The sequence below is a fragment of the Nesoenas mayeri genome, assembly GCF_963082525.1.
Source record: "Nesoenas mayeri genome assembly, chromosome: 21".
NCBI lineage: Eukaryota > Metazoa > Chordata > Aves > Columbiformes > Columbidae > Nesoenas > Nesoenas mayeri.
In genome coordinates this window covers 3539750-3676542 of record NC_137571.1, presented here as the reverse complement: position 1 = coordinate 3676542, position 136793 = coordinate 3539750, and the positions used below count along the sequence as shown (strand labels likewise).

The window sequence follows — 136793 nt, the reverse complement described above, 5'->3', positions numbered from 1 at the left end:
TTTTGGCTGTAAGACTGTATTTTCCTGCCCAGGGGACATTTTTCTCTTGTCAGATGGGCTCAACCATGTGCTTATTCATGCCCACTGCCTCCTGTGTGCCTCAGCTCTTGGGAAACAAGCCAGCCCGTATCCAAACCCCATGGGGGAGCTGATCTGCAGCATCCTCCATGGGGTAAATCCCGCGTGGAAAACCCCTTCTGAGCCCCTTCCCCAGGAATTAAAGCCCCAGGCATCCCCACCATCACAGTATCACAGTATCACAGTATGTTTGGGATTGGAAGGGACCTCAAAAGATCATCTAGTCCAATCCCCCCATGGAGCAGGAACACCTAAGTGAGGTTGCACAGGAAAATGTCCAGGAGAGTTTTGAATGTCTGCAGAGAAGGAGACTCCACAACCCCCCTGGGCAGCCTGTTCCAGGCTCTGCCACCCTTACTGCGAAGAAGGTTTTCCTCAGATTTAAGTGGAACCTCTTGTGTTCCAGCTTGATCCCATTATCCCTTGACCTGTCATTGTTTGCCACCGAGAAGAGCCTGGCTCCATCCTCATGGCACTCACCCTTTATATATTTATAAACATTAATAAGGTCCCCCCTTAGTCTCCTCTTCTCCAAACTAAAGAGCCCCAGCTCCCTCAGCCTTTCCTCACACGGGAGATGCTCCACTCCCTGCAGCATCTTGGTGGCTGCGCTGGACTCTCTGCAGCAGTTCCCTGTCCTGCTGGAACTGAGGGGCCACAGCTGGACACAAGATTCCAGGTGTGGTCTCCCCAGGGCAGAGCAGAGGGGCAGGAGAACCTCTCTGACCTACTGACCACCCCCTTCTAACCCACCCCAGGTCCCATTGGCTTCCTGGCCACAAGGGCCCAGTGCTGGCTCATGGTCACCCTGCTGTCCCCAGGACTCCCAGCTCCCTTTCCCCTATGCTGCTCTCTAATATGTAATTTACCATAACCAGCCCAGAGTCCCCGCAGGGCTGGGGCTTCTTGTTCTCCCCCCAACACAGCAAAGCGTCTCCTGCCAGGGGGATCTCCAAAATAAAGCGATGGAAACGCCGTCTCCTCGCAATGCAGAACCCCCGGACGGTGCCGACAGCAACAGCAGAGCCCCGGGGGGCAGCAAACGGAGGCAACGCGCTGAATGCACAAGGAGCCCGGCCGTTAGGAACACAATGCGGATCAGACTTTTGGGAACGCGATGTATTTCTGGTACGGCTTTGCTGGCTGCAAATTCTGCCCAGAAGCAGGAGAGGAACCTTCCCCCCACTAGATTTGCTCACTCCAGCCTAATAACTCCTCTGCCTTTGGTGAAAATTAAATCTACAAGTGGAAAAGTCTTTTCCATTCCAGTGCATTGCTGGGATTGATTTCAGCTGTCAGGCTCCCACTGCCGGGCCCGCGGCAGCACTGCTTCTGATACCGCTTGGGATGGTTTCTTCATTTACCAAGACACCTCAGACTCTTTGTGATTAATAAGTTAACATACCGGTTGCTTACATAATATAAAAGTAAATTTTCCTGCTGCTATCAGGCAGTGCAATGTGGCTGCAGCACTCGGAAAGTGCTGGCCTGGAGTATTTCATCAGCAGAATTAGAGATTTGATCTTTACAGTAAAATACAATGTCTTAAGCGACCACCTAATATGAACATGTGAAGTGATTTATGCCAAAATTGTCAATGTTCAGACTATTCACTTGCTAAACAAGCAAATTATCTATTGCTTTGCAAATAGTTTGTATATGATTTCTTGTTTTAGTTGCGGAAGTTTTGCTGTTATTTTGGAAACAGCACTTCAGTGTATTAAATAATGCCAAGCGGAGTCACCTCCCCAATGCAAGAACTGTCTGGCACAAGCGACACACTGAGGATTTGACGCTTTATGTCATTTCAGAGCCCAGTTCTGCCCGTGTGCGGCTGCTTGGGGTGACAGCGTTGGACGCACCGGGGTGTGTGGGTGCAAAGCAGCATCGCAAACACTGATTTGTGTACAAAACATGGCAAAACAGCTTATCTGAATCCATCAAACCATCACACGCGGAGTCATGATAAAAAGCGACATGCATGATGTGAGCTCAGTATCACACTCATCCTTGCGAGACATTTGGAAACACATCCGACATACCCAACGTCAATATTTTCCTAAGATCGGCGGGATACATTTAGCCCACAGTCTGCTTTTTCAACACTTACCTTCACGTTCTCGTTAAAGCATTCATCCTAAAAAACTATTTCCCCTGCTTTGTTACACATCGCATTGCAGTTTATCCTGAATAGCACCGGGGACAAACCTGGCGTGACATTCTCCGCGTGGCAGCACTGCGGGCTCAAAGGTACAATGTGTTTTACTGGGAAAAAAGACGGATTTTGGCTGCAGGGTCTCCTGCTGGGTTGGGAAACTAAAATCACTCACCCGCAGGCCGGGGATCCTCGGGGCTTCCCGTCCCTCCAGCTCTTGTGCAGCTGCAATGGAACCTGCTTCACTCTCACATCACTTCTGCGTTCATCTGGGTTTCTCATTGCATTCCCCTGGGCTGGAAACCCATCAGTGCATATCTCTCCTCTGGGTTCTCACTCTCTTTCGCGTTCTTTCGGTGAACGTGCGTCAGGTTTTCTCTCCTTCCCCACTTCCCCTGTGGGTTTCGTGTTCTGCTTCTTGCTGCAAGTGCCACATCTCAAAACCGCCCCAACCCTCCGGCTCGCTGGAATTATTCACTCAGTCCTTCCGATTCCTCCATGGGTGAGGCAAGAGACATCCAGGGGCTTCTCCTGATTTCTCTGGCGGAGTGGAAGCAGAAGGGAAGGAAAAGAGCTAAGGGGCAAACATGGAAAAACCTGGATGTTTAGCTGTGTGCAGGTTTAAGGGTAAGCTCAGAAATCTGCCATCTGTGTTTGCCAAACCCATTAACACCAAGAATCCCACCTCACTGTGCCCTGTAAAGCAGCCAAGCCATTTCTCAGTATACAAACGCACTCTGCTAATGCCAGAGGTATTAGGTGATTTTTCTCTTTGCAAGTGGAAGGGAAATGAAATGGCTTAAGGTCTTAAATTTCACAATCGTAGCCCTGTGGTCGTGACGGCCCCAGGGCTGCAGAGGTTGAGGTGTCTGCTCTGGGCTGTCCTTCCTCACTGCTCACCGCTCCTCCTCCTCCGCTGTTGTTGTCTGCAGGTTGTGGTGTTGCCGCTGTGACACAGGGACAGAAACCGGGTGACACCAGAGCAGCGGGGAGAACATCGCCTCTTACTCAAGGCTCTGTGTTGGTGGGTAAAGGCAAATTTGCCAAAAATCCCAAAGCAATTGGCCACGTTATGGTTGGGTAAAGACCACAGAACCTGCGGTGGGGAGCACACACTGTGCTGGCTGCAAAGGCACGGCTGTGGTCCTTAGTCCCCAAATGCACCCTGCCCGCAGCAGGTCCCGCTCTGACCTCCAAGGGAATGGCAGGAAAATGTGCCAGGGAGGGTCAGGTTGGACATGAGGAAAAGGTTCTTCACCCAGAGGTGCTGGACACTGAACAGGCTCCCCAGGGAGGTGTCACGGCCCCAAGCCTGACGCTGTTAAAGGAGAGACTGGACAACGTCCTCAGACACACGGTGTGAATTTTGGGGTTGACCTGTGCAGGACGAAGTTGGACTCCACGATTTTTGTGGGTCCCTCCCATCTCAGGACATCCTATGATTCTATGATCCCTGGAGCAGCTGCAACCTCCTCCCACAGCCCCATCACCATCAAGCCCTCTTCTCCAAAGCAGGAACTCAACCATCCCTCCTGCCTGGACCCCAGTTCGCCCCCATTTGGTGGATTTATGGTGGTATTTCAACAGCAGTTACATCCCCTGCTCTCAAATCTTTGTTTCACATATTTCCCCGCTGTCATTGTTTGTGGCTCGGGGGTTTCCAGCAGCTGCTGGAGCTCAGCTGTTTGGCGACGCTCGGCTGCCCTCTCCAGGGAAACCCGTGATGCTCATGGGGACATCAGCCTGAGGACACTGCAGAAAGAGGCCGAATTGGTAACTCGGTGCTTCCTCTGGGCCCCTGGCTGGGAAAAGGGGGTTCCCCTGCTCATGGGTTGCTCAGGAATGTCTGGGATCTGTCCCAATGCTGCTCAGGGCTGGGTGGTTTTGAAAGCTCCTCTCTGGACATCACACCTGGAAACCACCATAAAGATAAAAGGCATCACAGACTGTTGTGTAAGCACAGGAGAATTAGATGGGTTATCACCTCTGCCTCAAAAAAGAACGACTTCCATTTCAGCTCCCAGGAACTGAGAAATTTTCATTTGCAAGGATAAAGATGGGACTGTAAAGAGCTTGTGAAAAACAGAAAGTTATTTGATACTGGTCATCAGAAAAGCAACACTCAGCCCCTAACTATTCCCTGCTCTATCACAGCTTCATATCCAGCATTCCTGTGAAATATAGACACGAGTTTCCTCTAGCTACAATAAGAGCTGTTGTTCTGTCAAAGCAGTGCATGCCATAAAGAAAAAAATATTATTACTGCACCATAACTAGAAGTTTGTAATTTGGTTTCTGGATACTCTTTTATAGCAAAATTGTCCTGCCAGAGCAAAAGCAAGCTCTGAAAGGCTGACTTGTGTAATGTAAAGGGGTTTGTTCCCCTCCAGCTTGCATTTTTTGCCTTGGCATCAGCTGCAGCCCCCAGCTGTGAGTGGCATGTCTGTGGGAACACCCGTGCCCAGGGCCACAGCTGGGATCAATGAGCTGCTCTGCATTCCCAGAAACGGCACATCCTGCTGCTTCATGCCTGCGGGGAGCACTGGGTATTATAGAACCACCCCTGAAAAAAGGGTCTACGGGAGGGAATGGGCTGGGTGGGTTTGCCTTGATATGGAGCATCTGATTTTACCATCTTTAAATCAGATGTACAACCAGGTTCAGCTGAGCTGTTCTGGAGATGGTTGTGTGGGGTTGCGCCCGGTTCCTTGAGATGCTCTTGGCAGCGGTTTGTAGTGGGGTTTTTCTGCCTTTTTTCTCTTCCCTGCCTCGCTGCTGGTGGCTGTACCAGATCTCTCCAAGTGACTGAGGCTGAGCAGAACAGGGAAGCTTAACAGCAGAGTTAATTATACTGTTAAGCAGCATTCTTTATCTTTTCAGCGCTGGGAAACACTGGGGATCATCCTCCATAAGTGCTACAACGACTGGACGCTCTTGCATTGCTTATATTCACATAATTATTACACATGCATTACAATTTTTAGAAAATTTTGACATGCATCTATACTAAGAAATAATTGATGATGTTAGCTATAATCGTTTAGTTTCCTGCTTACAATACACCTATCAATTATTAGTTAAATATAAACTAAGCGCTCTGCTTCTAAACAATGCATCACTTCATCTTCTGTCTCCCTCTTGTCATGCAGAAGGATCTAAAACTTGAAAAATATCCCCTTGTTTTGCAAGTGGTCAGAAAACATTTATCTTGTGTCAATTGGTTAATGATGAGTATATCTTTTGTAACTTAATCACAGTATACATTGATTTGGCAGCTTCTCTTCAGAGCTATGCCCTTGGCAGGGATGTTTTCCCTTGCGCAGGTACCAGCTCTGGCTGGTGGGTGCCCCAGTTGTTGGGGTGCAGGATGGGGTGAGCTGTTGGGACTTGGTCCTGCTGGGGGGAAAGGCTGAAAGAAAAGCTCTTCAGGCTGTGGGGAAAAGGGCTTTTGAGCTCAGTCTTGCTCAATAAGTTGTGTCTCTGTCTCCAGAGCAGTGGGGAGCAAGCCCTGAGGCTGCTGTTAGGACACAGCTCATGTGGTGGGGGTGATTAATCACCAGCCCTTGCACAAAGAGAGCTGTGGGGTTTATTCTGCTTTTGGTGTGTGCTGGGGCGAATCTGAAAACCAAGTGTCCCAGGCAGGGCTGAGGGTGGAGGCGTTGCTGGTGTTGATAAGGTGAGGCAGTGTGAGTTCATACCGCACTCTTAAAGGAAATGCTCGGAAAAAACCACACTTATTCTCTTGTATTGATAGCTCATGCGAGAAAAACAGGGCTTGGCTGGTGAGCTAGTCGCTGTAAGGCGGTGCCTGTGCACTGGGTGAGCTGTGCTGCTGGAGAACACCTCTGCTTGTGTAGCGTTCTTCCTGCTGATAGGATTTGAATGAGGAATATTGATTTAAACAGGCTGAAAGCTCCTGCAGGCTCCTGTGAGTCAGTGCTGCTGTGAATTTGAACAGGGAGCTGTTGAGACAGAAAATGTCCAGAGTGTGACTCGGGAGTCGTGTCTGGATGTGTTTTTTATTCACCAAGTTCAGACATCAGCTGCAATGGAGCTGCTTGGGCACAAGCCCTTTAAATGGCCCCTCTGGGCTGTGAGGATTGGGGCTTGGAAAACTGGTTGTCAATGAGCTGTGTGTGTCCATGGTGTTTGCATTCTTGGTGCTGAGCTTTGTTCTGCTCTCTGTATATTTTTATATATATATATATATATACACAAAAAATATATGCATGTTGCAGTCACACAGAGGACACAGATCCCAAGCCTGTAAGTGGTTTCAGCAGCGCAGAGAAGGGAACTTTTTACTCCAGAGACAATCCAAGCCAAGGTACCGCTGAACACTGACTTAAATCAAATCTACAGCTCATATAGAAAGTATCTTTAGGTATCTTGCTTCCGCTTTAACAACAAACTTACAAGGAGCTTTCAGTGCTTAAAGTACATCACTTTATTGAGTTGTTGGGGTGCTTGCCTTGTACCTGTTCTCTGTTTACTCCGGAGAGATTTAAATATCCACCTGGTTCCTGGAGATCACTGCTGTGGATTTCCTGAGCTTTATTTGATTGAGAAACAGGGGTCGCCTGCCAAATAGAATAAAGGGTATTTAATCCAAATGTTACTGTACGCTCAATACTTCCATGCAGTGGTTAATGTTTGGCTCAGCTGGAAACGTCTGACTGGTTTCAAGTGTGTCACAGGACTCTTAGTAACCCCAAGGTGTTTACTTTTTATGGCTCTCAAAAACAAGTACCACAGGAAACTTGTCACCTGTGGAATAAAGCGGGTGACGGTTCATTACTGACCCAACAAATGGCTCATCTGTGCTGCTCACTTCCCTGTATCCAGCAGCGGGTTTTTCCACTGAAAAGCTCTGGCATTAATATATTTGTGTGTGGTTAGATCCATCTCAATCGCAGCTGGAAGCATTTCAGTTTGGGGCTAACGAAGCTCCGGGGACTTTGTCTTCACTGGAATTTCTGTGGAAATGGCTATTTGTTGCAATGCCAGCACAGATGGATCTGCTTCCCTGGGCTGATATAACACTTGTTATGAGAGGGAATGGAAATGCCAACCAGAAAACAATAGTGGCGAGGGAAAAAACCTTGAGTTGGTGTCGCTGTGCTGGAGGGTTGGGAGGATTTCTGCACAAGTACAGGCTTGGTTTCTCACTGACATCTCCTGCTCCCCTCTGGCTTAATGTGTCAGCCTGACCCCAAAATGAATTCTGAAAGACAAAATGCTTTTTTAAATAGCTAAAAGATAGTGAGGAAAAAACCTTCCAGACCTCGTGTCATCCCTGGTCGGAGTTGAAAAGCACATGGCTGTTCTGCTCCCAAACAAGAGAGCACATTCGCAGCCAGTAAAAATGCTATTCCTAAATCTTGCTGACATGTTCTGGCTTAAGAACATCTACATGCTCAGATGAGAGGATGCTTTGGCAGATAAAAGCACACTAAAGAGAGAACCAAAGCAAAAATCTGCTGATTTGCAACACAGGAGAATTGTTTGAGATAACTAGTGGGATTTCAAGGCTGAAGTGTGTGATTCCAGCAGATATTGTTGCCCTCTATCTAAATGAAAACGATGAGAAGTATCTTAGACACGACAGCAAGCGCCAGGAAATACAGAGCAAAGGGAGGAAAACAAATTAATCTCAGCTTGGTTATACAAACATACAATAAAGAACATGAACAAAGGTCTGGGCTTCGTTATGTCAACACATTTTATATATTAAAACATTCCATGTTCTTTTCAATAACGCTGCATAATGAAATACAAACTTCTTAACGAGGCACCTTCTCTTTGGGGTAATTACACAGAAAAAATGTTTGGTAGTGTCTGAAGAGCCCACGATGGGTCAGAGCCCGTTATAACATTGGGTGCTGGTCGGTAAACCAGCCCCGTTTTAATGCTTTACAGATAATGGAGGAAGAAGTAAGCTTTACATTTTGTGGCTATAAATGTGGAGTAGCTCAATGAACCCTTCAGGCTTGTACCTGAAAATGTTTTGAATGTTCATGTATTGCTTGTAAGTACTTTTCCCCCACCCCAGACTTGATTAAACTGAATGAGTTCCTTTTCATTTTCCTTTTAAAGTGCTTTTTTTGGTCCTTATGGAGGGCACAGTGCCTGACCCAGTGCTGGGAGCTCTTAGAGTGCACAGGTTTCTTGTGAAAACGTAATTTTGACTCAGAGTAAAGGCCAAATCTTGTGAGTTTCAGTGGAAATAATGAGTGGCTATGAACAGCAGCTGGCTCCGCAGCTTTGCTTCCCTTCCCACAACAGGAGTTAAAAATGCAAGCAGCTTTCCCCTTCACGGATTTCCCTGCATTTTAAAAGTGTCTCTAAATATTTTTTTAACAATGTCAAATTTTAACATTCTTAACAACAAAAAAAAAGCAGGTGTGGGGACATGGGCTCGACAAACCTCTCACTTGGAGATACATTTGGTGACTTGAAAGCTGCGGGGATCCCTGCTGAGCTGGGTTTTGCTCTTTGTTCAGTGAATCCTCTTAGAGCCTGAGGATTTTTTTTGTTGTTGTTAATTGTTTTACCACTTTGAAGGCCCAAGCGGCAGCTGGCACGGCCACCCCCCTACCTTTTGTTGTGCTAATTGCCGAGTGCAGGGGGAAGGTCTCTGCCCAGCCCGGGGTTTGTGGAGAGCAGCCTGGGGAATGTGCCCTTGTGGCCAGGAAGCCAATGGGACCTGGGGTGGGTTAGAAAGGGGTGGTCAGTAGGTCAGAGAGGTTCTCCTGCCCCTCTGCTCTGCCCTGGGGAGACCACACCTGGAATCTTGTGTCCACCTGTGGCCCCTCAGTTCCAGCAGGACAGGGAACTGCTGGAGAGAGTCCAGCGCAGCCACCAAGATGCTGAAGGGAGTGGAGCATCTCCCGTGTGAGGAAAGGCTGAGGGAGCTGGGGCTCTGGAGCTGGACAAGAGGACACTGAGGGGGGACTCATTCATGTTTACTGATATCTAAAGGGTGAGTGTCAGGAGGATGGAGCCAGGCTCTGCTGGTGACAACCAGTGACAGGACAAGGGGCAGTAGTTGCAAACTAGAACACAGGAGGTTCCATTTGAATATGAAAAGAGGGTGAGGATGTCAGAGCCTGGCCCAGGCTGCCCAGGGGGGCTGTGGAGTCTCCTTCTGTGCAGACATTCCAACCCGCCTGGACACCTTCCTGTGTAACCTCATCTGGGTGTTCCTGCTCCATGGGGGGATTGCACTGGATGAGCTTTCGAGGTTCCTTCAACCCCTGACATTCTGTGATTCTGTGACCCCGGGGCTGCGGACGGGCCGGTGTCCGGACGAAGCTTCGCGGCCGCGCTCCCGAGCTGCCCTGCGCTGAGGAGATTCAAACAGCGGCCCCGTCCGCCCACGGCGGCCAGTCTGCCCCGTCTCCTCCTAGCAACAAGGCGGAGCTTGATTTTGATTGGTGGAGGGAGTGGGCAGCGCGCTTCTATTGGCTGGAGTGGCGTAGCCTGGGGAGGGGGGTGGAGGGTGAGTGGGTTATACGGCGTAGGGAAGCGGCGGCCATTTTGTGTGGGAGATAGAGGGGCAGCGGCGGAGGGGTTCGGGTCGTGCTTTGAGTCGTGGGTGTCGGAGAGTGACGGCGGAGGAGCAGCGGGGTCGGTTCTTAAAGGCCCGTGTGTGTGTATCTGTGCTGTCGTGCGAACGAGACGGACAGAAGTCGGTAAGGGCGGAGCGGTGCGGGTGCTGTGGCCGCCATGTTGTGCTCGCTGGGCCGCCCCATTGTTGGGGAACGGGGACGGGGGTTCCCGGCTCCCCGGGGGTTCCGGCGGGACGAGGGGCCGGGGGCTGCGGGCGAGGTAAAGATATAAAGTTTAAAGACAAACGCCGGGCCTGTGAGGGCTGCTCCGGTGTGAACAAACAAGCTTTGTTCGTGCTAATGACGTTACCTCAGCCCTTGATTTCCAGCTCTCGCCTTGTGACTAAAACTAAGATGGGCGGCTCTTGCTGGAGCAGTAGAGATAGATGGGCTGGGGGTGCCCGAGGCTCTGAAGTGACACGTCGATTAGGGAGAGGTGAACAGACTGGAGTGCTTAAAATACTAAATATGATTTCAGGAGGGGACGAGCTGTGGGGTAAACAGGAAATTGTTTTAAGAGTTAAAGAGGAATCGCTCTGCTAAGGATGGTTAAAGAATAAAGTGAAACTGAGCAATGGAGCTGTGCTGCCGTGGGTGGACGAGGCTTTGGGGCTTCGTGGGGATGTTGGGACATTGGGGGTCAGGAATTGTGGTTTTCAGGGTTTCTTTTCGCTGAGGAGAGATGCATTGAAGCTCTAGTTCCCTATATTTTTCAGTGTATTAGTGTATTTGACCTTTTTTCCCTATTAAAGGATAAGATTCTTGCTTGTCTATTGAAATACTTATTAAGATATATAGAGAGCATTCTTTGTGAAATACTAAGTATGATGGTGAAGTTTATATAGAGTAGGATAAATACTGCCATCTTTGTGTGGGTTTTTTTTAGTTTGAAATGTATTGTCGTCTTTAACAAATAAGAAACCCAACTGACTTTCTGAATTAGTTCAGCTGCCTTTTTCTCCTTCCAAATTTGAAAGAGAAACTATTGTTTCCTGAACCTGAATTGAAACTTCTTTCTCATTGGCGCAGCGGGACTTCTCCTTCAGAGCGTCTGTGCCGAGAATCCGATGTTGGGCTCGGCTCCCTGGCTGAATACAGCAGATCAGCCCATGAAAACTTCGATTCCTGGCCAAAGGAAGGAGTCCAGCGAAAGGCAGCACCTGCTTTTTCAGGCTTGGAAGCAAGAAAGGGGGCAAGAGTTGGAGAGTGCGGAATCTGAGAAGACAACTGAAAGGTAAATGGGGTGGGAGGGGAACGTGGCGCTGGAGGGTGAGCTGAAGGTGCAATAGGATCTGCCTGGCTGCTTTGGAAATTCAGTCACAAATCAGTGCTTTTCCCCTTGAGGTTGTTTTCAGCTCGCTTTGGGTTTATCAGAGTAATCCTGGCACGTAGTGGAAAGACTGGGGAGTGGCTTGATCAGTGCAAACTTTGCCCAGATCTTGAGGTGTAAAAACGCTTGGTTTAGGTGTCTTTGGGATTGAATACTAACACCCTAAATTTGGCACTGTATTTTCATGAACAACACATGCTTCACATTCTGCCAGTAACACCTTTTGTGGAGGAGGAGTGTATTTAGTAGTCAGATCTAAGTTTGTTTAGATTGATTTCAGTTCCTTTCCTTAGAATTCTCTGCATATTTTCTATTTTAAAAAACAGTAGCAATGCAAAGTCCACTGACTTCTCCCCCTGTTTCTACAGGTGACATTGAAGTTGAAGATGGGTGGTGGAGAAAGATTCAACATTCCAGTTCCCCAGTCTAGAAATACCACCAAGAACCATCAACAGCTTAAAAACAGGCAGAAGAATAAAGACCAGAATTCGCAGATGAAGACCTATATGAAGAAAGAGAGAGGACATGGATGCAACTCATCATCTGGTGCATGGCAGGCCATGCAAAAAGGGGGAAAGAACAATGTTCATTTCCCCAACAATCAAAATTGGAGTCCTGCTTTATCGAATCGCAACCTGTTTTTCACACCTCAAACCAATCAGAACTATGCTGGAGCAAAATTTAGTGAGCCGCCCTCACCAAGTGTTCTTCCCAAGCCACCAAGTCACTGGGTACCCGTTTCTTTTAAACCTTCTGATAAAGAAATGATGACATTTCAGCTTAAAACGTTACTTAAAGTCCAGGCTTGAGATATAACTTTTCATATTTTTAAAGTTATTTAAATTTACAGGGTTTCAAATTTGAGAGTTTTAAGTCCAGTGCCCGGCTGTACAGAGCTGGATGTTCTTGCTGCATGGAATAGAAGGGGCTGGACGTTTACATTCCCTTCCTGTTTTACCTCCAAAATTGTGTGCTGTGTTCACTGTGAAATAGGTATTTGCTCTACAATCAATCTAATCAAATTCTGGACAGTCACCATTTATTGTATTTATTGTAAGAGTAAATGGGACTGTCTAAAAATTGGAATTGTGACTACTTTTTGGTGTTAGAAAACCAGCTTTTACCTAACTTAATGCAGCATTAACTGGGGAAAAAATGCACTGAAAGCTTTAGGCAGGTACTTTGCTGCCTTTTAAAATGGATAGTTAATAAAAACTGCAGATTTCCAAGCAGAAAAGACCCCACCTGGGCACTAGATAAACCAGATTGTCTTATTTGGCACTTTTAGATTGATGGACAAACGCTTCAAGCCTGTGATTAAAATGGGGTTATAGGAACCGTATTGGTGCATGTTCCTGCGAGATCTGAAACACTAGGAGGCTCTGAAGTTGTCTCTGTCCAGCTCTAGTTCCCAGTTAATGACGCTGCATTGCCAGGTGACTGCCAAAAAATATATATATCAAAAAATCCTTTGTATTCCGATTGCACTGATGACTTTTAAAATGCATTTTTGTGTTTTTAAAATGGTGACAAATGCGCTTAAATTGGTTACCCTGTAATGATTAAGTTACAGTAGCTTGTGGCAGGTATTAATGTTCTCATAGGGAAGACAGAGCCATGTAAATAAATGTAAGACTTTGTAGCATATGTAAATTGATGCTGGGCTTTCCTGCACAGAAGTATTTTTAGTACAAAACTGCTGAATGTAAGATGATTTAAAAAAATAATTATTTTGTTTAAAAAAAAAAAAGAAATTTGTGGCTGTGCCATTGCACTTAACATACAGTGGATACGCATGTTTTACTTGGTTGTGAGATCATTCTTAAACTAAACTTGGTGCAAAAAAGGCTTATTTAGAATTTTTTAATAAAATTAAAAAAAAAAATAAAAAAAAGCTGCTGAATTTGAAGATTAATGTTCTGAATGTATCAGAGAGGTGTGTATTTAATGGTCAAAACACACCAAGAATAAGGTGTTCAAAATCAAATTGGATGTTTCACAAGAAATACAAAGGGCTGAGGGTTTGGGTGCTTGAGGAATTTGGAGATATTGGAACAGTGTTTCTATTTCTAAAATCAGTCAATGCTACAAGGTTATTTTGTCCCAGGATGTGGGAATTTGTGCGTGTGGAGCTGGGGCGGCTGCCAGCGCAGTTCCAGGCGCTGTCACAGGTCAGTTGTTTCTGTTCCAGGACCAACTGACCTGTGACAACACATCGCAAGGTTCTTTTAAAATGCGGGAACTACTAAACCAAAACCACAAACTTTACCTTGAAAGGGAGTTTTGCAGATTGGGAAATGATGTTTAAAATGTTCTGTACATTCAAAATTCATTGGCAGCTTGTTGCATATGTTTACAAATCTTAATGCTCCAAATAAGATGGAATTGGCAGTTGTTAAACTTCATGTTTTTGTGACCTGGACCTTCACCAGCAAAGGAGCTGCTTCCCAGTTACAATTCTGTGTATTCAAATTGTCAATTACTAATGGTCTATGTACAAATTGGAAACAACACAAAATTTAAATAAAAAATTTTTCACCCCCTAAAAGCATCCACTGGTTTTAAGATGGTGATGGAGAAGTGAGATTATGGTATTTTGGCAGCTCGAGGGTTCTATAAAACTCTATATAACACTTTAGCAGATGGATTAATGTATTTAGACACCCCTTTTGTATCCTTAACTGGCAAGAAAGTGTTTAGAATTGTCTTTATCTGTTAATAATCTGTAAGTCTGGAAATCCCAATGATTGAGTTTCTTCACCTACAAGGTGAACACAGGGCTGGAAAATTAACACTGAATTTATTCACAGAGAGGTTCCTCCAGTGCTTTGACAATAACTTTGTGATGCCAAGGGTGGAGGAGCCAACTAGAAGAGCAGCACTGCTGGACCTCATCCTCACTGACAAGGAGGGGCTGGTTGAAGCGGTAAAGGTTGAGGGCTGCCTGGGTTGCAGTGACCATGAGATGGTGGAGTTCAGGATCTCCTGTGGCAGGAGCAGGACAGCAAGCAGAACTGCAACCCTGGATTTCAGCAGAGCAAACTTTGGCCTTTTCAGGCAATTGCTGGGGGAAATGCCATGGGCAAGGCTGCTTGAAGGCAAAGGGGCCCAAGAGAGTTGGTCAGTGTTCAGGGACTGTTTCTAGCAGGCACAAGATCAGAGCATCCCGACATGTAGGAAGTCAAGGAAGGGAGCCAGGAGACCTGCGTGGTTAAACACAGAACTGCTGGGTGTGCTCAGGTGGAAGAGGAGAGTTTCTAGATCATGGCAGGAGGGGCTGGCCACTTGGGGAGAATATCAGGCTGTTGTCAGAGGGTGCAGGGAGGCAACTAGGAAAGCTAAGGCCTCCTTAGAATTAAAACTGCTGAGAGGGGTCAAGGACAACAAGAAGAGCTTTTTCCAACACATGGCACATAAAACTAACAGCAGAGACAATGTAGGCCACTGATAAACGAGGTGGGTGCCCTGGTGACAGAAGATACAGAGAAGGCAGTTACTGAACGCCTTCTTTGTCTCTGTCTGCTCTGCTGGAGTTTGTCCTGAGGATCCCGTACTGCTGAGGCCCTGGAGGAAGGCAGGACAATGGGGGAGTTTGCCTGGGTTGATGAGGACTGGGTTAGGGAGCAGATGGGCAATCTGGACATCCAGAAATCCATGGGTCTGGATGGGATGCACCCGCGGGTGCTGAGGGAGCTGGCTGAGGGCATTGCTGGACCGCTCTGCATCATCTTTGCCAAGTCTTGGGAAATGGGAGAGGTGCCTGAGGACTGGAGGAAGGCAAATGTCACTCCAGTCTTCAAAAAGGGCAAGAAGGAGGAGCTGGGGAACTCCAGACCAGTCAGCCTCACCTCCATCTACTGGGAAAGCAGTACTGCTGAGGGGCGATTGGGCTCTGCCCAACAAAGCCAGACTTGCAAGTGGACAAGCTTAAGCTCAGCCCAGCTGTGATCCCACTTGCTGGGTCAGAGGTAACCTCTTGGGTGTTCGGTGCTTGGGGACCCATCTCCATCAGACTATGGCTATGTTAATTAAGTCAGAAGGTGCTCTCGAGTTATAGTCAAAACTTGTACATTTTATTCCCAATTCACAGGGTTATTTGCACAGATGGAACACAAAACTCAAGAAGAAAGGATGTGTATGAATAAAACATCAGCATCTTTTGATCAAACACACTACAGGGTACATAGTCTTCCCTTCCTAAATAATCTCATCAGTAAGAGCATCTTCAGACAAATATTATAGCAATGGACTACAGACTTTTTAAGCAAGTTACAAGATAAATGGAGAAACCCAGCAATTATTAATGGGTAATTATGTCCTAAAAATGTGTAAGTTTATCCCTTTGTACTTCAAAGTGTTAATCTGCAACATTCCTGCCAAAAAAATCAAGTAGCAGTGCTGCGATGTAGATCGATCCAACTGCCCCTCTCTGAACAGTTCGAGCTGTTACCCAGACCAAACAGCAAGAAAAATAGCAGCTCTTTCCACGGAGAGCTCAAAATAACATTTAAACTGAAAACTCCACTTTGAATAAAGCCATTATACTGTACATTTAAACATCTTTAAAGACATAGAAAGGATAACATTTAGCTTTCAGAGACCAGCCTATTATAGTCCCTAATTGAGACACCCAGCTACTTAAACACTAAATTTAATATCTTTTAATTACCAGTTGGGTGCATGGACTTTTGGTGAAAAAGAAGTTCCAACAGAGCCTTCTATTACTGCTGAGATAATCAATCCGCTGCAGATACTTAGGAGCACAGCCATTAACTTTCAGCAGAGTTGGTTTTTTTTACATACTACAATTCTACATATTTTGCAGGAATGACAAAAATCTAGTTTACCACAGGAAAAAAAAAAACCCATCCGAATTCGCACCGTTCTTGAGACTCCACAAGAAAGATGCCTATACGTGATCTTTTGTAGCCTGCGTGTTGTTCTTGCATTCCAGCTGTGCATAACCTGCGGGTAGCTTGCACCAGACAGGCTACTGCTTTTTGGTTTTTAGACCAGGACTAAAATACCTGCATCAAGGGAGATGTTTATCTAGATGGGCTGTGGCTTGACTTGCGTGAATGCGTGAACATTCCCTGCCCTTTTTGGCCACATCCTGCTAACTCGGTCCCCAACTGAAAGGCCCACAGAACAGCTTCTTCACAATTTTTCCATGGGAGCAAGAACTAGGACAACATCTTTATTCATGCACTCTTGAAACATCGTGGGTTTGTGTTCGGCTTTTCTGGCTTGTTCATATACACAAGTCAAGTCAAAGTTTAGTCCTACCTCTGGGAGAGAAAGAAAGAACCATCAGAACTGGCAGATACTACATTATACTTGCAATGAATTGGATTTTCAAAACAAAAAGTATTAAACTATGCTATATATAAATGTTGAGGCACACAATATAAGGACATGCTGACAGAATCAAGTTACTGTTACTCGGCAGTCTGAGATGAGAACCTCAGCCTGGACACAGATTGCTCCTCCCTCCTCCCCACCCATCCAGCTGTAATTCTGGCTGGACTAACGAGAACATTAATTACAGCACCCCCTTGCAGGCTGCCGACAAAACCACCACCAGCTTTCCCACACCACAGTCAGGTGGACCATATTTAAGCAGGATTTTAGTCTGGACAACTCTATTTGTTCAAGAGAGCTGAAAAAGGGTGGGGGGTTCTGCTGTGATGAGCCATTTTTATGGACGGATAATCACAGCTCGACTTAAAGTGTAATGGTGGCTTTATCAAAGCAATTAAGAGCTTTACAGAGGTCTTTTTTTCCATTCGGTGGCATAAGAAGAACTGGTTGTAAATACAGGTGCCAGGAGGCAGCTTGAGTTTTAAAAGTCATCAGCAAAGTTTCACCACCTTCTAGAGAACCGCTGCTGGCACAGTTTTTGATATGGCAAATATAAATCGATAAGGTGATACAAGAAATTTGGCTCTATATGCTTTGAAGTAGTTCATAACCTGGCTAATCATATCTGAACTATAACCATCAGGAAGTCCATCCAGCAATAACAGAAGTTAATGGAAAAGTAAGTTCAATATATTAGACTAAAACACATGCTTATCATTCTTATTTTGTCTAGTACCCCTTTTAAAATGTGAAATGATATTTATTCGGACATTAAATGATAAATTCCTGACTTGACTGAAATACCATAGTAAGGATTTCACTCCATAAGGGATGCACAGCTCTACTCCTGACCGTGCTCTGGAGTAAAATTCTACAGCTACAATAATTCCAGTGGATCAGTATTTCCTTCATTTTTTTATTACAGCATGTTTGCTAAATTTACAGCAAGCAGAAAATAAGCTGGGTCTTTAGGTATTTTGATCAAAACATCGATGTTTTAAAGGTAGTACACAATATTTGTTAAAAAGAACATATAAAAATACCTTTTTAGAAGCCTCTATAAGAAAGGAAATACAAAGTTTAATCCCACAACTTTCCTCTGCTAGAGCTGCACGCTACTGCTACAGTTTTAAATAGACTTTTTGCTGTTTTTTTTAAACTATACATCCAGGAAAGTCTACAAAATTAAAGGAACGTGCATATAAATGATTGCATAGCGGAACATGAACATTAACTGCAAACAGTAACGAAAAGGTTAGAAAGACTATCAAATGTACAAAGGTTCTACAATCAAGCCCCTAAGCACGTTCCACTGTCGAGATTCCAAAGCCATCTGCGTTTCTTCAAAGGCCCCGCTGAGAACACTAAACCCCAAACCTAAGACATTGCTCTAAAAAGGAACTTTTGGAAATCAATGTCTTTATATGCTACTACGTGAGACAGCAAGAACTCCATGTGTCTGACGCTGGCTTTTGAAGGTAACCAGAAAAAAACGATGCCAAAAGCCGTTTTCATCACAAAGTGTTTGCCTTCTAGAGAAATACTGGTAAGATTACACACTGGTTTTGTTATTGTTCACATTCAGTTCATTAAATATAGTGTATTAGTGAGAACTAAATAGCTAGAGATGCAGCTCTTGTTCATATCCAGCTTCAGACATTTGTTCTTAAGGAAAATGAAAGCTTGTAACCAAACCACTATCTGTTCCCAGGAAGAAGTGATTCAGGCTTGCTTGACTCAATACTGTTTGCAGTGTAAAAGCAAGCCTTGGCTACTCCGGAAGAGAGATGGCTACAGTTTTATACCTAGGAATACACCAACTAACCACAGGAGTCATTGGCATTAAAGTTTAGTTCTTATATACTGTACACACACAACTCGAAACAATCTACTGGTATCTAACAGCAGGAAAACTAAGCAATTTTATGGTTAACTGCTCACTAAAATTTAGAATAGATACAAAAACTGCATAAAATGTACACACAACCTAATACTTAGTTGCTCTGCCATTTGCTGCAATCTGAATTTAATTTTCTATTTCAAGGTGCAGGGGTTTTTTCCCCTCGCACATTCAGTACTAGCAGCCAGGTCAAAAGCAGTGAAGCCTCGATCCTGCCACTGCACGATCTCTGAACGAGCTCCCAAGACCAACTCTCTCCCCATGTCGTACACTCAATGTTAGTACCATCTCTCCGGATGGCAGGGTTAAAGAGAAACCTCAAAACTCTCTCTCCTCCTTGTGTCAGTGGGCACGGAGAACACAGAAACCTGCCTTTGAACAATGGGAACGTAAACCGGCCAGGCTGCGTTTCGCAGCAGTCAGTGTTGCGCTACGGCTGTCCAGTTTTCCGGTTTCATCCCCAAATGGAGCATCAAAAACCAAGTTAAACAGTTGGTTTAACTGTTCGGCACAAACTGATATCGATTTCTCTACGGGTATGACATTTTTAATGTTGCAAGTTACGATCAATCAAGTCATCACCAATATCTAAGCACTAAAAATGCAAATCTTTACAAAAATATACAAAGAGACACCACAACCAAATTGGTAGCTGCCCATAACATTTAACCAAATGGACATTCTCTCTCTCTCTCTCTCTTTCAGTGGCCTCTCAACACTGTTTTAATTTTAACCATTGTCGGCTACAGGGAAAACTGACAAATAAAGTATTATTTTAGCACTGTTGCAACATCATATTCCTGATAATTTAAGTAAACTGAACTGTGTGTAAATGAATCTTACATGCCTAAAACCAACGTGGATATGCTGTTAGTGGCCACTGGACTTGGGACTAGTCCATGACCTGGATCTGGATTTGGACCTAGATCTAGAATGTGATCTTGACTGTGATTTGGATCTAGCTGGTTCTTTTTTTCTCGACTCCTTTTCATATCTTGAGCTGGACTTATAGTGTGTTTTAGAATCTGTTTTAGAGGTGCCTCTAGATTTGGTGTGAGATGCAGACCTAGACCGTGACTTAGCCTTCATTTCTTTCTTGGGCTGTGACTTGGATCGTGATCTTGAATTGGACTTAGATCTTGAAAAAGATCGATTGCGGTGTTTGAACCTATCAGAATAAAGGGGAGAGAGGAGATTTGAATGTAAAAACACTATTCTTAGACATCTAGTACATTAAAAATTGTTTACCATTTTTTTTTTTTTTGCAGGAGAAACTTTTTTTAACCTATAGTTAAAGGAATACAGTGATCTAGTTCGCAATTTAAAGGGTGTAAAAAGTGTTTTACCTATCATTGTCCGAATGGCTTCTGCTACGCCGAGGTCTTCCAGTAGGTCTACTGCTAAAAAGGTACATCAGAAAAAGTAAACGGTGACAAATACCTATGTTTGTATACAAATGCTTAATCAATTCTTTTCATGCTGTGCATTTGCTTTTAGTTACTCTTCAATGCAGCACAGAATCATTTCATTCAATATTTCTGATTTGATGTAGCATGCAAGATATGTAACTCCCACAAGTAATTACAATGTGAGTATAGAAAAAGATTATTCACAATTTTAACAATTAAATAGTCAGTGTGGCATTTCTCCTCCACCAGCCTGCTGTGCAGTTGAAGCCAAACACACGCTACACTTACTTTCTGGGACTATACGATCTTCTATAGCTGTAATCAAAAGAACGACTTCTAGATCGTCTCCTTTCGTAACTCCGACTCCTAGATCGCCTGTATCTGTCATAGTCATCGTAACGAGAAGAACTGTACAGGTTTCTCCCTTCCTTGGCTTTCATTTGATTTGGTGCTGTAAAAAAAAAAAATCGCAATATTTTAATGTAATATCTATATCTATCTATATATTAATAATATGTATAAGACTAACAGATAGAAAAGAGGTAAGTTCTCTTTACAAGTATCTGTTCAGAAGTCAAGGAAGGGAGCCAGGAGACCTGTGTGGTTAAACAGGGAACTGCTGGGCATGCTCAAGTGGAAGACGAGAGTTTATAGATCATGGAAGAAGGGGCTGGCCACTTGGGGAGAATACAACGTGTAGGTGAAAAGGACCTGAGGGTCCTGGTGGACAGCAGGGTGACCATGAGCCAGCACTGGGACCCTGTGGCCAGGAAGCCAATGGGACCTGGGGTGGGTTAGAAGGGGGTGGTCAGTAGGTCAGAGAGGTTCTCCTGCCCCTCTGCTCTGCCCTGGGGAGACCACACCTGGAATCTTGTGTCCAGTTGTGGCTCCTCAGTTCCAGCAGGACAGGGATCTGCTGGAGAGAGTCCAGCGCAGCCACCAAGATGCTGCAGGGAGTGGAGCATCTCCCGTGTGAGGAAAGGCTGAGGGAGCTGGGGCTCTGGAGCTGGACAAGAGGACACTGAGGGGGGACTCATTCATGGGGGATCAATATGGAAAGGGGCAGTGTCAGGAGGATGGAGCCAGGCTCTTTTGGGTGACAACCAGTGACAGGACAAGGGGCGATGGGTTTAAATTGGAACACAGGAGGTTCCACTTAAATTTGAGAAGAAACTTCTCCCCAGTGAGGGTGGCAGAGCCTGGCCCAGGCTGCCCAGGGGGGTTGTGGAGTCTCCTTCTCTGCAGACATTCCAACCCGCCTGGACACCTTCCTGTGTAACCTCATCTGGGTGTTCCTGCTCCATGGGGGGATTGCACTGGATGAGCTTTCCAGGTCCCTTCAACCCCTGACATTCTGGGATTATACTGGAACTTTAAGGCTAAAATCAGTCTGATGAAACACACACACGGCACTTACTCTTCCGATCCCCCTGTGCAAACTGGATTTCTATTTGCCGACCACAAATCCACTTTCGATCCAAATTATGGAGAGCATCCTCTGCATCACGGACATCTTCAAATGTGGTGAGTGTTAAGGTACTTGGGAATTTGAGTAGTTTACAGATTTGGTATTTAAAATTAAAAAAAAATACCAGTTATTTTCTAATTTTACTTTTTTTTTTTTTAAAGTTCTATTGGTTGTGCTACAGTACACACTAGTAAATTTATTATTTATTAACCACCAGCTATCTAAGAGCTCCTATACTAAAATTAAAATCTCATAATATGATCATGTACTAATCCATAAGCAAGCAGTTGCTATGCAATACTCATAACTTTTTTCCTCTCCCACTTGTACTTATGCAAGGCAAAAAAACCCGGTATCCTTTTAAAATACATTTGTTAATGGTTATTCAGGTCTGTCCACTACATTGACTTTATGAAAATTAAACCCTAGCTCTTAAATTATACTAGGCATACCAACAGTAAAAATTAACAAGTGTCTAATTATTTTAAAATAAAGCCTCCCGCCACCCCTCCCCAATTTTTAAGTTTAAATTATGTAATGCCAGACCTTCAACAGTCTGTGATAAAAATCACACACTAAACCCCCTGCACTGTCAGTCAGGTCAGGTGTTCAATAACACAGACATTACTAATTTACTAATGTTAATCTCTGAGACTGACCACTACTGTAATTCGCACACCTCCTTCCAGCTGTGACCTGGGAGAAGGAATTGCCTTTCTCCTGGTAGCAACTCAGTTCATCCTCAGCACCACCTGTGAAGAACTAAACCATAGTGCTGTAGGAGTAGATCTTGAGAAACCCAGAACGAATGCACTTTCACTCGAGCACAGTTACAATAGCACTCACAAGAGAGAGAAATATCACAGGGTTTGTCAACGGACTAAACCAGAATCATTCATCAAATTGCTGCTTACGTGACAAACAGAAGAAAAACTGTTATTCTGTAGGATACATCAGGTATGACTCCTTTAATCTTGGCCACCATTCAACTTCATCTTGACCTTTAACTCTTTAAGTGCTTGTCAGAAGGACTTGTCATGAGATGCTTGGCCAAAAATGACAGATGGCTTTATCTTTTACTTTGAAAAACAACCTTTTCCCCCTTTTGCAGATAAAGCGAAGCTTTGTCTCCCATTATGGCTTGTCCTTCTTCCAGCTTTTCTTTACTTTTTCTTTTCCCAAACTCTCCCTTCTCTTCAAGCCTGATCCTTAAGAGGTCTTTGGCTTGTCTACTTGCCTTAATTGTTGAACTCTACTCTAAAGGTTCTTTCATGCTTTCTCTTTGGGGTCGCCATTACTGTACAGCTTTACATTCTGAGGCAACAACAGAGGACAGTAAATTAGGGGACAATATTAAAGAAAAAACTTCACCTCATTTTTTATACAATCTGATTTTGATCAAGTGATTCCAGTTTCCATTTGTTAAATTAACAATGAATACCAGCCACAGTTCGCTAAGCACAAGTTTACTTACATACCAGTGATAATAAAAACGTGCTAGACAATTTTGAGTCAGTGAATAAATTTTCAGTTAAATTAGATAGTATTAATTTCAGTGACATAAGCAAGCTTTTATATTACTGGACTTAAGTTTTGCAAAAAGGCAAAGAACAATTGAGAGAAGTTAATCTATGAAAATCAACACCACAATATAAGACACTTATTAGATACAACACAAAAGTAAACTGCTGTTTCATTTAGATTTGTTACCTCTCACACAAACTTGAATTTCAAACTTCAACACCCCTCACTAATCAGCCATCTGAAGAAAGGATATTGAACATAAGCAAATCCTCTGGGACGACGAGTGTAGAAGTCAAGTGGAACGTATACATCAACTATAGGTCCATACCGACCAAATTCACGGCGCAAGTCTTCAGACCTAGAATATCACAAATATCTCATATGGTTTTTTTCACTGTTTAAGGTGCTATAAAACATACACACGCACACAAAATTGAAAATCTACAACTGATAAGATCATCCACCTCTTTGGAAGCAGTTGGTAGAGGATGCATGTACCAAAACATGTTCTGAGAAAAAAAGTGTTCGAGCAGTTCATTCCTAAGCAGCACATGGGGCTTCTCTGAAACACTCAAGCCTCAGGATGCTTAAGATCCACCCTGGCATTCTGAAACCTGTGTTCAGCACAGCTCTACAACAGGAGTGTAAATGAGAAGTGACACATATTAGCCAATTCAATGCAGGATGTGCTAGAAAAGGTGGGCAGAAAGGAAAAAAGAAGGATCTAAGAATTACTGTCATTCAAGTATCTCATGTAACTCTTGACAATGCTTTTGCAACACGCATATGCCGACTCGTAGGATCCAAGGAAAGAGTATAATAATAAACCAGTCACACAAACCCATCTCCATAGAAGAATCAATACTTACAACCACATCAAATAGAACAAAACTTGAGTGAGCAACCACTCGTGCCCTTAGGACAGCTTTTCCAGAGAGCTGAGCACTAAACTGCTGAATAGACCTGGAACTACACTTGGAAAAACGACTGTCTCCTCAACCGAGAGGTTTCTTAATCACATCAGCTTCTTTACATGTATTTTTGTGTCATTTGAGGACAACAACCTGCATGAGAAAGACCCTGTAGTACTGTATTATGTGGTATAAGTTACTATTCATTTCTCTTTCTCATCGGTTGGGAAAGAACCTACAGTGCATAAAGTCAATGACAGCAGAAGGGAACTAAACTATCAAGATCTTACAATGAAACCATCTCTAAGAAGAATGCACTGGCTAATCATAAACTTATAGTGAAAGCCTCAATAGGATCCACGTTATTTTTTAAAAGTTTAGAAGTAATAGTTCTCCTTGGCTGTTCTTACAGTAAAACTACCAGAAAGAGGAAAGAAAATTCATGCAAATAAATTTAAAATTTTTAATTTGAAGCTACTGATGCTTTTGATGACAATAATGCTCTTAATTCATTCCATTCCATCGTGCCCACGCTACCGTTATTTGCTGCACAACTTTGGTGCAAGCTGCCCAGGCAGCAAGTTTGAAAACTCGTGCTTGTATTTTATACAACTAGACCTCGCAGGGATTTCCATACAAATTCCACTATAATTAAAAACATACGAGTGCTCTAATTCACCTGTGCATTCTATACTAATATAGTCTATGAATGTTTTACAGACGATAAAGACAAGAGGGACATAATTAACTGCAAAAAAGAAATGGAGAAATCTGGCAGTTTATTTAAAAAAATCTAGGTAGTAAATAAAAATCTGCGCAATATGCCCTTGAAATAATAAAAAAAAAACATTATTAAAAGGTATTTCACTATTTATACACAGAATTTTGCTGCAACACAATTCTGAAGGAAAAAGGATTGTTTCTCCCCCTCTACAGCGAGTGAGTGTCACAAGAGGACATGGTACCCAACAATTAATGTCATAACCCTCCACCCCGAACCGGCAGCAATTACCATCCTAACGGAACCAACTACACCAGGAATATTTTGGGGACACCCGCAGCAAAGGCGCCGTTTTCTCCCTTCTTGGAACAATCGCTTTCAAAGCCCGTTAAGAACTCCAGCGGCGTTGCCAAGGCGGCGGCTCGTCGTGAAAAATCCCGCCTCAATCTCCCGCTGGACAAACTCAAAAAGGCGGGGACCAGAGTTACACTTTTCTCCCGGCCCAGCTTTGTTCTGGCTGGATGCTGTTTGGAAACCGACCCTCATGGAGAAGAGGGGAAACAGAGCAGCGTGGCGAGGAGGGAGAGGAAAATGGAGAAAGGGGGAGGAAAGCAAGGCAGGGAGAAACCTAAAGGCGAGGAAAGGAGCAGGTTGGACCCCCCTCCCTCCCCTCCCGTCGCTCCGGGAGAGCCCCAGTCCCCTCAGGCCTCAGCCGCCGGCGCGGCCTAGCGAGCCCGCCAAAGCCTGCGCGCCCCCCCCCCCGCGCTGGCACCCGCCCCCACTCACCGGGTGTCGTCGGCCACGTTCCGCACGAACAGCGAGGTGTTGGGGGGGCGCAGGTAACGGGACATGGCGGTGGTTGGACGAGGGAGGGAGGGAGGGAGGGAACGAGCGGCAGGGCCCAGGCGCTGCGGGGAACCGAGCGGCTGAGGAGACCCCTCCGGAGCTGCACGCAGCGCCACCGCCGCCCGCCCCGCCGGCTCTCGCGAGACTTCCCACGAGGCTTCCGGCGAGAGCGGCGGGCGCCAAAACCCGCTCTCCCTTCACTGCGCCTGCGCCCTCTACTCGCCGCGAGCGCAGGAATGCGCAGGCGCAGTGGGCACCGCCCCCCCAGCACTGTTTTCCCGCCGAAAAGCGACAAGATGGCGGCCGTGCCTTCGCTGTGAGGAGAGACGGAGCCTCACGCTGTCACCCTTGGCCCGTTACTGACTGTAAGGAGCATTTAACGAAGAACTGTTGTTTTTATATAACTGCTGCCGGACCCCAGCGCAGGGGAAGGGCTGAGAGATACCGGACTATGAATCTTTAATGTAAAACTGTGAGGGACTGTGGTGGGTCTGTGGATTCCCGATGGAGGGAATGGTAACAGAAATTAGCCTTGAAGATATTAAGGCCTACACGTGAGCAAGATGGGAGTAAAGGAGTATAAGGAGATATTAAGGTATACCCGTGAGAGAGAAGGGAGTAAAAGAGCAACAGTGATGATAGCAAAGTTAGCCAATGAGGTGTTACTACTGCAACTTGTAACCAATAGCAAAAAGACACTTGAGCTGGTATAAGACTATATAAAAAGGCGTTTGTGGCCATAAATGGAGACTGCTGTTTGTACTTAAGAACTTGGTCTGTGTTATTTGTCCGGCTCAACCACGACATAAAACACAGTCTCTTCCTGGAATATATACTGATAGTATGCATACTCATACCTGCATTTACAAGTGAATTTAGGGGGAAAGGTAGCCAAAGTACCAGGAATCCATGTCTTAAATAGATTGATAAGAGGAAGGATATTGTATGTAAACTGAGGCAGGTCGGGTGGTCTGTAAACCCCAAAGTACCAACCAGTGGGGAACAGGGGAGGGAAATTGCGGCTGAGATTTTGGGGGGATATAAGCAGGGGCTTTTTGCCCTATTATGTGTGCCTACCTTTAGGTAGAATACCCGGTGTTGCAATATCGTTATTAAAAAAATTGCTTTGCTGAGAGGTCCTACCCGAGCCTATTATATTTGCAGCATAATTGTTTCCTACACTGACAATATTGTTGTGTCCCGGGAGTTTTCATCGGACAGCTGTAGAGCAAGCGCTGTATGCAAAGGACCAGCCCTTTTTCACTCAAGGTGTTTGTGCAATGAGAACGGCGAGAGGTGATTTCTGAACACCTTATTGTGTGACTCACCAGCAGATCTGTGAGTGAACAGTTATAGGTGATTTGATGAAGAGTTCAATAAAGCAGCGTGTGTATCATTGGTGGTGTGAGGGATTTTCGGTGAGCTGCAGATGGGAAAGAGTTAATGCAGGTTTGATGTCTGCCGCTAGCATATTTTTACTTTTAAATGGCTGAACATGAATGAAAACTCTGGTGGGTGGACACTCCTGTTCGTGTCCTGCCAGTTGCACACTCAGAATTGCTGGGCATTTCTACAGATTTTGCATGACAGATGAAGTTCGATCACTAACACAGGAGGTGTATGTCAACTATATAAGCAGCTCTTCTGAAAAAAAATAATGGTGGTTGTATTGTCAGTGATCTGTGTTCAGGACCCTGCAGGAAAGAGATGGGAGTCTCTGACAGTGTTTTCTGCATTTAATATTAACAGTTAACGCTATTCTGTGTTAAGTGTACTAACAGCAGGTTGAGTTTGTTGCCTTGTGCAGTGTATATACAAATCTGCTTGTACAAGTCATCAAAAGAACTGAATGCTGTTTTGTGGTGTTTCATTGTGTAGTTTCAGCAGTTACCCAGCAACTTCAAAACACAAGTTGTTTCAGGCTCTTATATGGCTTTTTGCTGTACCGGTGCTTTAAAGCAGCTTTCTCCCTGAGTTTAAGCAGTGTCTTCATTTCTGTTCTGTTGATCTTATTTATGTGTAATTCACGTGGAATTTAATTTATCCTGCAAATTGTACTTAGCATTAGAGCTGCCTAGGAAGCAAAATGAACGCAATGAGACTTGCATGGTTACACAAGTAAAGCTCCTCCTGAGGACAACCTGATCCCAGAATAGGAATACACTTCCCAGATTGCTTATATCATGTTGCAGGTGTTAATAACTAAAACACAACATCCCCACTCACAAATTGCTCTTCTCCCAGCATAGGAAGATGTAGACTCAACATTCTTAATTGGAATAAAACAGCCCCTGAGGATTTCAAATGGCATAATCAGTCCAGCAGCTTTTTTTTCATGGGGGTCTTACACTCTAACAAATCTGCGGTGATTTAAATAAGTATGAAATCGGACTGCTAATATAGCAGTAGGATCAAATCAGCAGTGAACTGAGAAACGGTTATAGGCATGGGTCCTGTGCGTTTTATACTGCAGCAGAGACATAATCTGAACATAAATGGTTTAGTTGTACTTGAGCTTCACAAACTCGAACAGTGACAAGCAAATATTGGGAATATGTTGCAAATTGGAAGGATGTTTAATTCCCTTTGCTCTTGTAGTGCCTCATTTTTGTTTAATTGTACTCTTGTGTACTTCATTTTAAGAGCAGTCGTTCCTATTATTACTTTATGACTGTTAAATACTTCATAGCTTTTAAAATATTACTGTGTCTATTCCTGTTACAGACATGTGGTGCAGAGTCGCTAAGTAAATGTCTAATTGTTCTTTGCTGGCTAGGTTACAGAGAAAGGATTTTAAGTACAAGACCAAACTTTATTAGGCAAAGGAATTAAAGCTGAATATGTTCACTGAGTATGTAAGAAATGAAGAAGCATTTATATCAGCTTTTGTCTGCCCCCAAAGATTATTATGATAAGTCATAATGTTCCAGTTAATGTCCAGGTTTGGTTGTCTGCGAGGTAGATTTCTGTCACTTGGACTATAGAAGGGATCTGTAAGTCTACTCAGGGAAAGCACGGTCTTATAATAATGGGAAGTGATGTGTATGTGAAAGGATTGTAGAAATCATAACTACTTTCTCTACTATTTTTTCAGATAACAAAGATCACACCTTTTGGAAATGGCACTTTATTCTGGATACGTAAAGATGACACAAAAAAGGTGATCTGTGTTTAAACTCTCTTGCTTCTTCTGACAAGTGTTACTCCACCAAAAGTCATAGTCTGCAGGAGACAAATATCACAGATACACAGAATGTTAGGGATTGGAAGGGACCTGAAAAGCTCATCTAGTCCAATCACCCCGCCGGAGCAGGAACACCCAGATGAGGTTACACAGGAAGGTGTCCAGGCGGGTTGGAATGTCTGCACAGAAGGAGACTCCACAACCTCCCTGGGCAGCCTGGGCCAGGCTCTGCCACCCTCACTGGGAAGAAGTTTCTTCTCAAATTTAAGTGGAACCTCTTGTGTTCCAATTTGAACCCATTGCCCCTTGTCCTGTTACTGGTTGTCACTGAGAAGAGCCTGGCTCCGTCCTCCTGACACTCACCCTTTATATATCTGTAAACATTAATGAGGTCACCCCTCAGTGTCCTCTTGTCCAGCTCCAGAGCCCCAGCTCCCTCAGCCTTTCCTCACACAGGAGATGCTCCACTTCCTTAATCCCCTTTGTTGCCCTGCGCTGGACTCTCTCCAGCAGATCCCTGTCCTGCTGGAACTGAGGGGCCACAACTGGACACAATATTCCCGGTGTGGTCTCCCCAGGGCAGAGCAGAGGGGCAGGAGAACCTCTCTGACCTACTGACCACCCCCTTCTAACCCACCCCAGGTCCCATTGGCTTCCTGGCCACAAGGGCCCAGTGTTGGCTCATGGTCACCCTGCTGTCCACCAGGTCCTGGTTATATGCATAACTTGTTTCTCATTTAGACTTTAGGAAATTTATTCAGAGCTAAGTGGCTCAAAGTCTCTGTAGTTCATGTATAAATCAGCATTTTTCTCAGTGTATCACTTACCTCCACCATTTCGTTTCCTTTAATTTCTTGCTCATGAGAGAACTTCTCTGATTTGCACACAAGCTTCCCGTTTACCATGTTCACAGTACACTGTCGAAGCACATTTACAAATTATAAAAAATGTTAGATTTTGGAATTAAATTAGAGGAAGTAGGGGACTACATACATAGGAAATGCTAATTTAAACTGGACACCACAGCATTTTAATAAGAGTTTTAGAAGAAGGATTTATGTTTGTTGAAATGATATGTATGCTAATAGGAATGGTACAAACAAGTTTCACTCATGCACAGAAACTGAAGTATAAGGATGAGTAAAGAAATGCACCCATTCCTGAAATAAATTACCTTTAGCTTTCTGCCATCCATAGTAGTGATGTCAGCCTCTTTTCCAAGTGTAAATGAGTTAGTTACAGATTGCTTGGGGGTTTTTGATGTCACAACAAAGTCATTTCCTTTTTGTTGTATTTCAACAATAGGCTTAATATCTTTGGCCATTTTGATAAGGTCATCTGGCAGTGCTGTAAAAGAAGGCAAAAAAGGGCTTCTTTGAAGTTGTGTGTTGATATTAAATAACAAATTATTTTCTCCGATAAGGGTGCAAAAGATACAAATGAATAAGAGAAAGTGATGCCCAAGTTAAAAGACAAATCTTGTTTTGGATTCCTCACTTCTCTATGGGTATATTGTTCCATTCCATCTAAGTCTGTATAAATTTTGATGTTATATATCTCTTGCAATCTGAGAAAATGATTTCAAAAGTAACTGGACACTTACCAAGAGCCTTCAGAAACTCTTCATAGTTCTCCTGAGCATAGACCTGCCAGGTGCCACTGAAGGCCATTCTGGATGCTGGAACGCGGTTTAGGGTGGTGACGGTAGCAGGAAATTGAGGGCTCTGCCTGGTTATTCAGGTGCTATTTATGGAAAGGGAAAGGCCAGCCCAAACCGTGAGATGACAGGCTAATTATTAACCGTGGAGTAACAATTATTAATCATTTATTTGTTCTTAATGATCATAACCTCTAGTTCATTTTGCTTTGTTGGAAATCTTACCTTGACCAGCTGGTTTGGGATGTTATGTTTATTGTGGGTTACTGAACTTGGGTAATTATTCGTAATTGTTGTGAAGTGTGCATGGATTAATTTGTTGTCTTTTCATTCACGTCTTGTTTTGGACAGAATTCTTCAGATAAGATGACATCTTATACAATAGGTGTGAGGTAGTTACTGTCTTACAGCAGGAACTTCCTAATTACCACAATATGGGCACTTGGACCTTAAATAGTGGGAATAAAATAAAATTGACAGCTATTTCTTCCAAAATTGTGGGCCTCCAATTGCTTGAGGACAGGGAAAATCATGTAGGAATGGGACAGTCACTTACGGCTTTATCCAGTAGATGTCAGTAATGTGTATCTAAATCTGTATTAAATTTGGTTTATTATTATTTTTTGTAATAATCACTGCATACATAGGAGATTAAAGGTAAAATTAAAATATGGAAGGTTGCTTGGAGACTGAAATGAAAGAAGTAAATAGGATGTATTATTTTTTTTTCTCACTCGTTATAGTTGGTGAGTGATATTTCTTGTTGTCTGTGCCAGCACAACTGTTGATTTTGGAAGATATTCATGAGATTATGTGTCTTGCAATTATATTGCTTAATTCAGATGGAGCCTGTATCCCAGGGGTTGGTGACCTTTCTAAGTTAACTTTTATTACCCCATATTGGTCAGTAATTCTTCTGTTTTAATAGAAAACCAATGGTGAACTTTTTCTTACAAATTCACTACTCTTTTTCAGTATGTAATTTTAAAGAAGATTCACACAGAGACAATTTTGTAACTACATTTGCATATTATAATACCTGAGTAGCAAGGGCCCAGTGCTGGCTCATGGTCATGCTGCTGTCCACCAGGACCCCCAGGTCCCTTTCCCCTACGCTGCTCTCTAATAGGTCATTCCCCAACTTACACTGGAACCTGGGGTTGTTCCTGCCCAGATTCAGGACTCTACACTTGCCCTTGTTCTATTTCATTCAATTTTTCCCTGCCCAGCTCTCCAGCCTGTCCAGTTCTCTAATGGCAGCACAGCTTCCAGTGTCACCCACTCCTCCCAGCTTGGTGTCATCAGCAAACTTGCTGACAGTCACTCTATTCCCTCATCCAAATCATTGATGAATATATTGAATAATACCGGCCCCAGCACTGCCCCCTGAGGCACTGCACTGGATACAGGCCTCAACTGGACTCTGCCCCATTGACCACGACTCTCTGGCTTCTTCCTTTCAGCCAGTTCACAGTCACCTCACTACCCGCTCATCCAGAGCACACTTCTTCAGTTTACCTGTGAGGATGCTGTGGGAAACCGTGTCAAATGCCTTACTCAAGTCAAGGTAGATCGCGTCCCCCACTCTGCCATCATCCATCCACCTTGTTATGTCCTCATAAAAGTCCATGAGGTTGGTCAAGCACAACTTCCCCTTGGTGAAGCCATGCTGACTGCCCCTAATGACCCTCTTATCCCTGATATGCCTTGAGATGACACCAAGGAGAAGTCGTTCCATCAGTTTCCCAGGGATGGAGGTGAGGCTGACCGGTCTAGAGTTCCCCGGCTCCTCCTTCTTGCCCTTTTTGAAGACTGGAGTGACGTTTTCTTTCCTCCAGTCCTCAGGCACCTCTCCCATTTCCCAAGACTTGGCAAAGATGATGCAGAGCAGTCCAGCAATGACCTCAGCCAGCTCCCTCAGCACCCGCGGGTGCATCCCATCCGGACCCATGGATTTCTGGATGTCCAGATTGCCTAACTGCTCCCTAACCCAGTCCTCATCAACCCAGGCAAACTCCCCCATTGTCCTGCCTTCCTCTGGGGCCTCAGCGGTATGGGGCTCCTCAGGACAGACTCCAGCAGAGTAGACAGAGACAAAGAAGGCGTTCAGTAACTGCCTTCTCTGTATCTTCGGTCACCAGGGCACCCACCTCGATCATCAGTGGGCCTGCATTGCCTCTGCTGTTAGTTTTATGTGCCACGTGTTGGAAAAAGCTCTTCCTGTTGTCCTTGACCCCTCTCACCAGTTTGAATTCTAAGGAGGCCTTAGCTTTCCTAGTTGCCTCCCTGCACCCTCTGACAACAGCCTGATATTCTCCCCAAGTGGCCAGCCCCTCCTTCCATGATCTAGAAACTCTCCTCTTACTGTGTATCAGTGTGCATATAGCAATGGAATGTGTTTGTCTATAAAGAGCCAAGCTGGAAAAAGTCACTGCCATGTGTTCATCCTGGATGTCTTGGGTTTGTAAAGGTGTGTGCTGCAGGGTCCTTATTCTGCATGGAACTTGGGGAAACTCCTACCTGATTTCAAGACGGATGTACTGGACGACAGTGCTGAGGTGTCACCAAGGGTATAAGTTTAATAATACACACACAAGCGTATATGTCAGCTACTAGATAATCAGTAATACATAGTGATTTACTACAGAAAAACTCCACTGGAAGCCTGGTTCTCGTATGTGAATCCTCTGGCACAGGTTTACTAGGAAAGAATTTCTCTGTAAGGTGCACACACCTGTGCACACACATGGGAATTGTTTTCTAACAACTACCAAATTAAAAATACTAAAATATTACTAGAAAAAAATGGAGACATGAGCCTGAATTTTAGGGCAGAGACATAGAAAGGAATCGGAAGGAGTGAAATTCCTTTTAAATTCAATGAGACATACTTGACCAATTCATTTAGGCTTTTTCATTGTCATCCCACCTGAGACTTACTCTTCCATTCCTGTTGGTATCTCTCCATGCTTATAGACACTGATAGTGACCTGCCCTGTTTCAGAACCATACTTATTCTTGACATAGATGCTGTATTTTCCTGTGTCTTCGTTGCAGACTTTCTCTATGGTAATTGTGACAACTGCCCCCTTCACATCCATTTTGTAGCGATCTTTGAAGACGATAACTTTCTCGTTTTTGAACCAAGTGATTTCTGGGTAAGGTTCTCCAGAGACACAGCAAGTTAAACACAGGGTCTGTTGTGAAACAGATAGCAGAAATGGATTATGAAGATATAAATGAGCAAGGAAATTCAGTTGATGAGAAATTAAGAAAAATAGAAATCAACATCAGTAAAAATCCACAGGGGTTGCTTATCTATAACTTCTTTATTCCAATCTGATATGAACTAATTGACTCTGTTGTATTCATCAAGTAACCAACATTTTTCTCTGATATCTTTGTTTTACAAAGTGAGAGTGATTCCTGAAAGGTGATTGGTATTTAAAGTGATTATTTGAAAAGTTGCTACTTTACAATGCCATTGAATTGATTGTCTAGTTCGTGGCTCCAAGCAAATGGTGGGCCTTAATTAAATTTCATTGCTGTTTCTTGTAGCTGCTATGGAACTAGAAGGTTCTTACATTAATGACTTTGGGGTCACTTTCACAACCTTGGTAATAAAACACTTTGGAAATTCTCTTAGATTTTCAGTAGGGGACATTCCAGGGCTGTCTGCTCCTTTTCCTGATATCCTCCAGTATAAGCAAGATGAACGTGACTGAATTCACTGGGCCTGACTCATACTTGCGTTACTGTCTTTTTATAGCTACACTGTGAAGTGACAGTTAAATAGGCACATGGTGAATTTGCAATTACTGTACAGGGTTTTTATTCTGCCTGTGTACCAGTAAAGGGGAACGTGACTCAGAAGTGTAAGCAGCAAGTTTATATGATAGGAAAATGAGGTCCAGCACTTAAAGGCCTTAGTCGAATCCTGTGAAATGGGACGACAACAGAAAGGATCTGGCTAGACCTAGGAAGCAGTAACATCCACGCCCTACAAAACGAGAGTTTCTGTGCCGCAGGGAGCACCTCTGTGCAGCAGCACGTGCAGGTTTGGAAGCACCACCGATACAGTGGCAAATCCAGGTATTGTGGAAGGAGCCACTTCACACCTTGGGCAACTGCAGTAGCTCAGAAAAGCTCCTGGGAACATCTGGGAGGTGAAAACAAGTGGTTTTCTCCCCATCAATTATTCTTCTATGTCTGTGCCAGGGCCAGTTACACAAACAGTTACTCAATGTTACCTTGTCCTCCATGATGGTGGCAACATCTGGCAGACCTTGAACAACCCTGGCACGACCTGGGAATGAACAAACATGACCTCTCAGTTTTACTTAGGGCCAGGGCACCACTTGGCTGCATTTCACAGAAAGAAGGAAATCAGTTTACTTACACTTTTCTGCTACTGCTGCTTCCCTGAAAGTGAGAGAGAAAAAATTATAGTGATTTTATTTATTAGGCATTGTATTCTCCATACAGCACGTGACACTCAAATAGATTTAGCTGTGAAAATATTTAGGCAGGAACTTACTTTAGCCTTCTGTGCTCAGCCAGGGCGTCTTCAAAGGCTGCAAGGAATGGAATTGTTTTAGGGAAAGTTGCCATTTATTTTATTTGACTTAGTAGATTTAATCTTGGAAGGCAGCTCAGGTACCTCTCATTCCTATGGCATTATGGTGTGACTCAGCTTACCTTGTCCAGACAAGTCAGTTGACAGTTTGTAAGACTTGTTCCCATCAAATAACTCCAGGGTGTATTTTCCCTTATCTGCATCTGTTGGGTTCAGGATGTGAAGCCAGATCTGATTCATTGTGCTTCCAGCTTTCAGTCGGTCACGGCTTTCCAGTTTTTTCTCCCTAAGTAAACAAACGATATAATTTCAATAGTATTTAGCAGAGCCGTGTAAATTAGAATGCTAACTTTTTTTAGACCTATGCTGGTTAGAATAACCAGTGGGAGTCAGGACCTCGCTGTTGGTTTCATGGAGAGTTGTGTGCTCAGTCACTTCTGAGTGTCTCATGGGGCATCTGGCTGTGCTTTCAGGCAGGACACCAAAGCTCTACAAACTCACTGAATCACAGAATGTTAGGGATTGGAAGCCTCACAAACATCTTCTGGGAACTTACTTGTGATACCAGGTTGTTTTCATGTAGTCTGAGTAGTACTTCACATCCGTGTAGATCTTGATGCCTTCTTCAGTAGGCTGAATTTTCAGAGGTGTAGCAGACAGAGCTAATGGTGTAATGAAAAGACTGAAATTGAGGAGGATGTTCAAGGATGCAGAATTTTACATGTTACACAAACAAAAATCCCAGGCAACATAGTAACATTTTGTTCTGGAGAATGTGGCTAGCTGAAAGCTGGATGGTATTCTACCTCCTTAAGACCCTGGATCTTTTAGGCAGCAGCTGGGAGAAAAATGTCAGCTTCTCTTGTAGAGACTTGGGTCTGGAATACATGTCTCATGGACAGAAATAGTAAAAATTGCCCGAATTCCCCCAGCAAGTGCTGTGCCAAGCAGCAAGCCGCTGGCGCGTAAAGGTCACAGAGCTGGTTTGTAAGTGCGGAGGGTTTTATGTCCCTTGGTTGATTTACTGACCATCTTCCTTGACAGTTTGAAGGTGCTTCTAACACGAAAGGAACAGTAAATGGGTGGTATTGTACTTGAGGTGGTAAATATTGACCCATTGATCCAAACCCAGGGACAGCTCGTGAGCAGTTTGCTCTGCTCGGGGTGTCCATATATCCCCTTCGTTATTATGGTGTGAGTGGGGGGACAATGACGTACCACTGAGTCGACACAGCTCCTTCAGGACGTCTTCAAAGGCTGCCAAGACATAAAGATTTAAGTGTCTATAAATACAATATTTAGCAAATCACATCTGATCTACCCACTTAATTTTCTTATATTTAGGATGTTTTATATCTAGTAGTAAATCTGTCGTCTTTTTCTATTGCAAAGCTTACTGGAAGTGGAGTTTTTGCCACTGACTCACTTATTTTTACATGCTGGGCATTTCTTACTAAATTTAGATGCTTCTATCTTTCTTAGCACTCAATGTGTGCAACAGACTGCCTCATGGAAAGCAGATTTCTGTGTCAGGTTTAAGTGATAGGTTCCAGACGTCAGGGTAGGATTTAATCTTGGGAAGCAGAATCTTCAGATTGATGCTAAGTTGAAGTGACTGAAACATTACTGAGCTGTTAACTCTGGTGCTTGACAGAATTTATAATGCGGTTGTAGCTCGGTAAATGACTACATATGTAAATGACATTAGGATGTCAGAACTGCACATTTATATTTCAATTTCCAGAGTGTATTCACAACACTGAAAAGTGAAATATGAATCTGCAGCGACATATAATTGTTTTTCTACTTGATGTTGTCTTTAACAACTGTTCTGTTGTTGTAATTCAGCCTAGAATTGACCAGTAACTTTGTACATGAGTTTTAATTGCTGTAATAGGTCCTATGGTCATTAACAATGTGGCAGAGAGGTGTTAAATTTGGGTTTAAATCCAAAATGCATCCCAGGCATTAGTGTGAATATGTGTTATTACCTGATACAAGGTTCTCTTACCTCCCTTTGTGAGATCAAGTTGGGTGTAGTCCTCGCCTCGGTCATCTGAAACAACTGCTTTGTATTGGCCCTCATCTGCTTTGGTTATCTACCAAATACATATGTACATATGCAATATTTATTTGAAAACAACACAAAACCAAACACACCCGCCCCCGGCCCAACAGAAATTTAACATGTCAAGGGGCATTATATCCGCTTCTCTGGCCCTCTCTATAGGTCAAGCCATAAAATCCATAAAATTTCATTCAGAATAGGCAACCAGTCCTGATCAGGAAACCTGAAAAGCCCCCACTTTCCTTTTAGCCACTCAGGACATGTTAAACTCTTAACAGCCACTCACTGTTAAAATAATCTTCTTCCTAATTCAGATCTGACTACAATGTTAAATGTTCTTCTTTTGTACTTTTTCCAGTGTCTGTTCAATATCTTTCATTAAGTGGGAGCTGCCCAAAGCACAGAAGGAATATCAATAAGATCAACCTGTATTTTTTTGCATGTTTGCATGATCACCAAAGACTGAGTTGTTTTATGTTTTTCACCTTTTTAATACAAAGCGTTCCTATCCCAGTCTGTGGATCAAACACACCACCTGCTCGGGCTTTCTTATTGAAGAACCATTGGAAGCTGGTGTCCTTTCTCAGGTTTGTTGCCTGTTGAAAGTCAACATTTAGAAATCAGGGTTCCAAATGCATTTTACTTCTGAATGCCTAGGTTGTGTTAGAGAATTGCTGCAGAATCTTAGAAACTTCTTTATTAAAATGTCTCTCCAAGGTATACTGGCTCTTAACTTTCATTGGTCTGCAAATAAGCATTTGGCTGACACTGTTCATACCCTTCCCTAAAAATGTACATCTAAAATTTAATGCTAAAAGAACTCGGACTGTACAGTTGCATCCCACGGCCGTGTGTACCTTGCAGGTAAGAAGCACTTCACAGTTCTCAGTAACCTTCCATTTCAAATTCTCTATGAAATGTGGACCTATAAAAGAAAAGAAACGTCTTTGCAAAGCGTTGCCGCAGCTCTCAAGTGTTACCTACAGAAATTCCTCCATCTAGTGCTGACTCCCAGCAGTGCAAGAGCTTTGCTGTGGTTTTGCTTTAGTCTCGGCATCATTGTGGCGAGTCATAGACCTTCAGCTAATCTTACCCTGCTTTTTCTTCCATTCTCTCCGTTTTGCAGCAGCCTCCTCTGCAACTTTAGCAAAACCTGTGGGGACAGCAATGGTCAAAGTCAAAAAACTCCCCACTATTTCTCAGTGTAACACATCAGAAATTACTGATCACGAAGGGTGTTATCATTAGAGCCATGATACTTGTTTGTACAACATCTCTAGTGCATCAGTTACCTCTGGTACCTACTAAGAACCCTGAACATGTTAGTACCGTCATTCTTTCATTCTACTGGTTGCTCAGAACCTGACATTTATTTAGTTAAAACAAAAAGGTCTTTGAAGACTTGACCATTATGCATGTAGGAAATGAAACAGGAATTTTGACTGTGCAAAAAGTTAGGCTAGAAATGCTGGCATTAAAATGTTTAAAAAGTAAGAAACACAGAAGTCAGAGAACATAAAATTTACCTCAATTGTAGACATCCACATGTAATTTTAGTGATCTCTACTTCCTTCATTGTCAGTAAAGAAAAATGGGCACTTCTAGAGCACAGTTCATCAAATTGATTCTATATCCTGAACTCAGCATATGCTGAATTTCTCCATAAAGTGCCTGTTCCTTTCCTAGTTGCCTCCCTACCCCCTCTGACAACAGCCTTATATTCTCCCCAAGTGGCCAGCCCCTCCTGCCATGATCTAGAAACTCTCCTCTTCCACTTGAGCACACCCAGCAGTTCCCTGTTTAACCACGCAGGTCTCCTGGCTCCCTTCCTTGACTTCCTACGTGTCGGGATATATATCCTGAGCGTGGAAGAAGCAATCTCTGAATGCAGTCCAGCTATCTTGGGCCCCTTTACCTTCAAGCAGCCTTGCCCATGGGATTTCCCCCAGCAATTGCTTGAAAAGGCCAAAGTTTGCTCTGCTGAAATCCAGGGTTGCAGTTCTGCTCGCTATCCTGCTCCTGCTACGTGAGATCCTGAACTCCACCATCTCACGGTCGCTGCAACCAAGGCAGCCCTCAACCTTTACTGCTTCAACCAGCCCCTCCTTGTTAGTGAGGATGAGGTCCAGCAGTGCTGCTCTTCTAGTCGGCTCCTCCACCCTTGGCATCACAAAGTTATCGTCAAAGCACTGGAGGAACCTCCTAGACTGTGGCTGTGGCTTCCAACAAACATCAGGGAAGTTCAAATCCCCCACCAGAACCAGGGCCTGTGACTGTGTGGCTGCTCTCAGCTGTCTGTAGAGGCCTCATCAACTTCCTCACCCTGATCTGGTGGCCTAGAATAGACACCCACAATAATATCACCCACAGACAGTTTGCCATAGCAAGATAATATGTAAAACATTTGAAAACAAAACCTAAGCATTCCACTGGATCTTTTGCCTTAGACCATTTTTATAATCAAGGACCCTATTTATAAGATCAAAAGCTTCAATTTATGTTAAAGAGAAATTCAGATAATTTCTTCCATGACTTTAATGTGTGATAGAATAAATATTTGTTCTCCCCATTCTCAGTGTGTCGTTATAACTGTCAGAAATACTTTGGAGCCTGAAGTGCCTAGAAAACTTTCCACTGGGCATGGCAGTCTATATTTGATCCTGAATTTCCACTTACATTCATCCGCAAGAATGAGGGTGAATTGATTTTTAGCTTTTCCGTCTTGCAGCTGGGCTGTGTATGTCCCTTTATCGTCATCGCAGAAATTCTGGATTATCAGTTCCACAAGACCTTTTCCTTTGACGAAGTTTATTTTATGTGTCTGTGTAAAACAAAGCAAATATGAGAAACTCAATCATTTTTTTCCACAGTGGAGCAGTTTCAAGGCCCAATCCTGGCACAGCGTCTTCTGCAACACTCAGACACTACAGTCCTGTTCTATATGAATCCTTATATACTGCCCTCATCTGACAGGACTCACTAATGAAGCCAGTGCACTCTGATATTCTATATTCTGGGGTTCATCTGTTATTTGTTTGTGTAAGTAGGAACAGTAGAATTGCTTACAAAAGAACTTTTCTCTGGGAAGAAGTTTCTGTTAAAACCACGTAACACAAAACATTCTTTCTTGTTGGATATTCTAGACCTTGCACCTTACCAGAAACTCTATGATTTGTAGTATAATAGAACTGTTCCACTTAATAACCCATCTGTGGCATGTAATTGCATACTTGGGCAGTGATGAGTAATATTGCCACTCTATTGAGATGAAGTGAGCATGGCTGAACCTTTTCTACCTACACCCCTGAAACCTGCCGGATGCCAAACCATAAATACCGTCATTATGCCTTACTGCTTTGTTTGCTCTAAGCAAATATTATCATTACAAAGAGCTTGACAAACACTTTGTAATCGTACATAACCGTGTCAGTTCTCCAGTGTGGAAAAGACAGTTCTTACAACAGATGAAGCCTTCAATAAGTTTGCTACACGTTGCTTTAAAAATCCCCAACATGGCAATAACAGCTCTGAAATTCTTTGGCCTAGTCCTCTCCCTTAGTTCTATCTGTTCTTTTTGTTGTCCTGGCATCGCTCCACTGCATTTAACTGACAGGCCAATGATTGATCTTGTTCTTCATTCTCAACTGTTCTCCCCTCTGGTCCTGTCATTCCAAATACTTTTTAAATGTTATAATATTAACTTGATATGGGAAGACAAGGAAGAGGCTAAAACATTTTTTTAATGTGTCAGAGGGTTGGAGTGCACTGCAACACATGATGCGGTTTTATTTGCAGTACTTCAGACTGAGAAATAAATGACTTTCATCTGCTCTTAGAATTCATGAGGTTTATCTGCATTTAGTTCAAAGAGACAGGGTGGAAAGCTTATAGCTTTAGCATCCATTTAAATGAGTTGAGTTCATTCATCCAAGAGAAAGCTCTCGGTCCTGCGCAGGGGTGTTTCTAGTATCAGCTGAATTACACGTGGCTGAGGTTTGTTGTCAGAAAATTCCCTTAGAAAAGGGAAGGATGGTCAGCGGAGCCTCTCGGGGGAGGTGGAGAATAGGGAAGCCACGTAGGGAGGAGAGGACATTCTCTTTGAGTGTCACCTCTGAAGGTTTTGCTGGCCATGGCACAGGGGAATATTGCACTGGCTTGAACTAACAGTGTCAGTGCTGCAGCCTGGCTCGGTACTAGGATCTGAGAATTGGTTTGGCTTTCTGTTTATGTAGGGAAAACCGAGCCTGAGAGTCTTCCAAAAACACACATCAAAATGGGAATGTACCTATTTGCTCCATCTCCCTGTTCAGCAGGAGGAAAGTAAGTCAGAATTCAAACCAAACCAGAACGTACTGGAGTACTTGTCAGCTCCTTGTCGTTGAAGATTAAATGCAGCTCTGCGTTCGGTGACAGCTTCTCAACCTCCAGCCACAGCCGCACTTCTCCTTTCTCTAGAACATCGATATTCCAGCCAGATATCAGCTTGATCACTGGAAAACAGAGACAACCAAGGAGGGGGATTCACAGGCAAACCACAGGGTTATGTCAGGGTTCCCCTTTCGAAGTGAGGTGGACTGCGAACTGGCTGAAGGGAAGAAGCCAGAGAGTTGTGGTCAATAAGGCGGAGTCGACTTGGAGGCCTGTATCCAGTGCAGTGCCTCCAGGTTCAGTTCTGGGGCCTGTATTATTCAATATATTCATCAATGATTTGGACGAGGGAATAGAGTGACTGTCAGCAAGTTTGCTGATGACACCAAGCTGGGAGGAGTGGTGACACTGGAAGCTGTGCTGCTATCAGAGACCTGGACAGGCTGGAGAGTTGGGCAGGGAAACATGGAATGAAATAGAACAAGGGCAAGTGTAGAGTCTTGAATCTGGGCAGGAACAACCCCAGGTTCCAGTCTAAGTTGGGGAATGACCTATTAGAGAGCAGCGTAGGGGAAAGGGACCTGGGGGTCCTGGGGACAGCAGGATGACCATGAGCCAGCACTGGGCCCTTGTGGCCAGGAAGCCAATGGTACCTGGGGTGGGTTAGAAGGGGGTGGTCAGTAGGTCAGAGAGGTTCTCCTGCCCCTCTGCTCTGCCCTGGGGAGACCACACCTGGAATCTTGTGTCCAGTTGTGGCCCCTCAGTTCCAGCAGGACAGGGAACTGCTGGAGAGAGTCCAGCGCAGCCACCAAGATGCTGCAGGGAGTGGAGCATCTCCTGTGTGAGGAAAGGCTGAGGGAGCTGGGGCTCTGGAGCTGGACAAGAGGACACTGAGGGGTGACCTCATTAATGTTTGCAGATATATGAAGGGTGAGTGTCAGGAGGATGGAGCCAGGCTCTTCTGGTGACAACCAGTGACAGGACAAGGGGCAATGGGTTCAAACTGGAACACAGGAGGTTCCACTTAAATATGAGAAGAAACTTCTCCCCAGTGAGGGTGGCAGAGCCTGGCCCAGGCTGCCCAGGGGGATTGTGGAGTTTCCTTCTGTGCAGACATTCCAACCCGCCTGGGCACCTTCCTGTGTAACCTCATCTGGGTGTTCCTGCTCCATGGGGGAATTGCACTGGATGAGCTTTCGAGGTCCCTTCCCACCCCTGACATTCTGGGATTCTGTGAAGTCCAGACGTGTGACAGTGACTTCTCACTGCTTTAACTTACATGGGTTCCTGATTTCGTGGCTACGTTTCAATAACTTGTCCAGATCTGAAATGCAAAGAATAGCAAGTCATGTAGATTAGTGCAGCTAAGCCAAACCAAACTAATGGTTTTACTTTCATTTAATTTGTTCCTGAGCTTTATTTATGTGAAGAAGAAGATAAATAAGTACAAAACAGTAGCGGGGAGGACTAGGAAAGGCTGTGGAGATAATTCTTAGTTATGGCTGAAAAAATGTTGGTCGTATCAATTCAAGAAACACGTTAAAGAAGTTTTAAATCATTGTGATGTAGCTGTGTATGAAATCTGAACTGTAATGGAAAAAATGACCTTCCTGGAGAATGGAATCTCTCCTTAGGGGACTGTAAAAGAAACTGCCCTTGAGCCTTCAGTGAATGGGAAACATCTTCCTAACGATGCCACAATCATCATCTCTTACTATTCCTCTACAAGGAACTTTCCTCTAAAGATGTAATATTAGAAAATTATAGCACATTAGATTTTTGTTCTTGTCAATTATTAGTTTTTACCTTCTTTTGTTAAAGTGCAGCTGGCAGAGATGTCATCATCTACATCTGTGACCTCCACCGAATATATACCCAGATCCTTTTCCGATGGGTCTTTCAGTATAAGCTTAGATCTTAGAAATAAAAATAAGAAGAAAAATTATATTTTCCTCAAAAAGTATGCTTTCTGTAACAGAATGCAATATATTTGATACACCTGGGATATCAAATACAGTGCTTATGTGTGACACTGAGGGGCAAGGCAAAACATTAGCAATATGATGGCTGATGCTTCCCTTTTGTGACCTGAAACTTGCACTGAATGTCCCATTTCACAGACACCAGAGCTGAGAATCAGGGACAGAGATTTGCAGAAGTTCAGTAGTGTACATGTATTTTAGCTGCGTGTTGAGAGGAGAGGGAAACATTTGGCTTCACGTTTTTCTCAGTGGTTATTGTGTTCTTTATTAGTCTTCTCAGTGTACATTATCTACTCACTTATTGCCTTTCTCTTCAATCTGAACTCTGTCAGCGTCTGGTGCTCCTTCGTAGTCCTTGGACCAGATAAATTCAGAGGAATCGTTCTTTTCAGGAGCTTCGAAAGCCATATAAATGAAACCCTCTTCATCGACCCCAAGTTCAATTTCATTTGTGCCTGTACGATTAAAAAAACAATCCGCAAAACATTCCTTACCACAAGAGATCAGGGCTCAGCTTCTGGGCATCGAACTCAGAAAATAATGGAAAAAGGAAACAAAAGCCAGTGTATAGCTGGAGTAAATTCATCTGGTGGTTTGATTTGCTCATCTTTATTTTGACTGAGGTTCTTGCTTGCTATGAAACATGCAGCTGATGTTTTGTAAAGTATTTTTTTACCAGAATCATCACGGTATTTACTGACTTGCACAATCCCATCACTCTGAATTTCGTACCGGGTTTGGTTTTAGCCACCACGGGATCCGAGGGCAGCGAGGGAGGTCCAGTTCCAGCCTTGTTCAGCGCTTTTACTCGGAAAATGTAGCTTTTCCCTGTCTCCAGACCAGAAACCTGCAGGAAACAATGAATTAATTAACATCAGACTGGATGAGAAGCAACACTTGGATACCAGGTGCATATACAGACCTTCATGTGGGTGGTGGCTATGGGCCTCTGGGTTATTTGTTTCCATTCTTCTGAGCCTTCTTCACACATTTCCACGTAATACCCTGTAACGGGACCGGCTCCCGTGTACTGTGGTGCTTCCCAGCGCAGCTGCAGGGACGAGTCTCTCACTTCACTGCACCTCACGTCGTAAGGGGGGCCTGTTCGGAGAAGGGTCGGCTGTCAAACAGCGACATTCAAAAACGCAACTTTGAGTCTGAGATCAGAAACCAGCAAGTTTTCAGGTAACAAGTGAATAGTGGGTCCCTAGGGGATGCTTTCTGTGCTCATTAATTGTAGAGGTGGGTTTAGAAGCAAGTGTGTGTCAGCTGGTTTAATGTTATTGGCTTTGGTGTAATGTACAAAGGCGTTGAGATATTCAATACAGGTTCTTAATTGTCTGGAAATACTAAAAATACCTGAGTGCCGTATCTGTGCAATGCAGGAATAATAGACTACATCTGAATTGAGCTTCCCTAGAAGAGTTCGTGTGCTTTTCTATACTGGCAGCCACCCTTATGCAGACCTATAGTATTCAGAAGTCTCTTGGATTCACAGAGGAGCGAGCAGATAACTAGTATACCTGGTAATATATTTCTGGCTGTTTTTACAGGAGAGATACCTGGTTCTGGCATTGTCCATTCCTCACATTTGAACAAGTCGCTGGGTTCAGATACTTCCCCGACACCAGCCATGTTCATGGCACAGGCCCGGAATTCGTACAGGTGACCTTCCTCCAGGTTGCTGACCTTTGGGTTCAGAAATGCAAGCAGATTATTATTAATGGTACAGCCTTGCGTGGTCCTGGTCTTGTGAGGGTGGGAAGAGAGTTTGGGCTGAGGGGAAGTAGAGGAGAAACAGCTCAACCCTGTTATAGCTACGCTTAAAGAAGGACGGTATAATATCTGAACTGAGTACCGTGTAAACACGTTGAGGAATTGGCTGAATATTGACTTCATGCCAGTCTGGTTCAGACGGGTCGTGCTGATCGAGGAAATAACCCAGAATCTTTGCTCCTCCCTTGCGCTTCGGGGGTTTCCAGCTGATGGTCATGTCGGTCTTCCCACAGCTGAGAAGAACAAACCCGTGCGGTGCCGATGGACACGCTGCAAAAGGAGAGAGAAAACACGGTATTTATTGTTCAGTGCGGGTTTGGGATCTGGGGATCAGGAAGAGAGGTGTAGGTACGCGATAAACTGGGCCAAGGAAATATGTTTGCTCACAGATGTGATTTGATTTGTGTTAAGGCTCCCTGATACCACTTTTACAGTGTAATAGTATTTGAAAATGACCAGATTCTCATTTGGAAGTCAGAGGAAAAGTCACGGATGTGTCTCAGGATGTTTCTTGCATGTTACTTTACGATTTGTCTGATAGAAAGGACAGAAACAGCGCGTCGATGAAATGGAGATGATGGAGGGTTAGATACTGGCTAATGTGGTTGGGAGGATTTTGTAATTGCCCTGGAGCAATTCGCAATGCTGATTGCAAGATACCAGCATAATTGGTATAAAATGGTCACTTGTACCAGCGCTAAATGAATACTGAAAATGGAACACGCTGCTAAGCCAAAATCCTAATGAACTCTGTCCACCCTTGACAAGTATAATTGATGGCAGAAGCTGCAGGGTACAAGAAAATCAGTTCCCTGTTGCTTTGCTTTGCTTGCCTGCTCGACATTATTACCACTACATGCAATGACAGCTATACGTGATAGATACATTTTTAAGGAATTTAATTTTTGTGTGTATGTGTGTGTATAGGTTACTACTTACCAACAGCCGGCCTGACAACGATAGGGTCTGTTTCTGGTGAGCTCTCACTTAGTCCCGCCTCACTGACAGATTTCACACAAAACACATATTCTTTTCCAGGCTGCAGCCCAGGAACAGTAAATCTAGGAGAGCAAATTAATAACTTTGTGTTTGACTGTTCAAAGTACAGGTAAACAGGCTTTTGAACAGACAGCGATATATTTTAATAAGGCATTGTTACTTACAAAATCATTATTTGCCGTTAGAAATCAAAGTGTACTGTGTCACATAAAACAGCCACCAATAAATCATCCAGTAGGTCCAGATCAGGTAGAGAGGTGTCACACCACGGGCTGCCATTGTCGGTAGAATAAATAGGACTTTTTAATGGGCTTTTTCTGTTTGACATGTGACCTCCACAGCTAGAGGGGTTTTCTAAATCATGTATGAGTGACACCAGTTTATTGTACTGGAAGGCGAGCGATAAAGGGGAATGTGGTTCTGCTGGTACCTTCTGCAGAGCCTGAGTCTCTGAGATACACCCAGACTTTGCCATTAGTCTGGCTTGGGATGCAAAGCTGAGAGTGTGAGCAACACTTAGTTCTACAAGAGCCCGTGGGGTTTGTGTGTGTGCAAACCCGGCTGTGCCGTGAAGTTCTTTTTTTATCTGAAATACGACTCCAGCCATGAACAGAAGAATCTGCGTTGGCACCCTGTCTTCTCTCAGCAAATGTAAGAGCTGAACTCACTCGTTACATGTCACAGGCTTGTTATTGACAGTTTCCCATTCTTCTGTCCCCGTCTCCCGACAATAGATGTAGTAGCCGAGAGGCTCCAGACCATCCTTTAACTTATCCCATTGCAAAACAACAGATGTCTTGGTGTCTCTGAAAGCTAAAACCTGAGATGGTGGAGGCAGAGTAGCTGAGAAAAGAAAAAAGCAGAGCAAAGTAGGGAGGTTTAAAATTTGTGAGGAAGAAAATATTGTAAATGAGTTGGCCTGTTTGATTTATTCACCTTTTCCATTCACCTTTGTTCATGGCAAAATCCCATAGACATTGTCCCAGTCTGCAGCCTGTATTTTGGGGGTTTGCCATATCTCGTCTCTCTCTCTCCCTTACAGCCCATTGATTTATACAGAGTAACACCTACTGACCCTTCTCTGAAGCAGTGGAGAAACGAGACTCATCTGGTAAATCTCATGTAACTCCGTTATGAAACGGGACCCACTTCCCTCATGAGAAAAAATGACACAAAGGCAGCTTTAATATAAAAAAATATAAAAGAAAAAGTGCTCATCTTTCTGCATAATGGAAACATGAGCTTTTGCATCTCTTAGTGTTGTCAGCTCAGTCCGGGAAGAAAACAACAAATCTGCTGTTCTGTGTGAAACCCCCAGAAACAGGCGGCTTCAGCAGCCGTGCTGTTCCTTCCAGCGCTGGTCTGGGTAACCTCTCTCTTACACAGTGCTGGATGCATGCTTGGATTAAATACAGGCTTCAACTGTTTCTTATTTTATTAAATTTAATTCCCCCAGCGTTGCTCGGCTAGATTTACACTGCACTGACCAACTGCAAAGTAATTAAACAAGGATTTAAGGCTTTAAGAGATTTCCTGGCATCAAAGCAACTGCTGCGTAATCATATACCGTGAAGTTTAAAGGAAAGAGGGGACGGGGGAACCCATACGTTACTTTCGTAGTACATCTCCTTTTCCATATCGTTTGTATAGAGCATATTAATGAAATAATTACCCAGTGTTGCTCCAGCAGTTATGGGCTCGCTGGGCAGGGACGGCTCACTGATTCCATACTTGTTAACAGATCGCACACGGAAACAGTACGATTTTCCTTTAACGAGATCAAAGAGTGCAAATCTTGGGGAATTAGCTGGCGTATCCAGATTAACCATTTGCCAGGAGTTGCTGCCTACAATCATCTGTAACAAAAAAGGTGATGATTTACAACTCATGTTGTAAATCAAGCTTAAAACCCTCCTGAGCAATAACAAGGCTGGTCTTTACAGGAAAGTAGTTTTTATAAAAAAAACCCAAACAAACTGAAAGCAAACCAAAAATGTAAATGATGTATTTCTTGTTGATATACCCAAGCTTGTCTTCCTTGGCAACAGAGGGCCCCTTTGCAGCAGAAATGGTCCAGCAGGGGGGAAAGGAGTATGTGCGAAAGGAGATTGGTAGAAGATAGTAATTAACCAGCAAAATGATTAATGGGGAACAGGAAAGTGAACGACTGTGCAGTTCTTCACAGCTTTTCCACACTTAAGGGTCCACAGAGCAGGGAGAGTGTTCCTGCTAAAACTCTTCTCCTGTTCTGGGGTATAAAACTTACTTGTTTATTCTTTATTAATTGTTACCGCTTGAGTTGGTGTCCAGAGTCAGGACCACAGCTCAGGTAAACCGAGGAGCTGGAGAGGGGCTGAACGAGCTGTTTTTGGGGCTGTAGTTCTCCAGTTGCCAACACAGAGAACAGCCTAATTTGTGCTATAGACCAGCTGAGAGATCAATTATTCTGTTCTGCAATTTCCCTTCTACGTGATATTTTCTTACCTTTTCCACATAATAATGCAGCGGCTCTCTGCCTCTTGGATCTGGTTCATCCCAGGCCAAAGCCACGTAATCTTCTCTGACCTCACTTGCATGAACATTGGTGGGTGGCAAGGGAATTTTGATATGTCCTATGGGAAGTCAGAATAGGCTGTTATCGGTGTGACGTGGCAGGAAAAAGAGTTGTTTTAAAATGAAATGAGTTTTCCCATTGTAAAGTAAGATTGTTCAATATAAAGGAGGAGACTTAAACCCTTTGTGAACATGCAGGCAAACCAAAATTATTGTAAAAGGCTGCGCTGTTTAGGGTATGTTCTGCTCCTTATGGAGCTTACTGTGATGTTTCACCATATATTTTCCCAAGTGTGTTTTGTCTGAGTCACGTTATTACAGATATCGCTGTTGTATGGCAGTTGTTTCTCTCTGAGGGAATGGCTCAGTATAAACTCACACTTACCTTCCAGGTCATCCTTGAAAATTTCTATCGTCCTGCCTTCGTCGTATGGAATAACTGTAATGTCAAACAGGGCAATGTTAGTCACCAAGAGAAGGTGCTTGTCAAAAAAGAGCCCGTGACTGTGTCATTTTGTTATATGGATAATTATATACGTTTCATCACACATACAATGAAATGTCATAACTGGTATTTTGGTCTTTATCCATCCAGAATCGCGTTGGTTCAGCAAAGGCAGGGCATGGCAGTGTGTTGCAGTGATATTTGTGCAAATTAGGAGAATGTGGACAAACTGCGTTCAGTTTTACCTGCAACCTCACATTGTGCTTAAGGAGCACGTTTTCCTGGTTTTAGTACAAACCTGTCACTCTCTTGTCCTTGCTGGGATCGTATGTTGTAACGGGATCACTGGTTTTTGAAGGGTGACTGATGCCGTTTTTATTGACAGCTTTTACTCGGAACTGGTACGTCTGTCCTTCAGCAAGGCCCACAACGGGGTATCTGCAGGTTTTTACGGGCTTCTCATTGCATGGGACCCAATCTTCGGACCCAGCAACACACCTGAAATGAAACGCAACCCATGGAGTCCCTTCATGGTTTTTCCACAACACAATAATGAGGTTTTTTTGACATACAGACCTTTCAATGTAGTATCCCAGGATGGGACTGCCTCCGTTGTCACTGGGTGCTACCCAAGACAGCATCAAACAGTCTTTATTTACATCGTGGCATTTCACGTTGAGTGGGGCTCCAGGTGCACCAGCTGTTTCTGCTGCGGCATCTAGAGAAACACCAAGCGGTTTGGTTTGTTTTCTTCTCTGTACCAAAATTTTCACTCAATAGCTTCATTTTCATTGCGTAAGGGCCTACTTCCCAGTAATACAAGTCATATTTTCTACTGCCTAAATCACTACTGAAAATGAGATTTGGACATTTTGATAGTTGTATCCATACAGGGAGACATTTTCTTGTGCATGAAGTTGTGAATTTCTTTAGGCCAAAGTATTAGGAAAGCAGCTTTTGTTCTAAGAAAGACAGAATCCTGCGTATACCTCTAATGAACACATAAGTGGTCTGCTCTTTATATCCATCCAGCGAGGGGACGCGGATGGTGTAGAATCCCTCATCTTCTTTGTAAGCGCATGACACCGTCAGAGAAGCCTCCTGGTCTTGGTACTTCAGTTCCCGACATTCAGAGCTCTGCAGCAGCTCACCTGGGAAGCAGGAGGAGGAGTAAAGAACTCAGGACTAAGTCATTTCCTCCAAAACATTTTACAAATGAGGAAAACATACAAATTAACTAATAACATCTGTAGCTTGAGAAAGAGACAAGAGCAGCTCAAGGATCTTGAACCTCTCTGTTGGGTTAAGAACTGGCTGGAGGGCCAGGCCCATAGAGTGCTGGTGAATGAGGCTGGTCACTAGTGGTGTCCCCAGGGGTCAGTGTTGGGTCCCGTCCTGTTTAACATCTTTATTGATGATTTAGATGAGGGGATTGAGACCATCATCAGCAAATTTGCTGATGACACCAAGTTGGGAGGGAGTGTGGACCTGCTGGAAGGCAGGAGGCTCTACAGAGGGATCTGGATAGACTGGAAAAGTGGACTGATTCCAATGGGATGAAGTTCAACAAGGCCAAGTGTTGGGTCCTGCACTTTGGCCACAAAAACCCCTAGAACTACCTGAAGGGCAGTTCTAGCCAGGTGGGGATTGGGCTCTTCTCCCAGGCATCAGCAATAGGACAAGGGGGCACGGGCTTCAACTCTGCCCGGGGAAATTGAGGCTGGATATTAGAAAGCAATTCTTTGCAGAGAGGCATTGGAATGGCTGCCCAGGGCGGTGGTGGAGGTTTTTAAACTGAGATTGGATCTAGTAAACAGACTGGAGTTGGACCAAGGGTTGGGCTTGATGTTCTCGGAGGTCTTTTCCAACCCAGTCCATTCTGTGATTCTGTGATCCTAATTCTCTTCTGTGGACATTAGATCACAGCTATGAATTCAAATGGTGTGTTCATATAGGTATATGTATAGAAACTTATCTATTGCATACAAACCATCTCTGAACCAGGTAATGTCTCGTTGGTGTTCAAGTAAATCAGAAGAGAAGTAACAGGAGAGGGTGAAAGGCTCCTTTTCTCTTGAAAATAAGGGCTTCAGTGGAAAAGCAAAATCTGCCTCTCTGGCCTTAAGGGATCCTATGAAAAAAGAGTAAAATTCAGCGTGATAAAGAGACTTCCCAGAGCCTTCCTCCTTGTAGCATTTTTATTGTCACATGTTTAGAGTGGTACCTGAGCTTTGCACTTTTCAGGTGCAGTCAGACTAATAGGAAAAGCTACAGCTCAGAAAAAAGAACAATCAAGTTGCTTCAGGCTATAAAAGAAATAATGATAGCAAGAATTGACTTACTTCTGTATATTTCTGAATCAAATCCTGACTCCTTCCCATAATATTCTATAGAAAAGAAGAAAATACATTGAGCAAATCTCATGGCAGTGTTCATCTTCCCCTCAGAAACATACAACAATGCTCAGCAAACTGTGGTTTGCCCCCAAACCAGCTTTTAATGTGAACCTTCCAAGCGCTTCACCTGACCCAGGCTGGGGTTGCTGCTGGCATCACAGCACACAATGACATGATTTGGACCTGGAACCTAAGAATTGATGCACTTATATAGGATGAAATTGAGATACTTTCTTATAAGCCACAAGAAATGCACATAAAATAGTGCCCATTTTTGTAATGAATGAAGCTCGGCAGTAGCAGAGCTCGCTAATAAGCAGACGTGAGGACTGAGTGTTAATAGCTGAAGAGGAAAGAAATAGGAAAGCACAAAAGGCAAAGCCTCATCCCAGGTCCCTTGGTGATGTTCCTGCGTTCCAGACAGCGCGGGGCCGGGACAGGAGATGCCATCGCCCGCCCGGGGACAGGAATGTTTCCAGTGGAGGCAGGATTAAGGCCTTGGTGTAGTCTCTATTTTCAGAATGTTAAAAGCAAATAGCAAAAAGAAGAATCATGTTACTGGGATGGCATTAGGCAGGGTCAGGGGAGAAGGAACAGTGTGAGCCTCTCACCCAGTCACAAGGAACAATGTTAGCAAGCCGTTTGAAATGCTAATTAGGCCTGATGAAGGGCAGTTTAATCGGCACTTAGAGGTGAAGAGAGCAGACCCATCCAAGGTTTTCGGTGATAAACCACAGCTCTTGTTCGATCACCCTGCCTGCTCTGATCTTAGAGATTCTGATGGGAATTGGGAGTATGTGATTATTGCCATGGAGTGTTTTTCAGACAGCTGCTTCTGCTTTATGGCAAGGGCCCAGCTCCTGAGTTCTGGACATGCCATAAGAACCTTTGTAGAAGAGAAGCCTTGCACAGCTGGTAACTTTCTGTATTTCTGCTTTAGGGTAAAGGGAATTTAGGAATCTGGCAAGGCTTGCAAGTGAAGGTTATATCAGCCATGTACATATTAGTTAGTGGTAACCAAGGATTATTTTACCCAGCTGTGCTTTCCCCTCAGTAATAACTGAAATTCTCCCCTCCTGTTAACAGAATGCTCACGTCTTTCTCTGTTTTCCCAGAGTGCTTGTATGTTCCTATGATATAATATATAGCATTGAGAATATTTTGAAGAATCTAAAGAATTTGCAAATTTAGAACCAAAGGACTGCTTACGCCTGACAAGCACTGTAGCAAATGAGTAAGCCTCGCCGTATTGATTCTTCACTTCCACACTGTATTCAGCAGAATCTTCCATGGAGCATCTGGAATAAGACAATTTCCCCTCCTTTTTAGGTTTCAGTTATTGTTCAAACATCACATGACAAATTCAAGAGCAAAATTAAGTAAGTAAGTAATAAGTAAGGCTCTAACTGCTGTTGAGATTGCTTCCTAACGGTAAAGGTTTAGCTCAGACACAACACATTGAAGTCAAGCAGGGTCTGATTGCAGAAGAATTCCCTTTTTTGTCTAGCATACACAAACTGTGAGGTTCAGAACAAGTCTTATTCAACTGCAAAAACAACTCGGACAAGAGCACACACGTTACCTGCTGATGTGCAGGGTCAGCATCCCAAACTTGTTTTTTATCCTGTATTTTCCTGCCGGTGCTAGGCGAGGGTCAATACGGACTCCGTTTTTATACCTAAGGAACACAAAGAAGCTGCTTAGGAAAGGATGGATAAATCGCCTGGTAAAATTAACACTTTATTTTAAAATCAACCATGTCAAACGCAACAGAGGGACGACAGAATGGAGGAGCAGACACGATTCCCTGTTCTCCAGGTCTCCGCAATGGGCAGAGCTGACCAGGGCTCCTTGCAGGCTGCCCACGGCAGCTCAGCGATGGGTTGTTGCTCCCTCCTCGGTTTACGCTCCCTGCTCTGCAGGTTGTGTGAGGGAGTTGGAGCAGATGCCTTTTGCTGCGATCTGGGGGAGGTTCGTTTTCTCTTTGCATAATTCCGGAAGGCCACGGGACATCAGGAGCTCTGTCGGCAGTGACTTAGCTGCCTACAAAGTCATTAGTAATCCAAATGTTTGCATACTTTGAACCTTCCATGGGAGGAATGGTCAATCGCTTTAACAAACTGATCAAAGCACCCTTTGCAAATTGTTTTTTGAGGTGATCTTTCATTTATTTCAGTCCCTTTGTGTTAATGGTGAGTGCTGCAGTCGAGCTCAGTATGTAACGCTTCATCTCCTGTGGTTTGCTAGATGTGCAAAGCTGAGTAAATGAAAGAGTTCCTTTGTATTTTACAAATTGTAGAAGAGAGAGCAGTTTAATGTTAAATCTTGCATGGTGTCCAAGGTAGCCAGGCCTCGATGGTGTGCAGGGATTTAGTGCTGGCGATAGATTCTGGTTTCTGAGACTTCAGTCCTGAGTTTACCTGCAGGAAGGACAGCACCCAGGGAAGGCTATGTGAATGTCAGTCCTGTCCCTGGAGGAGCCACACAGGACTGTCCGCTCTATATTTAATGTCTTTACCGGTTGTAACAGTGGAACTGGAGAATTGAAAGTGTTTTCTGTGATTTCTGAAGCTCTCCCTTCCTTCTTTCTAGGAGGACGCAGATGTTTTTCCTCTGCTTGCTTCCCTAAACGCACACAGCCTGTTAACGGTGTGGGCAGCACAAGTCACGGCTGTTGGCCAACGTACCAGGTAACGTGCGGCGGTGGGGACGCCAGGACCGTACATGCCAGGGTCACTTCCATCCGCTCCCAGACCGCGTGCACTCTGAGCGGGATCCAGAACATAGGTGCTCGCCCTGACCGCAGCTCCATGTATTCCTTCTCCACACGTGCCTTCTCCACAGCCTGTGACAAGGAGACACTAAATAAAGGCGATAGAAAGGGGTTATGTTCTAATTATACGAATTCTTTTACAAAAGTGACACATGACAGTGCTTCAGTGACAGGAATATAAGGCCTTGTCCTTATTTCTAGTGGTTTAGAGGTTGTCCTAACACCTGATTAGGTTTGGTATCCTCTCCAGAATGCTGGTTAGACTTGGCAATTTTAACCCTGTTGGTGTTTTTGCTCCCAACAGAGATGCCTGTCTGACCTTTCTGCGAAGGGCCTTGCGGTCAGCTCTGGCACGCAGCAGCCTGCAGTTCCTAATAACCTCCTTTTCCAGCTTCTCCATCTCATTCCCAAACCGAACTCTCTTTTGCCCCCTCTGTTCCAGCTCCAGGATGGCAGCTTCTCTTCTTAGCTTGTAATCCCTGCAACAGAGGGTGGAAAAAACCCAGCAGAAGTTAGGATAATACCTTTGATTTTGTTTTGGTCTTTTTTTGTAGTTGTTTTAAAGCACATATTTTTGGTTAAATCAGAACAAGTGTTAAGCTTGCATGCACTGTGGGTATGAATGTCAGGCCGTTATGCCTCATAGGACCCGGCATTACTACCATGACACAGAGTATTTTAATGGCACAAGAAGGGGACCCACTATTTGACCACTTTTAATCCCAGCAGAGAACTGGGAGAAGGATTAAAGGGAGGGGAGATGTTGCTAATGACTGAGGTCCAGTCATCGCAGAGGGATGGAGAGCAGGATCATTGCCAAGATTTCCTTGCAAGGAGAGGAAGTTCCATCTGTTACCATTAATTTCTTAATCTGATTGTATTTTCCATTTATCCCTATGAAATCTGGTTTCTCTTGTGAGCAGGGCAATATTATTCATTATCACAGGTACTAAGGTGATGCAATTTCATTTCCTGCATTTTAGTTGAGCTCTGGTGGGTTTTGTTTGACAGGAAGAACCTCTTGATTGAAGCTCCTCTTTTTGATTCCAACATAATGAGTTGAAATGAGTTGTGAGCCATGTACACAAAGATGATGTTACATACAGCGGTTGTGTTTTAGTGAGTTCTGACTTACTGTGATATTTCGGAGGTCAAGGCAAGGGCAGCTGCTATCGATAGCTCAGAAGGGCTGAAGGTCTCTTCTTCCTCACTTCCAGAGGCAGACACATGTAAAAGAATCCAAAGTTCCATAATTCCATAAACTCAAAATTTACCAAATCTGGCAATGTGCAGAAAGTCGTGTCTGGACCTGATTTGCTCGGCCTGTTCCTAATTCTGTGGCTTACCTGGTTTTGAACTTCTTCTTCCTAGTTGTGGAGCTCATCTGCAAGCTCTGCTGCCTCTCCTCCTTCTGCTCCTCCTCTCGGAGGTGGAACAAGGTTCGGGTTCCCATGCTGGGAAGTCAAAAATGAACTTTCTTGCTGGAATAGAAGAAAACATCAAGTGGCTTTCACATCAGACACCTTAACAGAATCTCTTTAAGTTATTAAGTCCTTGCTTTGCTTTGGCTGTCAAGAGCTGGGAAATAAATTTCATATAATACTGCATTCTGGCATTCACACTGTGAAAGGGCTTTGGTTTGTGATGCTTCTGTGAAAAATGGAATCGGATGAAGAAACTCGTAAGTCTTTAAAGGCAGCTGAAGCTGTAACAGAACAGTAGTTTGGCAGCATTTTGTGGGTAGATTTATTTTCCTAGGACTAATCTTATGCTCTAAATCTGGTGGATATTCTTACAGGGAGTTCCATGAGATCAGACCCCTGATATAGCCTGCAGACAAATGAGGAGCATCGTGAAAAGGGAGATCAGGGGGACATTAGGGACAAAATAAGGAATGGAACATCAGATAGTGAGATACGGAGGAAAAGTTTAGAAAATAAGCAGATTTTTTGGTCTGGAAACAATATTGCAGGGGCAGCTGTGATGCCAAACAGCCCGTGACCTCCCACCCAGGTTGTGATCTCACCAAGTTCTCCTGCCTGGATGTGCCGGGGGTTGGATGAGGCAACGCTGCCGAACCAAACACAGCGGCTGCTGGGCAGGAATCGCCTGGTGTCCGGGGCAGCTGGAAAATCCAAGTGCTGTTGGATTTTGTTTTGGTCTTTTTCATAGTTGTTTTAAAGCACATATTTTTGGTTAAATCAGAACAAGTGTTAAGCTTGCATGCACTGTGGGTATGAATGTCAGGCCGTTATGCCTCATGGAGCCCGGCATTACTACCATGACAGAGAGTATTTTAATGGCACAAGAAGGGGACTCACTATTTGACCACTTTTAATCCCAGCAGGGAACTGCGAAAAGGATTAAAGGGAGGGGTGATGTTGCTAATGACTGAGGTCCAGTCATTGGAGAGGGATGGAGAGCAGGATCGTTGCCAAGATTTCCTTGCAAGGAGAGGAGAAAACAGCTACAGAAAAGACTAACTACAAACTACTAACTACAAACAACAACTACTACTAACTACTAAAAAGACAGAAACAAAAATCCAAGTGCAAATATCCAGTTGCCGTTGTGCTTGTTCAGCCTGTATTCCCACATGTGTATCTGGGCTGCTGACAGAGTTACAGTTCAATACTTTAGGAGGATAATGTTTTATCCAGTCTTTTGAGAGATCAGCTGTTTCTTCCTTAGTCTTCAAAAAAGCTTCATAAATCATGGAGAAAGGAGGAAGAAGGTGAAACACGGGAGCAAACTCCAGCTCTGGGGTCCCCCATCTTCTGCATTTACTGCTGAAGAGCGAGCATGGTGCTGCAGCCTCTCTGATAATTAACACCGTGCTGCTTCACGCACTGACGAGCGGGCATCAAACAAAAGTAAATTTGAACAGTGTATCCCTCTTTAGCTCATTCCATCCTACAACGGATTCAGAAACGTACAGCACAGTCCAAAACTGGTGGGACTTTGAATTTCTAAGAGCTTAGGTTACTTTGTAAAAACAGCTTTGGAAGTGTAATCGTTGCTGGATAATATTTATTCAAACATACTTGTAAATCTTTCCCCAGCTCCTGTTGCGTCATTCCAATTTTCCCCTGGCAAATTTTGCACCTGCGTTTTAGTTTTACTGTTTTCTAATCCTGAAATGATAAAGAATACAAACCCCTGAGGTTTTACTGATAGTACAGTCCATAGAAAACCACACTTGTAGGGGAAAGCAGAGTTGCCTTGGTAAATGCAAAATATCCCAGAAAATACAGAATTATCACACTAATATTTCCTCAGTAGGCGTCAGCTTCAGAAGAAATAGAGAAATGTTTTCAAATAGAAGAAAGAGAAGATTAAAAAGACTTTTATGGAAAAAATATCTCTATAATTTCATAGAATACTGCTCACTTCAGGGCTGTTTCAACTGCAGAGTAATTACTGACTATCAGACCTTTGTTTCCATTTTCCTGAATAGTTGTTGATCCAGGTTAAGTTTTGCTATATCATGTTTTTTAATTTTTCCTGGAAAATTTTCAGTGCTTTATAATCCTGTATTTATTGTAAAGATACAGAGTTCTGATCTGCTAAAATCTACACTTTTCAATCCGAGTATAAGGTTTATTTTCTAAGCAGACCAGTAAAGCAAAACAGAGTCTTGTGAGAAAACACGAAGCAGGATTTTCATAAGAACAACACTGGAAAAGCAATACTGACACTTTAAAGCAATCACGAAGCACAGTTATCTCTGAAGTGCAATTCAAATAAAGCGCTCGCACAACATAACTGATGCTGCTATGAAGATCTTATAAAATGTGGCTATAAACAGTAGTTTATTTACAGATAAGCCCAACTCACCCTGTGGAGCCTACAGTGGGAGCCTGTCCTCGTGAAAGAGAAAGGACAAAGGAGCGTTTCCTTCCCCCTGGTGATGACACTAAGAGTGACTCTCCCCAAAAGAATGTTCCCCATGTTTGAGTGCCCATCCTGGAGTCTTAAATATAGCGTCCCCGTGCCATCGTGGGGACAATGGGGAGACCCAGCGGGGGTGACGCACTGGGAGCTCTTTGCTGCGATGGCAACTGATCACAGACTCCTTTTCAGATGGGGCAAATTACTGCTTTTGATATAAGGAAAGACAGGTGCCTCCAAAATTCAGGCATCGGAGTGTTGGATTAGCCTCTGCTTGTTGAGGAGCTCACAAAGCATCTAAAATGAATTACGAATGTTTTCATCTCCTCCAGGAATTTCCCCTGGATTAACGTGGCCAGCGCTGCATAATAGAGCGAAATCATTTACTTTGACGTCTCTTTAGTGAATGCCAACTGCAGCCAAATTATGTCAGGGTATAATTAGATCGGGAGCTAACAGCGGCTCTCATGTTTTGGTTGGGTGCGACTATTAGACTTTCCTCATTACAGGCAAACCGAGTCTTGCTGCTGCAGTAGCGGCTGAGTTTACATCTCCCGCTGTGCACGGCGGGATCGAGGAGCCTGGGGTGGGGTGAAAGAACAGAAATGGCTGGTTTCCCATTTATTTCAGATGGGTTTGCAGTTTCAGCTTTCAGGATAAACCCTTCCCAGCAATGTGAGAACTGGGTGATATTTTTTGTGGTGTCAGAAGGAGGAACAAAGGTTTGAAAATAGTGAAGCTCTGAGGCTGCAATAACAGTTTGTGAGCCAGATGTTTTCCAGCTGCATTTTATTAGTTGAGGAGTCAGCGCATCAGCAGCAGTGAACAGGTACTGGGCTGGGATGACTGAGTACGTTTTGGTATAAGGTGAGCTGCCAAAGGGAAGGAACCCTTTTCTTTCATGGGTTTTGAGCAATTGCATGACCACCTGAGCGCTTTCCTGAATTTTATATTGTGAGAAGTAATGAGTAATTATCATCTATTCTGCTTAACGTTGATAATTTAGTTCATCTCTGCTGTAAGTTTTAAGGAGATGAGTCCTAACTTATGCTCTCCTCATATGGATTCTGACCACCTTTGTCACCTTTTTATTCCAACAATATCTTGTAATCGTGTTTCTCAGCCTTTATTATCTCAGTCTGAGGAGCAAGAAGGTACATATGGACATTTGAAATCCTCTGAAGCAGCGAGTGTAAGGTCACTGCCCAGCACTGCGATCCAGACGCTGCGGTTCTGCTGTGTCGTACCTCCCATTGCTGCAGCGACGCTCAGGTACAAGCTCAGATACAAGTCTGTTTTATCAAGGTCCCTAATACTTAGAGCTGCCCCTCGACTCCGCTTCATTCTATCTCCAGAATCTGGAGCTTTTCATTTGTTCCGTGAGCGAGGTTTTCCTCAAAGGACTTGTTAAGAAATCAGCGATCTTTTATAGTCTTCAAACAGGGCACCTTTCGACGCTGACAAAAATAACGAGCGAGTAACGAGGTGGAACGTGAGCCTCGGTCTGCAGCAATGTGTTCATGGGGCTGCTGCCGTGGGGAGCGGCCAAGTGCCAGCTCCCAGATTTAGCCGAGAAGACAAAGAGGAATACGGCGCTATAGGGTTACAGCTGCCACCTGCTCTGCCGATATCCCAGTGACAACTGGGACAGCAGCGCTCACCTGTCATCGGCGTGACATCTGCCTGCGAATGAGCGCGGGCTTTGTGGCAAGACGCTTCTGGTTGTCATTATCTAGAAAAGTCAAGATAATGAGGAGCTGTTTGTTGTTAATACAGATGGCTTGCGTGGGAAGACCTTTGAAACAGTGTTGAAATCCTGCTGTTTGTGCTTACACAGAATGAGAAGGAGATAAATAGATCCTGCTGTAGCTGTTTGCTGGGATGCATTTTAAAACAAGCAAAGCTATCAGTTTGATTACCAACAGCTACGAAGCGGGAGGCAGCAGGGTCAGCACGTGGTGGTGGGGGATGGATGGACACTTCGTTGCATGGCTACAACAAAGCTCCGTTGTGTCAACATCTCTTTTCAAGCTTCCCCAAAGAGAAATAGCTTCAGAAAGGATGGTCCCCCTGGTAAATTTGAGAGGTGACTCATGAGACAAGAACCGATCTCCTCCTGTTTAGTATACCAAGGCCTTAAAGATAAATATTGACTTAGCCATGGTGAGAGCAGGAAGCTGAGAATATTGCTGTCAATCAGCTGCTAAGGACGTGGCTCAAAGCACCTGCCTTGACTGAGTCCCCGTTCATTCCAGTTCCTGCTGTCAGGGATAGAACAGATGAGGACAGGATGGGGCAATGACTGGGTTGTTATCACATCATTCCTGCTGTTTGCAGCTTTGGAGCGTAGTCAGAGGCAATGGAGCTTTCAATTTATTCAGAGTGCCATCCGAAGTTTGACAGCCCAGCTGTGGGACACTTTGCCTCTTTAGGGACCTACGTACATTCTAAAAATCTGGTCCCAGGCTTTCTACATCTCAGTTCTTATCTCTGCTCCTGGGGCACCAAGGTGACAGATTTATTAAGGGCTGGACGTGATCAGACCCTGTGGCAGGGGGTCTGCAGAGGGATTTGAAAGGCTTTCAAATAGGAAATGTTGTATTTTTCAGCAGTATCTCCATTGCTCCCCAAGGCCCTTTTCACTTCCACGCTGCGCTGCCCATGCTGACCCTGGCCTGAGGGTTATGTTTCACAACATGAGCCAAAATGTTGACATTGTGGCATTTGATTATTCCCTGAGTAGTATCACCGGGAGTGTTGTTGACACAAGATATGCAGCCCACGGGCAACTCTGAATAAGGTAATTGGTATTATTGGCTTGAAAAGCAGCCTTCCCAGGGGTGATTAGTGGGGCAGAGCGTTACCTGGGGGGTCTCGCACCCCTCGCACAGCGCAGCTGGGCTGCTGTGACTCCTCTACCCGTAGCGTTTCTGTGCATGTTGGTTTGGGTGAGACACAGAGTACATGAAACAGCTCCAACGACATTCCACCAAACCTTTGATACTGAATGGCATGAAGTAAAGCCAGCACACTGGAAATGTCCTCCTGGGTGCTGCCCAGCCCCGTGCACACACCTTTCACCCCGATGCTGTGGCACCTCTTCACCACAGCTGCCCTTGCAGCCTTTTACTTTCATACGACATGGCCATAGCACTTTGTTCCTATTGATGGTGGAGCTAGGGCTGAACATCTGAAGTTTCTCAGACTATTCCTTTAATCCTGGGTTGAGTCTTCAGATGCCCTGACTTCGTAAGGCTATGGTTTGTTTGCAAAATCACACTAAATAAAGCAAGTGGAATTCAGCCTTTAGCCTCAGCTTCCCTGTGCTGAGAAAACAAACACCTGAGTGTGCTCGTGGTGAGAGCAGCTGAGTTTTGCTTCTGGTCGGCCTTTCCCCGGCACTGCTCTTCAAGCGAGTACTTCCCCATACCATTCAAAACCTGGCTTATTCCTAGAACTGGTTTCAATTCTCTGAAACTGATGGCGTCAGACACTTGCACTTTTTCACCACACCAGTGGAATTCAACAGGTTGAACTGTGCTTTCCTCTTAATGAAAGATAATTGCATTCTCCATCCTCCGAATAACCACCATTTAGCTTGATTTTGGTGAAGCTGCAGTGCTAAAGGAATTTGGCTCTCGGTTGACGTTGGGTTTGGTTCATTCCAAGGCTTTATCTTTCTACAGCCATTAAAGAGCACGGCAGGACAGGGCACATGCGTGTTCATGGAATTGCTGCAGCAGAAGCTGTTAGCCCAGTTTCAATGGCTGCTTTAAAGGCAAAGTCCATTGCATGGGAGTAGACTGTTGTTATGCATGAATCATATACCCAGGGATAGATTACCGATATATATTTAATTATTTTCCTGTACCCTGACACAATTAATTCTTTTAGGTTTGCCTACATCTGCACCTGAATTTCTTTAAAGGATGGATATACCTTGGACCGGGATCTTTGATGTCAGTAAAGAGCAAATACAGTTGCTGTTGTGAATTCTGCTAAATTTTCAGAAAACTGAATCTGGAATTTGAACTTGAATCTTAACTCAGCTTTTAAAGTAGCCCAGTTCATAATGAATCTGAAGAGTATGCAAGAAATAAAGGCCTAGTATTTAAGTGCAAAGTTAGGGTATTGCAGTATACCGGGGGGTAATTGTATCAGGGACGGTGCCCGTCTCTGTGATAGAACGACTTCATCCACCCAAGACGAGCTGTGTTTATTTGCATCGCACTATTTGCCGGATAGGCTACTGTTTCATGCAAACAAACCCAATCTGGATTTTAATATCATTAAGTCATCCTAATAAAATTCTGTGTTTTCCTCCTGATCCCACAGTACTTTTAAGTCCAAGTCTTTGAACAGCATGGTGAGGGGAGTGCCCACGTCCCGCTCTGAGACAGCGTCCACGTTACTCAGTTTTGTGCAGCTTAGCCCCTTTGCTGCTGTTAACGTTTCTGTTTCTTGAGTCTCTGGAAACAGCAGCTTTGCAGAATGTGAGAAAGAATCTGGCAACACCCAGCGCTCCATGTTGTTCTCCCCAGGGAGGTCGTTGCCAGTGCGGACTGAGAGGAGCAGGGCTGCTGGTGGGGGCAGCAGCGATTCCTGCTCTGCCACATGCTCTGTGTCCGCGAGCACCGCAGACAGTAAGAGCGGCAGTTCTATCTGTTTTCTGTAGCATCCCCCGTGTCCCAGCACAGGCGGTGCCCCCTGGGGTACGTACACTTCACCTTCCACCCCGTCAGTCCGCAGCAGCAGTTGCTGCATTTGCCCCAGGCTCCCCTGTAAGAAACCGGATTCTTTTGTGTCGCTGCTGCTCCACGATGCCAAGTTTGGCCTCTGTTCTTTATAATTCCAGTGGCTGCAGTTCTCACCCAGCACCTCCGTGATGAGCTTTCCACCACCAGAACTATCAAGAGAAACTTCCTTTAGCATTTGTTTTGGCTGCAAATTCTTCTTGTCGACATGATCTGTGCCTTTGACGCACACCCCGTAGGTCAGGGGCAGCATTTTGCTGGACGGGGCAACAGGAACCTTTTGCTCAACGATTTGAGGAGCGTAACCCGCCGGAGCTGCGCTTGCCAAGCAGGGCGGCTGGGGGGAAAGCTGGAGTGTGGACACATCCCTGTGCTGCTCATGGGCAGCTTCTGGTGGACGGAAAGTCCATGGTGGCTCCAACGCTCTGTCCAAGCGTTGGCTGATCTGCGGTAACTGCACGTCCGGGATGAGAAGGGAAGGTCTGGTTAAATTAATGGGCTTTATAATGTGTTCCACTGTCAGCGTAAGAGGCTGGAACGATGAAATCCCTCTGAAGTCCTGTGGAAGTAGATAGACAAATGTGAATTAATAACGAGAAGCTGTGGCTTTGAGGGTTTGCTTTAAGTTCTTTATATTTTTCTTTGGAGAAATATCCGTAAAAGCCAGTAATGACCAGCAGAGATCTGCTCTGTCGACAACAGAACTTATTCTTCTTTTCCTGAGGAATGACCCTTCAAAGGAGTACAGGTATCTGTCATTATACATCATGGCAACCGTGCAGTCCTAAAATATAGAAATCAAATTGCCAGTGGGTCACTTAAGAACTGGAAATGAAAATCTGTGATTTTGGGGGCAGTTCTAACATTGATGTAGAGCCCTGCTCTCCTCTAGGGACAAGACACCCAGTTTATTTCCTTGAATAGAATAACCAAGATTCTTCAAATCTTCAGCTATCTTTGCTGTCTTATTTTACAGCTCCCTGTAACCAATTTTCTCTACCTGTGGCAGGATGACCAGATGTAAACTGCCAGTGATCTGCAGTGGTTGCCGAGACTGTGCTCATCTCATTCACCCCCTCAATTAGCAATGCTATTTAGGTGCATGCACGTAATTCCAGGCCCTTTAAAGATTTGCTGCAGGGGTTTAGGAGCACTTACCAAAGACATAGGCTGCGCGCTGCGTTGCTTGACGTACTTATAGATCCCATAGCTAATTGCAGCAAACACCAGCCCGGCACAGAAGGCGAGTGTCACGAAGCAGTAGAGAAGCCACGACTTGTCTGCTTAGTGAGGAAGAGAACAAATGGAAAATGGAGCTTCAGAGAAAAACTGCGTGGGATTAGGTAAATTATGTTATAGCTCTAGTCTCATAGGACTAGATTTTTAAATTAGGAAAGTCGGTGTTGCTTTGATATCTTTAGCAAGACTGTGTTGGTTTATACCAGCTGAAAATCAGCCTCACCTGCCAGCGTTTTAACCCAGAACACCTGGGCCTTGCTGCTCCTCTGGAGGAGGTTTATATACACCGTGCCATTGTATTCCGTGTCGGGGTCCAAGTTGGAAACTTCAAATTCTTTGTTGTGCTCATTCTTGGTCCACTGTTTCAAATAAAGGCAAATTCTGTGTTTTAGAAAGATTACATGCATACAGCTTCTTCAAATCAGATTGCAAAATTCAGCATGAAATTTTACGTACTAATAAGGTGTTACAGGACTATAAGAATTCTTCATATGTGGAATTCTAAAGATACAAATGGCTGTATTTAATTTTTGCATTTCATTTCCTTAAGACTTGAACTACTTAAGTCATTCTTTTAGTCACCAGCAGCTTAACATTTTGCTATTTATACATTATCCTGGGAAACTCCAGTTTCCTTTCCATAATTTTAGAGGAATTCTTAAAGTTCCTCTCATCTGCTGAGACTCAAAGACTCTGAAACTTTCTATTGCACCTCAGAAATCTCATGGGTCACGTATAAGCTCTGGTGTCCTTCTCCATCGTATGCAAAGTGTGACTCACAAAAGTCAGCGGGCCTGAGGTTGTGCTTTACCTTTTGGTGTGTCCTTTGGTTGAATATCGTTAAGTGATAATCAACAGCACCAAATTTGCTACAAATGTCCTCTACGGTTAGCTGGTGGTCATCCTCACCTCTCAGGGGGGTGTAGGGGGGCCGGATAAGGAACTTTATGGACCGTACATAAGGAATATACTCCACTGCTGGTGCTCCAATAACAGCTGGAAAAGACAGAATGGGAAGCGTGAGATTAAAGTTGATATGTTGCCAGATCAGCTTATACACAGCTTATAAACACCGCCACCTTGAAATATTGACAAATGTGCGGGGAAAAATTTCCACCTTGAAATATTGACAGATGTGCAGGGGGAAAATTTCCACCTTGAATTGCTGACCAATGTGCGGTGGGAAATTTTTAGTCACAGAGCCAGTGAGAGAATTGGCAAAGGCCATGTTGTGTGTTTGCATTAGAGCTCACTGAGGGGCTGGGAACATTAAATATCCGTTGGTCTGGCTGCTTATCCTCATTTTCAGGAGTTCACATTTCATAGCTTCTGTGACTGTGTTACTGACTGTCCTCGAGCTGCCCAGCATGTCCCTTGCCCATCCTCAGGCCTTCACCCCCTTCCTACCCAGCCCAGAGTCTTGCAACGCTGCAATTCGAAGAAATACCATCCTAACCATCAGTGAGAGCTGGAACGAATGGCCAGCGAGCGGGATTTGATAATTTCAGCAGGCGTACGTACTCTCTTTTCTGGGTTCGAATCGTTCTGAGCGCACCCAGCCGGAGGAGCAGCCGTCCTGGCCATTCACCCTCACCCTGGCATAATAATTCTCCGTGAAGTTTTCCGTTTCGCGAGTGAGGTTGCAGAAGCGCTGTGCGATACTCTGGCACTCCTGCTTGTTAAGCCAGGATTTTTCTCCATACCTTAAGACAAAAAAAAACCAACCCTTTTAGTCTGTTTGATAGAACAGATGCAATACCACCCTTCTCCAGAATGATCCAAACAGGCTGTTTTGCCAACTCTTAGTAGTTTTTAAAAGCATTATTGCAACTAGCAGGTGGCATGGAATGTAACGGCCGGGGTTCTTTGCCCAGCTCTGACTCTAAATGATTGCGCACAAGTTCACTGCAGAGTTTGCAGACTTATCCAAAGCCCACAGAGCTATTTTGTAGCATTAGTTAGATTTCTCACAGCTCTAGTGACTGAACCCGAGGAAAACAATCGCTCTTAGCTGTATTTACAGGTGAGGAAACTGCAGAATAGAGAGAAGAAAGTTGCTGAAGGCAAAGAGTAGCTCAGTAATGGAGTAAAGCTGGCAACCCAAGATGTGAAAGTATTTGCTTAACTGAGCACCAGTTTAATTCTGTGCTTCACTGTGTTCTTGTCTAAGCAGAAACATTTCCGTAACAGTGCAAAAAGTGACAGAAACAGCAAAATCTACTTTTCTTTCTTGGCCCTTCCTCATCGAACAGTGGCCCTGGGAACAACACAACTCCAAAGAGAAGCAAACCTCACATACTGTTTATACTGGACGTCAAATACAGTGCCAGGGGGAATATCTGCTTCAGTTTCCCATGTCAGGATGTTCTCAAAGTTCGTAGAAGAAAACACTGCACGTTTCAGACATGCTGGCCTCTCCGCAGTCACAATGCCTAGGGGAGCGAAGAAACTGGTGTTAAAATGCATATTCCAGCATCTCAACCCTGGGATGAATGCGGGTCCAATGTTGCTCGGCCTTTCAGTGAGCAGCAATATCAGGCGTCCCGGTTCCAGTTTACGAGAGATGGGCTGCAAGGCAGAAGTTTGGCCAGGACAGGAATTCAGAGCACGCACACATCATTGTGTACAGCCTGCGGATTATCGACTCATCCCAAAGAAATGTAAGTCAGATATTTTTACAGAAAGACTTCAAAAACTCAGAGTCAGAAAATCTTTAAGTTCCTTACCAGGTTTCTTTTAAAGCAGTTAAACGGCTGGAAAACAACTGGTTTTCAGGGCTAGATTCATATCTATGAATCATAGTATCATTGAACAGAATGTCTCTGCTTTCTGCCCGTACTCAGGGAAGTGACATTCTGCAATCGGTTCACATCACTGAGGATGTGACTGCCCTTCACCTCTCCTCGTCCGCGTTTTATTGGGTGGAGGGTGGCACTCAGAGAGCTGGTGGCCGCACTCTGCTCTGGGTGTGCCCGGATGAGAACAAACAGTTGCGCTCCCTGCTCGCCCTCTGCCTCTTCCCACAGGGTTCAGCCTTGGGACGCAGAAATATCGCTTGGCCCTGGCAAACATCACCTATCTGAGCTCCCTCTCCGAGCAGAACAGCCCCCGATCCACCTGCAGCAAACGTTCTTGGCTGCAGAACAATCTCCTGGAGACTTTGAGCTCTCCGCTGTTATGAGAATACACAGCCCAAAAGTTTCTCAAGACTGATTCACAAGACCTTCTAACTTGGGGAGTTACCTTTAGAATCGCTAAGCTCTCTAAATTCAAATTATAGACACGTCCTCAAAGGTGGATAATTTATACATGCCCCTTGGTTTGTGGGATTGGTAAACACCTTGAACTTGCCTGAGGTTCATCCTGCACTTGCTGAAGATGAATAGTCCCATTATGGTGCTTGTAAGTGGACACTCAAAATCAATGAGTCCTCACATGAACAAACGATGTGATAAGGAAATGCAAGCAGCACAGCTTTACAGAGGGGAAAACTGAGGACATGAATGGGGTGACTTGGCCAAGATCAGGGACTAAACCACACCAGTTTCCGGATCCTTGCTCTGAGCTTTCCCTCCAGCTGCCTCCAAGGAGAACCAAGTGTCAGTAGTTCCAACTAGTGTGCTGTACAGGGGGAGAATTAGGTGTAAAGACATAAATCTGGCTCTCAGGCTTGTTGCGTGTGGCATTTTAGCAGGAAAGCAACACAGAAATGGGCTGAAGCCTGATCCACATTTTGTCCTGACCTCATCTGCAGCTCAGCGCTGGGCACGATCTTCCTGGCGAGGCAGAAACACAGCAGTCGGTACAAAGCAGGTGGGTTTCCCTGTCTGGGCACCGTGAAAACTGAGTCACCAATACTCTGATCATATCAGATGTAGGAAACCTCCGTCTTCCCACATCTATCCATACTAAAACACAGTTATGCAAAGCAGCGTCGTGTAAGCACAGTCAAGTATGGGCAGGGAAAACCAGGATATTTCACAGTGTGAAAGTCCCGCTGTTACAGAATTTTCTGAAGGCGCCTTCCCTACAGAATAAGATCGCGGATACAAAAGCAGATGAATAAGGTTGTTTGCTGAAAAGCTGACATTTGAAAACATAACAAGTTTCACCCAGGAGTGAATTTGCTGCGTCTGGAGTTGGATTAAATGGATTTTAGGGACACATTATTTGTTTGTACCCCTTTTAAAATCAGGGCCGTTCTCGTATTCATTTGTGTCTCCACTTAAGACACAAGGGGCTGATGCAAAGCCCTCTGAAAGCAATGAGTATCCTCTACTCCTGTAGGATTTGGGTTGTAGCACACCAGGGGCAAACACTTTGAAGTCTTTCCTTGTCCGTACTAATCCTTAAAGCACTGAGCACACCAACAGTACTTAGAAAATACTGAAGGGAGAGAGCGACACAGAGAACTTTTGAACACCCTCAGACAAGAGCTCATTCTCTGGGTCTTTCAATAAACACGACTGAATTACCTTTCAGGATCAAACAGAAACAACCGCGACCAGTGACAGAGAAGGAGAAATCAGGACTTACCGACCACTGAAAATACAGCCCAGACGCTCAGAAATTGCTTCATGAATAACTACGCGAGCTGCGCTGGGAGAGCAGGCGGTCGATCCTGTGCGTGGGTGAATCACCTTTTACAGGAGCTAAATTCTTGTTTGTGAGGCCGGGTTGGGTTTGTTACCCAGTAACAAGCTACAGAGCTCCAGTCCCGCCTGCGCTGGGCTCTGAGATCAGCAGCTACGGATCTGCGCGCATGTGTGAGAGAGAACAGGAGAGCAACTGCGATTGCAGCTCTGCGTGTGGAGCCTGCACACCTGCCTGGGCAAAGGTGCGCCAGCCAGAGGCTGAGAAAACCCCCAGGTTTTGAAAGAGCGCCAAACATTTTGCCGATAAAAAACTTCCTGCCCAAAAGCCCGCCCCGAGCTTTCTCAGTTTTAGGCCTCGCTTTTCTGGTCGGGTAACTTTGACTTGTTAAAACTCTAGAAATTCAAACCTAGTGCTGCGCATCTACTTGGCTTTATAAGCGCTGCAAGCGAGACATCCATTTCCTTAAGAAATACCGTGGAACGCGTTCTTAAAATGAAAGTCAGACAAGTGAATGGTATTTAAGCTCTTGTATTGTTCACGCTGGGCAGGGGTGGCAGCCAAACGGCTTTGCGGAGCTCTGGGGAGCAGCACGTGCTGCCCCGTGGCTTTTTGCAGAGGCCGCTGGAGACCTACGGTTTATTTTTGTGGCTACTGACAATATGAGGCTCTGTTCTGAGTCCTGTGAATACCATATGGTAAGAACTGCGAGTTTGCATGAAATCTAACCAAGAAAAAGATACAGTTCCTGTTGCGTTGTGTTCTTTGTTTTTTAGGCTGTTGTTAAGTTACATTTTCAGGCTTTTCACAAAAGAGCGAGAGACATTTCCTTCTTTGGTCAAAAGTGAAAAGTAATTACTTGTTTCCAGGAGATGCGGATTTAGCACCAGCAGGTGTGTGTAACCCCTGAAGAGCTGGCGCAGCTGCGTGCTGCTCCTTTTACCCAAGATGTCCTAAGCAGGCAGAACTTCACCCATACAACCTGCGTTTGAGGCTTAGGAAACTCCCTTAGCCCCTGCTTTTGGATTTTTGCATTCCAAAATCCCTGGCTCATTCCTTCCCCATGGTCACAACTGCACAAACCTGCCCTCGGTCCTGGGGTTTGCTAAGGACTAACTGGACCATTGCATAAAGTCGAAGTTCCACCACAGCAAACCCAACTGGGCTGTCCTGAGAACCATTATTGCTGCAGCCCCAGAAATGCTTTTAACAGCAATATCTGCCCTAAAACTCTGTCCATGCCTGACCCTTTTGCACTGAAAAGCAGGTCTCAGCGTTGGTGGAAGAACAAGGATGCTGCCCCAGCAGCACAGCTCACCTCTCCGCCAGCTCCCAGCCTGACAAGAGCCGGACAAGACAAAGAACTGATGCCGGGCCCTGTTTGCAGAGCTGTGGCATGTCAAAATCATTCTGTACAGGTTGAGCAGCTTTTGAGCTTCCCGTAACTCAAAGCCTTGGGGGGTTTTCCTGGATTGCACAAGAAGATGGGTGGTGATTGTATTTGGATGATCTGTATGTTTCTAAGTGAACGGGAGGGTGCAGGAGGTACCCAAGGACACTTTGCAGATAACAGGTAGGAAATAGAAAAGGAAAATTCTAGTTGATGAATCTTTTCTCCTACCTCCTCTTTTTATTTAATTGAGGACCTTGATGAGTCTGTCTTGCTTTCCTCTTTCAAAGCGATTCCCAACCCCTCCTCTTTCTTACATTGTTCTTCCAAGTCTCTGAAGGCGTCAGCTTTAACACCCTCCTCCTACATCCTTCCCTCATCTGAGACAACTCTGTTGTGTGTCTCCCTCTTTAATTTAACGCTTTGCTTTTCTGCGTCTCCTTTTACTGGAATAAAATGTGAGGCTGTGTTTCTCTGAGATGTGAAGAGCGCATATTAAAAATACACTGAAAAGGTCAGTATTGCCCAGTCAAAGGAGGTTTTGCCTCCTGTGCCTTTTGCTGCGGGACTTGCGGTTTCGTTCTTTGCTCAGAGATGCTCACAGTCCTGCTCTTCCAGAGACCAGAGGGTGACCTGGCTGGGAGGAATCCACTCAAACCAAAGCATTAGGAATGGGAAGCCCATGTTTTAAAATGTAATGTTTTTCAGGATGAGCTGCAGTCACCCTTTGTACTTCTGGGAAACCTAAAAACACACACACACGTGGAGTTATATACGAAAATATTATTGCATCTGTGTCGAGCAGCTCTCAAACAATCTGCACAGCAGGGAGAAATTCAGCTTCGGTAAGTACACTGGTATAAAAACAAAAAGAAATAAATAGCAGGCATGCCGCACCTTTATCACAGAAGGTGATCTCTGTGCCTTGAGATCTTTTCATCCCGCCAAAGCGAAGGTTGTTCAAAGTCTCTGTGCGGTGCTTCCAGTCGAGCAGCGGCGCAGTTTTGTAGCTTCGGACAAGCAAATGTAACGTTAGCGGTTCATCCTGGCTCGAAACCAGCGCGCAGGCACATCCCTCGCTGATGGTTTCATGTGAGTCTGGGTTGTGGTTTTGCTGTTTCAGAGGTGGGTTTGCCTTTCGTAACTCGCATGGAAAAGTGACTTTGCTCTCACGTCCCAGGCGGACACAAGACACCACGTGTTCGCTGGGTGACCCCGGCGGTGTCACCGCGTGTCTCACTCTTGGCCGCCTTCAAATTGAGTGTCTCATACCCGAACCGTAACACCTTATCACAGCTGCCCCTGCGCAGAGGGACGGTGAATGTGCATTAGTTACTTAGCAGTAAAAATACACCTTTTATGACCCTAAAGCCTTATACCTTGATAGGCCAGACATCAGTGGAAAAAACTGTCTAGGTGAATAAATACAAAAAGCACCACTATCAGTTATTTGTCCTCGTTTCGCTCTCCTTGTGCGGATATCTGGAGCTCTCTAGCGTTTTCCAGGCGCAGCACAGAACTGCTAGGACGCTCTAGCTCCTCCCCATGTAATGTGCGTGCTCATAGCCTTTGAATTTAAACTTTTGATCGTATTTTTCTTTCATAGTTGAAGTTCCAAATGTGTCACTTAGCACCGTGGGGGCGGGAGGTGTCCCTTCTGTAGAATTATCACTGTCACAGTCGCTTGCGATCCCTTCATCTTCTGCCACTTGGGATGTTTGAAAGGAAATGAGCTGCTGGATGCTGGGGTCCCCCCTGAGCTGTGATATCTCTCCGATCCGGACCTGCAGATCCAGTATGGATTTCTGGTAGTGCTTGGTGAAGCGATGAGCGTTCCTGTGCAGATAGTGGCCCTCGGCTGGAGGTTTGGCACAGGTCCCCTCCGCCGGTGTCTGTAAAGGGGTCACTTCCAGGTGTTCATCCCTGTCTGTGTCCTGCTGTCCATGTTCCCTGGGACCTGGGAATCTCACACCAGTGAGAGATATTCTTCCCAAAGAGGAGCTGCGAGAAAGGGACGCCGTCTCCATTCCTTGGGATCCGGAGGTGTCCACCTCATTCTTGCTCATTGGAAAGAAGGAGAAGCCCAAGGTGCTCAGGTCAAGCACAGACTCACTGTCCACAGAGAGATCTCCAGATCCCAAGTCCGAGCCAGTTTCGTCCTGAGCTGTTCTGGATGGTTCACAGTTGAGATGTCTCTTTGGAAACTGAGGCATTTCAGTGTATGGGATGAAAGTACTGCTGTCCTCTTCCTCCTCCTCCTCTGATGATGATGATGAGAGGAAAGAATCCGTCCGTGGTAGGTTGTTTCTTGCTGAAGTTCTGTTTGTCTTCCTTTGGGACACTGGCTGCTCTGTGCAGATAAGGTAGTCCCCGAAGGATTCCTTTTCACTGGGCTCATAATCAAAGGCTGCTCCAGGAGCTTTTAAAGAAGAGAAATCCTACCAAGGAAAAGAAACAAGCCACAGATCAGTGCTTTTTAAAGAAAGGTTTGGCCATAGGACATGCCAGAATCAAAGCTTATTTATTGTGGGCCTTCTGAATGCAGACCTCAGAAGCACAGACCTGAGAAGCACAGAACTGTGAAGCACAAAACTGCCCCATTTCTCCCCAGTTACCCTCTGAAAATCATCAAGACCGAGTCAGGACGCAGCGTTTGGGCCGTACCAGAGCGTGAGGCATCATCTTCTGCTCCGCATCTTGTTTCAACCAGCAGATGATGAAGGCGCTTGTGAGGAACACGGTGAGGACAAGCACAGGGATGGTGGCAGGAAATGGGAACCTCCATTCCACGGCTGAAAGAGAAAAAGGCAAAAATAATCTCCTGCTGATACATTTTGTACTAATGATGCGGTTTTATACTCTGCTTCTCTTTCAGAAATCTCGGGAAACGTTGGGCTCCAGATCCTTATTTTACAAATCACACAGAATCACAGAATGGACTGGGTTGGAAAAGCCCTCAGAGATCATCAAGTCCAACCCTTGGTCCAACTCCAGTCCGTTTACTAGATCATGGCACTAAGTGCCATGTCCAAGCTCAGTTTAAAACCCTCCAGGGCCGGTGAGTCCAGCACCTCCCTGGGCAGCCATTCCAATGCCTGACCACTCTCTCTGTAAAGAATTTCTTCCTAATATCCAGTCTAAATTTCCCCGGGCAGAGTTGCAGCCCGTGCCCCCTTGTCCTATTGCTGATGCCTGGGAGAAGAGCCCAATCCCCACCTGGCTGGAACTGCCCTTCAGGTAGTTCTAGAGAGTGCTGAGCTCAGCTCTGAGCCTCCTCTTCTCCAGACTGAACAAGCCCAGCTCCCTCAGCCTCTCCCCGTAGGGCTTGTGTTCCAGTCCCTTCCCCAGTCTTGTTGCTCTTCTCTGGACCCTCCAGCACTTCAATCTCTTTCCTGAGCTGAGGGGCCCAGAACTGAACACAACACTCCAGGTGTGGCCTCCCCAATGCAGAGCACAGAGGAAGGATCACTGCCCTTGTCCTGCTGACCACGCTGGTTTGGATACAGGACAGGACACCATTGGCCTTCTTGGCCACCCGGGCACACTGTTGGCTCATGTTGAGCTTCCTGTCCATTAGTCCCCCCAGGTCCGTCTGTCTGACTGCTCTCCAGCCACTCTGTGCCCAGCCTGGAGCGGAGAAAGGACGACAGACTTGCCTGAGATCAGACACTAAGTCAGAGTCACAGACAGAAATTAGTGTTGATACCAGCCAGTGCTTTACTTGGAGCAGGTATAATATAATTAATATAATTTTCAGGATGAATTTGAATATTACCAAAATTCTATTGTAAGCATAACCCAAGTACAATATTTCCAGATTTTCAGAATGTATTTCAAGGTTGGATTTTTTTCACTACAAAATCCAACCGGTCTATTAAACAGGAAACACGGTTTTTTTTGGTTGAAAAGCTGATTTTGGTAGAAACCTCTGACTTGCCCTAATCCCATTCGATGTCTCACTACGTCCTTTTCTCCCGTACCTTTGTGGTTTAACAGCACACACACTGGTTGAGAGAACGGGCTGTGCTTGAATTCAACGCTTTCATAGGAAGATCTGGCACTTAAGCAGTAGTTGCCTCTCAGTGCAGTGGTGTCAATAGTCACTGTCTCCGTCCTAAATTTTCTTTCATATGTCTTCTGTTTAGAAACAAAAAGAACAGAGAGTTGGGAAGATGATTCTTGCATTATTTGGGTTGTTTCTCTGCCTTTTTAGCCCATGATTTTCATCATGGTGTGGCTGGAAGGTGCGTGGAGAGGCTCTTCATGTCTTGCTGCTCTTTGTAGCAAGAACCTCTGAGGGTTTCTGGATTCTGGGGTGGGATTTGCAGCTGGTGCCGTGCTCTGTTCTGCCATGGACACTGTTAACTGTACCCAAACGGGTTGTTTGAAACCTCAGATACTGTTATACTGAATATAGCATAGCCACCCCATCATATCTCCCTGATAAAAACAGGAACAGAACAAGAAAGGGAACCACCAATAAAATAAGGATGCTCTGGCTTTGCTTTATCTCCGGTTTGGTCATTTCATTTTCTCCAGACCCTGGATCTTGTCCCTCCCTGCCCAGAAATTTTAAGCCCCTATTTAACGGGGTTTTAATTCCCGTTTCATCTAAGAAGTGCAGCTTTACTGACCTTGTCTTCAGATCCGGCTTCCCAAAGGTTCAAGTCGTACGTCCAGGAGAAACTCTCCACGCAGGCGGCCAAAGGGAAGGAGGCGTTCACGTGGATGACGTTCTCCTTGATGTTCACGTTTAGCACTGGGGGAGCCAGTTCCACTGTAATTAAGTGACCAGACATAAGAATAGTGCTTCTTTGTGTCGTAGCTTCACAGAAGTTCTGCTTTGCTGTGTTCTATTATCTTGTGATAGACGTGAAGGAAGGAGGAAGGCAAGAAAACACCTCGTTTTTCCCTAGCACGCCCCCACTGGAATGTGGAAAGCTTGAAACCAGTTTGCTCACCCAGAGCACTGATGAGCAAATTCTGGCATTGCTACAAAATTCATTTTCAAATAATTGCGGCTTATTGTTTGCGCTCACTGTTGTTCATAGAGCCACTCGTTACTGTTTCCTTGGTGCATGATCTGCTTGTTTGCTCGTGCCAATACTGCCGTAACCCACCAGACACTCACCATCCAGATGATACTCCTTGAACTGCGATTCTACCCACGGCGACTGGAGCCGTCCGGAAACAGCTTTGACTCGAGCCCGGGCTTTAACGAAGAGGTTTGGAAGCACACAAGTCAGATTGCAAGAGGTACGGCGAATGTTTTTGCAATGAGGAACCTTTATCCATTTGCCCATGAGGTCCTGGCTAAAAGGAGAAACAAGAACACCGTAATATTAAACACACTGTTTTATTAGAATTTATGGAGCAAGAGAAGGAAGTGGTTTGGAGGATGGGTACCGCATCTCGCTCAGAGTTTGGTTTTAGTGATAATGACCTGGATTAATATACATGCCCAGATGTTTGCCCTGTGCCACACTTGCAATCAAGCACTTACCTTTCGTACCTCACAGTGTATGTCACATCTGGTGGGGAACCTTCTCCCGGCGCCCATGTCAAAATCAGGTCAAAGTCTTTGGACAGTAGAGTAACATCTTGAGGAGGAGGGAGTTGAACACGACCTGATTGAAAGGGAAAATCTCTTGAATGATTAAAAATATCTTTGGAGATAGGAAATATCATCTAGTTTTGACCAAGGTGGTTTCAAAATTTGGGGCAGAGTAGCTCAGTTCGTCTAAGGCTGGAAATCCGCTATGGAAGCAGGTATGGCTGTGATGACGCATGTTTTCCTCACCTCTTGTAAAACATCTTCATGTCAACAGCTTTTAGCTTGGACCTACATTTGTGTGACCCGTCCTTTCCAGAATGTGCTGTGGCTTCCTCTGTGGTCTCACTGGATTTCTCAGCCCATTCTGCGCTCCCACCTCCTGCTCATCTCGTCCCAGTTCTGCGGAGTCCGACCCCACCACGGTGCAGCTTTTCCTGCCACTTACTGTTTCTAGTAGGTAAATATCTACATTTCCAGCCTTCAACAACACACATTCTATAGACATTTGAAACTGCCACCTCTTTGCCATGGAATATATCATTTTATGCGAATCATTCCCAGTTAAACTCCTTAAAATTTACCTGTGTGTGTCTTTTCCTCCTACAGGCAAAGCCACATAGCACAGCAAAATGAAAAGTGGCAGAGACAGCTTTACCGTACCCGTGGCCGGCTGCAGGAAGCACAGCGCCGTCAGGACTCCCACTCTCCAGGTACACATGCCGAAGCACAACTTCTCCACTTGTAATACGTTTCTTTTCTTGCTAGCTTTTCATCCTGTCGGGCTTTTTCGTATTAAGTTGTATGAATTACGGAGGAGCTTGTGGTTCCTAAGCTGCGCACACGCGCACGGTCTCGCTTCCTGGTACGGCCCAAATAAAGCGCAGCACGTTGGACGGGGGAAGGAGAAGATGGGAGAGCGAGTACTATTGTTGAAAGCAAAAATATCCTAAAGGTTGCAGCACTGCGCCCTCCAGTGTAACATAACTTGTCTCGGTTTTAGGCCTTGTGCAAAAGGAACGCAGTAGAACAGGGCGAGCCTTATCTTGTGAGGCACCTCGATCAAAAATTGACCTTTGGAATTTACCTGGGTGGCTGTGAAATATTAATAGGAATCAAATAAGGTTTTACTGCATGAGCTACCTAATAGAAAGCTAGCAATAATAAAAAGCAGTAATCAATCAGGAGTATGTGATATGATGATAGCCTTGTGTTTACAAGAGACCAAGGATTTTCTCTTTATTTATGTTACCAGGTGAAGAATGTTTTTCAGAAGTGAAGGAATTGCCCCACTTTATGGATGGGGGAAATAAAGGGCAATATTAGAGAGGGATCTGCCCTGTACCCAGTGTGCGTGAATGAAGGGACCTGGATCCTTCTGATAAATCCTGTGCTTTTGTTGAGTACTAATGTTGCAATTTCCCTACATCATAGCTACTAATTTTCAATTCTTTATTACCAACCTAAAAACATCAGCCAAGATCAGGACCAGTTGCCAGGACTGTGCCAATACACGGATGGTTCTTTGCCCCTGCGCTGCCGCATCCGTGGACCCGTTGGCTGTTGGCCTTGACATTTACAGCTCTGAAACTCTTGAGGTGTTTCTGTTTCCATCACATGGTACCAGAGCTCTCCTGGAGCAAAGCTCAGTTCCTGAGTTCCTGCTGTATGTTACAGCCTCACACACCTTCCTAAAGCAAAGCGGAGTCATGGTGACTGCAGTTTTGTTGTGTGTGTGTCAGAAACACAGCAGGAAACATCCTGGTTTGGCCGTGAGCTGCGCCACCATGTGCCCGAGTGTATGTGGCTGGAATAGCTGTGTCACCGCATCCTGTGCACAGAAACGGGGAAAAACCAGCAATATGAGTTGTGCTGTGTGGTTGGCACAGCTGCTCTCCCATCACAATCACCACCAGGCCTGTGCCAAGAGGAAAGGAAACGGGTCAATGAGGTTACCACACAAAGATAACACCGGCACAGAGAAAAGGGGAATTTCTGGGTCTTCCCCAGGTGGAAAACTCACCAAGCCCAGCAGGCAGCCCAGCGCTCCGCCTGCGACTGTCATGTTCTGTCACTGAGTGGGAGAAGAGCTGATGGAGCTGAGGTTTGTGCTGGCAAAGCTTTATGTTTGCCAGGAAGGTACCGAACGTCTTGTTTCCCTGAACATGGTACAATTCAAGCCGTAGAAGGAGACACAGTTACAAGTTTCTTCAATGACAACTTTCTCCAAAAATCTCAATTTCTTCATACCATGGGCTTCTATCACCCGTACTTTTGTTGTTCCTTGGCCATTTTGCTCCCTCTCTTTAATTTCTATGAAGTTTCTCTTTCTCATGCAGAAAGAACGATAACCTTTATAAGGAAAAAAACAAAGCTACGGGTCTGGTGGGTCATTGATCTGTTCCCATTTCGCATCAAAACCTCAGAGCTGATACCAACACACAGCTCTTACCCTTCCCATAGCAACCTGAACAAAACAAGAGGCAGTCCTAGGGCCAGTCTCATTAAGGTCTTGCTAAGAGCCCTCAGGCAGCTTCTCTTAACGATGAGGTGTGATTTTTAGGAAGCGTTTGCAAGAGGTGAATCTCATCATCATCATCGTCGTTTCCTGTGAAGCATCTGCCCTGAAATCTGGGCTGTGCTGGACGAAACTCCCCCCGATTTTAGCAGGTCTGAGAACCTGTCCCAGGAAAAACCAGCGAGCTGTTGGCAGCAAACGGGGGCGGGTTGGAGGGGGGAGCCGGTGCCGCGAGGTGTCGCTGCCTGTCAAACAAAATCCCCGTGTTCCTCCGAGCGACAGACTCTCATCTACACCTATTGAAAAACCTGGCAAGCTTCACTAAAACTCCTCCCACCCTCTGCATCTCCTCGCACCCTCCCGCGCAGTGGCTGGTGTGAGTATTTCCAACGGCATCCTCTACTTTTGGGCACGGAGTTGGCATCATACACAGTGACATTTTGCTCTCCTACCCCTCTGGCCTTTTTCCCTGGCGTTGGGTGCCCAGGTGGGTGAGGGATGGGTACCGGTAGGAGAAAGACTTGTTATCTGTACCGGGAGCCTGCAGTGGGGGCTCTTGGCCTGCGATGACTTTATGTTTGCAGGCAGAGACGTTTGTGGCGGCAGAGGCCCCAGTTTGATAACACCACCAGTGTCTCTCCATCACTGAGGAAATCACACCGCCGTGCCCACGTTCTCCCACTGTTTTACTCACACGGAGCACAAACGCTTCAGGAGGGGGTTGTCCCTCCTTAGCATGACACCTCATCTGTAGGTGGCCCTTTGCATATGGCTGTAACAGCGATGATACTGGGGGAACTCTCTCGATTTGGCCACCTCTTGCCTCGCGGCGTGCAACAGGTGATTCAGAGCACAAGGGCAAACCCTGCAACCTTTCTTGAGTCAGACTGACTGATACCTTTGTTTCTTGAGGAGGGGCACTGCAGGAAACACAGCCTTCATCTCGTCAGGAGGGCGCACGTTGGGCTCTGGGGTGATTTCATGAAACCTTTGGAGTCAACAGGCCATGGAAAGTATTGTCATCCCATCTGTTGCTCTTCCCCACCCACGTAGCTTTTCTGGCAGAGCTTTGTGTGCTGCGAGCAGATCACTGAGAAAAACCACGTGTATTAAAAAATACATGACATTTCTGGGCTGAATGGCACAACGGGAAACCAAGTCACTGATCGTAAGTGCAGCGTGCTTAACATTTCTGATGCGCTCTTACATTTCTATCACCACCATATTGCGGGAAGGATTGGCTGTTTTCAGTGTTTCTTAAAGTGTGAAGTAGCCTTTGGAAACGGCCTCCACATGCAGTCTTCTGCAGTTGATTTTTGTTTCGTTCTGAAATGTGAAGAGCTTTTTTTGTCCCTTAATGAAACAAGGTGGCTTTGGAGAGTGTTTCCATTGAAACACTGGAGAATTCCAACTCAGCATTTCTGCAGAACCAAAATAATTCCTTAGCAGCGATCGTAGTCCTGTGCTGGGTGAGGCTGCCCGGCCTAAGAGAACGTTGCAGGTGGGGAGAGACGGCAGTTGTCACAAACACGCTGGACACTGACAATCTCGAGGAATCAGTGTGACATTTCCCGATGGTTCTCACTGGGTGATTTGAGAAATTTCTTAAAGGAATGTGATCTAGATAAAAATTATTTTAGAATTATTTTGCCTGAGATCTTGGTAAAATGAGTGACTAAGACCTTTAGTCATTCTGACTCAGCTCTCTAAATGATCTTTTCCTTTCCTGCTGTTTAATTAACTTCTCTGCTTCGCACAGGGTGTGATGCTGCTGCTGCCTCTGGTGACACCTGCTCCCCAGCTGAGCTTCCCGCTCATGGCTCCTGAGGCGCCCGCACCCCGCATAACATCCCTCATCGCTCCTCCAGAACGTAGTCCCGTATCCCTCCCAACATGGACGTGTACACAGGTACAGGCCTGTATCTGGTGCAGTGCCTCAGGGGTCAGTACTGGGGTCGGTATTATTCAATATGTTCATCGATTACTTGGACGAGGGAATAGAGTGACTGTCAGCAAGTTTGCTGATGACACCAAGCTGGGAGGAGTGGTGACACTGGAAGCTGTGCTGCCATCAGAGACCTGGACAGGCTGGAGAGCTGGGCAGGGAAACATTGAATGAAATAGAACAAGGGCAAGTGCAGAGTCTTGAATCTGGGCAGGAACAACCCCAGGTTCCAGTGTAAGTTGGGGAATGACCTATTAGAGAGCAGCGTAGGGGAAAGGGACCTGGGGGTCCTGGGGACAGCAGGGTGACCATGAGCCAGCACTGGGCCCTTGTGGCCAGGAAGCCAATGGTACCTGGGCTGGGTTAGAAGGGGGTGGTCAGTAGGTCAGAGAGGTTCTCCTGCCCCTCTGCTCTGCCCTGGGGAGACCACACCTGGAATCTTGTGTCCAGCTGTGGCCCCTCAGTTCCAGCAGGACAGGGAACTGCTGGAGAGAGTCCAGCACAGCCACCAAGATGCTGGAGGGAGTGGAGCATCTCCCGTGTGAGGAAAGGCTGAGGGAGCTGGGGCTCTGGAGCTGGACAAGAGGACACTGAGGGGGGACTCATTCCTGGGGATCAATATGGAAAGGGGGAGTGTCAGGAGGATGGAGCCAGGCTCTTCTGGTGACAACCAGTGACAGGACAAGGGGCCATGGGTGCAAACTGGAACACAGGAGGTTCCACTTAAAGAGGAGGAGAAACTTCTTCATGGTGAGGGTGTCAGAGCCTGGCCCAGGCTGCCCAGGGGGGTTGTGGAGTCTCCTTCTGTGCAGACATTCCAACCCGCCTGGACACCTTCCTGTGTAACCTCATCTGGGTGTTCCTGCTCCATGGGGGGATTGCACTGGATGAGCTTTCCAGGGCCCTTCAACCCCTGACATTCTGGGATTGTGCGATTGTGCACATGGGGACTGAGGCACAGAAAAAATTACTGACTTCCCCGCAGCAGTTTAGAGACGTGAGCCCAAAGCTCGGCAGTCGGAAAATAAAGTCTTTGACTTAGGAGGCTACAGGCAGAGCTTCCCAGCAGAGGCGCAGTCTTCACCACCGTCAAATTGCTTTTCTTGGCTTAACGTCTTTGTTTCTGGAGGTGGCGGAGCTAATGTAACTGTGGTGGCAAAAGTGTGCGGTATGGGCCTGTCTTCAGAGCTGGGCAAAGTAAAACCCCAAGGGCAGGAGAGGGATTTTTCCTCCAACATTTTTCACCACCTGTTTGGAAAATTGAGTGAGCATGGCAGTATCTGAAGAGAAAATACTCATTAGGCCCAAACTAAACAAAAAGCATCATCTGAAATTGAAAGGAAGACTTCACCCAGTTCCAAAGTTTTCCCAGGAAACCACTTGTGAGTTTTGTGGAGAATGTGCCCAGAAAAACTGTGAACACCTCAAGTCACCAGTTTTGGAAACTTCCTCCCCTGTCCTGAGTTTCTCACACTGGGGGACAAGTTTGAACTGGGGATGGAGGGATCACTGTCCCTCGGACAACATGGATATTGTGGCAGTTCTCCTGCCCAACTCTCCCTCCTTCCTCCCTGACTTATGTAGGTCTGTAGGACAAGTTGTGTGACAATGGTGTTTGTACCATCCAGGAACGCGGAGTGTGGAAACAGCCACCGCCCTGCGAGCGGCTGCAGCCCCAGCTTTGGCAGAGAGTGCAGGACACAGGCTCCGAGGGGAGGAGGTTTGTCCAAGTGACAGCCTGTGACTGCAAACATCGAGTTGCTGCAGCAGGGAGCCTGATCCTGGCTTTAGTGAACTGGTTTGGTGAACTTGAACCTTCTTGCCTGTCCCTGGAGGATCTTTTTGTTGAAGGTTTAGCTCGAACTTGGTACTGGGGGCACTTGATCTTCTACAGCTCAGGAGGGGAAATATTTTCCTCTTTGTGCTTAGAAATGAGCCTGACATACAGGCTGCTGGGTGTTTGGATTTGATGGAAATTATTCTGGAATATTTAGGAAACTGAAGATGGGGAAATGATGGAAAAAGAACAAAATGCTATTGGGAATTAAGAGGTTAAAAAGTCTGCAGAGGTGGGCGATGCTAGATGGTAAAATAAAATGCAGCAGTGTCCCCTTGACCCAGACAGGCATCTGGGCAACCTGTCACCAGGGGAAGAGAAGAGAATGGGCTTGATTTGTTTTTCAAACTGACTCTGAAAAGACTTAAAACGAAAAGCAAAAATGAAAACACAGAATGTTCCCCATACAAGTGCTATGAATCATTTCATGTCCTTTATTTTTAGTTCTGGGGCAGGGTTTTCCAAGCAGCTCAGGGCTTTGCCTGCGCACAGCAACTGGAGCTGATACAGGATTCGTGATTTAAAGGAGAACACAGTAATCCTGTAAAGATACCTGGGCCATGTACGCCAACCTTTGTTTTCAGGGTTGTACCCGTGTCAGGGTTTCATCAGACCATTGTACTCTGACAGGGATTAAGGGTGGTTAGTCAGGGCTTTAGGAGCTGCCTAAGGAGAGCGTAGCGTTTCACAGCTGTTTCAGAGCTGCACAAGCAGCGTGTAGTCCCAGGCCAGAGGACTCTCCTCCCTCGAAAGCCTTGTTACCGTTAATGTTGCAGTCGTGCGGGCTGGCTGTCCCGGTGGGGCTGCCGGAGGCTGCGCCGCTGCCTGCCCTGGCTCAGCACCAGAGCTCAGACCGGGCCAGGGTTAGTGGCTTCACAGGCGTCCCCATCCTTTCTAGATTTAGGTCCTTTGGTATGGGGAGAACTGCAAAGACACGTCTGTACCAGGAGGGGACAACCTTCTGCTCATCTCCCACCCTGTCCCGGTGATCTCGTCCGTCCTGCGCCATCTCTCGCTGCTTTACCATTTAGCACATGCAAATCTGCGGAGGTTTTTTTCTTCCCTCAGCAAAAGGAAGCCCCTGCTGAAAAAGGCACAAGCCCCTTGCTCACAACATGAAATCTTTCCAAGAGATTTACTTGCTCACAGCAAACGTATGTGGAGAGGAGTCTCTTCTGTGCATGTTTATGGGATGCTGAGAAGGCCTTGCCCCCTTTTGTAGCAGTGCTTACTCACGCTGCGGCTCCGAGCTGACTTCATTTTTACCTTCCCCGTGACCTGCTTTTTGTGTGCAACGCTGTGGTGTGCAAACAGCGCTGCTTTACCAAAATCCCCCCATAGCAGCCCTCCCTGGGCAGCTGGCTGCGTGACATTAATGGAAACAACTTCCCTCCTGGGCAAAGGCACCGATTCTGGCAGTTCAGCCGATTCCCTGGATCACCCACGGACCGGTACAGGACAGGGGCAAAGTGTCACCCCAGGTTTTACTGGGTTGAGTTAGGACTGCCAGCAGGCAGAATCCTTTTCTACCACAAAGAAATTAAATACAACAGTCAAATAGATCTCAGTTTAAGTCTAGACGACAACAAAGTAGACATGGTTTGAATCCCAGCCTGAGATCAGACAGACTCTCCTTTCCCTCTGTGCCATCCCAGGCGGTAGGACAGAGGTGTGGGATGGTGCTGATCAGCTAGAGGACTTGAGCCCATGGCCCGTTTTGTGCTGCTTCTCTTGCTTTTCCTGAAACCTGTCCCTTCCCCTTTACAGTGCCTTTTTATTCATGCTGAAAGCAGTTAGGGAGCTTGCCTGGACACGCAGTAACGGCGAAACTCCAGTACACACAGAGTAAAACATGTGCTAGCCCACAAGGTGCAGATATAACAACACGGGAACGTCCTGGGGGCACCGTGCCTCCCGAAACCCCCAGCTCTCACCGATCAGCGTGGGAAAAGCGGTGGGGACCCTGCATGTTCCAACAGAGAGAGGGAGACTTAATTCCAGCAACCTGTCTGTTGTACTCTTTGAGCCAAACTGTGCTCTCGGGGGTCATCCCACAGGCTCCAGCACTTATCCCTCTTCAAGAGCATTTCCATACTGTCTGATTCGATGTCACCATGCCTGATGTGAGGGCTTTTGAGGCCTGTGGGATGCTGGTACCCTGGCCCTGACTGGGAAACTCTCCCCTGCGTGGCAGGGATTTCTACATAACCCTTTATAGCAAGAAATACATTTAATCTCCCATGTATTTCTCCCAGGGGTAGAGTGAATGCATGTGCTGGGAGGGGGGAATACAGCATGGGGAAGCCGTGTATGTTCTGTATCCGTCATTTGAACATCAGCAGCAGCAGGAGGTGAGTTACCCGCAGAAGTGGATGTGCGGGAGGCACGAGCTGCATTTCCACGCTCCCCGGCCAAGGCTGCGAGATGCTGTTCCCCCGCAACCGCTAGTGCCAGCAGCTTCCTGGTGGGGTGGGTAGGCTTTGTTTGAATGTTTGCGATGTTTTGCATTGCAGTATTTGGATGCCAAAGCTATACAGTGCTGTAAAAGTTAATTAGCCAGATAACTAATTAAAGACTTCTCCCTTTATTGTTGCCAACTTGCAATTCAGAAAGGGGCTTGTGTCGAAGTAAATCCAGCCACACACCCCAGTGAAAGAAGCGATAAACCATTCGAGGTCTAATTAACCATTCAGGGGACTGGTGCGGGAAAACCCCATCGTCTGGGGGGAAGAGCCGTTCCCAATCCCAGGCAGCACCCCCACAACTGACCCCGCTTTGAATGCATCTCCCAAGGGGTTCCTGCTCCAAAGGGGATGGTGACAGCCTGGAACTGAGCATGGAGGGCAGGATTTATAGGTCCCAACAGACGTTATGGTGTTGGAACAGTCCCCTTGAGCGTGACACATCCTTGGGGATGTTGTTTGATCTCCCGGCAAAGGTCGAAGGTGTGGCTTTGTGGGGCTCTGAGCTGAGGATGCTCAGGAGGCTGCAAGGACACCAACTTGTGGCACTTGCTGGTGGGTGCCTTTGCAGCTCTGTCTGCTGAGGGGTCTCCCTGGAACAGCTAAACATCTCTCTGGACCAGCAGGGACGCTGATAACCTCCACAGTTGTCGCTTTTCCATGGGTCACTGCATCGGAGATTCATAACATGTTTTTTAAATCATCAGCAGCAACACACCGGCGGTTTAAGAGAGTGCACATCCCTTCGCTTCAGCAGCATCCTGACCTGCCAATCGCTGGGGTCATTTTGGCCCTCGGGAATATGCAATTAGAGGGTGGAGGAGCTGTGCTGAGGTTCGGGCTCTGGCCAGCAGCCAGGAGACGTGCTGTAACCAAGTGGCACCGGGCCCAGAATTTCCAGGAGGGCTGAGCTCCCATCCGAAAGGAGAGGGGCCCAGATTTCTACCAGCGCTTTGCACGTGCTGGGTGCGCACAGGGTCTGAGTTCTTGTGAAATCCCAACCCGGCTGAGGGTGGCTGAGTGTTTGAAATTCCACCGAGCGGCCCGGCCCTCCCTCCCCACTGAAAAAGAGGGGAATTGAGCAATTTTAGCAAATGTTCCTTGTCCGGGGAGTTCACGTATTCCGCAGGACGGACACACGGGGTGATGCCTCGCCGAGAGCGGAGTGTTTTAGGGCTTGTAGTTCGGATGGCATGACTGCTGAGATCAGTCCACATTTACACCAGATGAGGATCTGGCCAGGGTCCCGATACCAGGAGAATGTGCTTCCCACCCCCGCTACTATCAGCTCCAGCCCTCAGATGACAAGAAGTTAATTTAAAGGCTCCATCTCTTGTCTGAACAGCTCCCTCCCTCCCCCACTCTGATGAGAGGAAAATCTTCGGAGAGGCATCCAGGCGAGTGGGAAAGCTTTGGAGAGAGCTGTCTCTTGCCCTTTAGCCATCCAGAGAGGAAGAGCTCATCTGAATGAAATGAGGATCAATCAGAGAGAGGCATGGGAACAGTTGGGAGAAGGAGCCTCCAGTGATGTATATTCATGGGGGGGGAACCTCCCCCAGACATGCAGAAGCTTTGATGAAAACTCTCCCAGCTGTGCTGAGCCTTTGAAGTGACACAGCACAAGTGTATTCGCGATTACCCGAGAGATAGAAGCAGATGAGTTCTCAATCAGCTGAATCCTTATATTTAGGATAGACTTTCAAGCTTACTTTTTATAACTCCTTCCAAAATTAATGAGAATCAGCTGCACGGCAGCCCATCGTTCTCTCCCCTGCTTCCTCCTCCACCCCATCCCAGATAACCTATAAAGCCAGAATCACATTCCCAGAGGGCAGGGGATGAGGTGTCCTTGGTGTTTCATGCTCCATAGGAGGACTGGGAAGAGTCCTGAACCATTAGTGGGAAATAAAAGGCTAATGGAAATGGGTTACTTATTTTTTTTACCCAAAAGGAGGTTTCTGAGATCTCTTCACATAGCTCGTGTTGAAGTGTCATAGCATTTCAGCAGCAGCGTGTCTTCTGCTCCAGCATTTGTCTCTATCTGCTCCCCTAATCTGAGTCTGTAAAGGCTGAGTCTAAAATCTGTGCTCTGGTACTTGAGCTGAGCAGCTGTTTTCAACTGGGAGGGACTTGGCACCGATGCGGGGTGGGAGGGACAAGTCCCCAGTGTCCAGCTGGATCGCGACTGGTGGCACCTGCTGTCCCAGGAGCTGAACCTCATCCCTTGAGTTTACATCACAAGCCCGTGAGCTGTGCGGAAGGTTTTTTCCTGCTGGAAGGTTCCTCCACTCACAACCACAGTGGAAAGGTCAGTTCTTGTCACCTGTGCTTACCTGAGCTGGTGACAAGCTAAACACAAAGCGCTGCAAGTTCCTCCTATGAAAAACCTCAAGGAATATCCGTCAACCCAGACCCCGTGTCGATTGTCCCTCCTGCTGTCCCTTCTCGGCGGGTGTCTCCCGTGCATGTACATTTAATGGGAACAGGCAGATGCAATCAGCCAAGTCATGGATGTTTAACACGCTTCAAGGTGCGTTGGCAGTTTTAGATGATCAAAGCCTCTCTTGTGATGCAGTGGCATTGCCAGGGTGTTTGCTTTTATCTCTATCAGATAAGTCGAAAGAAAGTCAGTAGTCAGTTTTGATGTTGTAAGAAACCAATTTGGGAACGGTCAGAGACAAAAAAATTGCTCAAGAGTTCGATTAACTGGGAGCATGGGCACTGAGAGGGGATTGCACTTATTTCTGGTTCTTTGGGTACTAACGTGTCCTGGTGGCACTTTCTGCAGTGATCTTACAAGTTTGCAGCTGAACTGGAAACGTCAAGTGTTGGTGATTTGAAATAGGAGGCCTTAATCCCTGAGAATCACCCTAAAACCTCCTCCGATGACCTGACACACTGATAAACCTCCACCCAAGAGGACGGGTTCTTGTTCCTTCTCTTTAGCGCTAATGGCAGTTGGGCACGGGCACCCAGCAATGAGGAAATGTCTTCACCAGGTGTCTTTGTGCTCTGAAGAATGTGTTTGCATTAAAAATATACATTTCTTATACAGATTTTTCTGTGCAGGAAGGTGCAGGCTGTGTCTGGTGTTTAACTACCAGGCGAGGCAGGTGTGGTAACACGTAATCTTTATAACCAAGCTTGAAGAACACCAGCGCAGGCATCGCCTTCGGTCCAGTGAAGTCCATACAGACTCAGAATTAAAGGGGCTCTCTTTGGATTTACTGTAATTTAATTGAAAGTGAGTTCAGAGCAGGCAACTTGGTTAAGGCTTTTTGATTCTAAACCGCAGCATCTGCAGGAGAGTTCATTGCCGTTTTACTGCCCTAAGTTATTACCGTTCATAAACTCCAATTGATTTCCACCGTGTGGACAAGCTCTGGGAGTTCCAGCATCAATCCCAGACGACTCCTCTAGACCTTCAGCTACATTGGGGAGGTGTGAGGAAGCACCGAGCAGAGGAGGCTGTTGGTCAGACCATTAGGAAACACCTCAAAACCTCAATCCTCCTTCACCGTGAAGGGAAGGGGACAGTTCCTCTGGCCTCTGTGTCCCGTGGAGAGCGCGGAGCAACGTTTCAGGAGCCCTGCTCAGCCTGTTTGAAGGTGTGCAGGAGCTGCTGTTGCATCCGTTGGGAGTGGAAATGGTTTTTACTGGTTCCTTAGGGCAGGCAGGGGTTTCCCAGCCCTGTCCTTTAGGAGCAGCTGCTGTCTCGCTGGCTCTGCGCTGGTACCGCTGCCACCAGCCCTGTCCATGTGGGACAGGACACAGCCACTCACACCCTGCTCTTCTTTTTGACAGAGGTCCCATGGGATCTTGTAGTAAATGGGCCGTAATTTCTGCCCTTTCCACAATAACTGCTTTGTATCCCCCTCATAGGGCATTTTCTTCTTGGGAAGAGCTAAAGCTTTGTCTGACCCATGGGGTGCTCATGCACGTGAGGATCTCCAGAAAGGCATGAGAAACCTTTCCCTTACACGAGCCAACAAAAATGTCACATCTTGAGGAAATGAAATGAAATGTACTGTGTCACCCGTCCTGCTGGGCAGGCAAAGAAAATCCAGGGGGAGTTTTTAAAGGCGCCTCAATGGTGAAACTTGAACCTTTTTTGAAAGGAACTAAGGAGAAAAACCAGGATTTAGTTTTGGTGGTGAGTTTGTACACACGGAGGCAACATTGGATCCCTGCCCTGATCTCTGCTTAACCCAAACACAGAAATGCGGCAGTTTAAACCTGCTCGTGTTTGTTCACGCTCTGCGGGCCGAGTTACACGACAGGAGCGCTGCCTGCTGCCATCCAGCGGGGTTGGCCGGGGAGATAAGAGTTATTTCAACCCCGGTAGAGTAACTTGGTCCTTTGCCAAGTGGTTCTGCAAGGAAAGCTTTTGCAGACCCTTTTTTCTGTTAGTTTATGGCCCAGCCCAAAGCAGAATTGTCCGGAGAGCACGGAACAGCACAGGCTGCTTGGCCAATGCCTCACGTGGCCACTGACCATTACTTAAGGGCTGGTACCATTGCACGCTGTGTTTTGATGGCTACAAAAGCTTGGACGTGGCAAAGCGCAAAGAAAAGTCAGGCTTTGGGTGCACTGTGTCCTGCATGGGTCAAGGAGAATACCAAAAACCATTGGGTTTTCTTCCCTGTTCTGTTTTTGGGCAAGTCACCACACCCTCTCTAGAGTGTTTCCCCCATTATATAAACGGGGTGTCAGTAAGAAAATTTCAATGGAAAATAACTTCTTATTTAAAATAAGTACCAAACTCCTGTTGAATTTTCCTCCTCTTTTTGAACAAAAATAGAAAACCTTTTTGTTGTTGTTGTTTCCCATCCCTTGTGTTACAGATGAGCTGTCTTCTGGAGATAAATGGGACTGTTTGAGTACTGATGGCGTGTTTGCTATTGCTCAGAACTATGCAGCATCAGCCGTCATTTCTAAAGGCTCTGCATAGCTGCCTTCAGCTTGCTAAAGCCGAGTGTCTTTTTTACCCTGTTTCCTGTAGTCGCTGCAAAACAACGTGAGGGATTGCAAAATACCCGCCTGAATCAACAAACAGCAATAAGCAGCGCTTGACAACGCCGGCCGGCCATAGAAGCCCATTACCTCCTCTAATTAATCCTCACTTCATTAGGCAGAAAAAGGCCACTCATGGGAGCGTGGGCGTGCTGAGGATACGGCCGCGGTAAGTTCTCTCCCCACTGCTGTTTGTTGGTTTCTGGGGCCCCGAAGAGCCAAACGGACCCGCCCTGTGTGCCTGCGTGGGTTCGGCGATGGGCACGTCCTGCGCAGGGCACTTGTACCATCACATTCGCTCAACGGGGATTAAAATGCACCCGTGGTTCTTCTGCCTTTAGGGACAGCAAGAAAACCCACAGGGGCTGGGGACAGCGGGGAACCTGCGCCGGGGTGGACACAGCACAGCGTGAGCTCCTATCTGGGCTGTGCCATTGCACAAAGGTGCTTCTTGCATCAGGAGAGATCCCCTTCCCTATCTCCAGTCCACACCCTCTTCATCCTATTTAATCCTGCCCTCACCCAGCAACAACCATTGAGGTAGAGACACGTTTCCTCACATCTCCGCTCCCCTTTGCAATGCTGGTTTGAAGCGAGATGGCGTTTTAGCTGCACAAAAAGCAGAGGGTCCCTTTCCACTGTCCCTTTCCTTGGATGGTTTGACAGCCCACACATTTCTGGCGTTAAATCTCTCCATGCGAAGCCCTTGTTAAGCATCTTGAGAAGAAAACTTGTAGCACCGATGTGCTCTAGCTTTCCTGTAGCCTGAGCCCAAAGGATCCCGCTCCATGCTCCATCGCCTCGCAATGGGCTCTGTTGTGAAAGAGGGATTTTAGCAGACAAACCTGTACTTATGAAATGAATTCTGCCTCAGATATAACAGAGGAGGATCATAGAGGCAGTTACTATAATTACTACTAATAATACTTACACTTACCCATGCGTTAGCTCCATATAAACCATTTTTTATTCCCTGTGCAAACAATGAATAATTAGCAGCTTCTCTTATTGCCTTTTTAAGAGTTACGTCATGTTCCTTGGGACAAAGACCATCTCTTTGAACAGCACCTCGCGCCGAGATTTCTGGGGCGTTGAATGCCACTGTAATGACAGCGTGTCAGGATTGCAAGTGAATTCATTAGGATCAGGAGGGACAAGTTATCTGGAGGGCAAAACTGTTCCCAGCGGACCTTTTCATTAGCTTTTTATTGGCGGTGTCATTTTCTAGGGTGTTATTTCGCATTATGGAGGAAATGTGTTGTAGGCTGGAAATTGAAATTGCGAGGTGCTTGTTTAGGGGCTTGGGCAGAAATGGTTTTGCCGTTTGAAGGGGTTTGGCTTTCACCTGCGGTTGTTTCCCCACCACGGACCTTTCTCCTACCTCGGTGTTGGCAGCCGCTCAGCCTTACGTGAGCGAAATGTCTCTCTTAGCCCTGATTAGGCAGCAGGCATGCGCTTGTGAAAACAACACACCATTTTTCTTCCCAACACCATTTCTCCTCCAGCCAAAATTGGATTTATTGCATAATAAACGAGTTCACTGGAGCTAAGGTGAGTTGGTGGTTAAAAACAACTCCAGTTTATACCCCTTTTCAGACCACCAAAGCCCAGCCCTCCGGTTGGAGCTGATGCATTAGCGCTGACAGCAGTAATTTTTAGTGACAGATACAGAGATGTCCTTAGGGAAAATACAATAGCGATGGAAGTTTCCTGTGGGAAAAAAGCTTTTTTTCTATTTTCTTTAAGTGCTTTCACCTTTTCTGGCTTATTTTTCAGGGCAGTTTCTTCACAGGCATTCAAAAGCTTTCGGTCCCATTAATTTCAGCGCGATTTGGGGTCAATCTGCATCTTATGAGGAATAATCAGTTTCTTTCAGAATCAAAGCTGAAAAATCGGCTGCGCTTTCCTATTGTATTGGATGGAAGTGACAGGCCAGCTGCGGTCTGTGTTTGTTGCAATCATCGGAAAGGCCACACCTCTGCATGAAACATTATCTTTTGCATAGCAACTGATACTGTGAGTTAAGCTGGATTGCACAATTTAGACTCTAATCTTAACTGGGAAGATAGCATCGATTCTGACTCAGAACCATATTTTCCTGCATCTCAGAGACAGGATATTTTTGCGCAGCGAATGGCAAAAAATTTACATGTATGTAAATGGGTTTCATCTTGATCCCCCCCACTCTGAGTCCTGGGTCAATAAGTCTCCCCCTGAATGCAAATAGTTGTTTATGTCCCTCGGGGTGAACAAAGGTTGGATGGGGCCCTGCTCGCAGGATCTTAAATCTAACGCAAGGGAGGAATTGCAGTAAACACAGGGGAGGAGACTCGAAGGGGAGGATGGAGGTTACAACAGCGAGAGATCCGGAGATTCACCTGTTGTTCTGAACCATTTCGTTGGGTCATAGTGCAGAACCAAATCTTTTCCTTATAAAAACATTGCAAGGTGCTAACGTGATACCTGCTGACATGGTTTGTAAACCCGAGTCGTGTCAGAGCACGGAAATGACTAAGTAAATAACTGCTCGCATCTCAGGCTGTATTACATGGCCGGGCACAAGCAATCACAAACCTCATCTGTCCATCCCCGACCCAACCAAATACCAAGTTGTTTCAGCCTAGAAGCCCATGAGCCTCATTAACATCACATGGACTCATGCTAACAAGCAAAAACCTGGCACAAATATCAATCCCTTTTTACTTTCAGTTTGTCTAACTGATCAGCATTATTTCCTTGGACTCAAAGACAATTTTTTGGCCTGAATGTAGCTTGAAATTTGTCGCTTTTGAGTCAGATATAGTTGCGTGTTTGAGAGCCCAAAGGTGCCTGTGTTTCTTTGGCTGTAGCAGCTGGTTTGTAAGTGATAAAGCCTCTCACTATGAATCTTTGCCTTGCTTAAACGTACCGTGAAACCCATCAGCCGGAGCAGCGAGGGTAAATGCCCCTTGGTGCAGATCTCACCTTGACTAAACACAGGGGAGATCTCGATATCATTGAGGGTTCTCTGCTCAGCTTCACAAAGCCGGGATTTCATATCCTTAACTCTGACCTCAAGATTATTCATCATAGAACTGTTTTGGCTCTCGATGCCCTTCTCAGAACACCTTTAAAAGGAATATGGTGAAAGGGAAGAAAACAATTAATCGAGACATTCACTGACTTGCCGTTGAGCATTTTGCTACAACAATGGTAACTATTACTGCTTGATAATAAGGTGCATGTGTCTTAATGGGAAACTTAATTGCCGTTGTAGTGTCTGCAATGCCAGGACCCCTGTGCTGGGTGCTGGACCAGCTCCTGATTCAGTCGCTATCCCAAAGCGGCTGCAGCTACGATGGCGTTTGCCATCACTATATCCACATAGTTTTATTGCTTCTCATTTGATGTTTGATGATAAAATTCTTGGATTTGGTTTTGATCGGGACGGTGACTAAGATATTCGTGCTGTAATTAATACTTGTTTCTTTCTGTTTGATTATAGCGTGCTCGTGCTGTCAGGCGCGAGGTTAATGGCACATGTAGCAATCGCTGTTGTGTTCCTAACTGCTGAAGCCGTGCAGAGGAAATGACAAACACTCGTGTTGCTGTCGCTCTGAGTCTGGATTAAGCTCTTACCTCGTGTAATTGTCTCCAGATACGACATGTAAATTGTACCGACTTAAACTACCTTTTTTTGGAGATGTTTCTAGCAGAATTCCCAAGGTTGTTGGTTTTTTTCTGAGCAGTTCGTTGTGAGTCCTATTACCTAAATATCTGAATCATCCCTGCGGTTTTAACACGCTTACCTCCAAATAACTGAGTGCAGTAGAGGACTGATGTTACCACTGGGTGAGATGCAGGTAAAGAGAGTTTTCCTCAAAGTCCTGTGGAAAATCTGCACCAAAGACCCTGAGTTCTGGGCTTATGCTGCAGTCACCTGCCCTTTTTTCCTGGCCATGAGGTGCTTTGGGCTCTGATCAGAGTGGGAGGAGATGGAAGGACTGAGCCCGCTGATCAGGGAATACAACAGTTACTTTAATTGTGACAACTAAGTGCCAGGATTTTGGTGAGGCCCGTTGTATTCATTAGAAATTGATGGTTATTACAATTAATAATACGCTGAAATTAATTACTGAGAAGAAACATTACATCCGCGGTGATCCGTCCATGGGAATGCCGGTAGAGATGCCTTCCGTGGCACTTTCTTCTCTTGCCATTTGTACCGTTCTCCTAGAGGCCCAGGGCTTTCCAGTTAATTCTCAGAGTGACAGTTTAATGTATTTATCTGGTGTAATTCATTCCCCTCTGCAGCCCCATCTCCAAGCAACAAAGCAGGAGAAAATAACCCCTCAACCACCCTTTAATCCACCGAGAGGAAAGGCAGAGACACTCTGAACAAGCCTGACAGGAATGATGAGCCACAGAGCGAATGGCCAGGGGCCCTGGAGGGAAATCTGCCCAACTTCGGACCTACAAACCACCTAATCCCTTGATTCTGAGCATCTTTGGGGCTACTGGAAGTGTCACGGGGCTGAAGATGCTGTTGCTCTAAGTCCTCATGTCTGGGTTTTTAATGTTACAATGGGGGTGCTGGGAATAATATGACAGTGGCTCTGAGCCAGCTTAGGTCTGATTTCCTGGAAGCTCAGGTTTGTGCCACATCAGGACTGCACAGACCGTCATTTTTCCACCAAGGAACAGATTCCTTACAGGTATCTCCAGTGAACACACACACACGTGTGCGTAGCAATGCCCCGGACCTCGTGAAAACCAGATTCTACCTGGAGATGATAATTCACTTGAAGCAGACAGGAAAACTGAGACAGGAAAACTTCCTCCATGGGTAAATTTTGCAAGCTGAAGTACTAGGCAGGAAAGAGGTTACTGGAGGAATTCTTCCAGAATCATTTTTGGGCTCATTCTTATCCATTTTTTTAAGAATAAACCAAAAAGTGTGTCCTGATGGAATGTGCTGACAGCCTGCCCCAGCTCAGAGTCCAAACACCATGCTTTGGCCTGCATTTTTCCTTTGCGTGTGACGTGTTTGTCTCTGTCCTTGGAGAGCATCCCTGTTGATATGCTCGGACCCCAGGGCTGGGCTCTCATCCCATGTCCCTTTCATTTCCTGGCCGTGCTGCTGCCTGGCTGATTTATCAGATGTCCTTACCAAACCAAGCCATGGCTTGTCCAGCGCGGTATCTTCTTTTCACCATCAGCAGTTGATGTCTGATATTCCGATGGATGGTGAAACCCCGCAGAATGTCCCCAGCTGCTTGAGCAATGCTGTGAATGGCAGGAAAAATTCCTCCCTTGTCCCTAGAGGCCACCAGCTCATGCCCTGAAGCAGGAGGTTTCATTACCCCTATTTTTTTCCCTTGGGTTATATGACTGCCGGTGTTATTTGCAGCCATAAAATGTTCCAACTCAAGTTTGAAACCCAGTCAACGTTGTTTGTCTCGGTCGCTTTCCTGCGGCTGTGAATTCCTTTGCTCTGCTGAGCAATGGATGCAGCTCTTGCTTTTGAGGAGCCCACCGTGTGCTGCCCTTTCATTTCAGAACCTGCTTTTCCCCACATTTCTGCGGAGATGTCCAAGAGCAGCTACTCTGGTAAAAATGGAAAGCACGAGTTGCTTCCGCACAACATGGTGTGTCCATGGTCTGTAGCCGATGTGGCCGGGAATGGCACAAGCTGTCCTGTTGGAGGTATTTTTCTGGAGCAACCTACACGAAAGGGAAGGCAACAGGGTGCTATAGAGAAAGAAGAGCTCCAGAGATTCCAGAATCCAAAGATTTGGTTCCCATCTGTCTCCTGATATTCTAGATTTAATAGCGGCAGGGACTGTAACTTGTCGTGGTGGCTCCATGACAAAGCTGTGGCCCTCGGCAATAACCACTTTAATGCCCGACCAGAGCACTGGCTCTGCAGGCAGCGCCAGCTGGGAAGGGGCTCAACACTGATTAAAGGCGCTGGGTGCGCGAGGGCAGCGGCTCCGCAGGAATCCCTGGTGATTGTGGGGCCTGTGTGAGCTGGGGCTGATAACGGGAGGACGGCAGTTACACACCTCTCACAAACAGCTCCAGACTCTGATTCATGTGCTGATTTATTTTATGCTTTTTTTCTCTTTTTTTGTCCCTACTCCCCTTGTGGCAGCAGCATCAAGGGACTGACTGACTTTGCTTCCTTTCCTGACAGGAAGAAAGGCTATTAACATATGAACATCTGCTCTTCAAAACCGAAATATCTCAGCGACGCAGACATCGTGTCAGCCGCACGGAAGCACGTGAAGAACGGTGAATTCCCCCGTCCTGGGCTTCCTTCGTCCTGCGGCAAGAGAAGGTACTTAAACATTTTGGGCACAGAGCCCAGCAGCTGCTGCATCCGAGGGCTGCGGCTGCTTTTCCTCTGCTGGGTGTCCCTGGGAACAGCGCGGGCACGGAGCAGCGGCTGTTACGCCAAGTGGGCCTGTTGTCTGCGGAGAAAAGCTGTTTCTGCTCCTCCAACACCTGAGGCTTCGCTTCTTATTGTTTCCCCCTTCCTGCTGGCAAAAGAGCGTGAAGGGGTTGTTGTCCTGCCTGCATTCTTCTTGGGATCCGTTCCCTGGGCCAGTCCTTGCTGCCAAGCACAGGTGAAGTCATTTTCCCCGAGGCGCTGGTGGTGGGGATATGGGGAGAGCTTCACCAGAATTTGGAGCGCCAGGATAGGACTAATCCAACCTGACCTCCACTCTCCCACCATCCCAACCCTCTCTGAGAAGTTATCGCTGCCGTGCAGCTCCGCAAGGGGCGTCGGGACCATCAGCCACGCTGGGCTGGTGTCTGGGGAAGATCTGAGGCCAAGCTGAAGCAGAGCTGGCAAATCAAACTGAATCTGGCCCCGGTTCTTCCCCCGAAAAACACATTTTCATTGTCAAGGACACGCTGTGCTTTGTAGGAGTGGACTGTAACAACTGTGAGTGCTAAGGGGGCGTAAACCAGATGGAGAATCTGGCCTTTTTGTCTCCAGTGCCACAAGCACAAACAGAAATACCTGGGTACAGTGTTGTTACTTTCATCAGGACTCTCCAGATGTGAAGGGGCCCCTGTTAGATCACTTGCAGAGATAACCCAGAACATGTAAATAAATCCATTCCTGTCTCTCCAGAGATCCCAGCTCAGATGGCGCACGCTGTAAACTCCAGCGTTTGTGGCTCTCATTTACATGATCAGATGGGGAAGGGAGGCCGGTTAGTAACAAAGGCTGCAGCTGCCCGCCCCACATCGTGTCTCCGAGATCAACGGATTCCCTCACCCCCCGAGGTGCTGGAGTCTTTAATCTAAAGCTCCATGGAGATGCTCCATACAATTAGTACCTATGCTTATTACTCCGCCTTGCTCCATTCTTACCCCAAAGCTCTCTAGATAAAAGGGAAGACTTTTAAAGCTCAGAGTTTTCTGGGGCAGTTTCCTACTCGGTGCAGTTTTACCCCACCCCTCCTCTCCCTGCTCCTTTCTCTGAGAATCTCCCAGATTTGTTTGTGGTTTTTCATTTTCACAGGAAGTTCAAACTCTCCTTTCCCTTATTAGGATTGTCTGTAATCCCATCTCCTACACATCCATCTTGTCGTCCTTGAAACGCCTTTCTTTTTTCACACACCTTTCTGCCTCTCTGAGCCCAGCTAGTTATTATCTTCTTCCCCCACTGGGTGGCTGCTTATCTGTTTATTTGCAAAACTGGATGGAGGTCTTCTGAGAGGAGATGGTTTTGTGTGATTTCCAGCTGTCCTTGCTCCAAAAAGAGGCAGAAACTTAGCAGAAGGAAGATTTGGGGAGGCTTTTTTCCTAGTCTCAAACAAGATCTGAAAGCGGCGTGGCAGGAATCAGTAGTGCTTGTTGTTACCTTGGCTCCGCTGCTGTCTCATGCTGCGTTTTTGGGGTGAGACCCTTCCGCTTTGAGTCTGTTTTCCCCAGTTATCAATAGACAGAATTGAATGAGTTGGTACATCTCCCATGCTGTAATATTTAATCAGATAGTCCCTATAGAGTACTCCCCGTATGCAGCTTTTTGTGGCAAAGGCTGGTACTGTCCAGAGAAAAATTATCCTGGCTCTTCCCAAGGGGCTGAGGAAAGGGAGATAATATCTCATTATGTGCTGGAGAAGCAATAAAGGGCTGGGGATCAATTATTTTTCACCACAGGCTCCTAGGGGGATTTGTGTGACTTCTAGTGGGTCTGCAGATGGCAACTGAATAAAACAAGCTCATTGGCAGTTGGTTTAACCAGATGACATACAGAAGAATGGAAAATGTGTAGAGATCCTTGTCCAACAAATGTTGAAAACTACTGATGGCTAGAAATGGGTCAACATCGGGGTGGAAGAAGCCAACAAAGACTTGCTCCAACTTTCATGTGAGTTCCTTTGTGACTGTACACCTGTGGGGTATTCCAGGGATGGGTCAGCTCCCAAGAATAATCCTGGAACTAGTGAATTTTAAGGAGCTCTGATTTTAATTCATATAGTTTAGTTTCTGTGGTTTACATCAAAAGACACCCAAATGCTGGGAAAACCTCTGGAGCAGCCACACCTCGGTGTTGAGAAGGGCAGTTCATTCACACCTACTCCGCTGCTCTTCCTTTTAAGCTGCGTTAATTGTTTTAATAAACAAAACAGTTTTCTTTCTAGAGCATTCTATTCCTTTAGCTGCTAGTCACTTAAGCAGTGTCCCCATTGCTGTGAAGTTGTCCTCGTTTTTCCTTTGATGACTGCATTTACAGATTTTCGGTGAGTTTGAAGTGGGCAAGAAAGAACAGATTTCTTTGGAGTCCAGACAGTTCTGTCCCTGGCACGTTGGTGCTCTCAGCTGTGCGCCCGAATCGGCCAGCTGGCCATGAAAATAGGGAATTAGGTGGCTACTTACCTGATTTGCATGCACAAATTGATATTTTAATGTGCAAATGCAGCTTCTTAGAGATGTAACTGGTTAGGTGTATTTAGTTCGTTTCTCTTTAAAATATTCCCTCGGTTTCTTGTGCCGCTTTCACTTGCTGCAAATGAGGATCAATCCAATTACGTTGGCGCGGTTGCCTCGATGAAAACTAGTACGAGCAAGAGGAGAATTGGGTTTGTTTGTGTGATGGTTGGCCCTAGAGAAAGAAATCGGTGCGTCCTGAGCTGGGATGGTTGACTTTGCTGCATATTTGAGATATTTCCCATTCTAAGTATAGGAAATACTTGAACAAAGTCAACAGGAGTGTAGTCAGCACCAGAGCCGTGCGGGTGCTGACGGGGTGAATTCCAGATGGAGCTTGGAGAAGTGATGATTAATTCCCAGCAGTTCCAAAGAGGAAATTATACTCGTTAAATCAATCTAGGCGAATTTCAGCTCTTGCATAAAAGACACCCTAATTGCATTGGTGAATTCAGAATGAACTGCAGGACGGTGTGCAGGAAGTTCACACACCCCTTGTACTATCATTAACGATTGCAACAGAACCCGAAATGTTTACTCACTCGGCCAATAACATGTTTGTGTTCCCTCTTTTTTTTTTGACCTTATTTAATTGCAAGGGGAAGGGGGCAAGTGTATGGCTAAATAAAGGCTCTTGTGCTTCAGATCAGGCTCTGATGAAGCGGAACGATGCACTGGATGAACCCTTGGCCGGTGTTGCTGGGTCTCATTGCCTCACAGCAGCACAAGCACAGCTGGTGTAAAATCTACCGTGTGGCTCCAATCGTGACACCGATTTGCTGTAGCTGAAGATCCGTGTCTAGAACATCAGTCATGGTTTATTGTTATTTTCAGCCTGCCCTACTTTACACCGTCATTAATCACGGAGAGGTGGATGGGATGGGGACGGGACGGGCAGTTCCTTTGTGGCGATGGTCACGCAGCCATTGCCATTCAACCAGCCGCTCTCCTTCCACCCAACCTCCCCGTTCCCAGCAGCGAGGACAGCGAGGCATTTAATTTATTAGCTGCGCAGGGTGATTTACTACCATCAAATTAATATGAGTTAAATTCACAAGGAGCCTGTGGAGGAGAAAAGCAGCTGAGGAATGAGACAGCCCAGTGTTCTGTGGGTCTGTGACTCAGCAGGTGCAATTAGGTCAAGTAGGGGAACGGAAGGGACGGCAGCGTCTCGCTGGCGACAGCAACGGAGCTGCTTCAGGTTGGCTGCTTAATTCAGGCTGGGTGGCGATTCTTCTATCAGCCTCTCCTGTTTTTCCCTCCCTCTCTCTTACAGAATGGCAATACTTAAGGAAGAGCTGGGGTGGCGTTCTGTCTGTCCAGGCTGAGTGCGCTGAGGTTGTGTGTGGTCCCTGTCACTTTATGGGACCTGGGTAAACACCAATTGCTTTGTTATGTGCTGAATAGGAAAGCTAGCCCCAAATTAGCACTAATGTGAGGTCATTTAACCCTTATGGGAGGTCTTTTGAAAAATCATAATAGAGCCATGCAGGAGTCAGGGCAAACCAGTCAAAGAGCCCAGCAAGGTTTTGTGCAAGATGACAAAGTGCGCTATTATCACACCGAGACAGGGGCAAAAGTGTAAATACTTGGAGACTAACCAAGAGAAACTTTCCTCCTGCTGGGCTGATTATTCCTAAAACAGGTGCTGCTCCCAAATCCCCGTGCAATGGCTCCAAGCTCCCCATATTATTCCTGCGGGGTTTCAGGCCAGGAGAGAATTAAAAGTGAATTGGAAGCCGAGATGAGCGTCAGCATCTCTCAGTCCAGCGCATTCATTGACATAATGGTTGCTGGGTCAGGGCGGCTCTTCCTGCAATTTCACTGTCCGGCCCTTGAAACAAGAGCTGGGCTTTTAATTGCCATTGAAAATAACTGTGTGTGGCTTGTTTGGGACGTGTAGCAGCCTGTGAGTGAATGGAGTGTGAGTCAGATGCCCGTGTCCTCCTGTCTCGGGCAGCTGGGGTGAGGGACAGGCAGATGTTTCCAGCCTGCCTTGCTCCTTGCCACTGGGAGCAATGGTCTCTGCTGCTGAAGGCATTTGAAATGGGGTGTAGGTGTGTGGGAGAGTTTGCTTTCCACAGGATCCACCCCGGGGGAAAGCTGCGATGACCTGTGGGACTAAGTGAACTACCCAGGGGCCATAAACCTGCTGTAATTGGGGACCCTCATTTGCAAGATTGATTAGAGCGGCTAGTCAAGCCACAAAGGTGGGGATGTGGGAGAAGAGCTCAGCGTCAGTGCGTGCTGAGTGAGGACCTCTTTGAGTCCAAAATTCAGGAGAGAAACCTTGGTCAGGGACCTGTCTGTCCTTCCCTGGGTGCCAGCGAGTGCCGGCTCTCGAATTCCAGCCTTCCCAGGATGATTCCCCAGCTTGTTGTTGAGAAATAACTTTTCTGCCAAGTAGTCGGCAGGACCGGAAGCTCCAGGTACCTTCTCATCTGGAAAGGCAATCAGACAAAATGCCAAGCCCAGGGGGCAAAATTTCAGCCTTGGTGCCAGTCTTGCTCATTACATATCTGAGTTCTGCAGCCTGGTAGACTTTCATCATATAATTTATTTGCTTCTCAACATCCCTGCAGTTATTAAAAGCATCGTACTCAGAACTGCCACCCAAGGTTTCTCTAATTAGTACATCTGCCTTTCGGGGTAATTTTGGATTGTTCATTTTTACAGCTTGACCTCAGGCAGCGAACGGCCACAATTCGATCTGGGTCCTGTTAGCCAGGGGAGCTGCCTGGGGTCGTCAGGACACGGGACATCACAGGGGGAAAGGATCTGATAGTGCAGGGACGGGCTCTGCAGACATGGCAGCCAAGAGTCAACCTCAGGTCGAGGGGGAGACTCTGCGAATACCCTTTTGCACCGCAAAAGGCAGTTTCTGCTTGTGTGGAAGAAAAGAACAATCCTGAATCTCCCTTGGGAAGCTCAGACGGCCCCACGCTGCCCCATTTGGCACTTGGTGTAATTTTTCCCATCAGCCAGCGTGGAAAGGCAGCGCAGACCTAAGACAAGGAGTAAACCCATCCCTGCCGACCTGCTGAGCACCTGCAAGTGCAAGAACCCAAAGGGAGAGGCAGATAGGCCAGGTGGGAGCCTCAGGTCTCGTTTGACTGACCTTTTCTTTAAGAATGGGTAAAAACGCATTTAAATTCTTATACCAAGGCTTTCTCTTACCATCTGGCGTCCTTCAGCTGAACCCAGTCTCCAGCTTTGCCTCTGCAGTGAGTTCTGAACCTTGGCTGCTCAGGGTCTGACTCAGGCTGAAGCTTTCTAGTTCATCCTAAAATGATTTAGTTCTCTGCTGAAAATCAGAGCAGCACACAATGATTTCACTGACAGTGATTAATACTAAAGCTACTTTAGGAGCCCACAGGAAAAAAGTCTCACCGTCAAGGATATAAATCCTCAGGTTCAGATGAAATTGTAGTTTCCTCTTTGTGTCTTTTCAGGACTCATCTGTACTTGGGGTTTGGCCACAAGCGCCGGTTCCGGCTCCAGTAGAGACACGGTTCATGCTGGTGCAGTATAATTTGTTTGATCTTGTTTCAAACTGGGTTAAAAATGCATTGCTATAAGTCACATCTCCACTAGTGGTTTACGTGGGTGACGAGACACTCAGGGTAGGCAAATTTCCTGAAGACTCGCATAAAATTACTTGCAGTACCATCACGGCTGCAAATCCCATGAGAGCCCCGGGGGTGGCATCGGTCCCAGCGCCCAAACAGGCCCCCGACTGGAACGGGCACAAAGGTTGGGAGAGGCAAAGCTCTGGCTCCCCGATGTGCAGCCAGCAGCGCTTTGGTCTCCTGCTTTCCATTCCAGCGCCTTAGAGACAAGCTGTGGCCACAGATCCTCCCTGAATATCAACGGCGAGGCCGTTGTTGCTCGGAGGTTCGCAGGTAAATCAGGTTTGCCACTCGAGAGGCCGATTCAGCCATCGGTGCCTGGTGTTTGGGTGCCATGTAGTATTTGTGGGGAAAATACGAAAGCATCAGCTTAGAAGGGACACTGATTCTCAGATCTTGAAGTAAAAGGAGATGGGTTAATGTATTTAAAAGAAGCTAAAGCAACAGTTTTGTAATCAGTATGTGCTTCTGGCAGGAGGTATTTTCTACGAGGAAGGAAAATCCCCAAGCCCCTAAGGGCCGGCAGCCCCGATGTGCTGACTGCCACCCTAGGCGTTCTTGGTGCATCTCTTGAAATGTTGCAAAACTACCTGATATTTTTCCACTCCACGGGATAACTGGTGTCTTGCAGAGAACTTTCTGTCAATCCCCCACCAATAACCTGCCCTGAGAAGGGAGTTCCAGCCCTACAGAGGCTGATGAAAAGTAAACCTATCGACTGGATTTGCTGTGCAGGAAGGCTGGTGGATTTATGTTTGACCTAGATGCTGGGCAATCTAGAAACAATCTATGAAGTTCTTACAAGGTTTGGTTAGATTCGTTACCTGAGAAGGCAATACACCGATATGATTAGAATTTAGGTTTCATTGAAGATGGCAAGATTTTTCACCGTAGATGTTGGATTATGGCCTGGCCAGACAAAGTAAGCAATATGAGCAGGTAGAGTGAGTCAGAATTAAGTGGGCCTTTATTTGGTATCAAATATGATAGACAGGTGCCAGCCCAGAAGCAGAGGGAGCTTGCCCACCACCAGAGGGTGGAGCAGATGGATATCTGGGTTTCTTTCTCTCTCTTCTAGACTTCAGAGCCATGGGAAGGGTGTTCAGGAGAGATGATGCTGTTGGAGTTTCAGGGCTCCTCTGGGGAGCTCTGAACCGGAGAGACCAGAGCGGAGCGCGGGTTCCTTCCAGCTTTCCGTCTCTTCGACAAGAAATGGGGTTCGGGCTCTGGCAGGTGAAGCCCTGATACCCTCATATGATTATCTGTGTGCAGCTCCAGCTTCAGCCAGGGCTGGATGACTCTGCAGCTCAGGGGGTGCTGGGGTGGGCTCGGAAGGTCATGATAAAGCGTTTGCTGCCGTGACGCTGTGCTGGCTGTCACGGCAGGGACGTGCAGCGCCAAAGAGGAGCCGGAGCCACCCACATCGCTGGTGCTTCCAGCCGCCGATGCCGTCCTGCAGCAGCTCCATTGAGCTGTGCTTGCGCCACAAGATAAAGCCCAAAAGTTCCAGATTCCCCTTTCTGTGTAATTTTTACAGGAGGATTCAGCACTGCCAGCTTTGGGGTTTGCTGCAGCATCCCACAAGCTGCGGAGGGGGCTCTCCTTTTCCCTTTGATGGCTGCGTGTTAGCATGACAAAGCTGGAGCCCCTGGGGAGGGAGCAGGGCCAACACTGAGCCTGTTTGCAGGAGATTTTCAAAGGGAAATCCCTCCCCACTTGTCAAGAGCTGAGAATTAGAGCCCCAAGTAGCACAGGAGGCTGTTCAGAAGTCTGCACTGTGTTCCCCGCACATATCAGCCGTGGCTCGGTGACTCACGCGGGGCCTTTGGCAGGGGTTTCCAGTTTTCTCAGTGGAAATGAGATTCAGTTCCCACAGTTGATGCACCCAGCCCCTGCCCAGCCTCCCCGCTTCTCCCCTCCCTCCGCCTTTGCCTTTTCATTTGAATGCTTGGGGAGCGGAGGGTGTCTCCGCATCAGCCCTTGGATCTAAAGCACAGAATCCCAATTCCGGGGACAATTTTAGAGTCAAATCAAGATGGTGGAGCCAACTTCTTCCTCTTCTCTATAAATAATCAGGTCCGGCAGCTGTCTGCTCAAGGTGTTGTGGGAAAGTCGGCTCCTGCCAAAGTGCTGAGGCAGAGAAAAGCAGGACAACTGCTGCCGTGTGCCAACTCCAGCCACCCCAAAACACCCCCGGTACCACCATCCCATGACCGACTCAGATGAGTAATGACAGGCGTAGAGCAGAAGTGAGAAGTCATTAAGATTTTGCAGAGTACTTTGATGATTCCAATAGTGACCAGCCTTAGCACTAACACGCCGTGAGCCGCAGTCCTGCCAAACACAAGGGCTGGCGTAGAAACCACAAACCCGGTCCCTGGTAGATGTAGGATTGGCTTTAAAATTGCTTAACTTTGTGGGGTGTGTGAGGGAGTTATTTTCCTTTCTGCCTCTTCATTCCTGAGCCTACAAGGATTGTGTTTTCAGGCATTTTGCAACAATCATGAAGGACAGATTTTTATGTCGAGAAAACTTTCACACGATCATATGATTATAGGAAGTCAGGCTTTAAAAAGGCAACTAAATAAACTACTAACAACAGCAAGTATCAGCAGATTTGTGACGAAACCATGAAAGCTGGCAAACCTGAGGAGTTATGAATTCCAGATGTTGCACACAGATAAGTATCTCTGGCCTGAGCTTTTCTAATTAGCTACAGAAACTACGTTGTCACGTCAAGGTGTCTTTCAGGGCTTCCTGAACATTATAGTCTACCAGGACAGGCTGATATTCATTCCGAATATTTCCTTTGTTATTTGCTGCTTAGGATTTAACCGAACGAGCTCCCGTTTCTGTGCCGTGCTTAGATTTCAATCAGAACCGGCGTCTCTGCAGCTGCCTGAACCGAGGAGACACCGCGATCCACACGCTCGTTGTGCTTCAGCCTGAGTCCAAATCTGAGCCCGATCTCTGCCGCTGGGATCCAGCCCGCTGGCTGATAAAGGTGATTTATCCTGAGCAGCCTGGGACACCTGTGCCAGTGACATTTCCATATCTCTGCTCATGAAGGGCTAATTAATGATGAACGGAGTCAACTGAGGTATCCGAGACCAACCTCATCTGTGCCGTAGCGTCACTGGCTGACATCAGATAACTTCCCGAAGGGAGGCAGCTTTGATCAGGCTGCAGCACTGGGGGAAATGGTTGGGAGCAATACCTGTTGTTTTGCATCTGCTCCATTTTAAACACTGTTTTCATGTTTAAAAATAAGCTTCTCTCGGTGAGGAATCACTGGGTGCGGGGGTTTGAAGACAGAGTGTACTTGGAGCCAGTCTGAAATCCCTTTTGAAGAGGACCCAGTTTTCCTCCTGTAAAACCTTCCCCTGTCTCCTTCCCTGTACATATTTGTAGCTGAACATCACGTTTGCTGCCGGGGCAGCGAATCTGGCTGAAATGGAGAACATCCTTGCGACATCTCCAGCCAGCTCCCTCCCTCTGCAGCCTAAACCAGCATGTGGGCTCCTTCTAGCTGGGTTTGTATCGGCAGGGATCAGCTAAAACCAGCTCTAGAGTGAGAGCATGGAACAGGCTCAGCTCAGAGCACACACAGACAAAGTGAAGCTTCTTCCAGCTGGGACGGTGGGTCATGTTTGTTTGTTTAAACCGGAGGTGGCTGCCCTGAAGACTCTTAGTTGGGTCAGTTGTTTACAACCCAAACTTGTTACTGTGTAAAAAACTGGTAGAACTAGATAAAGACAACAAGAATTTTCCTATAGCCCCGTGGGCTACAACAGATAATAACAAACTGGCCTGACTCTATTAAAAAGACATTTAAGCATCGGGTCGTGTTGTTTAGTGGTACTGGGATCCAGCAGAGCCAGCCAGCTCCCCACATACCCTGCAGGTAGAGGTGTTTTGGGAAAGGGGCAGTGAGGGGTTTGTTTCTCTCATTTGCTTCAGAAGGCCAAATTATCTTTTTCCCCCTCGTTATTACTGTGACAATAGTGCTATAGAGTGGCTGTCGTAGCCTGTGCTGTGCTATGTGTTGTACAAACAGAGCGAAAGGGCGCTCCTGCCAAAGACCTGCAGCCCGAGGAGGTTCCTGTTCAGCTTTTTGTTCTTTCTTCCCAAGGAAAAGGCTCCGGGAGGCAGAGGGAATCTCACTGGGAAAGCGTCTGCTCTGGATATCAAAGGTTTCTACAAACTTCCATGGCACCAGCTGTATTTTTTTGCTGGAAAAGCACCTGAAGCAGCCACATCTCCCTTTGGAGAAGAGCTCACTTTAACCCGCTTCAGGCTGCTTCCTCGTGCTGCGTATTAATTGTTGAAGTGTTTTAATAACCTTTGGTCAAAGGCAGCTGAAATTCCTGGCACATCACAGGACAACTGGGAAGGATGTTTGACAGCTGTCAGTGGGAAAAGCCGTGTATCCTAAAGGGATTAAAGCCCTCGCTTTGAAGTTTCTTAGAAGTTCCACAGAAAAGAAGCCAGACTGGAAACAGGGTGCGTGAAATCTGAGGTCGCACGGCGAATCGGTGGCGGAGGGAGAAGCAGGAACGTCGAGGTGGCACCGCAGCAGCACCTGAGACCCGACTAGTGACGTTGTCCTCGATCCCGGAGCTGCTGATCCCTCGTTAACGAAATGCAGCTAATCACAGTGTGTCCCTGGATGTTTAAAGAGGGTTTAACAATCCAAACACAAGTGCAACCCTGTTGCCTTCGAGAGGGTGTAGCTGTGAGTAAAATTTGGCCCCTCTCTTTTAAGCTTTGCAGCTTGTCTTGCCTGCTGTATGCTTTATTTTTAGAGCACCATAAAGGGCTTTTGTTCCAAGGTATATTTAACAGGGGAGTGGAAGGGAAGTGGGAGGGTTTTGTGCATGGAGAATGTATCTCTTGGTCTCTTTCTTCCAACCCAACCCCTCACCAGATACTCTTAGGAGGGTGGAGTATAAATGAAAAAAAAAAAAGGGAGAAAATAATAATTAAAACTACTGAAATCATAGTCAAAGGGATTGTTTAAGCGTCCAGGCCCGGGGGCCTCCCAGGCGCCATAAAACACACATTATCACAAAAAAGACGAGGTGCCCAAGAGGATGGAGGAGGCAGGGCAGGGGGTTCCCGTCTGGCGGGGTGGTGTCTGGGCTTTGCCACGTGTCCCCATGTCCCACGGGACACGTCCCACTGCACTGGGGGGTCCTGATGCCCCTTGAACTGTCAATAGCGTGAAGGTGACTCAGGAGGGGCCGCAAGGGTGATATGGAGCTGGTAATGTTTCCATCTGGCCTTGAGAAGGTGCTGGAGAGAGCAAACTTGAGCTGGTGTCACCGCAAAGAAGCCAGATGTGTGTACAGGCCCCAAAATAGTGACACAAAAGGGCTGGTGTTTGCTGTGAGGGGTTTTACTGAGGCGTCCTGATTGCCAAAGGCTGGGGTTGCGCCTGGGCGCTGCGGGTGGGCACAGAGCTTGTTGTATAAGAAATAAGACAGTATGCAAGAATGAGCACGTGTCTTCCTACCCGGTGAAGTCTCATTCTGCCATCGCAATGAGGTCCTAGCAGGAAAAAGTCGAGGCCCTGGATCAGCCTAATGCTTAAAAACCAGAATTAGTAAAACTAAGAGAGACCGTCGTAGCTGGAGTCCCTGTGAATTGGTTCAAAGGAGAATCTGTGGGTTTGTCCTTTCTGCCAGTCCTTCCTGGCTTCCCAAGGGACCTGGTGGCTTCTTAGGCAGGTTCCAGGCACACAGAAGCAGGACAGGGCACATCCCTGGCAGCACCGACAGCTTGGTGAGCCCAGCCTGGTGAACCCAGCCTGGTGAGCCCAGCCTGGTGAACCCAGCCTGGTGAACCCAACCTGGTGAACCCAGCCTGGTGAGTCCAGCCTGGCCCTGGCTGTCCCCAGCTGCACCCAAGCTGTGGCACCTGAGCTAAAAGTGCAGCAGGGGTGGCTTTAAACCCCCCAAGGCAGAAACACAGCTCTGTCAGCAGCAAGCTGGTTATAGCGCTTAGCTCCGGGCAGCCAGGAGGCTCTGGTGGCTTTGTTTTTCTCCTGTCCCCTACCACAGAGCAGCAGACAACGTCATCCCTGCTATTCTGCAACAGGCCAGGTCTGAAAACCACCCGGAGGTGGGTTTGGCTGTGGTGGCACCTCTGGTCACGTCTCACTAAGGCAAAGCCCCTCACGGCTCAGCTTTGCCAGGCACGGTTCTCTGTCTTTTTTGACGGGGGTTGGGATCCCGTGCCTGCCGTTCCCTGCGTGCTCTGCCCCTGTGTTTTCTCCTCCTTCACTTTTGTTGCTGGAATCTGGTAAGCCTCACTGAAAGGTCAGGAGAAACTTGGAGATCCCCTAAGGGGATGTTGCTGCTCTTTGCAGTCAGTGAAATCCTCTCTGCCTGGATCTGGGTAAAGGACAAGTGCCCAGCACTATAACTCTGGTCGTCATGAACTGGGGAACATTTCCTTAATTTAAAAATATAACCGAAATATTGATCAACTAGTGTCACCATTGCGTAAGATTAGTGCTGTCCTTGGCTGGATAGGACATATGTGTTCTTTCCTCTTCTTTTTTTGTGCTTCTATGCTATGCATTGATTCAGCTGATGTCTGGGTGGTGGTGGTCCTGGTCCTCTGCTGTGCAAGGTCCCGGCAGCTGCTGCTCTCCAGCGGTCCCCAATGGACTTTGTGTTGCTCCTGGAGGAGATTTCATTCCCTGAAAACAGACTTTGTCTGTTCCCTGGCAGGCAGGAGTTTGCACAGGAGGAGGGCGATAGCTGCCGCCTGGCTCAGGCAAAGCTCAGCCCAGCACATCCTTATCAGCCGGCGCAGATACACCGCGGGCATTCCTCACCCCGCGCTCTGAGCTGGCCCTGCTCCGAGCCAGCAGCCGTAGAGATGTGTCTGAAGGGTGTTGTGCCCAAATTCATACTCTGTGTCTTCACATCGCCTGTGCAAACATGCCTTGCGCCTGCCCACGTGGGCCGGGAAGGCCATTTGTCACCAGGTCAGAACTGGACTTACTGTTACGTGAAGAAGAGTCAGAAGCTTTTTTGGATTCACCTGCCAGCGCAGGGCGCTGAGTGGGACAGATTCAGCGAGTGACACAGCGGTGGGGGGTGAGAACGAGTGGTGGAAGCTTTTCTTTTTCCCTTTGTTTTAAGGCTTGTACCAACTTGCCTCGTAAAATCCTCTCCTGCCTTCCAAATCCAGTCAACGTGAGTCACCCGCGGAGCCCATCCTTTGCCTCCTCGTTGCAACACGGATGACAGAAACCATCCAACGGGAGCGCTTGAATCCGTGATGAGTTTTGTTCTATTGCATAAATCTTTTCCCCGTGTACAGGTGGGTTGCTCCAGAGCTCTTGCCTGGGTGGTATTTCTGCAGCCGGTTCCCAAACGGTGTGTGTCTGGGCTCCCCTTCCGGGCTGCGCCGCGGAAGGCAGGACAGCGAGCGTGAACGGTACGGAAAAGGTTATCCCGCAGACCTGTTTTCCTTACCCACCCCCTGTAATGCAGAGATTATAAACGGCAGAGACTATATACTGCAGACAGTGTATTTGCTGCGTGTCTTGGCATCTAAAGTTTGGGGGTTTAGAGTTGCTTTTTTAAGAGAAAATTAAAAGACAAACAGAACACCTATGGGGACTGGACTAGATGATCTCCTGAGGTCCCTTCCAGTCCCTAACATTCTGTGAGACTTTCTGGAGCGAGCAGCTGAAAGGTGAGAAAAGGCAAGAGAGGGTTAGCCTGCCAGCACAATTACCATTTAGGAAGGAGAGGAAACTAAGAGGCTTTTCTTCTTCCCTAGTTGATTCCTTTATATACACGTATGTATTTTTGTCTGTATATTTATATATAAAGAAACAGCAAAGGACGAATCAACCCCCAGATTCATAAAAATGACAGCTATTTGGCACCGCGCTGTATGGAACACGTCCACCAAACTGAAACTAATTATCCCCGAGATGCAGAACTGATTCCACCCCTTTATCCTATCTCTTTTCCCCCCGGGGCTTTTCCCTCCTTCCCCACCCACCCGGTCCCCGCTCCCTCCCGGCAGGCAGAGGGTTACGGCTGCACCTGTCTGGGTGTACCTGTCCCAGGGCACCTGTCCGGGCAGCCAATCCCCGCGCCGCCTCAGCGACCTGTCAGCAAAATACCTGCGCGCAAAACCTCAACATAAATCAAACACTTCACAGGCAATGTCTGTCTTGAGCAGGTACTAGAAGAGAGAAGTCACCCGAATTTACCGGCTGCAGGGATTGGGGAAATATGTCGAATGAACTTGAGTAAGTAGAAGGGTTTTTTTTTCTATTTACCGGCTCTGTGAAGGTTGAGTGTTTCTTCTGAGGCTTGTTTAGGTGCTTTAGATCTGAATTAGAATCCTTGGGTTAATTCCCTGCCCAGCTGTTTGCAAGTAGTGGAAGTAAAAGAACTGATGGGAGCGTTTTTCAGACTTTCCCACTGACCTGTTGCTGCTCTTGGGAGGAATCACTTTTTATTGAGATTATTTAAGAGTTATTTAAAATCAGGATCCTCTATTTTCTTTTTTTCCCCCAGACTAAAATATGACCCATAAAGTTTCTGTGTAGAGACAAGTCTGGTCTGTTCCATCCAACAAAACCCAACACGGGCTGCAGTGATTCTGTGGTTTGGGGTTTTTTTGTTACAAAAATACTTTCCAAAGTAGTTACTCATTTTGAATGAGTTTCTGTTTTTTTGGGGATGGGGGCTCTTGTATTTTTTATTGTTGGTTTTGTGGGGGGGGTTTTGTTTGTTTTTAAGCAAATGGATTAACATGATGATCCTATCAAGTAATTATGATTGATTTTTTGGATATTTTTTTTTAAACAAAAAAAAAGCGCTTGACATTCTGTTGATCCCGTATAACTCCTGCTTCTGGTCCTGAGTCCTGCTGCTGTGGGTTTGCACATCATCCTGTTCCTCGCTCCGCTGGAACAGAAGCAAACAAGTGTCATCTTGAGCTGACACGGGGCAGTAAAGGCTGGAGGACACTGAGCAGCGGTGGCCAATGCTGCTGTCAGCCCAGTCCTAAAAACCTATCTAGGTACATAGCCCTGTATGAAATCAATGTGTATGGTAAAATATATCAAGAGGCGTGTGTCCATATATACATCTGTGTACAGAGACGGTGCTTCAGAAGGTATATTTTGAAAGAAAAGCACGTCCTTGTATGTGTTTACAAGCCTACAGAGGTGTTGTAACAGCTAATCTCTTAATAATTAAGAACCTCAAAAAGATGCAGCACTAATTGTTATTTTATTTAAATACTGGGATCTATATGCTTGGATTGATTAAGAATCAGTGACTTAAATTTTCCCTTTCTGAGCATTTTGGGTCATTTTTACTTGATGCTTTTTAAACCTAAGGGTTGTGCATGTAGTTTACTCCCAAAACCCTCCGGAGTGTTTGTGTGTGTACACAGCACTGCAGAATTAGATTGATGTATTACTAATTAAGGACTGGGGCATTATGTTACCTGATGAATTACATGGTTGCTTGACTCTTCTGTCCTAACGGGCTGTTAACCCCTGTGCCTTGCACATGAGAAAGGGGAATTGATGGGGGCAGGATCGCTTTTGTGATTCCGATCTCCAAGACAAGGATCAAAGCGCAGAGGTTGGTGTCTGCTCTGCGTCTGGGATGGATGTTGGAGGGGCTCTGGTTCCTTCCCTCCCCGGCTCCGTGACACTCCGTGGGTTGAACCCAGGGACACAGATCTCTGAAAATTTCACTTCGGTTCATTAGCTGGGGAAAAAGATCCTTTGGGGGTGCAGAGAGGGGCTGCGACAGCTCCAGGGTCCTTGTCGAGGAGCTCCTGGAGATACAGTGTATGAGCACGATGGGCCTGGAGAACCTCACCCGGGGCTGACAGGGAGCACTGATACAAGATAAGGCGGCTGGGAACTCTGTGGTACCAAAGGGTGAAGCTTCAGACAGCTTTTGGGTTTCCTGAGAGGGGGAAAAGGTGTGAGAGGGGGGAGGAACCTCCTGAAGAGCTGCTAAAAGCCAACACCTGGGCAAAGGGGCTGCTGCAGGAGCTGTGAACCGCTGCTTACTCACCCAGAGTCACACAGGGTGTAGCTTTGTAAAGCTCAGTGTAAGGAAAGGGCTCTCGGAGCAGCGCTTGGGGGATCTGGTAAGGGCAGCAGCGCCTGTCTGTGTGTCTCTGTGTTCTGTGCGCAAGCCCCAGGACAAGCCGAGCACGGGGAGGATGATCTGAGCTGCGAACGTGTGCCCAGATGTGGCTGCTTTTAAGGGAGCTGTCACCCGAAATGACAGGGAGAACAGTGTCTCCTCTCCCTTCGCCACTTTAATTTCACGGAAAGGCCGGGAAGAGGCTAGCGTGGCATGAGAGAATGAGGTGTTTTGCCTATTATAAAATATTCTAACTGATAATTTCCATAGTCTTCCTAATTGAACTTATGTCTAACTCTGCGATGCGTGGGCTTGAAAGAGTTAACCAGGAGTTACTCCCAGTTGTGGTTTTGTGGTCGAAACCATGATCGCCAGAAGCAAATTTTTGTCATGCATAAGGTGTGTTATTAAAACTTGAGTTATGCTCCTGGTGAATGAAAAGTTAAAGCCCTTTTATAAAACGCTGGCAGTAAAGCACACAAGGGATAAGCATGGTGAGGCAAGGTGCGCTTTCAAGGGAGACGTGGGGGGTTTTAAGTTATGTAAAGAGAAAGAGAGATTTGTAAATTAAAGAAACAATAATCAGCTGCTATGCAACTCACAACAAAGGAGTAAAAGCCCTCTGAATAAACTCTAGACTCAAAGCAGAGAGGAATCAACATTTACATAGTATCTCTGCTTTGATGGTTTGGGTCACATTTTCAACTGATTGGTGCATCGGTGTAATTCCAGAGAAATTTGTAGAATAAAGACAGTTACACTGGTGAGGATCTGCTTGTGCTTTGTTAGTCTGGTGCTTGAATTGTTCATCATTGTGGAGTATTCATCCAAAAATGCGCTCGCACTCACATTGCACCTGCAAGCGCTTCAGCTGATGGGCCCTGATCAGATCCCTGACCCATGAGGGTGATAAAGCCAACAGCTGAAACATACATTAATCAGTGGAATTGATTGTGTAGCATATGATGATATCCTGGCTGGGACTCCAAGTTTCAAAGGCTTGGAAGATAAGAAAATGCGCTGGCTTGTTTGTTGTTCCTCCTTTGGGTGTTTTGTTGCTGTGGTTGCGGGATGGGCGAGGGCAGCTCTGATCCAACCGTCCCTGTCCCCAGAGCCTTCGGAACCACAGCGTTTGGGGTAAAAGAGCCGATGTCCCATACCGAGGGCTCCCGGCTGCCACCCACCTGCTTTGTCACGGTGTTGTTTCTTCTCATCCTCCTGTCTTTGCTGTCGGAGCCGTGATCCTCGCTCTCCAGAACGCGTTGGTTAACAGGGTTATACAGGAGCGCGATGAATTGTTTGTTTGCCATAGAAACATGAGTAAATCTGGGCTCTGCTCTCAGTCAGGGCCTCCGGGCCCTGCTGCGGTACCAATAACCCATAATGATTGATCACTGGATTAAACCCAGATTCCCTGAAGAGCAGTTGTTTGTCGCAAAGGATTGCATAGCCCTTTATTGTTGCTTTTTAAATCCAAGTCTTGTAGAACTGTGATTTATTTTTTTTAAGCCATAGCTTTTGGTATCAGTGGCACCCAAAGCCTCGGCGTTACCAAGTTCTTCTCGTCGTGTGCAATAATTCTCGTGGTGTTTGGAGCGCTGGGAGCTCCAAAGCAGCGTGTGTGTTCTGTGTTGGTGGAGATGAAGGTTTGTGCTCTAGAATACGTGTGTACATAAGGTTTCCTTATCTGTCTACACTGAAAATAAGAAAGCGGGTGGAATTTTAGACCGGGATTCCAGCAGTGCCGGGTGATGCGCAGTCAGAGGCTCTTTAAAGGGCCCGGTTTTTGTGTCCTGCCTCTGGAGTCAGGTCACCCTCAAACTCAGGACACCTCAAAACTGAAGCGTCCGACCTCATAAACCACTGCTGGAAAAAATCAGCCGTAATTCCTGAGCTGCGAACTAATTCAATGCTGTAATTTGTTATGTTAGGCAGAGAAGGCACTGAAGCAGGAATCATTTGTGCAATATGGTTGTGTGGGTGGATACCTCAAGGGTGATGTTATCGGGTAAAACACAATTCCAGCCGGTGTCCCCCAAACGTCACTCAGCACTGATCCCACTCCTTGGGGCTGGGAAGGCAGGAACCAGCTGGCGGGGTTTGCGGCAGAGCCTCAGCTCTGGTTCTGCTCTCCCATCTTCACAAGAAGTCATTTTACTGTCAACCCCTGTGCCTCAGTTTCCCCTCCCGTGATAATAAAGCTGAGCACCAGGGGCACACATTGATGTTGAGGACACTCAAAGCCTTTTGGGAAACAGGAGCCATCAGAGATGCTGGTGATGGTCCCTTTTCTCCCCATCGCAGCCGCACGTTTCTGCTCAGCACTTATCAAACGCGGGGAGTTGCCTGGTTGTGTGCAGGATCTCTGGCTGAGGACGAGGGGCTCATGTGTCTCGTGGTTGTGCCATCCAGACACGTGCTTCCCAGAAAACAAGAGGATCACGCGCCGTGTGCGGGTGAAACGGGGCTGAGGGGCAGCAGGGAAACGTGGCGCTGTGTTTCGCGCTGCTGAAACGCCCCGAGGAAATCCAGGGACAGAGGCCACATTGTTATCCAGCTGCCAGAGAAAATATTTCAGTCTGGTAGACGGTGCAGGTCAGGGTCCGTGAGATTAGCGCTCTCCTTTGACACCTGTGCATCGGTGCTGTATTGTACTTGGCATCTAGGCAACATTTTTCATTATTAGTCCGTGTGTTATTCTTCTTTTTGTGTCTTATTTTGTCCTGGTTCTGTGTTTGGCTGGATTTTGCCCCTGTGACAATACGCTGACTTGGCATGCGCTTGTTTGTTAAACTTGCAAAGACAGGGTGAAATCAGAATTTAGCTGAGGAGTTTGGATTTCGGAACGAAGCCACTTTGTGGGACGCTGCTCCTCCTTGGCAGAAGGGCTTGGTTTCACATCTCACCCCAAAAGCCATCCCGGTAAATCCTGCCCTTCCTCGGCCCTGGTGTAGAGTTGATCCTTCCCTGTACCACTGATAAGAGGCTCTTGGGGAGCATGGGGGTTATTTCAGCAGGGAGGTGAGTGTGATGCACAAAGCCAGAGCTACTGAACCCCCCTGCACTGCCTGGGGTGTCTCCGAGGTCCCGCGGGTCTCTGTTCTTTGCCATTGAATTCCTGCTGTGCATTGTCAGGGATTCTCTGCTCCTCTGACAATGTGATGTTTCTCTGTAGCCATCAGCATCTGGCCTGGCTAATATTAAGGTTGGAGGCTTAATCAGTTATAGAGAACAAAGACGAGCAACACAAAGCTTAAAGGCCGGCAAAACCACCCACTGAAACCCAACAAAAGGCCACAGGAATAGAAGCGTTTCTTTCCTGCTTGGCTGATCTCCCCACCTAGACCCTTTGGGCATCTTCTCCTGTTTCAGCGTAGCCCGGAGTGTTTATTCATCATCAAGAGGCCACTGCTAGAGTAGATGGGGCAGATAAATCAGGGAAACAGAGATGGGGTGGGATGGAGCAGGGAAAGGGGGCCGGTATCACCTTGTGTCAAATTCTAAACTGTTTGGAAACAAATAGACTGCTCCCTTCCCAAAATAGCGTGCACTGCTTTGCACAAGACCCTGAGGCCCCAGCGAGGTGGGTCTGGGCAGACCAGGAGGGCAATGGCTGGTCCCACGTGTTTGTGTTTCACCAACACGTCCTGGCTTTGAGCACCACGGCGGCCGCCTGGAAAAGGAACGTTTGTTTTGCCAAACAGAGAGCGGAGAGTTTGCAGAGGACAAACACGGCAGAGCCAGGTGGAAAGGGCACCGCAGGGGGTGATGAAACTGAAGTTCATGTGTGTTTGGATCTGGATTTGGGTGTCTTTCCTGCACCTCCGCTTCACAGAGATCGCTAACGTGGAGTTGGAAGGCGGCTGTAGAAGCAAACACATGCTGTAGCTGCGTGAACTGAAATGCATCTGATGTCAAAATGTGCCTCGAAACATATCATATCCGCTGATTTCCCCAAATCACCCTGTTTCTTCAGATATGGGTTAGCCCTGTTCTTCTGGAATAGGAGCAGAGCAGAAGAGAACAACGGGATGGAGTCTGCATTGCATCCACCACAGAGCTGCCCCACCTGCGGACTTGTGTCTGAGCCGATTCACCTGGCTCCCCTCCAGTGTATTCCAGTGGCTCTTAGGGATCATATAAACCTGCAAAAGAAACAAGACGGAATAAACGTGCCATCCCCATCGTGTCACCTTTGTCCAAGTCCTCGGCCGGGTGAATGGGTGCAAGCTCACTGGGACCAGTGCAAACCGTATTCTTCATAAACTGGACACAGCTGCAAGTGCTGGAGATCTCAAGCTCCCTGTGCCTACCTTTTGCAGACCAGGTGATAAAACGCTAAAACATCGGCAGCGGTTGTGCCGTGCCACAGTGACAAGGCAGGCGGAACAGTCCTAAAAGCTCCAAAGCCTTTTTCCTTGTAATATCTATGCTTTTTAAAGCTCCTGAACGCTTTGTTGCTACATCTTGCCGTGATGTGTTTATCTGTGTTGATTACAAGTGATAGGAGCTGAGTCTCACCCTGAGAGCGAGCTCTGTTGCTGCCTATTCTTCCTTGAGAAGATGGGATTGAGAACGGGTGAGGATTCCTGTCCGGACAGGACTGAACAGCCCATCGCCAAGTCGACAGCGGCGAAATCTGAGTCATGCCAATTGCTCGCCTTGGAGACAGCGGCGCACCGAAGGGAGGGCTGCGTGAGAAACGCTAAAGACAACGAAACTCTCCAAACACCTGGTGGAGTTTCATGCGCGGGGTGGAACCGGTGTTAGCGCATCATCCCGACGTGCGAGGGAGAAGAGGAGCGAGCTCAGCGTCTCTGTTTTACCGGCGTGCGATGGAGCTGGTGGTGACCGGCACCATAACGTGGAGGCACCTGCTCTTGGCTCAGGGACTCTGTGTGGAAGCACCGTGTGATTTAATAAAAAGGTGACGAGGACAGCAAAGGCAGCTCTTGGGACACACTGTGCTGCCATGGGGCTGCTGCTCTGCTCAGCCAAGGAGCTCTGGAGTTTGATCCGGCAGCATCAGCAGAACCATCCCTGGATGGTTTGTATCTGTGTTCCCTGCTGGGGGAGGTCGGTGCCTGTGCAGGGTGAAACCGTCTCGGCTGAGCTGCCAGCAAGAGGGGACCAGCATCTTCCACCCCATCCGAAATCCAGCAATAACGGGGAGTTTCTGAGATGCCACATTCCTTACTGTTTTCTGAGTGATTCACTTAAAAGTCTAACCCAGGACTTATAATAAACATATGCAGAGTAGCTTAGTGGGAACTATAGATTCCTTACCAAAAAAGTCATTAAAATGTAGCATTCATTATCTAAATTCCTGGAGATATTCTTTGCCTTTCCATTAAAAAAAATAGCTCTGCTCTAGGCAACTTGGGAGATTTAAAGAAATCTTTCTTCTTAGCTATTTCTTAAACTTCTTCCACTAATAAAAAACAACCCACCCTTCCAGGAAGTTTCCCTTTTGATGAAAAAGTCATTTTTGTCCACCAAGCTTGTGTTTCATGATGAGCTGTTGTGGTGACACCATCCCCATGTGGCCGAAGGACGTGGCAGGAGCGCGGCCACTGATTCATCCCCCGCTCCTGTGCCGGCTGCTGTAGGATTTGCTGGAGGAAAAGGAAAGATGACCAATGTTTGGGTAATTAAGTGTCTGACAGTTTATTAACAGAAGATGGAGGGACCTGGAGAAAGTGCCAGAAGAAGGACAGGCAGGGCGTTATTTTGGTATGTTGCTTCTCAGCTCACGTAGCCCCATGGGCCTCACCTTTGTCAGGAATTCTTGTTAGTGGAAGGGAGGGCGTTGTGATCTGCCTCTCTGCTTCCCTTTAAGTCAAATCATATACAAATGATTGAATATAACCAAGTTAAGAGTGGGACTAAATCGGAGAACCGTGAGCTACAGCACAGAAAAATGACGGGGTTTGATTTCACCTGGGTAGATCGAGTTCTCTGGACACTGAGTGATCACTGACACTTGTAGGCTGCGCTGGCCTTAGCTCCAAATTCAAGGAAAAGATTTGCAAAGTCTCTCGATCACATTACACTGAAGTTACTGACCGACATCACACCCTGAGGGTGCAGGAGCCGCCTGCCCGCAGCGTGTTCGTGCTGAGGAAGGAGCCGTGGCGGATGATTTTTTGGTGGTTTGGATCCCCGGGCAGGAGGAGGGAAGCAGAGGTACAGCTGTTGTGCTTCACAGCCCCACTAGACAGACTCGGGCCTCGTTTTGTCCATAGCGACAAGGAGAAAAATTGGTAATTGTAAAGCAATTCTGTGCAGAGAGTGGTCAGGCATTGGAATGGCTGCCCAGGGAGGTGCTGGACTCACCGGCCCTGGAGGGTTTTAAACTGAGCTTGGACATGGCACTTAGTGCCATGATCTAGTAAACGGACTGGAGTTGGACCAAGGGTTGGACTTGATGATCAATGAGGGCTTTTCCAACCCAGTCCATCCTGTGATTCTGAAGGCTCTGGGAGTCAGGGACCAGGAAGCATCCCTTCTTGCCAACAGCGCCCTTGCCAACCGTGGGAGTTGCTGTGAGGAATGAGGATCCTTCATTCCATCTCCTCTGTCTGGCTCAGTTTTAGATCCGTGCGTCTGATGAAGAATGACACCATGAACTTCCAGAAATTCCCCTACACCAATGAAGATGAAGCCTGGAAAACCTACCTGGAGAACCCCTTGACCGCAGCCACCAAAGCCATGATGAGGGTGAACGGAGACGACGACAGCGTGGCCGCCCTCAGCCTCCTCTATGACTACTACATGGTACGTTCCCGTGGGGCTGGGTGTCCCGGGGGGGATTTGTCCCCAAGGAGAAACATGAAGGTGCAATATGTGCTCAGCCACCTCCGAGTCCCCATCGCCTGAGCAATCTGGGTTTTTATGCCATGAACCTCATAACAGTGGCATAAAGCACCACTATTATCCCCAATGCGCAGATGGTAAACTGAGGCACAAAACACCGTTATAGTGTAGAAGGAACCCAGAACAGGGCGAAAAACTGAACCTGAGTGTCTTGAGTCTCACCCTGGTGGGTTTTTTTTACCCAACAACTTTCATATAAGTACCAGGAGTACGTTGAGGGACGTGGAGCTGGAACAGCTAGGTGCTATCTTTATTTTTTCAGTGTTGCTGTAGGATGGAGCTTCAAGAAATATGGACATGATTTAGCCCTATTTGAAACCAACAGGACTGATGTTCCCATTTACTTGAGTGTTTTTGAAAGTCTTCCCCAGAACAAAACGATGTGGTTTGCCTTGGGTTACCTTGGGAATCCACGGCAGCACCAGCAGGAGAGCCCAGGTCTCTGTATCCTCACCCAGTGTTTATTATTCACCCGCTGTTTTATCTGGGAGACTTTACTCGCCACACAGACAAGGCTAATTTTGCCTCTGTTTTCCATTAATAAAACCTAACGATAAATAAACCCTTTGTTCTGCCTTGTTCTAGGTCCCGAAGGAGAAGAGGATTCTTCCCTCTGGTGTGATGGGACGGAATGAACTAGGAAAGAGGTTCGCTTCAGTTCTTGCTCTCTCTGGCTGTGTGATTCTCCTGCAGCTGCTTGCATGCATGATGGGTCTCTTAGCTTGCATAAAATAGACATCAAAGCACAGTGTTATTACCAACAACAGTGGAGGTTATTAACCCTGAGACATACATTAAAATTCTTTAGGCCAGATCCCAAGCAGGTAGAAATGGAGCTACACCCATTTACACAACCGAGGAGCTGTCTGGCTGTGTTCAGAGGAGTTGCGCTGATTTGCAGCAACTGAAGAATTTGTCTTTATTTCCCACTTTGCGACACTGGAAAGGGATTAAGCGTTGGCACCAAAAGGGAATGACCAAGTCCTCTTGCATTCACTAAACCGATAAGGATTTCTGTTCCACTCGCTCCCGGTCTCCCAGTGTTCTCTTCCAGTGACTCCCATTTGTCCTTTGAGGTTTTCAGATAATTAACTATGAAATTAATGGCCCATTTGCCACTATGAGTTCAGTTCCCCTTCCTGGGTGGTTTGGACTTTGGCAGCCTTGTCTGTTTTTTCCCTTCTTGACAGAATAAGCCTCTTCATTCCTTCCTCACCAGTGCGCTGAGCTGAGCTGCTCTCTTCTCTCTGAAAGGCCACTGCTATTTGTTATTAACTATGGAAATGTCAGCACGTACCCGAGGTGTGTGGTGCGCTCAGCCCGGTCGCAGTCACCGCTGCAGGAGGGACCAGCTCTTGGGGTGCTGCACCAAGGGCTGCTTTCCCTGAGCGAGACGAGTGTGGTTTTGTACGTGTCTTTATCACTCGGTAGCTCCTGTACTCAGCTTTTTCTGCTCTGAAGCCCGGGCCATACACTTTGCTTCCAATGCTGCAGCCCTGTCAGTTTTTCACTGATCTGGGAGATTTGCTTCCTAAGCTCCTGGAGTTTCTGAATTTGTACAAGAATCAGCTTTCCGTATTAAAAAAAAATCAGCTTTCAGTGTCAAGGAGCCTTAAAAAGACTAAAATAGAAGGACCATGTAGCAGTTACCCTTATTGTCCCTGCTGCTCTAAGCGTTTAATAGCCAAAATAAAGAAACAATGGATGTCGGCTCTGGATCCGCAGCCCCAAATCTCGTCTAAACCGCATCCTCTGATTCCGTGTGATCATCCCTGATCTGCCGAGCACCTCAGCTCTTGCCGATGGCCCTGGGAGGTGTGTGCGGGTGGAGATCACCCACGGGCCTCTCAGATCTCCTGCATTGAGCAGGAGAGCTCAGCTGGCAGCCGGGTGTGCGGTTCCCTTCCCAGCAGCACATCGAGGCACTCACTTCTTGCTGTGGCGACTCGCTGGGGTTCTCCACCCTCTGCCCTGGTTTGAGACAGGACCCTCTCTCCACCAGGCACTGCCACGGAATGGAGTACGACCCAGAGATCGCAGCTTTTGATGGCTCAGCCCACCTCATGAAGCTCTTGTCCGAAAACGTTTCCATGACCCAAGAATATTGCGAGCCACAGAAGAAGAACGGCTTAAATCTGGAAGGCGTCCCTGCTCCTCACAAGCCGGCCATGCTCCCACCGGGCACCAGCAAGCTGGATGCCACCCCAGACAACTACATGGTCCCTCCAGGGGACGTGTACGACACCAGCTCGTTGAATTCCCTCTTCGAGACCATCCCTGTGGCCCCGGCGCAGCAGAGGTGGCAGCCGGACAGCACCTTCAAAGAGGATCCCCAGGAGGTCAGCGCTGTCGGGTGCCGCCCCGGGGGTGCCGCGTGGGCACGTCTCTAGTTTGGGGTTTGCTCATGCTGGAGTCAGTGGGAGCTTTGCTTTTGCGTTAGAAGCTTGATGCCATTCCCATGGAATTGTTGGGGTTTTTACGTTGGTTTTGAAAGTAGAATAATGGCTTTGAAATGAGGGTTCGTGTTTTATCTGTGGCCTCTGTTGTAACGTCTGGGTGGATGAACAAAGCAATGGAAGATTCTGCTTCTGACTGGTTTGTTTCCATTTGTCTACAGTCGCTGCTCTTCAGTGAGATCCTCAAACCCCAGCCAGAGCCTCCTTGCCCTGAGAGTTACGCTACGGACAGTGTTAAGAGGTAACTGCGCCCTTGGCTGGGTCCCTTCCCTGGGGAATGTCTGCGTCCCTTTCCTCACCCAACGCTCATCTTGACAATGATCATTGCGAACTTACAGATCTGCTTCTGCAGAGACAAGTTGTGTCCCCCGGTGTCTTAGGAACAAGTTTCCATGACTTTTTAGACACAGAGCAGTGCTGGATTGTAGCACTCGTAGTAGGAAGCAGGGATTAGGGTTTGAATGTTTTGCCAAAAAGGAGACAAACTACAAATAGACCCAAGCGGCTGCACCTTCCATGAGCTGCTTGGAATGGGGTAAATGACAAAGAAAATGGGGATGACAGTTGAAGAGGGTGATAAGCTTTAGGTTCTCACTTCGGGTTTAGTCAACCTTGGTTTTAGAAGGTGCCACCGCACCTCTCATCATTCCTAAAAGATGAGAGAGATTTCCTCCTCCTTTCCACCCCTCTCTCATCCAGAGCTTTCCTGCTCTAGATACCGCATCAAACCTCCCAGCAGGTAACATTATTCCACCTCCCACTTTTTATTTGCCTCCCCAGTCACCTGCTCCGTGACTCAGTGCCAGCCGTGGGGATTTTCACAGAGCCAGCAGCTCGCCTTGGTGAGCGGGAGCCTCTGTGCTCCGTGTTTGTGCGCCGGAGTTCTCCGGCTCTCCTGGCTCCAGATAAGAGGAGCTGCCGAGCCGATCTTCAGAGATGGCATCACAGGGGAGGTGGAGCAGGAAAGAGAGATGGGTTGGTGACTAAATATGATCTTCAAGGCACTTGAAGGGTCTGTATGAAGGCTTGTGTACAGGTGGTGGCTTGCATGGATTCCTGGCAGAAGAAGCTGCCTTGAGCTGTAACCTCATGGTGTGAGTGCTCAGAGGTGCTAGGGAATGGCCAGGAGCAGGGGTTTCTTGCAAATGAGGCTCTTCTTTCAAATTTGCATGTTGACAGTGACACCTTCCTCTGTGCAACATGACAAATCTTTTCTGTAAAGACTAAAGTTGCTGCCCACCAGGCTGAGAGTTCAACAAGATGCGTTTAAGTCCATTTTTAAGCCCCTGGGTAAACAAGCAGATGTCAATGTCCTGCAGATCCCCCTGTTTCTCCAGGACCCATTAGGACACAGTCTGTGTGGGTCGGCCAGCTATGGGTATGAATTTAGAGACAGGAATCTGAGTTTAGGATGTTTTAAAAGTCTTATCACAGGTACCTATTTTTGTTTGGTTTGGTTTAGGCTTTTGATTGTGCAATGGCTCTGTAGCTGTGCACAGAAAAATACTGGTTATGGGAAGGTACGGGCGTTTTTAAGCCAAAACCAAAGGGTAAAATGAGGATATCTGGGCAGTGCTGCTCCCCGGGGTGCTGGGCAGGATCAGTATGTGCTGGGAGGCCACAGCTGTGGGTGTGTGAGGGACTCCCGTATCCGTCACCTGTAAGGACGGAGACTCGCAAGTCGCCTTGTTTTGCTTTTGGAGTGAAACAGCAGTGTGTGCTTATTCATCCTTCTCTCTTTGTTCCATGCAAGTGACTTTGAATACACGCTGGGGTCACCCAAAGCCATTCACATCAAATCTGGGGACTCTCCCATGGCCTACCTCAACAAAGGACAGTTCTACCCCATCACGCTGCGGACAGCTGGAGACAGCAAATGTTTACACTTGTCCTCAAATAAAGTGAAGGTAAGAGACAAGCTGACAATTTTGCTGACACATGCTGTAATCAGACATCCAGCAATTGTCCTGGCCTGGGAACAGAGCTGAACATGAAGAGTAATGGCTTTGTGGCTCATGTTGGCTTAAAGCGATGAATGGGATGGATTCACTCGTAGCAAGCTAATCCTCTGATGCACAGCTACAGCCTTCATCTTCCCTGACGGGTGAAACCTTTCACAGGGAGGTCAGGGATGCACAAAAGGCCTCTCTAGCTGAATCCTGGCTGGGGGCCGCGGTGGGAAGACTTCTGAGCTGGAGACAGGTTCCCCATCTCCTTCCTGGGTTGTGTGGCCAGGCCTCCGAGCCACCCGAGACTAAGCTGAGCTTCAGTTCCTAGCAAAGAAACCTTGTCCTCCAATCCTGAGTGGTGTTTAGGGGCTGGACTTCGAGCATCTCGAGACTTGGAGGACTCAGAACGTCTAGAGAAAGAACATTTAGGCTGGCCCAGCCAAATACTTGCTGCAGCACTGCGAACGCTCCCCAGCACAGGATCCTTGTTCGCCTCGCAGTCGGTGGAAATGAGGGGCGTACAGAGCAGCTTGTTTCGCTCCTGGCTCTGTCGCTGCCTGCAGGACTGTGCAAGTCCCTTGCCTGCCTCAGTTTCCCCAGCAACAAAATAGTGACACTAAGCTGCCCTTGGCCATTCTGTGGATGCACTGGATGGAAAGGGCAGTGAGGGCACCAGGCACCATCCTGTTGTGTGCACTGATACGGAGTGTCCTTGCTGTGTTGCAGAGCGTTGTGATGATTGTTTTTGACAATGAAAAGGTCCCGACGGAGCAGCTCAAGTTCTGGAAGCACTGGCACTCCCGCCAGCCCACGGCCAAGCAGAGAGTCATTGACGTCGGTATGAGCGGGGGCGATGGCCGGGTGGGGTTGGTAACTTCAGCACCATTTCACTGCATTTCCAATACCCAGTAACACACTTGAAGCTCCAGAATCTGGCCTGGGGGAAAGCGGGAGGAGCAGCCGGATCTGCTGGCTTCAGATCTCTCTGGCTGAGGGGATTTTGGGGTATAAGATGGTGTTTGCCAAGTGTAGAAACATGCACTAGGAGCCCAAGTTGCATCAAAGAGCCTCAGTCAGAGAGACACAAACTGCTGAACTGTTTTAGCTCTTACAGATGTAACTTATTGCCTCTTGGAGCCCAGGAATGGCTTTGGGTAGCGCTTGTCCTTCTCCACCGCAACCACACAGGTTTACAGCATGTTCTGCCGGGCCAGATGGAGGTTTTATCCATCCAGCTCAGCACCTCGCTGAGCACCAGGCCGAGACGTGTAGTTGTTTGAATTTAGAAGCAATCTACATTGTCTTTGCCCATCGCTACTCAAACCGCAGTCACCAGCCAATGTCCTTGAGTCACTTCTGTTCTGTCCATTACCTGTGCTCACTGAGGTTTGCCCGGCGCTATCAAGAGTGGCCTCTGATAAATCACAAACCTCCTTTAGCTTTGGGGTCAGCGAGGGGCAGACTCTGGGGGTGGAAAGCCCAGGGAATGAAACCAGGTTTGCAGCCAGAGTATAAACTGCTTCTCCGTTGCGTTTCAGCTGACTGCAAAGAAAACTTCAACACGGTGCAGAACATCGAGGAGCTGGCCTACAACGCGCTGTCCTTCGTGTGGAACGTCCACGAAGAAGCAAAGGTACAAACTGCTCCGTGGAAGGGGAATGGGGAGGTTTGGTCTGCAGCCAAACTGGAGCCTCCTTTCTGCTGGCCCAGGCACCCCCCACTTCTCCGCTTAGAAACAGGGAGAGTTTCCAGTCCAAACAATTCCATTCCAGTGGCCCCAGGTAGTGTTTGTCTGGCAGGACAGCGAGGAAGGACACCGTGCTCCTCTGTGTGTTTAAGCATTGCCATTAGCTAATAAACACTCTGGGTACACCCCAGACGGGCTCAGAGATGTTGTTTTAGTGCTGATGGATAACTCTGAAGAAAGCCTTTCGCAGCAGCAGCCTCCATCGGGGCTCTGCTCACATGTAGGTGAAGCCTATTTAAATAAACCACAGCTTAGGGAACAAAGACCCTCCTTTCAAGGCAGCATTTGGATGCAGAAATGACCAACCACCCTTCTGTGTGATGTGGAAGGGAGCCAGGCAGGTCACGAGATCCCTTTTGACCTTAAATGTAAAGCTTTTAGCAACATCTTTCTAGTTCTGCTGTCTCTTCTGCGTGTCTTCAGTCTGTCATTAACACTTTGCATCTGGTGTGAATTGAAAGGAGAATATAAAAAGAGATGAAGTAACTAAGAAAAAAAGAAGAGTATAAATACCCATCTCTCTGAAGCTGGTTCTTGGGAAAATGCTGCTTTGCTTTGAGGTCTCAAAAAGCCCTTCTTTTAGCCCAAAGGCGACCTTGGTCTTTTACAACCCAAGAGGTTAACAAATGTCTTCAAGGCAAAGTTGTCAGAAATGGAAATATGTCAGGTATGTGCAAGCCCTCGGGGCACCTCAGCAAAACTGGATTTAACTCTTAGCAGAAACTCGGTCCCTGCGCTGGCCTGGGGCAGCTCGGGGTGAGACTTCAGAGGCTGCGAGGGCTGGGAGCGCGACAGGAGGGGTCAGGTATTTGGGTCGTCTGGAGCACCTGTTACTTCTCTTCTTGCAATTAAACTTCACACCACAGTTAAGTGGTTTTCTCCTCTCTGTGTAGGCACTGAGTAGACCTGGTGGTAGGTTTTGGGCTGGAATTCTCAGACAAAACCCTGCTGAGGGAGCTGAGGGAGCTTCTCCTGCACCCAGAGTCCAGGGAAAATGTCAAGGTCACACAAATCAGTGGGAATTTTGGAAATACAACGTGGATTATATCCATGCTCAGCTTTTCTTCAAATGTTCCCACTGGAGGTAACTCCATCCTGGTGATAAAGGAGCCCAGTATGTGATGAATATTTATTTAACCAGCAGCGATGATTTGCAATTCCCGAAGCTGTGCTCCAGCCCCCTCCCTCCCTCCGGGGCGTTGCTGTCTGAGGGTCCCTCATTCAAATGAAAGATCAGAAAGAGCAGCAGGAACATCCCCAGGCAGCCTTTGCATCTAGTCTGAGCTTATCCGAGCTGATGGGAGCAGGTAGATTAAATGAAGAGCTGCAGAGGTGCTGGGAGGATGGGCGGCTGCGCTTGGGTGGGAAACCCAGCGCTCAGGTGCTTGGCTGACACGAGGAGTTTTGGAAGGATGTCTCGTAGCTGCTTTTGTTCCTACCCACAGCTCTCATTGCTGTTTGGCAATAATATTTCGGCACTAACAAGCTGTATCAATCTCTGCTCGTATTCCCAGGTGTTTATTGGGGTGAATTGTCTGAGCACCGACTTCTCGTCCCAGAAGGGAGTGAAAGGCGTCCCGCTCAACCTCCAGATCGACACCTACGACTATGGCAACGGGAGCAGCCAGCTGGTGCACCGCGCCGTCTGCCAGATCAAGATCTTCTGCGATAAGGTAGAGCGTTGCTTTTCCGCTGGGCTGTCCGGGGGAATTTTAAACTGGTGGCCAGTGGCTCCAGGAGAACAAACAGAAAGGTTGTGAGGGTCTAGAGCGGCCAAGAGGTCATGGCTGATGAGCAGAGATGGTTATGGCCATCAGCTGAGCAAGACGGGACAGCGGGGATGTGTCCACACTGCTGAGGCCTTTGGAGAACAGAATCATTAGAGAGTTGTCCCCAAATCAGCCCTACATGCCATTGCGCCTCATAATAAACTCTTGGTTTTGACAAGTTTGTAAATAGCAGAAGAGATGAGAATCTCCTTAAGGGTTCTTCCTTAGCCTCACGTGCCTTCCCACGGAAAAATTTCTCAAAGCTTTTTCTGCATTTTTCATTTTTAAAAGCATTTTTGTTTAAATGTATAAGTATCAGAATGTTCTGGGTGGCCTGTCGAAGGTCTCTGCCATTAGCATGTTTGAATAAAGGCTGCCTTTACCTCCATGAGCTTATCTCCCAGAGGTGGACAGTCAGTCCTCTCTTGCCCAGCTTAGAACTGCCCATGTCCTAATTTTCCTCTTATTTTCCCCACAGGGAGCAGAGAGGAAAATGCGGGACGATGAAAGGAAACAGTTCAGAAGGAAAGGAAAATGCCTGGACTCCAATAACAATGGTCAGTGCTGGTGTTTGTTACCTGATCCCAAGCGTGTTGAAATCCGTGGAGGTTTGTCCGTTAACTTCCACGAGATCTGGCCCCGGGTGTTTCCAAGCCTGATGAAATCAGAACCGCTCAGCAGCAGCTCGTCAGGCAGGTCCTTCCCTGGTCTCCTACCGAGACTCTCAAAGCCTTTTATTAATAACCAACCTCCCTGGATTGCGTTGGGGTCTCTGCAGGGAGTCCCTCGAGGACACAGCACAGGACAAGACCTGGTTCTGCAGAGTTCTGTCTTTGCACTGATATTTCTGTTGGGAAACCCTGGGCAGACACTTTCCCCTCTCTGTGCGTAGTTGCCTCTTGAACTGCCAAGCGAACTGAGATGAACTGGACTTTCCATCCGTAGGTCTGAAAGGCTGTTTGCTCTCTGGCTTCAGAGGGAATGAAATCACGTTCCTGAGGCCAGAGACCGACCTCGAAACCCAACCGGTCCTGTTCATCCCCAACGTCCACTTTTCAAACCTGCAGAGGTGTGGCACGGTGAGTCCCTTCAAAAAACAACCAACCTCTTGCCTTCGTCTGTCAGCCCCGTCATTTCCAAACTGATCGGTCCCCCAGACATGACTTGTGTATAAAAAAGCCAAACCACAGTTATCCTGTGGAAATGTGGTGAATGTGAAGATGTAGCTGTGAGGAGTGGCCTCGTCGTGCAACAGTGATGGGCACGAGAACCTTTCCAGGTTCCTTCCAGCCAGATACCCCTGTGGTTTACAGGTGTCACGTGCAGCTTCCACAGAGGACTAGACTATAGAAAAATGTGACCATATCAGTCCCCGTGTGTGGGAACATCTCGCTTGTCCTCTGCCCCTCGAGCCTGAGGAGACTGCAGCCCAGCGTCCTTCAGAGCTCATCAGTGTTGTCCCAAGAAACAACTGTCTCAATTTGTCAATAAGGGGGAAAACAGCCACTGTGACAGTGACATTCTGGTGCGGGGGCTGCTGTGCTGATGCATCAGCATCAAAACAGGGACTGGAAGAATCTGGTTTACACACCAAGAACTCACTGAGAACCCTGGTCCTTGGTCCCAAGCAGGTTATGAGATGTGACCAGCTCTAGCTAGGCATGTGTGCAGGTCTCTTCTAGGCAGAGGAGGAGAATTGAGATAGATTAAATGAATCCTGATATAAATAACCTAAGAAACACCTACAGATGTTTGGGGTTAATTGTGTAGGAAAAGTGACAGGCTGGGAGGAGGGACATCATGTTTAAATGTGCCCATGTCCACTTCCCCCCAGTTTCACCAGCACACAACGATACTGTGCAAACTTAAAGATCCGTGTTTCCATTCCAGGTGCTCCCTCCTGCTGTTCCCAACTCTGCAAACAGGTAAGGAGCCAGGGGTTTGTATTTCCCATCCATCAGCTGCTCTGTTTCTGTGGGTGTGTTGTTTGTGTGATATCTGCAGGCAGGGGATAGATATCCACAGATGCAAAATAGCACAGCACAGGGTCTCCCTGGTGCTGTCGAGAGTCACAATATGTGTTAAACTCAGGCCTAGGATGGACTCAGGGGATGCAGAAACACATTTCTGTCCCTGTCACTGAGCCACTCCAATGTGAGTGCACAATGTGTGTGTCCTGCTGTTCTGATCGTTTGAAAGAGGAGAAAAAAAGATCACAGAGCTATTACTGAAGGGTGCAAGTAACCAGAGGCAGATACCGCTGTAAAATAAACCCGAATTAAGTTGAAATCACACTTGTAATGTGTCTAGAGTGGGGAGAACCAGTATTTTCCCTGGGCTTGATCCGCTCTCTAGTGATGCCAACAGCGAAGCAATGACAAGGAGGTACAGAAGGCATTGGTGTGGGACGTGACACCAAACGCGCTGCCCGCGCTCACCGCGGCCCCTGTGCGCGTTGGCCAGGAACCCGCAGCTCTGGTAGAGACTGCTGCCATGATTACCAACCTGATACTTAATTGCTGGATGTTTGTTGGCATAATTGGTTGTTCAATCAGAAGTTCGATTGCTGGAACTGTTTTGTTGTTCTGTCCTCTGAGAGGATCGTATCCGTTTCGCTCAGGCTGCCCGTGAAGCGGAGCGGCGCCTCCTTCACAGACGAGTTTGACCCAATACCTCCAAAGCAAACTAAGGAAGAAGATCCGCAGAGAGGTAACCCCTGGGATGGGAGCTCTGCTGAAATGTAGCGTCTCCTTTGGTTCAATTAACCTCAGCCCTTGAATGACACGAGGCCACAGCACTGAGAACACACTGTAAGGAGCTGCGTTTCTCTCTTGCAGTCCTGTTGTACGTGCGGAGGGAGTCGGAGGAGGTGTTCGATGCTCTCATGTTGAAGACACCAGATCTCCAGGGCCTCAGGACAGCTGTAAGTGTTACCAAAACCTGTGGCGTGTGAACAAACAGCAGAGAAAAGGGCAACGGGATTTGGTATATAAGAAGCTGGATATAAGGCTGTTTAGATGTCCCATCTGCTTTCTCTTGAGAATGGAAATGGAAACTGTGAGTAGCAGGTGAATTCTCCTGCAGCTCCTGGCGCGGGCTGCGCGTTAGCGCTGCGGCGGGAAGAACACACCTTATGGCAAGATGCTTTGTTCAGATCATGAGTCTCCTCTTGTGACAACACATTCATATTTTCCACTGTAAAACACCCTTTCCATTCTCAAGGCTGTGGATGCGCAATCTGAAGCAATTCTGGCCTCGCGCTGGAATTCCCTGTGTTGTGTTTGAGGAGCGCACAGACATATTTCTGTGATGATTATCAGCAGCATCTCTGATAAGCCCCTTCTCCCAGGAGATCGCTGGGAAGGAAACAAACAATAAACCTCCCAGATTTGGGGCGGCTTTATGGCTGCACTTTAAGCTCTGTTGGTTTTACAAACTTTTAAAAATAGAGGGTTTGAAAAATGTCAGCGCAGAGGATTCTTTGCCATCTTCTCCCTCCCCCATCCCTCGCCACAAAGAGGTGAAAAACGTACAGAAAATGCTTGTGAAAAAGCTACAAAACTGTCGTCCTAAGGCTGTCCCTCTACCTGCTCTGCGGATCAGCTCAAACCTCAGCTGCGCTCAGATGCATCCACTTTAGTTTCTCTCACCTTCAGATGGATCAGCAAAGGAGAAGCTCAGGCTCTCAGTGCCCAGCGGGTTGAAGCATCAGCCCCCAAACAGGCCAGAGAATGAGAGATAAATGAAGATTATTCCCTAAGGTTCCCAGCCTGACTATCAGAGAACCAGGGCCACGGCGCAGGCTGCAGCACACGGACACGTTCCACTTGTCCTGCTCAGAATGTTGCTTCAGCCCTTTGAGTAAAAGGGAGGGGGAATCCTCTGCTGCTGAACACCCCGGCTCCGTGTTATCTTTGGTTTTTATCATAGGAATTTCATTTTGCAAGTACAAAGAATTGCCGTGTTTTCTCTCGCAGATTTCAGAAAAATATGGGCTTCCTGAAGAAAGCATTTATAAAGTCTACAAAAAATGCAAAAGAGGGTAAGTTAATGTCTCATCTGTTCCTCTGGAACCCCTCGGCACCCTGCTGTAGGCTGAAGGAGCGTTTTAACAAGATAATAAAAACTAAAGCCATGGGAATCTGTGCGATTTGGAGCATATAAAACTCGGATCTTTCTGGGCTTTAAAGATTTGGGATAATGCTCGTTTGTATTATATTTGTTTGGAGTGTAAAGTCTCCCAAGGAAAGGCAGCTGGATGAAGGAGGAATTGTTTGGGCAGTTTAATGGGTGATTCTTTGTGTCTCAGTCCGAAAGGCAGAGGTTATGGAGAACTTATCTCGGTGCCATCGGAGAGGTGCAAATGTTTGCTTCTCCAGACCACTGTCCTGGCTCAGAAAGAGACAGGGACGTTTTGCAGTGAATGTGAAACGGCTTCTCGAGTTATTCCAGCGCGGTGTGTGTGAGATCCATGTGGATCTCCCCGTGGTTGGGAGGGAACGGCGCCAGTTTGCTCGGGGACCAGCCACCGGGTGTTCTGCGGAGGGCAATGGTCTCGACGTGGAGCCAAGCGCCGCTTTCAGAAATGTTTTCTGGACTAAGAACTCCCTGTGGGTTGTCCCCAGCTCTGGCAGCGAGTTCTCCCTTCAGCTGATGGAACGGGAATGACTCAGAAACTCCCAAGCTTATTTTCATAAAGCTGAATCCAGAGCTGAATCGCAGAGGAGCGAGATGTAATCGGGGCAGCGAGTGCCTGGGAGATGAACTCACGGTTGCTGCTGGCGCTGGCCCAGAGCTGGAGCATGGGCATAGACGGGCAGAAGAGCCAGGCTGGGGACGGGTCCCACGTTCTGCGGATCCGCCACTGTCACCAGCACGGCCCCCAAAGAGGGAACAACGGGTGAACGGAGGCCTTGGGAGTGGAGGGTTAGTCCAAAGCTCTCGTCCTGCATTGGTGCTCTGGTGACAGGGAGGTGAGAAAGTCCTCAGGCTCCTTGGATGGAACTTCCAGCTCATTTGGTGTCACCAGAACCTGGTCCCCGTGAGACTTGGCCTGTTTGCTTCAAGGGGAGCGGAGCTGAAGTGAGGCCTGGATGCATTTCTAGATGTAGTCCTAAGTTTAAGGTGGTGGATGGGTCCTAGTGAGCTATCCAAATTGGTCGGGAGGCTCTTCTGCCTGTTGCTGAACTTGGGGCCCTCGGTGCCATCAGGTGCTGCTCACCCACGACCCCCAGAAATGGGAATTTTCACCCCAAAGAGCAACACTGGCGGCCTCACTAGAAGAAGGACTGCAAAGGACAGTCAGGGGGGTCAGTTTATTGTTACAGCTGTGGGGCTGAGCCAAAACTCAGGTGTGTCAGCTGTGCTGGCGGCTTCTAACGTGGCCGCCGCCGGTCACCAGCCTGTCACCAGCCAGCAGCTCTGCTCTGACCAGCTCAGCGCCAGCATCGCGCGGCAGAAGAGACCCGAGCACGGGCACGTTGGCAGGCGGGCCGGGAAACGGCAGCGCTGCAGGGAGAGGCCACCTCTGCTTTGCTTTGCTTTGGGTTTGTTGGTCGCTTGGTCTGATAAGTAGTGCATCTTGTTTAATAATGATTGAGGGAAAAGAGGTAGATGTCTTTTCTATCTCTTCCCCAAAATGGAGGGGCAAAGAGGCATCTAATGAAAAGGCAACACCTGGAAATTAGACTAAAAAGAAAATGCATTTGACACCTGATTTAATGGAAGCTGGACATGGCTGATGCCACAGGTTGTTGCTGAAGCGTGGGGGACATACAGGATTTTCTCCAGTCTGCTGGATGTCAGGGCCGGACACTGTTTTCTGCTCCCCAGATTTAATTTTGTCCTGTTGCTCCACCATAAACAACCCTCTCTCAGTAATTACAGCTTGAGGGTCAGCCCTTCCCCTGGTGTAACGCTGCGAAGCTCCGTGGTCCTACCTGGGTTTACCGCAGGCTGACCTGCTGGCAGTGTCAGCTCAGCGGGATGAGCTCACCCGCAGGGACTCGGTCTCGGGCTGACTCAAGAGCAATATGAAGTAATTTTGTATCTTGGTGAGGTTTGGTCTAGAAAAACAACGCAGTGCTGAGATTCCTCATCAACACTCCCTTGAGTCCTTTGTGTTGAGAAATCAGCTGGAAGCACAGCAGCAAGAGGCACGGATGGCATCTCTGCCTTCCTGCGCTGGGATTGCCCTGTCGCAAGGGTTTTGGTGACAACCCACCCCAGGTGTCCCTGCTGTCTCTCTGGGGACACCCCAGACTCCCAGGGACATCGGGCGTGAGGACCTGGGCCCCTTGTCCCTGGGCAGCCCCAGCACAGGGGGTGAGATGCAGCCGTGAAGGTTTGTGACTCACCGGGAAGAGCTCTGGACACCAGGACAGACCCGGCACCAGGACAGAGCTGCCACCTTCCCCTCTGCAGTGTGGGGACAATGGGCCGGGGCTGTGACGAGCTGTGACCAAACGGGCAGGAACCAGTTGCTGCAACGCACTGTGGCTGCAGTGACCTCCGAGCTGTTCCCCAGGGGACACCAGGGCCCCGCGTTTGTGCCTTTAAACTGAGTTTTGTTAGATCCTCAGCTTTTTCTTGTTTTTAATCTTGGCTTGTGCAGCATTGCACAATTAATGCTGCTGCCCCATTAATGACCCTAGCAAGAACCTGGAGGGGATGTGCTTTCTGCAAAGAGGGATAATTTGTTCTCTTTGTTTCCTCCAAAACAGTGACAAATTTCCCAGCTGATTTACGGGAGCTCAGTGGGGCCATGCAAAGCTGCCCCGTTACTTTCGTTACAGTAACGAGGGGCTCTTGCCTGGCACAGAACCGCAGCCTCGCGTTTAAATGGGCTGTTTAAGCGTTTCCTTCTCCCCGTGTCTCTGTGTAACTGATTCCAGGTCAGAGCAGCTGTGGGATCCGCAGCGGGGTTGGAGTTGTGCCCTCGCGCCCCCAGCTCAGCCTGCGGGTGCGTGTTCCTCCAGAACGGGCTGGCGCACCGCTCGGGGCTCCTCTGCACGGGAGCTGGTGCTGGGCAGGAGCGAAGCATCCTGGTCCAAACCACTTCCATCTGCTCCCAGAGCGGCCTCAGCTTGTTCAGAATAACGCACCCCTAAACGCACCCGAGTGAGGAGTGAGCAATCCTGCTCTAAATTCACACCCTGCCGTAATCCAGATTAATTTGCCTGTGTAGCAAACGCTGGGCCTAGGCATGTCGAGGGCAGAATTGCGAAAAAGCTCTGCAGGATGTTCTTTTGTGTTGTCTCGAGGCTTGAATTAATTAATCATGGCCGAGCTCCTCCAGCTGGGGAAGGTGGACACTGCAGTGCCGTGCTGTCCCTGCCGAGGGCTGGGGCTCCCGGCCGCGATAACGCTGATCGTTAACAGGGCAGTAATGGCAATTCTTAATGGCAATTTTGCACAGAGACATTTGAGAGAGGGCCACCCCCCTGCCACAGCGCTGCTGTTCCCAGTTCAACCCCGAGCGTGCAGGGGGTCTGGCCCTCCTGACTGAGCCGCTCTGTGAACCTTCCCATGTGCTGCGTCTGACCGGCGCTTCTCCCTCTCCCGCAGGATCCTGGTGAACATGGACAACAACATCATCCAGCACTACAGCAACCACATGGCCTTTCTCCTGGACGTGGTGGAAGCAGAGGACAAGTTCCAGATCATCCTCAAGGAGCTATAAAGAGCCACAGGCAGCACTTACCGGGACTTCTCTCAAAGCCGGCAAGCTTGACCCAACAGAGCTCAGCCTAGTGCCTTGACTTCTTGCCTTTACTTGAAATCACTGCCGCTGGGGAGGGCCTGGGCCTCCCAGTGCCAGGCCAGAGACTGCTTGGAAGATCTGTTACTGATGTGAACGTGAAACTTCTCTCTGTTGAGTTTATTATTATTATTATTTTTTATTTTATTTTATTCCCTTCTGGCGATGGGCCTGACCTTCTGTTTCACAGCTGGGAAGGCGCAGCTGCGCTGACGCGGCTGTCAGAGCCTGGGCAGGGGCAGGAGCCGCCTCTGCTCGCTGCTTGGCCCGTGACGGATCCAACCCCGGGCCCTGGCGTCCTCCCAAGCACCAGTCATGCAGAACCTTCAAACCATTTCCAGCGGGGCCGAGCGCAGCTCTGCGCCCCGCTCTGCCCGCAGGGACTTTCACAGCGGCATTTAAACCTCGCCGTGTTTCGGACACTGCCGCTCCCGTGCCCCCCTCACTCATTGTAAATACCACGAAGGCCTCCATAGCCCTTGTTTATACATTTCTGATGTATTGTTCCTTTTATATTTTATATATGTATAAATATGCATTGTTTTATATTTGACACAGTACGGTGACACAGAGCATTTCAAACACAGGCTGCTTCACATTTCTCCGTGAACTCCTTTTGTAACTGTGTTGTTGGTTTTGTTGTTTTGGATATTCTGTAGTAATAAAGGTTGAAAGATGGAAAGTGAACTGTTTGCACCCAGCGCTGGAGGCTGGAGCTGGGGAGGCAGGAGGTGACCTCAGGGGCGCAGAAAGGACTCGAGGCTGGTCCCACGTCTGAGGCAGAGAGAGCAGCGCTGCTCCTGCTGGGAAGGGGGTTTTGAAATGTTGAAACGCATCAGGCTGGTGAGTTTTGGATTACTTAAGTGTTGTTATCACGACGAGGAGGGCCCCTGAGATGAGGCTCAGATAAGTCTGAAGGCTTATCAGTGTTTGAAGATCTCTCCCAGCACTCTGCACTCCTTCATATCATAAACTCCTTCCTCAGCAGGATTTCTCTGATTCACTGTTAGTTCTGCGAGGCTGTGCCCTCCGTCTTGCTCCAGTTAAAACCAGGCACACCAGCAACCCCCCGATGCTTGGTGCTGTGAAATCTGCAGGTCCTGCATCACCCCGAAGCAGAAGGGGGGTGCAGCGCAGGTTTGGGGGCTGCAGGTAACCATGGGGGGTATTTTGTGCGTGTGATGTTAGAGGCTCTTGGTGCCCCCTCATCCCTCAGCAGCTCTAAAAACCTGATTTCTAGGTAACTTCCTACCAGTGTAAACACAGCACTACGCATCTGATTCCCAGTTACACTAGTGTAACTTCACTGATTCCAGTAGTGTTACTCCTGATTTACAACAGCCAAAGTCATGTCGCTGGTAACTTGAGGCGCCCAGCAGAACAGGGATGGATTTTGCTGTTCCCTTTTGCACTGGCTACAAACCCATCTGAAGTTTCATCGGGTGAGGGCGGCCCTGGCTGGAGCCGCGCACGTCTGCTGCGTGCAAATGACTTTCCCCCACTTTCTGTTAATGGGACGGAGGCAGAGAACAACGTGCGTTTTCTGGGTGATCTTGGCTTTGTCAGGTTTTATTTAAATCACAGTAACTCCGCTGTGTGCAGGGAAACGCTGGTTGATTCACACCAGCGTACGAGCAGACGAGTTGCCGCCCCCTGCCAGCCCTGCCGAGGGTGGGTGTTTTGCTGACTGGCTCAGTATCGCTCATCCCTTCCAGCAAAGGCGAGTTGCTGTGGAGGTTGCGTAAAGCAGAGCTCCCAAATACATGAGAGCATTCTTGACTCTTTGCCCGGAGCCCACCAGTTCCTTTTGAAGATTGAGATACGAGTGATAAAGGCGATTCACCTCGGAGCGAACAAAGGTCGTGTGAAAGTATGAACCCACTTGTGTTTTCGCAAAAGGGGCTCGTGCTGACAAACGCGAGCGGCTTCCTCTGGAGCGGCGGCTGCTCCGGACGGTCGGTGGCTGGTTTGTGCTGACTCCGGTCAGAAACGCTCCAGTCGATGAGCTTGTAAAACACCCCGGTGGGTTGCGGAGGGTGTGACACAGACACCCCGCACCGGGGAGGTGACGTGAGGCATCGTGCTCCAGCTGCGCCTGACGCCGTGCAGCAAACCCGTGTCTGTTCTCTGAGCCTGTGAGCGGCAGAGGCGCAGGATTTGCCCGCGATGCCCTTCACATCTATTTCTACCCTGGTAGGAAGCACTCGCTGCCTGGGTAACATCTGTGGGTGTGCTCAGTCCCCGAT

General features: G+C 47.0%; 7 protein-coding genes across 13 annotated transcripts; 2 read left to right on the top strand and 5 right to left on the bottom strand.

The window, feature by feature from the left end:
• The first annotated feature begins 9743 nt into the window (after positions 1-9743).
• On the top strand, positions 9744-13712 carry PNRC2 (proline rich nuclear receptor coactivator 2). The gene is made up of 3 exons (XM_080357738.1): positions 9744-9927; positions 10873-11077; positions 11542-13712. Exon 3 carries the CDS (start codon positions 11560-11562, stop codon positions 11980-11982), a length of 423 nt encoding a protein of 140 aa, XP_080213864.1. The 5' UTR covers positions 9744-9927; positions 10873-11077; positions 11542-11559; the 3' UTR covers positions 11983-13712.
• Positions 13713-15245: 1533 nt separating this feature from the next.
• Positions 15246-25447, bottom strand: SRSF10 (serine and arginine rich splicing factor 10). Of its 5 annotated transcripts, XM_080357707.1 has the most exons (7): positions 25254-25447; positions 23089-23193; positions 21261-21364; positions 20132-20294; positions 19781-19834; positions 19501-19602; positions 15246-16461 (listed from the first exon to the last, which is right to left on the bottom strand). In XM_080357707.1, the coding sequence occupies exons 1-7, from the start codon at positions 25316-25318 to the stop codon at positions 16443-16445; spliced, it is 612 nt and encodes a 203-aa protein (XP_080213833.1). In that variant the 5' UTR covers positions 25319-25447; the 3' UTR covers positions 15246-16442. The 5 variants fall into 5 exon arrangements, with proteins under 5 accessions (XP_080213833.1, XP_080213834.1, XP_080213835.1 ...); XM_080357708.1 differs by lacking the exon at positions 19501-19602; XM_080357709.1 differs by lacking the exon at positions 19501-19602 and having other exon boundaries at positions 19781-19831.
• Positions 25448-28484: 3037 nt separating this feature from the next.
• Positions 28485-30167, bottom strand: LOC308048494 (fatty acid-binding protein, liver; the record flags this gene model as incomplete). The annotated part of the gene is made up of 4 exons (XM_080357667.1): positions 28485-28535; positions 29325-29414; positions 29672-29844; positions 30101-30167. The coding sequence occupies 4 exons, from the start codon at positions 30165-30167 to the stop codon at positions 28485-28487; spliced, it is 381 nt and encodes a 126-aa protein (XP_080213793.1).
• A 2923-nt stretch (positions 30168-33090) lies between these two features.
• On the bottom strand, positions 33091-55543 carry MYOM3 (myomesin 3; the record flags this gene model as incomplete). The annotated part of the gene is made up of 36 exons (XM_080357640.1): positions 33091-33351; positions 34405-34460; positions 34554-34576; positions 34692-34728; positions 34853-35016; positions 35287-35392; positions 35949-35987; positions 36742-36829; positions 37284-37394; positions 37656-37723; positions 37892-37951; positions 39475-39619; positions 41152-41288; positions 42446-42490; positions 42973-43082; positions 43447-43603; positions 43881-43995; positions 44071-44249; positions 44711-44837; positions 45007-45194; positions 45864-45985; positions 46592-46766; positions 47596-47779; positions 48408-48535; positions 48862-48915; positions 49220-49419; positions 49498-49639; positions 49911-50072; positions 50912-51052; positions 51264-51308; positions 52527-52615; positions 52900-52995; positions 54005-54162; positions 54410-54569; positions 55226-55300; positions 55437-55543. 36 exons carry the CDS (start codon positions 55541-55543, stop codon positions 33091-33093), a joined length of 4254 nt encoding a protein of 1417 aa, XP_080213766.1.
• Positions 55544-62280: 6737 nt separating this feature from the next.
• IL22RA1 (interleukin 22 receptor subunit alpha 1) lies at positions 62281-68553 on the bottom strand (the record flags this gene model as incomplete). The annotated part of the gene is made up of 7 exons (XM_080357591.1): positions 62281-63294; positions 63894-64015; positions 64198-64333; positions 64786-64970; positions 65496-65677; positions 66274-66406; positions 68511-68553. The coding sequence occupies 7 exons, from the start codon at positions 68551-68553 to the stop codon at positions 62281-62283; spliced, it is 1815 nt and encodes a 604-aa protein (XP_080213717.1).
• A 2936-nt stretch (positions 68554-71489) lies between these two features.
• Positions 71490-76229, bottom strand: IFNLR1 (interferon lambda receptor 1; the record flags this gene model as incomplete). The annotated part of the gene is made up of 7 exons (XM_080357590.1): positions 71490-72395; positions 72622-72749; positions 73938-74094; positions 74592-74734; positions 75089-75270; positions 75461-75584; positions 76172-76229. The coding sequence occupies 7 exons, from the start codon at positions 76227-76229 to the stop codon at positions 71490-71492; spliced, it is 1698 nt and encodes a 565-aa protein (XP_080213716.1).
• Positions 76230-118687: 42458 nt separating this feature from the next.
• GRHL3 (grainyhead like transcription factor 3) lies at positions 118688-134964 on the top strand. 3 transcript variants are annotated; one of them, XM_080357804.1, is made up of 15 exons: positions 118688-118768; positions 119453-119514; positions 120870-121206; positions 121485-121564; positions 123077-123230; positions 123999-124110; positions 124811-124905; positions 126534-126692; positions 127267-127345; positions 127734-127867; positions 128679-128713; positions 129409-129497; positions 129626-129711; positions 130766-130830; positions 134355-134964. In XM_080357804.1, the coding sequence occupies exons 1-15, from the start codon at positions 118703-118705 to the stop codon at positions 134467-134469; spliced, it is 1668 nt and encodes a 555-aa protein (XP_080213930.1). In that variant the 5' UTR covers positions 118688-118702; the 3' UTR covers positions 134470-134964. The 3 variants fall into 3 exon arrangements, with proteins under 3 accessions (XP_080213930.1, XP_080213929.1, XP_080213928.1); XM_080357803.1 differs by lacking the exon at positions 128679-128713 and having other exon boundaries at positions 129386-129497; XM_080357802.1 differs by lacking the exon at positions 128679-128713 and having other exon boundaries at positions 127734-127908.
• Positions 134965-136793: the final 1829 nt, after the last annotated feature.

Bases quoted from the DNA above. Each gene is read 5' to 3' on its own strand.
- PNRC2 (XM_080357738.1), top strand. From the start codon at position 11,560: ATGGGTGGTGGAGAAAGATTCAACATTCCAGTTCCCCAGTCTAGAAAT.
- SRSF10 (XM_080357710.1), bottom strand. From the start codon at position 25,318: ATGTCCCGTTACCTGCGCCCCCCCAACACCTCGCTGTTCGTGCGGAAC. The intron at 20,295-21,260 runs GTAAGTGCCGTG...TTTTTTTTACAG, and splicing joins TGCACAGGGGGATCGGAAGA to CACCAAATCAAATGAAAGCC. The intron at 19,835-20,131 runs GTAAGTGTAGCG...GTACCTTTTTAG, and splicing joins AGATCGTATAGTCCCAGAAA to CAGTAGACCTACTGGAAGAC.
- GRHL3 (XM_080357802.1), top strand. From the start codon at position 118,703: ATGATGAGGGTGAACGGAGACGACGACAGCGTGGCCGCCCTCAGCCTC. The intron at 129,498-129,625 runs GTAACCCCTGGG...TCTCTCTTGCAG, and splicing joins GGAAGAAGATCCGCAGAGAG to TCCTGTTGTACGTGCGGAGG. The intron at 130,831-134,354 runs GTAAGTTAATGT...CCTCTCCCGCAG, and splicing joins TACAAAAAATGCAAAAGAGG to GATCCTGGTGAACATGGACA.